A 115,618-nucleotide genomic window follows, 5' to 3' on the forward strand; every position below is an offset into this window, starting at 1 on the left:
ACTTAAAAAAGTAAGTAACCTGGTTGCCTTAAAATGTTGAGTATATTGAAATTAAAAATTTGAGTTGATACAATGAAGGAAATTTGTTTAATAAATAGAAACTCAAAATATTATTGTATCTGAACAACGTGATAAATCATGAAAATAGCACTATTTGGCATGTTTCACTACATCATCAGAAATAACACACACACAATTACCCAATATGCTTACAAAATCTTTTAATAATATTTTAATAAAGGTTGTCGAATCTCAAAAAATGTTCATTGTATTAACTCACAATTTTAATTTCAGTGAACTCAACATTTTAAGGCAACCAGGTAACTTTTTTTCTAAATAATTTTTTTACAGTGTAGGTAAGTTTCATGACAGCATTTCTTTCATTAATCTGATAAACTGTTGTATAACACAATAAACAAAACCAAGTTGTTAAACTCAAATGGTGTGTTAATTTTTTCTTTTAGTTCATTAACACATTTATTTTTCAGTTTGTTTATTTCATTTGTATTCTTACAATGTTTATATTTATATTATATATCTTTACTGCTGTACTCTTACATTTTTTCTATACTTTCCCTAATGTGAGAGAAGATAAAATGTTGGAATACAATTTGTGGATAAAAATAGTTAGAAATAAGAAGTTATTTTACTAGATATAAATACTTAATGTAAAAATTAATAACTCTTTCTTTTATTAGAGGAATAAAAGTAAATTATTTCTTCTTGATTTTGTCACATCTGCTCCTCCTCCTTCAGTGAAGCTCTTCCCACTGCAATTCACCAATAAATGCTGGAATATTCCCATCAGCCGAGTGAAGACGAGCATCAGACCCTCAGGAAGAGCTGAAACCTAGGACAGAGTTTATTGAAGGACAGTGAGAACAGGAGAGATCCACAACACGGCAGAATGAAACGCACTGAAGAACAAAGAGGTTGGTGTTTATTCTATTTATATATTAAAACAAATATTGTTTGGTCAGTGACATGATTTGATAAACATTGCAGTGTTGGGCAGCAGCATCGCTACAAGTACTGACGCTACTAGCTTAACTACATTTTTCAGTAGCGTGGTGGTAGCGTCGCTGTTTTCTCAATGAAATAGCTTTTCAGTAGCGAAGCTCTTCTGTTGATCATGTAGTGCGGTAGCGTCCACACAAGCTAACGTTACATTTCCCCAAGCCTTTCTGAGGATCAAGCTCAAATTGGAAAACAACTGATAAGTCGCGGATATACTTCACTTTCTAAGTTCCTTTCTGCCTCGCGCAGACGAGCACAGATGCGCGCGCGCGAGCCTTTCAAACTACTCATTTGGCAGTGAGCGCGTAAAGACGGGATAGGCGCGTGCACATTCGCACTATCTAGTTGACGTTTTTTTCCCCTAGCGCTCAATTCGCTGTTGCACGCGCATCGTCCGCGCGCTGACTAAAGAGAAACTGCAAAGTTTTAAAATCTATTGTGTCTCTTGAATAAACACCTCTTGTTAAAAGTATCGGGGTCCAGCCTGGCCACCTCTTGATATGAATGAATGAATAAAACTTGTTTCATGTGTGTGGGAGATAGATCACACACACACACACACACACACACACACACACACACACACACACACACACACACACACACACACACACACACTCGACACCAGGGGCCTATTGCACTATACTAGGATAAGGGATTGAGTCGGGATATTTGGGTTATCCCGGCTCAATTTATCCGCTAATATATATATAGTTTGCCTTCAGGGTATGTTTACATGACAGCTGTGTACTAAATTTTGCATAAAAATGACAAGATCACCAAGATATCCCGGCTTAATCCCTTATCCTAGTTTTGTGCAATAGTCCCCTGGTTTTGTTAATATTATGGATCACATGTTTTTGTTGCCGAATTGATTTCGGACAGTTTTATGAATAACTAAAAAAAAGGTGTGTCTATATGCTCGACTTTTATTGATCACTGAGATAGCATTGATATGAATGAAGTGGGTTCAATATAAAAATAAATTTAAAAAAGTAGCTTAGATGTAGTAAACTACTTTTTTCAAGTTGCTGTAGATTAGCTTGCTACATTGCTAGTAAAGCTTAATTTAATGTAGCGTAACTGGTAGCGTAGCTCACTACATTTTCCAAGTAGCTCGCCCAACACTGATAAACATTCACATTGATTGTCAACATCAGGCGGCCAAACTAAATATGAACGGGGCTCGTTTATTTTTTTAACATTTTGCTCACATTTTTTTTTATACTACATTTCAAAATTAAACAACATTGAGGATAAGCAGATTTAGCATAAATTAATCCAAAGCTGTTTTATAGATTCTGATAAACCTGAGCTTCTTTGGTGTAGTTACTCTTTTTTTGTTTGTTTTTTTCCCCCCGTTTTTATTTTAAGAAAGGGGGAACAATGCATATTAACGAACATTAAAACAAATGTAAATATGCCAGATTATAGCCTTAGGCTCATTTCCATCTGCAGACCCCCTGGCAGGTCGATGTTATACATAAAAGAAAAAGAAAAGAAAAAAAGAAAGAAGAAACTATATATAACTCAATAAGACAAAGACAGACACAATAATACAACAAGCAATATCAGAATACACAACAAAACAGCGACAAGTTAATTTGAAGAAGAAGAAAAAAAGGTAATAATAATAATAATTTACAATTCATCTATATTTGTTTAATATAAAGTGCATTATAAATAAAATGTATTATTATTATTATTATATTGCACCAAGTCTAAGAAAGAAGTTGAATGAATTATGGATATTGCACAGGCCCATCTTACAAACTTAACCAGTTAGAATACACCTCAAATATGGTCGCATATTTGGGTCTCTCTCAACCACCTTTTCAATTTTATTTTAAACGTAAGAAACGTAGTACATTCCCTCACTGAAAGTGGGATGTTGTTCCAAACCCTAGAGCCCTGAAATGACAGAACATTTTGAGAAAAAGATGTCCGTCTAAATGGGGGATCACAGTCACCTCTAACGGCGGCTCGCGTTACTCGTAAACCAGAGCCACTAAGAGATTTCTGTTTGATAAACTCATTCAATGGCGGAGGAGCCAGATTGTGAATAGCTTTATAAATCAGACAAGCAGATTTAAATAGTTTAAAATTAGAGAAACTTAAAAAACTGTATTTATCAAGAATATTGCAGTAATGGTATGAAAAAGACTTCTTATCCAAAACCTTCAATGCCCTTTTGTAGCATGATTCAACTGGTCTAATAACTAGGGCCGGGACTTTAACGCGTTAATTAAGATTAATTAATTACTAGGGCTGTTTCGAATGCCATTTTTTGAGCTTCGAAGCTTAGGTGGCAATCAATATCGAATATTCGAAGCTTCGGTGGGTGGGGCTAAATATATAATAATAGTGTCGTTTGCATTTGTATCATCTTTCACGACTTCACGTTTCACTCTTCGGCATCGTAAATGTGTTGCGGCAGACCCAGTGGAGTGCATTTGGTGCAATATGATCAGGTGGCACACATTCTTTAAATATTAATAAACATTTAATAATCTTTTAAATAGAACAGTTTCCGGTACGCATTACACGGGCAGGTTTATGCTCCGAAAACGCACAGTGCACAAGTGATACAAAACACAAAGTCTGTTGAGAGCAAGAACTTTATAAGGTATTAATAACCAACCTTTCTTTAAAACAAATGAATCCCAAAACAGAAATTAAATTATTAACACACAGTGATTTCAATGAACTGTAATAAATAAAGAACACGGTAGCATGCTTATAAACAGTTGAATAAGAATAAATGAATTGTTTTTAAAATGACACAAAATGTAATATCTATTACAATTAGTTTTAATCTATATAAGGGATTTATTTTGTCTTATTCGGACTTTTTGTTAATTTAAATCTTTAAAATGCGTGATGCTTTTATTGAAAGCATGTTGCGGTGTTTTTTTAAATTTATTATTATTATTTCAAGCATGAGTGAGAATGAGTCCGCGACGGAAGTCGAGCGTTGAAGAAAAAAGAAAAGAAAAGAATATTCGAATCTCAAAACTGAAAATCGAATGCCACCTCACCGAACGAATATTCGATTATTCTAGTACAGCCCTATTAATTACGTGACTTTAACGAAATTTTAATTAAGATTAATAAATTACGCAAAAAAAAAAAAAATTAACCACACTTCCACAAAGGATGGAAGCGTCGACAAGAGCATGGTTGTGTGAAAGCGATACAACAACGAATTAGCTTATCACCGCCGCACATCGAGCCTCAAATATCACAAATATGCTTTTGCTTGTGGCGGCAGTGTCTCAGTGGTTCATGTAGGTTGTCTACAAACCAGAAGGTTGGTGGTTCAATCCCCGGTTCCACCTGACCAAGTGTCGAGGTGTCCATGAGCAAGACACCTAACCCCAGCTGCTCCCGACAAGCTGGATGAGCCTTACATGGCTGACATCGCCGTCGGTGTGTGAATGGGTGAATGTGAGGCAAAAATGTAAAGCGCTTTGGATAAAAGCGCTATATAAATGCAGTCCATTTACCATTTTTGCTACACTTAATGGCAAACATTGCGCTGGTCTGCTGGACTGAAATAAATAAACTATATTTTGTTGATTAAGCTTATGATTCAGTCATTATTCAATGGTATACTAAAAATCCATGTGAAAAATTACTTCTCACTGTTCTCAGGTCAAATATTTAAATGCAATTAAAATGCGATTAATTTCGATTAATTAATTACAAAGCCTCTAATTAATTAGATAAATTTTTTTAATCGAGTCCCGGCCCTACTAATAACAGGAGAACCCGCGTATGACCAGCTGCTAATGCAATACTCAATATGAGACAGAACCATTGAGTGTAGGAAACTGATTTCTGCTCTGTCTGTCAAGGATGCTCTAATATTTTTATAATTCATTATATTGAAATTAGTTATTTTTACAATGTTTTTAGCATGCTTTTGAAAGGACAATTTTGAATCTAAATAGACTCCAAGATATTTAAATACATCAACATTTTTCAATTCTTGTCCTCCCAGGCAGACCCTTGCTGGAACTAACTGTGTTGTTGATTTAGAGAAGAACATGGATACAGTTTTTTGAACATTCAAGCAAAGACAATCAATTAACCAATTCTGTAGATCATCTAAGGCTTTTGAAAGTCGTTTAGCTGCTTCGCAAGGATTTTTTGCATATGTAAAAATTACTGTGTCATCAGCGTACATAATAGTGTCTACATTTTTGCATATATTAGGTAATTCATTGACATAAAGCGAGAACAGTAGTGGGCCCAAAACTGAGGGACACCTACTGAGTAATCCAAGTAAGGTGACTTACTATTACATACCTGGACACACTGCTGTCTATCTGCTAAATAAGACCTTATCCATGTAACTGTACGATCAGTAAAATGAAATGCAGAAAGCCTGGAAATAAGTTTTTCACTGTGTCAAATGCCCGTTTAAAATCTATAAAGACAGCAGCAACACAACTATTTCTATCCGAATAAAATGTAACCTTTTCAATAAAAACACAGACTGCTGTTTCTGTTGAATGGCGAGATCGAAAGCCAAATTGTGTTTGATGTAAGGGTGGACCGTCACTATTAAGGTGTTCTATAATTAATTTGGCCACCCATTTTTCTGCAATCTTTGAGATAACAGGCAAAATGCTGATCGGCCTATAATTAGAGGGGTCTACTTTGTCACCAGATTTATAGATAGGAATTACTTTGGCCATCTTCCATTTCATTGGAACAGCTGCCTGTGATATTGATAAATTAATTAAATGAGTAACAGAGCATACAAAACAGGTTTTAAAACGCTTCAGGAAGTTAGTATCAAATCCAAATTCATCCCTTGCCTTGGAGTTTCTTAGTGTGGAGATTATATTCAACACTTCTTTTTCTTCGATTCCTTTAATATCAAGCCTTGCTACAGACTGAGGTAAGACCTTACCATCTAAAGCCCCGTTTCCACCAAAATTACCCGGAACAATTTGTACCAGGAACTTTTTTACAGGAACTTTTCTCCCCCCAGACCTGCAGCTGTCTGCGTTTCGACCGCGATCTAAAGTACCGTGAAGATTAGGCAGATTAGTCCGGTGATGTAGGACTGAGCACGACTGCGCGACTGAGACGTTATCTAAACCGATCTGGTGTTTACATGAGATGACTTTCAATCGCAATCATTTTGTCACATGCAGTTTGTCTGCCGCATCAAAAATGTCGCCGCTGTTTTCTCCAGCAGCTGGAGTGTGTTAACTGTAGCCATAGCAACTCTTAATGGCATTTTATAAGCTATTTATTTGTTGTAAAGTGTAATAATCATCTCAGAAAAAAAAGATTCTTCTGTCAGGCATTAAAGTAAAAACTGCCTGGGGCAATATACGCTGTGTCATTACTCCAACATTATCTTCATAACTTACGAAATAAAAAGTTTACCCCTCCGAAAAATTAACTTTCCTCTCTTGTCAACATGAGCGCGGCGCGCGCTGTCACGTCATGTAAGGACGCACACTTAAAAGTAATCGGTCAGGTCGTTTACATGGTGAAAGAAAAATAATAACGAGTATGGAAGAGATTCAAGCTGTGCTGCTTTTGCTGGTTATGTATAACGTTAGGTTTACTAAAGAGGTAATTAACAACGAAAGAAAAGAGCACTAATATGCAGATTCAGCAGCATATTCAGAAAGCTTGTAAAGCTAGATTTAAAATGACAATGTATATTATTATCAGCTATTACGGACATTGAACGTGAGATGGCTGAGACGACCGCGCGCCATCAGACAGAGAGCAAGACTGATATTTACTGAACGCAGACCGAACCTCACAAAAGACTTTTAAAAATGCCGGTTGAAATAAAATGCTGCGTGAGCTAAGCCAATCAGCATGTTCAGCGCCCAAGTCCCGCCCTCGAAAGTTCCTGAACTTTGAAAAAGTGCTACCTCGCGAGCAGGGCCGTTTGGAGGGGGAAATATTTACCCGGAACTTCATTTAGACCCTGGTTCCTGCGGTCTGAACACACCGAGGACCACCCAAAGTTCCTAGTTCCTGGGTAAAGTTCCTGTGGTGGAAACGGGGCTTATGTCATCAATTAGCGGTCCATCATTACTTACATTTTGAGTGTTAAAGGGATTTACAAAAAGTTGTGTAATTTCATTTATGGTATTTAGAAAATATTCATTTAATCTAGTTGCATAGACACCAGGCTCAGATACCAGTTCATTATTGAATCTAAGTTCTAGGCCTTTTCCACTGTGTTTTGTTTGTTTGCCAATCAATTTATTAATATTTCCCAAACTAATTTAGAATTTCCCTTTGCACCCTCTATCACAGTCATAAAAAGGTTTGCTTTTGCCATTCGTAGAACTCGAATAACCTTATTTCTAGCTGAGGAAAATTTTAATCTATCAGTAGTTAGGCCTGAGTCTAAAGCTTTTTAAAGTAATTTATCTCTATGTACCATGAGTTGTTTGCATTCACTATTAATCCAAGGCAAAGAGTGAGCTCGCTTTTTGTAATTTCCCCTTTTTTGAAAGTGCGTACAAACATTTTTAACTGAAGAATACAAGAGATCACAGCATTTATCAAGGTCATTACACAAAATAATTTCTGACCAGTCTAGATCATGCAAAGCTGTAGCTAAATATTGTTCTTGATTTTTTTTGGTATAAAGGTTTGTTTGTTGTTATGATTCTTGAGATTAAATCGTTTCTTAGTAAGTTTTCTAGAAATAAAAATTGCATTATGGTCCGACAGGCCAGTTAAAAAATTATGTGATTTAATTATTCTTTCTGGTTTGAGTTCCACCTCGAAAGAGAAAGTCACGGGTTACGATTATAAACATGGTTCCCTGAAAAGGGGAACAAGACACTGCTTCTGTGTTTCCAGACATCCAGCACACCTACACGTCTTCTGTCAGGCAATATAAAGCTGATGGCGTTTTCTAGGCATGTGCCGATATCAATTTTTCATGTTGCGATTAATTGCTGTAGTTTTATCACGATATGCGATATTATCACGATGTTGAAATAAGTTGCAAAAAAAAGTGTTGCCATAGCATAACAGCTTTAAGAACTATTTTTGTAATAACAAAAATAACTGAATGTTTAAATACAATAATGCACCAAAAATATATAGAGCTCTGGAAAAAAAATTAAGAGAAATCAATGTTAAGTGGTCTCTTGATATTTTTCAGAGCTGTAAAAGTACAATTTTCAAACAGATTAAAGTGCAAAAGAATTAGGCTATAAAGAACAACAGGTAACAAATGACAATAAGGTCTCATTATTTAATGCATTAACTAAGATTGAGCAATAGCTACATTTGGTACAGAAAGTATAATGTTTTTGGTAATGTTAGTTAAGAAATACTGATCATTGTTAGTTTTATCTTAGGTCCATTAAAAATGTTATATTGATTTTGATTTTAATGTTATTAAACAGTAACTAAGAAATTAACAATACTTAGAATAATTAATTCTTTATAAGTATTTTTCATTGTCAATTTGGTAATAATGAATTAACATGTTAACTAATGAAGTCCTATGTCTCAAAGTTTTACTGAACAATAACAAATAATCAGAACAGTTCTAATCATTAGGGCATGTTGTAGTCCAGGTTAAAGCATACACATGTTTAAGTTTGAAAATAATTAGCCTATTAAGTCTTTAAGTATTAAGTATTTGGTGCTGTGATGAACAACATTGAGATTACAAAAAACGAATGGCTGTTTAAAAACTACACGTGGTTTTTGTTTGTTTGCTGGTTTCCGGGGTAACAGCAGCATTCTGCAGTCCATCAGCGCCCTCTGCTGTCACTGAGCGGCACTTCAGCAGCGCGTCTCCTTCACCGGTTCAGTCATGTGCAAACGCAGGTTGGGCTTGTTTATATCTAAGCGCTTCCCTTTGACGCAGAATACAGCGGTGTTGAGCATTTATACGGTTGATGGGCAAAGTATTCTTGAGTGCATTATAAAAAAATTATAAATTGTTAATAAATGATTATTTACGATATTTTAAAGTGCTTACGATAACAATATCGTGCATATTCATTATCGTGATAAATCACATTATCGAAAATTGGCACATGTCTAGCGTGTTCTCTAGGCACCGTTTATATAGCCAGTAGAGGTTGGATACCCGACCCGAGCCCGACGGGTTCCGACGGGTTCCGACGGGTCGGGCCGGGTTCGGACAGATATTTAGAAATGACGTTCTGGTTTGGCTCGGTCACGTCAGCGCGATAAGGCATTGAACCTTTTAAATTCAAAACTGCTTATTATGCAAGTAGCCAATGGGCCTGTTTAACTTAATTCAATGGTTTGTTTTTGTGATTAAAATAAATGTAAAATATTACCCTAACATCCGTCTTCCTGCATGCGGAAATTTGTTTATGTCGCCGTGACAACAACGCGTAACACGTGCGTGCATATCGCCCGTGGCATCCTCGTCATTCCAGTGAGCGCAACTTTAGCGCTGCTGGCAGCAGGACAGCCTTGAAGCCATCCACTTTTTCTGCATAAAACCTCCATTAGCCTAAACTTTGATGGATAGATTATGTAAATAGATCCCATGTTGCAGTTTAGGAACCATACAGTTTGAGAAAATTGGTAAGATGATGACTTTCATTTCGATAAGCATTTCAATTGTGCTACGTTAATGTTTGGTTCTGTTAGCTTGGGCCATTTTTAGCAGACCTTTGTTCATTTAATTTCAGTTGGCTATTTGATTGGGCTCTGTGTAACGTTTGATGCCCCATGCTCGTGCTGATGCGCTCATCTGTAAACATTTCAGAATGCCTTCCTACAGTTGCTTAATAAAAGCGGGCTTTCCACACAAACAAACGTGCGTGTCATTAGTATATGAGGGGGAAAATTGATTTTAACTGTCGGGCTCTGTCAGACTCGGACAGAAAAATGCGGCCCGATCCGCACTCTAGTGTGTTTGTGTATCTGATGTGTGTGTGTTCTGAGTTGTGTATCTGATGCGTGTGTGTGTGTGTGTGTGTGTGTTCTGAGTTGTGTATCTGATTTGTGCATCTGATGTGTGTGTGTTCTGAGTTGTGTATCTGATTTGTGCATCTGATGTGTGTGTGTTCTGAGTTGTGTATGTGTATGTGTTGTCCACACAAACAAACGTGCGTGTCATTAGTATATGAGGAAAAAAAATAGATTTTAACTGTCGGGCTCGGGTCGGGTTCGGTTACTGCTCTGTTGGACGCGGGCCGGGCTCGGACAGAAAAATGCGGCCCCATCCGCACTCTAATAGCCAGCCGGCACATCTATGACATCACCTGACTGCAGTAGCCAATCATGATTTGTGGTTAGCACACATTCTTCTGACACTAGTTCACAAAGTTTCTATAGTGTCAACACTATAGCGCAGTGTCTTATTCCCCTTCTCAGGAAACCATGGTTACAGTCTTAACTTGAGACTTTTTGTTTAGCCATTGTCTACTTTTTACTTCATATTTCTGTCTGATTTTTGGAAAAAAATAATAGTTCAAATGTAACTTTTTTGAACTGTCATTTCAGACCTGATGGAGGAGAGTGAAGAGCAGGGGAAAAAACATCATGTCAAAACTGGACATAAAACTCGCTCAAAGACTGAAAATATTTCTTCACTGAAAAGAAGAGTCAAGAAAGGTTTCACCTGCCTTCAGTGTGGGAAGAGTCTCACATCCAAACAGAGTCTCAAGATTCACACGAGGATCCACACCGGAGAGAAACCGTTCGCATGTGATCAGTGTGAGAAGAGTTTTAGAAAACCAGGACACCTTAAAGAACACATGAAGATCCACACTGGAGAGAAACCATTCACATGTGATCAGTGTGGGGTGAGTTTCTCACGCAAACTGACTCTTGATATGCACATGATGATCCACACCGGAGAGAAACCGTTCGCATGTGATCAGTGTGGGAAGAGGTTCACACATAAAGCAGCCCTAAAGATACACATGGACAGCCACATTGGAGTGAGACTGCATGTATGTGATCAATGTGACAAGACATTTTTGTGCGCTTCATCCCTGAAGAACCACCTGACAGTTCATTCACAGGAGAAACCACATTCATGTTCTCTGTGTGGTAAGAGTTTTAAACTGAAGAAAAAATTAAAACTTCATCAGAAAATACATACTGGTGAAAAACCTTATATGTGCTTTGAGTGTGGAAAGAGTTTTAGTAGAGCTGGACATTTGAAACAACACCAGAGAATTCACACTGGAGAGAAACCTTACAAGTGTTCACACTGCGACAAGAGATTCAATCATTTACAAAACCGGAAAAAACATGAGATGATCCACACTGGAGAGAAACCGTACACGTGTTCACACTGCGACAAGAGATTCAGTCGGTCATCACATCTACAAATGCACGAGAGGATCCACACTGGAGAGAAACCGTACATGTGTTTTCATTGCAACAAGAGATTCATTTGTTCAAAACAATTGAAAATACATGAGAGGATCCACACTGGAGAGAAACCTTACAAGTGTTCACAATGCGATCAGAGATTCAGTCGGTCAGAACATTTGAAAATACATGAGAGGACTCACACTGGAGAGAAACCGTATCGCTGCACTGCATGTGGGAAGAGTTTCAGTCAATCATCTTCTCTACGCAGACATGCAAAAAGCAATCACTGTAAGAAGATCATCTTCAGATCCAGCACTTCCGCATCCTCTGCCGCATCCTCACCAAAGGTTAGGGTTAGGAAACAATAACGTCAAGCAATAAAATGTGTCCTAACAAGCAACAACAACAAAGAAAGATCATCCAAATTTGCCTGCATTTGCATCATCTTCAAGACCAGCAGTTCCGATCAACTCAAAGGTGGAGGACATCACTCCCCCGTCCCCAAGAACATAATGTTTTATTCTTTTATATAATTTTGCTTCTTGATATGAATGTAAATTACGGCCCGGAAAGTACTGCATAATTAAAGTGAATTTACAGCATAACTTTCGGTAATTATAGTGTAACTATAAAGTAAGTATGTGTACAATATGTAAGGGCTAATGTCCACCCAGCCGGTTGTTATCGCAGAATAAACCCAGACAGAGTGATCAGGACCCCGAGGCGAAGCGGAGCGTCACTCTGAAGGGGTTTATTCTGCGATAACAACCGGCTGGGTGGACATTATCCCGCTTATTACACGGCTACTAGTCTCAAATAAATAATTATTAGACACAAAATATTGTCTTGAGATTAAATATTGTATTAGCTCTTACGCAAAGCTTCCGCGAAGGAAAACAGTTCCAGACTGCTTTAAGCCTTTATCTATTGCTGCTAAATGTTGAGAATGAATGCTGAAAGGGTTAGTTCAGCCAAAAATGAAACCAAGCCTATGATTTACTCACCCTCAGGTCATTATAGGTGTTTATGACATTCTTCTGTCAGACAAATACAATCAGAGTTATATTTAAAAAGTCCAGGCTAACGTTAATCCAGCAGTAGTTGGAGCTGTTTCTGAAGTCCATTAAATGCAGCTGTCCGTCAAATAACGTGCTCCACACGACTCCGATGGGTTAATAGAGCCGTCTGATTCCAATCGATGCGTTTGTGTAAGAAAAATATCCATATTAAAAACTTTATAAAGGAAACCCGTCTTGAAGTCTTCCATTGTAACCCACGGCTGTTTAAGCCACAAGATGGTGCCAGCGTTAAGCACAGAAGTAGAACCGGTCAAGATAACTCGCAGTACCCGGATGAGCGGTGTGTGTTATCTGGAAATAACATACCGCTGGAATGCGCAATTGACCAATCAGAATCAAGCATGTCCACCCAGCCGGTTGTCACCGCAGAATAAACCCCTTCAGAGTGACGCTCCGCTTCGCCTCGGGGTCCTGATCACTCTGGAGGGGTTTATTCTGCGATAACAACCGGCTGGGTGGACATTAGCCCTTACTTATTACATATTGTTCCCTTATACCTACACATACTTACTTTATAGTTACACTATAATTACCGAAAGTTATGCTGTAAATTCACTTTAATTATGCAGTACTTTCCGGGATGTAATCTAAAGCGTTACCAAATTTTATTATAAAAAAATCTTATGCTGCTAATGCAACACTTGTGTTTTGTTGATAATGTTATGTTGTTGTTAATACTTTTAGTTATTAGCTTCTTATATATACACGCTACCTATATATATGTGTGAGTTGTCGTCATATATTTTGAAGTGATTTTAATGTGTTCTAAAAATAAACGTTTTGTATTGAACGGCTTAATTTCGGGATACAACATCCGCTAGTTTCTTACGTGTTAATGACACTGTTTGACACTTTAAATTTACACCAAGAATAAATTACATTTTTTCGGGAGCTGACTAGCAAAACACTAAAGTAAAGAAGTTTGTATTCAAAGAGTAAACACACTTGACCATTTCTGTTTCAAAAAAGTACATCAGTGTTCTGTATTTAAAAATATAGGAACAACTGAAACCACTCATGCGAAAATTACAGAGCACCTTTTTAGGCGGACTCGGGTATGGTTCACGGGTGCGCACCCGAGTTCGGAAGACCACGTTCACATCATCTGAAACCAACCGAACTCTGATGTCGATCGAACCCGGGTGTGCACCACTACTTCTGTTACACAACACTTCTGTCGTGACACGCCCGCAAAGCATTCCGGGAAGGTGGCGCTGCATTTGAAAAAATGCTGCGCATCAAAAAAGCTGACCGATTTCCTTCTTTATGCAAATTAATCCGTTGAACGTGACGCAACTATCCAATAGAAGTACAGCACATGGACACTGGGGGAAGTCTCTCGCGGGTCCTTTGTTTTTTATTCCCGCTGGCTCAAGCATGCCCATAGCAGTAAACTTGAGGAACGCAAATCCACGTACAAATGAGGGGAAGCGTCACAACATCACGCTTCAGTCGTGTCGCAAAAGTGGATTTCTACAGTAAGTGTGGCAAGCAGCGAGGCTGAGGGACCGTGAGAGCAGGATGAAGCCGGTTGTTGATGACAATGAGCGACAGCTGTGCGCTGCACGGGCCTTTTGGTCTCATGGCGGAGTGACAGGAGCATAAAGGAGGAGCGACGACAGTGAAGGACAAGAGAGGACCAAGCCTGGAGTTTATGTTGTTTTATTTACGTTTTATTATGTGCTTGTGGCAGCCGTCCATGAGGGGCTGGCTTCGTTTTTACTTTCATTTTGTGTTTATTCATTTATTAAAAGTCTTTAAATGTTCGCCGGTTCCTGCCTCCTTCTTCCCTTATCTACAGCGTTGCATCCAGCGTTTCACCACAGCACGTATACATTTTGTAGTGGCTACAGTATGGTATTACAAAAATGTTTTAATATTATTTTATGTCAATTATCATGTAAAAGGAAAACTAAATATTTTGAATGTTTTTTTTTTAAACACAACATTTGCGACTGGCCATCTTCACTTCTCTTGAGGGGCTCTGTCTCATTTGTTTATTTGTATTTGTTTCACCAAATAACTTTCCCCCCAATTTTTTATGGTCAACAAATTATATCCACATTTTTGTTACATCTAAAAGCTATGAAATGCCCTTATATGTGTTTTATAGTATGTTGTTTTATATTTGTTTGCCGTTTTAAATATACTTTGCTGCTTCTCTTTTCAGTCCAACTGCTGATTTTTGACTCGCGGCGATGACGTCATCATCGCCCGCGCGCTCCCCCTTCTGTCAGTCAGTCTTCTGAGATGTGCATTTCGTGCTATTTTGCGTTACATTTCGTATTTACCTTATATTACACCATTTAAATGTCATTTTATGGGGCCATTTCTGTATGATAGTCATCGTGTTCGACGCTATATTTGTCTGTTATCTAATGAACACATAGGGTTGATGTGCTATGCTCTTCACATAACGTAAAAACGGTAAGATGCTAACGAACTAATTACTTTATTGTTACGGATGTAGTTGTCAGGAAATCGAACTATATTTATATTCATATGACTAAATTACAATGCTTGATATAGATTGTTGTCATTATAATGTCTGTCATTACTGTTATTTGTCCTGTATCATTGGAGAAATAATTGTATTATTAGAGCATTTTGATAATCTATGGCTCATCACTATTATCAGAGCAGCCGAATAGCCTTTTTATTTCTTGTCAGTAAATCTTGTTTTCACCTCATTCATTATGCCGATGTCTTCAGGGCTGTACATTGCCACATTAAGCTCATTGTATTGATGTCAACAGGCTTAAAGGGATAGTTCACCCTAAACTGAAAATTGTCATAATTTGCTCACCCTCAAGTTGTCCCAAAAGGAATAAGTTTATTGGTTCTGCTGAACACAAAAAATAAATACATTTTGAAGAATGTTTGTAACCAAGCATACATGAGTACCATAGTAGTTCCCCCCCTACTATGCTAGTCAATGGTTGCTTGGATCTGCTTGGTTACAAACATTCGGCAAAATACCTTCTTTTGGTAAATGGACTGCATTTATATAGCGCTTTTATCCAAAGCGCTTTACATTTTTGCCTCACATTCACCCATTCACACACCGACGGCGATGTCAGCCATGTAAGGCGCCATCCAGCTCGTCGGGAGCAGCTGGGGTTAGGTGTCTTGCTCATGGACACTTCGACACTTGGTCAGGTGGAACCGGGGATTGAACCACCAACCTTTCGGTTTGTAGACAACCTACATGAACCACTGAGCCACTGCCGCTTCTTTTGTGTTCAGCGGATCAAATAAACTTATACAAGGTTTGGAACAACTCAAGGGTGAATAAATGATGACCGAATTTTCATTTTTGGGTGAACTATCCCTTTAAGAAAACAACCCAATCAGCTATTGAGACATCTACAAGATATAGGTACGTTTTATAACCGCATCAGCATATATTTCATTTATCTGTGATGAACCATGTTTCATACAAAACACAAGACAATAAGCAAAACAAAAAAGTTGTTTAGTTGTTAAGGGATAGTTCACTTTGAAATTAAATGTTGATATGTTTTAGCTTACCCCATGGGCATCCGAGATGTAGGAGTATTTGTTTCCCCAGTAGTTTCAATTTTGATCATTTTAGGTCAAACGTTCTTGTCTGTGCCTCACATAATGCAGGTATATGGTCACCACCTGAAGGAGCAGACACAGAGAAGTCCAAATTAAACAATCCCCCATCGTAAGTACACACTGATGGCCTAAGACACAGAACCAGCGGTTTGTGTGAGAAAACCAACAGGATTTATATCGTTTTTACCTCTTGTACACCACTACGTCCGACTGATCCGAGGGCGCGCGTGCGTGTTTCCTGTTGTGTACAAGAGGTAAAAACGATATAAATCCTGTTGGTTTTCTCACACAAACAGCTCGTTTCGTGTCTTAGGCCATCAGTGTGTGCTTGCGATGGGGGATTGTTTAATTTGGACTTCTCTGTGGATGCTCCTTCAGGTGGTGACCATAGACCTGCATTATGTGAGGCACAGACAAGAACGGTTTGACCTAAAATGATCAAAATTGAAACTACCGGGGAAACAAATACTCCTACATCTCGGATGACCATGAGGGAAGCTAAAACATATCAACATTTAATTTCAAAGTGAACTATCCCTTTAAACTCAATTGGTAGTTTATTTAGTGGTACCTTGCAAATGTCACAATTATATTCTCAGTTTTTTGTGTTTTTTTACATTTGGTATCTTGTGTTTTTATATTTTTTATAGTTTATTGAAAGACAATGGGAACATGAGAGATCCAGAACACTGCAGAATGAAACGCACTGAAGAACAAAGAGGTTGGTGTTTATTCCTGATTCTTTAATAATGAGGCTGAAGAATACATATCATATCATACACCCTGTACCAAAATAAAATAACAGACTTTGATCATTTTTATTTCCAATCTTCCATTACTTGCTGAACTTTTTGAGTGAATTGTTGTTTAACAACTGCATTCTCATCTGCAGTCTGGCTCCACATCACTAAAACTATGTTAGTTAATGTCACTTCTTAATTCCTTCGGAAAGACTGTGTCTTTCAATTTTGATCTCAGTGCCACTTTTGACTAGCATGACATGGTCATACTCAATTCTAGTCAGAATATGAGTCTGAAACTGCTCCTTTGGGCTGTGATTATGGGGTGTGTTTCAACCGAACCAGGAAAGACATCAATTGGATAGACCTACAACCAATCAGAGCAACTAGGTGACGCATTGTCAATTGTCAACAGAGTTCAACTGCACTGTGTTGCCAAGTCCGCGTTTTTTCCGCGGGTTATTTTCTATGTCCGCGGGTTGATGCGACTATTATGTGATATATAGACCCATGAGTGCGAATTTTAGCAGCAACCTTGCCAAAATAAGACACCTTTTACCCCCCAAACGCCATTTCCCCCCACAGAGAACCCCCCTAGTAGTTGTCGGGTTTTGTTGTAAAAACATGGCAACCCTGTCTGCACGCGCGCTGAAATCAGGCTGGAATACACGATCTTTGCCAGTGTTGTAAAATAATTTAATGATACACAGAGTACTTACCCAACATGATCATCATTTCTGAGAGAAATGGTGATGGTGAATGCAGATACAAACAAGCTCTCCGTTTAGGATTCAAACAAATATAACCCAAGCCCCTTTGATGACGAGATGATTACGTTACTGTTGATCATCTGTCCGTCATCGGCTAAAGCCCGCCCTTGATGATTTCATTGGTCCGAACAGTTTCTGTTCGGGGATAACAAGGCCAGACCGAATTGCCCGACCTAAAAATTTTGCGGGCGGGGCTATATTCGGCTGGCATCCAGGCTAACTTTTGACACTGTAGAGTACTCTCTTTTAATCAACAATTTAGATACTGTCTTTGGTGTTTCTGATACTGCACTCAACTGGTTTAGATTAAAAGGAGTTTGTTGCCATGGTGATTTCTGGTCTGAGGTTGGTGTGGTGCAATCTCTTTTGCTTCTATATTTTGTTTACTTGGTCAACTTTTAAGATAATTTGGTCTTGACTTTATAACACCCAGATGTACATACATTCTAGCCTAGAAATCTAGACGCACCCTAGCGGCAGCAAATCTAATCTGCCCGCGAGTGTCGTCTAGCTACACTCAATACCCTTCTGAGGTGTATTCGCCTAACTCTTGCCGGGCCAATCACATCGTGTATAGAGTCGGTGGGCGGGGCCATAATGATGACGGCTGAGTTGCATTTGCGTAGAAACTGCCGAACGGCGGTCTTTCGAATCAGCTCTGACCGCGACTCTGGAAGACCTGGAGTTAAGCTTTTCTCTGAGAAAAGAACAAAGAACGGCACTGAAATCATTCTTAAAAAGGGAAGATGTGTTCGGAGTTTAGCCGACCGGATACGGCGAATGTTTAATCTATCAAAAAGCTCCGCTTCACCTTCGTTGCTCTGGTTGGTTGTAGCGCTATCCTATCGCGTGCAGAGGGAGTTTGACAGACAGCCGTTAATCCGCCCCTCGGATTGAGCCGTCAATGCTGAGTTTCCAGACCAAACATCTTGATGTGGGTCTGGCTTGTCAGGCTACCTACATTCAAAACCTGCTGAAAATGTGGCTTTGCCTTTTTGTGTCAATGTATTTCTGTGATAAAAACAAATGGATGTCTCAGTTTTCTTTGTCTAAACAGTGACAAGACTGGGATTATGTTCATTGGTTTACCCCACCTGCTAGTAAAGCTGGGTCTTTTATCTTTAAATGTGGATGGTAGGGGTGCACGATATATTGACTCAATATCGTTATCGCGATATCATGTTGCCTGATATTGTATCGAAAGTTTGTGATAATTGTGCAATATTTTGTTTATGACAAAATGAGATGCGTTTCACTGTATATACATTCTTTATCAGATCTATTTATTTATTTAAAACCGGGTCCCTGTACTCGCGCCAAAGCTAACTGTCACTCTCTCACTTCTTCCTCGCTCTCCCACACAGGGTAGGGTGGTGCGAGGCCCTGTGCAAGCGTAATGTGCGAGGCCCATGGGAATATTAAAGGGGAAAATTGTGTGGATATTTAAGGGGGAAAAAAACGTAGTTTAACAGCATTGGGTTCAAGAAGTTAAACTGTAACTGAACTGCACAGTGTGCACATTTTGACGCTTGAATTATTTTCTATGAATGGGTCAAATGCGTTTGCTAATCGGCCTGAATCCACTTAAAATAGTTTGGACTGCTCTCTTAGTAGCCGCGTTTCCATTACAGATTTGGGCAAAACCTTTGCGATATTTAGGCTACTAAATGTCAATAAAAAAATATTAACCACATTTCCATTAACCTCGATTAAAACATATTTTTTTCCTCTCATGATAAGTTATTCCAAAAAGTATGCAACGAATGTTGATAAGTTTATGTATATCCCAGCCACCGCTATAGCGGTGTGTTACCCAAGCATTAATTAAAATTAAAAGAACAAAATGTTTGAATTTGTATAACCAGTAAACATGTCCTGTTCTGTAGACATGGTTATTATTTATTTATTCATGTTGTACCAGTCCAATATAACTGTCAGTTTAAATAAACCTTGTGTTGTAAGAAAACGTTTATTTGTTATGAATCTATTTTGATGCGTTTTCCGTAACTTTGTAATGTTTTATAGGCTTAAAAATATTGAAATTAATATTGATATCGCAATATTCATTATAGATATCGCAATATCACATTTTTGTGAATATCGTGCACGCCGCACCCCTAGTTTCAACACAAAATAGTCTATGACTCTTGACTGTACTATATGTTAAAAGTAAAGTGAGTCATTACATTAACCAGACTGATCTCATGAAATGGCGTATGTATGACGCGCCAATTCGTATGCCATTTTGGCGTGCTATAAAGACGCATAATCGCTTTTTAGCGTGTTTATCAACGACGTTTCTTTCAACCCCCCTACACTGCCCTTACCCCTAAACCTACCTATAACACACACACACACACCACCCCTAAACCTACCCATCACACACACACAGCCCCTAAACCTACCACTCACAAGAAACATTCTGCAGATACGACTGCAGGCACAATTTATTCAGAAAGTACAAATACTCCAAGTGTTCCGAGGCCAAACGATTGATTTGTGTGAAGAAAATCCCCAAAAGCAATCAGAACATCGAGTCCATCCGCCAAAGAATAAAATAAAATTCAAAAATTGCCGCCGGAAGAAACGTCAGGTCAGCTTTGACAGCATTGGCTGTCGTGTGTCTCGTGACCAATTGCGTCATTACGTCAGCTTTGATTGTAAAATGCCATTGGCTCTCGTGTGTCTCGTGACCGATCGCGTCATTCTCATCATTGTCGTCTCGTGCATCATTTGAATCAGAAATATTAACGAGTGCGTGTGTTCTGTTCACAAAGGGGCACGATCATCATTTCAACGACTAAAACATTAAGATCAACTCTGTTCTTCACATGAAGATATCGTATGACTTCAGTAGACTTGAAATGCAACATGAGTTAATACTTTTATACTGTTTTTTGTTCAGTTTTTGCAATAAATACATGTGACTGCACATTTTTGTGTGTTTTATATTGTTGAGAGTTGGTAGGTTTAGGGTAGGAGTGGAGTTCGTTGCTCCAAAATATAAAATTAGGCTATAAATATTAATTCTGTCAGATCAGATTGGCGGAGATGATGGTTCGTTTAGGCGTAGACATACACGCGGAGATGATGGTTCGTTTAGGCGTAGACATACACGTGGAGATGATGGTTCGTTTAGGTGTAGACATACACGTGGAGATGATGCTTCGTTTAGGTGTTGACATACACGCGGAGATGATGGTTCGTTTAGGCGTAGACAAACACGCAGAGATGAAGGTTCCTTTAGGCGTAGACATACACGCGGAGATGAAGGTTCGTTTAGGCGTAGACATACACGCGGAGATGATGGTTCGTTTAGGTGTACACATACACGCGGAGATGATGGTTCGTTTAGGCGTAGGCATACACGCGGAGATGAAGGTTCCTTTAGGCGTAGGCATACACGCGGAGATGAAGGTTCGTTTAGGCGTAGACATACACGCGGAGATGATGGTTCATTTAGGCGTAGACATACACGCGGAGATGAAGGTTCGTTTAGGCGTAGACATACACGCGGAGATGATGGTTCGTTTAGGTGTACACATACATGCGGAGATGAAGGTTCCTTTAGGCGTAGACATACACGCGGAGATGATGGTTCGTTTAGGTGTACACATACACACGGAGATGAAGTTTCCTTTAGGCGTAGACATACACGCGGAGATGATGGTTCGTTGAGGCGTAGACATACACGCGGAGATGATGGTTCGTTTAGGTGTACACATACACGCGGAGATGAAGGTTCCTTTAGGCGTAGACATACACGCGGAGATGATGGTTCGTTTAGGCGTAGACATACACGCGGAGATGAAGGTTCGTTTAGGCGTAGACATACACGCGGAGATGAAGGTTCGTTTAGGTGTAGACATACACGCGGAGATGATGGTTCGTTTAGGCGTAGACATACACGCGGAGATGATGGTTCGTTTAGGCGTAGACATACACGCGGAGATAAAGGTTCGTTTAGGTGTACACATACACGCGGAGATGAAGGTTCGTTTAGGTGTAGACATACACGCGGAGATGATGGTTCGTTTAGGCGTAGACATACACGCGGAGATGATGGTTCGTTTAGGTGTACACATACATGCGGAGATGAAGGTTCCTTTAGGCGTAGACATACACGCGGAGATGATGGTTAGTGTAGGTGTACACATACACGCGGAGATGAAGGTTCCTTTAGGCGTAGACATACACGCGGAGATGATGGTTCGTTTAGGCGTAGACATACACGCGGAGATGATGGTTCGTTTAGGCGTAGACATACACGCGGAGATGATGGTTCGTTTAGGCGTAGACATACACGCGGAGATGATGGTTCGTTTAGGCGTAGACATACACGCGGAGATGATGGTTCGTTTAGGCGTAGACATACACGCGGAGATGATGGTTCGTTTAGGCGTAGACATACACGCGGAGATGAAGGTTCGTTTAGGTGTACACATACACGCGGAGATGAAGTTTCGTTTAGGTGTACACATACACGCGGAGATGATGGTTCGTTTAGGCATAGACATACACGCGGAGATGATGGTTCGTTTAGGTGTACACATACATGCGGAGATGAAGGTTCCTTTAGGCGTAGACATACACGTGGAGATGAAGGTTCGTTTAGGCGTAGACATACACGCGGAGATGATGGTTCGTTTAGGCGTAGACATACACGCGGAGATGATGGTTCGTTTAGGCGTAGACATACACGCGGAGATGAAGGTTCGTTTAGGCGTAGACATACACGCGGAGATGATGGTTCGTTTAGGCGTAGACATACACGCGGAGATGAAGGTTCGTTTAGGCGTAGACATACACGCGGAGATGATGGTTCGTTTAGGCGTAGACATACACGCGGAGATGATGGTTCCTTTAGGCGTAGACATACACGCGGAGATGATGGTTCGTTTAGGCATAGACATACACGCGGAGATGATGGTTCGTTTAGGTGTAGACATACACGCGGAGATGAAGGTTCCTTTAGGTGTAGACAAACACGCAGAGATGAAGGTTCGTTTAGGTGTAGACATACACGCGGAGATGAAGGTTCCTTTAGGTGTAGACAAACACGCAGAGATGAAGGTTCCTTTAGGCGTAGACATACACGCGGAGATGATGGTTTGTTTAGGCGTAGACATACACGCGGAGATGATGGTTCGTTTAGGTGTAGACATACACGCGGAGATGAAGGTTCCTTTAGGTGTAGACAAACACGCAGAGATGAAGGTTCGTTTAGGTGTAGACATACACGCGGAGATGAAGGTTCGTTTAGGCGTAGACATACACGCGGAGATGATGGTTCCTTTAGGTGTAGACAAACACGCAGAGATGAAGGTTCCTTTAGGCGTAGACATACACGCGGAGATGAAGGTTCGTTTAGGCGTAGACATACACGCGGAGATGATGGTTCGTTTAGGCGTAGACATACACGCGGAGATGATGGTTCGTTTAGGCGTAGACATACACGCGGAGATGATGGTTCGTTTAGGCGTAGACATACACGCGGAGATGATGGTTCATTTAGGCGTAGACATACACGCGGAGATGATAATTCGTTTAGGCGTAGACATACACGCGGAGATGATGGTTCGTTTAGGCGTAGACATACACGCGGAGATGATGGTTCGTTTAGGCGTAGACATACACGCGGAGATGATGGTTCGTTTAGGCGTAGACATACACGCGGAGATGATGGTTCATTTAGGCGTAGACATACACGCGGAGATGATAATTCGTTTAGGCGTAGACATACACGCGGAGATGATGGTTCGTTTAGGCGTAGACATACACGCGGAGATGATGGTTCGTTTAGGCGTAGACATACACGCGGAGATGATGATTCGTTTAGGCGTAGACATACACGCGGAGATGATGGTTCGTTTAGGCGTAGACATACACGCGGAGATGATGGTTTGTTTAGGAGTAGACATACACGCGGAGATGATGGTTCGTTTAGGCGTAGACATACATGCGGAGATGAATGTTCCTTTAGGTGTAGACAAACACGCAGAGATGAAGGTTCCTTTAGGCGTAGACATACACGCGGAGATGAAGGTTCGTTTAGGCGTAGACATACACGCGGAGATGATGGTTCGTTTAGGCGTAGACATACACGCGGAAATGATGGTTCGTTTAGGCGTAGACATACACGCGGAGATGATGGTTCGTTTAGGCGTAGACATACACGCGGAGATGATGGTTCATTTAGGCGTAGACATACACGCGGAGATGATAATTCGTTTAGGCGTAGACATACACGCGGAGATGATGGTTCGTTTAGGCGTAGACATACACGCGGAGATGATGGTTCGTTTAGGCGTAGACATACACGCGGAGATGATGATTCGTTTAGGCGTAGACATACACGCGGAGATGATGGTTCATTTAGGCGTAGACATACACGCGGAGATGATGGATCGTTTAGGTGTAGACATACATGCGGAGATGATTCTTCGTTTAGGCGTAGACATACACACGGAGATGATGCTTCGTTTAGGCGTAGACATACACGCGGAGATGATGGTTCGTTTAGGCGTAGACATACACGCGGAGATGATGCTTCGTTTAGGCGTAGACATACACACGGAGATGATGCTTCGTTTAGGCGTAGACATACACGCGGAGATGATGCTTCGTTTAGGCGTAGACATACACGCGGAGATGATGAATCGTTTAGGTGTAGACATACACGCGGAGATGATGGTTCGTATAGGTGTAGACATACATGCGGAGATGATTCTTCGTTTAGGCGTATACATACGCGCGGATAGCTCAAAATGCGTATAGATAACACGCCATGTCATGATGTCGCAAAGTCATGATGTCATGTTGACATTAACTGCACGTGAACTTGATAAAGTTAAATGTGGAAAATGTACACACCCGTGTTAATATTTCTCTTAAATGAGTATCATAAACTGCATAAAAACATAAACATTAAACATGGCCTTGGTTGCAAATTGTTGGGTGTGTAGAGTGTGTGGAAAAAATAGTGTAGCCTTATCCATCAGACTTAGGCCCCGTCCACACCGAGAACGGTTTAGCTGTATACGTATAAATTTTGTACCGTATCAGCGTTCCGTCCACACGGATCCGGCGTTTTGGAAGAATGAATCCGATATTTTCTGAAACCGGGTCCCAGAGTGGATAAATCTGAAAACGATAATCTTCCGTTTTCATGTGTACAGCGAATCCGTATAATTTCTGAAACGGTGATGTTATCACACTACGTCCAGCACGGTGAAAGAGTTAAGGGATACAACTACGGGCACTGGGCATGCGCACATTAATATCGTGTCATTTACTTACCGTATTTACATTATTGTAAGGGTAGGTTTAGGGTTTAGGGTAAAACACATCTGTTAAGTAGCAAATATATTTATTGTTATTTTATTGTGAGATTTTGCCTCACTTCCTTCCACAGCTATACCCATTCTAGCCACAACTCTTCTTCTCTGTTTTTAGTGTATTTCTGTGGCAGAATTAAAGCGCCACACACTGGCCTGGCATGCAAACCACACTGTTTTTAGTCGGTTTCTGTAATCTCGCGTGGACGCAGATATTTCTTGAAACGAGGAAAAAAAAGATAGGATTGTGATAGCTCTGGCTTCGTGTGGACGGGGCCTTACTACATATATAAGTAATAAGGGGGATTATGGGACAATGTTCACCTACCCACCCAGTCATAAAGGGCCACCAATAACTGATTTAGGATGATGAGTTACTGTTGATCCAGTGAGGGGCCAATATTAAATGTCTTGGTGAAAAGTGCTTTTACTGTGTAAAAAGTTTTTAAAATGTGGTTCACGGTTTGAGTGTCATGGATGGTTGCTAGTTAGAAAGAGAGTTCCGATATTAGAGTGGATCTAGATATGCTTGAGGTTGTTGCAGAGAGGATAATAATGTCCAAGCTGCTGACCTTCACTAACAATTCTTCATACCCCCTCAATGACATGCTTTCTGGAATGAGAAGTACATTCATGAACCGATTGATTCCGCCATGGTGCATTAGAGAATGCTATAAGAGGTAATTTATACTGCTGTGAGACTTTACATTTACATTTTACATTTATGCATTTAGCAGACGCTTTTATCCAAAGCAACTTACAACTCAGGAGTACAGGATGCGATCCGTCAAGAAGAGGCAAAGAAGCGCAAAAAGTGCCCCAAATACCAAGATTTGTACACTACTCAGAGCAGCAAAAACCATAAAAGGAAAGAAGAAAAGAGAAGTAGAGGGGAGATTTTTTTTTATTTTATGTAAGATTAAGTGCTCATGGAAGAGATGAGTTTTTACCTGTCTTTTGAATGAAGCAAGTGATTGTCGTGTGTATGGAGGACGGAAGATCGTTCCACCAACCAGGGACAATGAAAGAAAAAGTCCTGGAGAGGGATTTCATGCCCCTGTGATGGTACCACAAGCCTTCGCTCATTAGCTGAGCGAAGGCTTCTGGTGGGGGTGTAGACTCGTAGGAGTGAGTCAAGGTATGCGGGGTATGTGAGTTGAGGTATGACTTTACAATTCATCTGTCCTGTGCTGAGGTATCATAAACCTTTCACCCTGGGAAATTTGTCTCTCCACAAATCGTATATCTGTGCCTAATGGAAGTTAACTATCAGACATAAAATGTGCAATAATGAAGTCCCTGGGTGTCGCCATTTTAAGAAACTGGTTTGGAAATTGGAGGAAACTGATGAATCATGATTTATTCATAATGTGTCTTTTTTACTTTAATTTCAGATCTGATGGAGGAGAATGAGGAGAGTGAAGAGGAGAAACATAATGTCAAAACTGGAGATAAAGCTTGCTCACAGACTGAAAGTATTTCTTTACTGAAAAGAAAAGACAAGAAATGTGTTGCTTGCTGTCACTGTGGAAAGAGTCTCACATCCAAACAAAGTCTCAAGATTCACATGAGAATTCACACTGGAGAGAGACCGTTCACATGTGATCAGTGTGGGAAGAGTTTCACATCCAAACAGAGTCTCAAGATTCACACGAGGATCCACTCTGGAGAGAAACCGTTCACATGTGATCATTGTGGAATGAGTTTCACATGGAAAAAGAGTCTCAAGGTTCACATTAGGATCCACACTGGAGAGCAGCCATTCACATGCGACCAGTGTGGAAAGAGTTCCACACGTAAACAGAGTCTCAAGATTCACATGAGGATCCACACTGGAGAAAAACCATTCTCATGTGATCAGTGTGGAATGTGTTTCACATGGAAAAAGAATCTCAATGTTCACATGAGGATCCACACTAGAGAGAAACCATTCACATGTGATCAATGTGGGAAGAGTTTCACACAACAAGGAACCCTTAAGACACACATGAACATCCACACTAGAGAGAAACTGCATGAATGTGATCAATGTGGCAAAACATTTTTGAGGGCTTCAGCCCTGAAGAACCATCTGAGGGTTCATTCACACGAAAAACCACATTCATGTTCTTTGTGTGGAAAGAGATTTTCACATCTGCAGAATTTAGCAGTACATAAGACAAGACACACTGGTGTAAGAAATCATATGTGCTTTGAGTGTGGGAAGACTTTTATGAGAGCTGGACATTTAAAACAGCACCAGGGAATTCACACTGGAGAGAAACCTTACAAGTGTTTACACTGCGACAAAAGATTCAGACGGTCAGGAGACCTGAAAACACACAAGAGGATTCACACTGGAGAGAAACCTTACAAGTGTTCACATTGCGACAAGATATTCAGACGGTCAGGAGACCTGAAAACACACAAGAGGATCCACACTGGAGAGAAACCGTTTCGCTGCACTGCATGTGGGAAGACTTTCAGTCTATCATCTGCTCTACACAGGCACACACAACATAAACACTGTAAGTAGATAATCTTCAGATCCAGCACTTTAGCATCTGAAGCCACATCGTCACCAAATGAGACAATAACACATCAAACTATATAAATCTGTCCTAACGAGCCACAACAAGCAACAAGACAGAGAAACATCATCCTAATTTGTCACAGTGAATAAAATTCAGATCAACTCAAAGACGAACAATATCTAAATGTTATACTTTGCTTCATTATATGGATCATATAAAAAAAAAATCTGAGTGTCACACATATATACATATATATATATATATATATATTGTGGCGAGGGGGGCGTGGTTTCGCGAGGTGTGCACGGATGGAGGGAGCCGGGAGACGAGCGGTGAGAAAGTAGGTCAAGTGCATGATGATAAACACCTGTGTCTAATTGCAGTGATTGGCGCGGAGAGACCGGTTAAAAGCCATTCACGAGCAGAGAGTGGGAAGAGAGGGACGCTGAGGACTCGTGGGAACGGCCGGGAGAAAAGAGACACTATATTGTCCAGCTTAAAGAGTGTGAAGTGGGAGAGACTAAGTGCGCGAGGTGCCAGTTTATATTGACACTGAGTGGAAAATAAAAAGACCCACGAGTTTCAGCTTATTGCCGACCCTGCCTTCTTCCTTTCCACACCCACACACAACGAACCTTGTTACACTGGTGCCCAAACCCGGTAAAGGAAGAAGTGGGCCGCTTCCATCATGCAAACCCTGTCGGGCTCGCCATTTGCGGACATCATTCAATCGCTCGCGGGACTACACCAGGAACACCATCAGGCACTGATCGCCGTGAGGAAGGATCAGGAGCAACTGTTCCGTGCCCTCATCAGTGCCCAAAAAGAGGACCGCAAGCTTTTCCGGAGCTGCCTGGACCAGGGGGTTCGGACCGAGGGAACATCCGCAGCTGCAACACCACTCACTCAAGTGCCGCTCACAAAAATGGGGGCTCAGGATGATCCAGAAGCCTTTCTGGACCTTTTTGAACGAACCGCAGAGACCTGCGGATGGCCACAGGATCATTGCCCGGTGCGTCTCATCCCCTTGTTGACGGGCGAGGCACAGCTGGCAGCACAGAAGCTACCGGTCGAGAACCTCCTGGTCTACAAAGACCTGAAGAGAGCCATAGGACCAGAGGCGGAGGACCAGATGGTGGCGTGCCACGGGGTCGGCGAACCCCTTCCAGCAGTCTCTCTCTCATCTTCTTTTTCTTCTCCTTCCCCTCCCTCGTCCTCTCTGGCGAGGCCTGTCCCTTTTCCTAGGTCCCGTCGGGGAATGCCGCCGAGGCCCATGCCCCGTTGGAGTAGCGGCGAGGCATTCGCCGGACCGGGAACCTCGTCACGAGGGGAGGGGCCATTTGGTGCAGGCCTGGGGACCAGTAATGTTCCACCTCTCTCTCCGTGCCAATCCCTTGACCCGCTTCCTGCCACTAGGGCAGCGGAGAAGTCTGGGCCGGCTTGTTGGCGTTGCGGGGACCCAGGGCATTTTATTGATAGGTGTCCGGTGATGGAGGTGGGAACGCTGGTCCGGGTCCCGGATGCGCCGCAAGCTGCCCCCAATCAAGCCGGCCTGTACCAGATACCCGTGAGTATAAAGGGGAGTACATATCAGACTTTGGTGGATTCAGGTTGTAACCAGACCTCCATTCATCAAAGCCTGATTCAACCCAAGGCATGGGATAATAGCCGCATGGTTACGGTAAGGTCTGTGCACGGGGATGTGGTGAAGTACCCATTGGTGCCGATCATAATTAAATTTCGGAGAATCAAACTTAGAGTGGAGGTAGCGGTTAATTCCCACCTCAGGCATCCGCTGATTTTGGGAACAAATTGGCCGGCATTTAAGGATTTGTTGGGGTATATGTGTGCGAATGTCCCCTGGGAGAAAAGAGCGCGGGAAGAGAGCGCGGTCACGCAGCTAGGGGAAGCTGAGCCGGGAACATCTGGGACTGGGTCAGAGGAACGGAGTGCAATTGATAGGCTAATCATTTCTGAGCGCAATGATTTCCTTCTGGAACAGTCCCAAGATGAATCGCTCAAAAATGCCTCTGAGCAGGTCCGCACCATCGACGGACAGCTTCTCCAACCCGCGCGACTGCTCTCTTATCCTTATTTTGCAGTAATAAAAGATAGGTTGTAAGGAGTAACCCAGGATGCTCAAACAAAACAGGATACAACTCAGTTATTGGTACCGAAGAGCCGTCGGGAAATGCTTGTCCAGGCGGCTCATTGTAATCCTATGGCTGGGCATTTGGGTCAAACCGGCACATTGAATCGTTTAATGGCCCGATTTTTTTGGCCAGGCATTCACGAGAATGTGCGCAGATGGTGTGCCGCTTGTCGTGAATGCCAGTTGGTAAACCCACTGGCCGCTCCAAAAGCGCCTTTGCGCCCCCTACCTCTCATGCTGGTCCCCTTCGACTGAATTGGTATGGACCTCATCGGGCCATTAGAACGATCCACACGAGGGCATAGTTTTGCATTAGTCATCGTAGATTATGCAACACGATACCCCGAGGCAGTAGCCCTCTGCAGAATCTCGGCGAAGAGTGTGGCAGAGGCACTGTTTCGTTTAATCTCCCGGGTGGGAATCTCGAAAGAGATTCTCACTGATCAAGGCACGGCATTTATGTCTCGCACAATAAGCGAACTTTATGAATTATTGGGCATTAAGTCAGTTTGTACCAGCGTCACCCACAAACAGACGGCTTGGTAGAGCGATTTAATCGCACGTTAAAGACAATGATTCGTAAATTTGTACACGAAGACGCCAAAAATTGGGACAAATGGCTGGAACCTCTGTTGTTCGCGGTAAAAGAGGTCCTCCACAGGGTTTTCCCCCTTCGAGCTCCTGTATGGGCGTCAACCCCGAGGGGAGGACGGACCATCTGAAAGCAAAAATGAAATTCAGTATGTCCTGGACCTGAGAGCAAAACTCCACACGTTGGGGCGGCTATCAATGGAGAATTTGCTACAGGCCCAGGACACACAAAGCCAGTTGTACAACAGACGAACCAAGTTACGAGAATTTGCACCGGGATAAAAAGTACTTGTATTGTTGCCAACATCTAGCTCGAAATTACTCGCCAGGTGGCAAGGGCTGAGTCAGGCGGTGGGGGTATGTGGCGAGGGGGGCGTGGTTTCGCGAGGTGTGCACGGATGGAGGGAGCCGGGAGACGAGCGGTGAGAAAGTAGGTCAAGTTCATGATAATAAACACCTGTTTCTAATTGCAGTGATTGGCGCGGAGAGACCGGTTAAAAGCCATTCACGAGCAGAGAGTGGGAAGAGAGGGACGCTGAGGACTCGTGGGAACGGCCGGGAGAAAAGAGACTATATCGTCAAGTTTAAAGAGTTTGAAGTGGGAGAGACTGTTTAAGTGCACGAGGCGCCAGTTTATGTTGACACTGAGTTAAAAATAAAAAAAAACACGAGTTTCAGCTTATTGCCGACCCTGCCTTCTTCCTTTCCACACCCACACACTACGAACCTTGTTACATATATATATATATATATATATATATATATATATATATATATATATATATATATATATATCAGTGGCGGCTACTGGTCTGTCAGAGAGGGGAAGCTCATTTTTGGCCAATTGTCTTATTTATTTAAAAGTAAATTCTGCCCTACGTTCCTTTTCAAGAAAATGGTCTGTTACCCTGTGAATGAATGAACGATCTAAAAAAATATTAAACTCTGTAAAACTGAAACAAGGAATGTGGTGTATAATTGTGTGAAATGTATGATGAAAATCAAGCAATTTCGCCAAGCAAATATCAAAGAAATAGGTTGCAGCAGTTTTTATTTCGACTGAACTTGAGAAATCCGCGATGGGACTGAGCGCGAATAGCTTCAGTGATTCCTTATAGTACAGAATCGCTGTCAGTCAAAAGGAGATGCAGACCCTCCAATCATCACGCAGAAGCTCAGCGTCCGGGCCAGCCCACTCCCCATTCACTCCCAGAGACGCTGAGCGTCCGTGGGCGGGACATAATCGCAGCGTTTATCCAATGACCGTCTAGTTTCGAAGCGCTGAAAAAAACCGTTCAAAGCAGCCCCATTGAAGTCAATGGACGCTGGGCTTCAATAGGGAAATGCACTGACGCTACGGGAATGTATGAGAAGGAAATCGATCGAGTCAGCCGACCTGCTATATGTAACTGATTCTGAACGAACTCGTCTTTGAGATGAACGTTTTCTAACGCATTTTTAGTCAATACAATGTTAATATAATAGTACATATTTGAGCATTCATTTTGTGACATTATAAGGGAAGCCGAGCTTCCCTTGCAGTCTTAAAGAAATCGCCACTGATATATATATATATATATATATATATATATATATATATATATATATATATATATATATATATATATATATATATATATATATATATATAATATATATATATATATATGTATATGTGTGTGTGTGTTTGTGTGTTTGTTTGTTTACAGTTTTATGAAGGAAAGGACATGGTTTTTACAGGTTCAAACTGTTCTTGTTCAGGAAGCTGAAATAGAGCCTGATTTATCTTTAAATTGTTCTTCACTGTTGTTCTTAAAACTACTAGTTTTTCTTCATTTTATTGTGTATTTAGACAACACACATGTTAGAAAACATCCGTGTTTTACCCTTATTATTTATGTTGTTTTATAGATTGTTGTTTTATACAGTATTTGGGGTGTTTTTGATACGTTGATTTTATCAAACAACACACACACGCACACACACACACACACGGCATATATCATGTTTTAAACTGTCCATCTTCACTTCTCGAGGTGCTTTGCTGATCCGTCTTATTCATTGACGTTTGTGCTTAAATTAAGTTTGTCTAATGATTCTTGCATCAACATATAATTTAATCATTTAGCTGAATCTACTAGCTACAAAATGCCCTTATTTTTGTTTTTTATGTTTTTATAACCGTTTTTGACAGTCCGCGGTTGATTTGGCCTCGCGCCGATGACGTCATCTCATCATTCGCGCACTTCCCCTTCTGTCTTCTGAGGTGAGCAGTTCGCGCTATTTTGCGTAATATTTCTTAAATATTATTTCACCATGTAATTTCTGAAGGTTGTCATCGTGTTAGACGCTAAATGTGTCTGTTATCTTAGAGGGTTGATGTACTTTAACATACAAAACGGTAACCTAACCCAAACCCTAACCCTTGCTAACTAACTAATTACTTGTAATGTTAGGAAAGACAGAATGTGCATAGGCAAATTACAATGGTTGATAAAGATCATTTGAGAAATAATAGCAATATTACAGCACTTTCAGCATATATTCAGACTCCAACAATTTGTTTCTAGCAGCAAATATATTATATTATGTATAATGTGAATAAAGTGAGATAATCTTTGCTGCTGATCCTGAATGGCTTGAGACTATCAACACTCATTAAACAAGCCAGGAACTTTTTTACAGGAACTTTTCTCCCCCCAGACCTGCAGCTGTCTGAAGATTAGGCAGATTAGTCCGGTGATGTAGGACTGCGCTCGACTGCTCCTCCAAGCCAGTGACGGACAGTAATCATTTTTGTGTGTACCGATTGAAAGATTTAGGGGACTGTTACCATGAGACGTTATCTAAACCGATCTGGTGTTTACATGAGATGACTTTCAATCGCAATCATTTTGTCACATGCAGTTTGTCTGCCGCATCAAAAATGTCTCCGCTGTTTTCTCCAGCAGCTGGAGTGTGTTAACTGAGGCCATAGCAACTCTTTAACGGCCACCAGGACTAATACAGTATTATATAATAAGATATTTATCTGTTGTAAAGTGTAATAATCATCTCAGGAAAAAAAATCCTTCTGTAAAGCGCAGTTAAAGTAAAAACTGCCTGGGGCAATATACGCTGTGTCATTACTCCAACATTATCTTCATAACTTACGAAATAAAAAGTTTCCCCCTCAGAAAAATGAGCTTTCCTCTCTTGTCAACATGAGCGCGGCGCGTGCTGTCACGTCATGTAAGGACACACACTTAAAAGTAATCGGTCAGGTCGTTTACATGGGGAAAAATATAGACTGTAAAAAAATTAATAACTAGTATGGAGGAGATTCAAGCTGTGGTGCTTTTGCTGGTTATGTATAACGTTAGGTTTACTAAAGAGGTAATTAACAACGACAGAAAAGAGCACTAATATGCAGATTCAGCAGCATATTCAGAAAGCTTGTAAAGCTAGTTTTAAAATGACAATGTAAATTATTATCAGCTATTACGGACATTGAACATGAGATGGCTGAGACGAACGCGCGCCATCAGACAGAGAGCAAGAGAACAGATATTTACTGAACGCAGACCGAACCTCACAAAAGACTTTTAACAATGCCCGTTGAAATAAAATGCGGCGTGAGCTCAACCAATCAGCATGTTCAGCGCCCAAGTCCCGCCCTCGAAAGTTCCTGAACTTTGAAAAAGTACTACCTCGCGAGCAGGGCCGTTTGGAGGGGGAAATATTTACCCGGAACTTCATTTAGACCCTGGTTCCTGCGGTCAAAACACACCGAGGACCACCCAAAGTTCCTGGTTCCTGGGTAAAGTTCCTGTGGTGGAAACGGGGCTTATGTTTGTCGCTGTTTATAAAGTATCACTTGAGTTCACCTCATTCTCTGCTTTTGTCTGTCATGACAGAAGCTCAGACCCCATGCAGAGCTCCACGGACCCAGGTCTTCACCAGCTGCCTCTGTCAGTCCCATGGCCCGACCAGCAACATTCTCCGGCGCTTTTAGATTGTAGTAGGTTCCTTCAGTGCTCATTCTACCTGGAAGTCCAGTCACAACTCTTCCTCACTGAATGCACCCGCGTGGTGTTTGTGATTTCCTTACTCTCAGAATGAGCATTCCAATGGGCTCAATCTCTCTGGGAATCTAATGTTCCCATAACTGCTACTATCGCCTTCTTCAGTCACTTCCAGGAAGTGTTCGTTCAAAAGTACTGATCTTGCAGTACACGACAAAATGTACCACATTCGCCAAGAAGAAAAGACCATATGTTTGCCCTTCGGATGCGTGAGCCAGGGGCATCCCAGGGATTGTGCGCAGCTTTCATATCACAGTTACATTTTTCAAGTATTAATTTTAGATTGGGACAAAATTCTGATTAATCATCTGTCCACTATATTGGACATCATGCATCAATAGCTATATTTCAGCTACAAATACTATTACTGTGACATTTTTTGAAAATACTTAATCTGCAGTAACTTTTTATTTCACTTTTTTTAACATCCAAAAAGTATTGATATACGTAATGTATGTGCCTTGTAATGCACTACTTCAAAAAGTAATTTGATAATGTAATCCATGTTGCTTGCAAAGAGGAGAGCTGTGGTAGAAATCTCAATTTTGAACATAATCAATCAATCAATCAATCAATCAACTTTATTTATATAGCGCTTTTACAATCACGATTGTGTCAAAGCAGCTTCACAGTGTCAAACAGGATAATATTGCGACAAAATTAGATTTGGCTGTACAGTCGACTGGAGTAAACAGTGATGTTATCAGCTTATTTTAATTTATCATATAGCGACAATGTTGGCAGATCAGTATTATAGTTTATAGAATTAAATAAGACCTAATTCATAGATTTTATTTGTATAATAAGTTGAATAACTTTAATCATATTTTTAGTGTCCCCAACTGAGCAAGCCAAGCCAAAGGCGACAGTGGCAAGGAACCAAAACTCCATCAGGGCGTGATGGAGAAAAATAAACCTTGGGAGAAACCAGACTCAGTCGGGGTGCCAGTTCTCCTCTGGCCTATTAACACACCGTGTAAGATTATTACTCTGGCAACCTTACAGGTCGGAAATCATATTAGATCGGATTATTCAAAATTTTCAGGGTATCACGGAAGAGACAGATTTATTTAGGATGGGGCGTCAATTACACAAGAGTATGAATACATGAAAGATCGGAATTATTGCGCCGAAGACGGGTTTGAGCATGTCGTGCCAGTGAGGCAAATTCAGAGGAGACACCATTTGACACGGCTCAGCAGACACTCCAGGATGCGTTGGTCATGTCCAGGCAGGTCCACCATCCGATCCGGACAGGGCCCAGATCCGGGATAAACCTCGGGATAAACAGAGAGACTAACATTAGCGTAGATGCCACTCTTTTTATGATGTAACGAGTACATCAGGTGTTATGGGAAGTGTTCCCGGTTCCGGCTGACCTAGTTAATGCAGCCTAACAATCAGTCAATTGAATTGAATAATGAAAGTTAAAAATGTTCTATGTGTATGCCATAGTAAAGAGATGTGTTTTTAGTCTAGATTTAAACTGACAGAGTGTGTCTGCTTCCCGAACAATGCTAGGAAGACTATTCCACAATTTAGGAGCTAAATAGGAAAATGATCGACCGCCTGCAGTTGATTTAGATATTCTAGGTATTATCAACTGGCCAGAGTTTAGAGACCGCAATCGACGTGATGGGGTATAATGCGTTAAGAGCTCGCTTATGTACCGGGGAGCTAAACTATTTAGTGCTTTGTAAGTAATAAGCAAGATTTTAAAATGTATGCGATGTTTAATAGGGAGCCAGTGCAGTGTTGACAGAACTGGACTAATATGATCATACTTCCTGGTTCTAGTAAGAACTCTAGCTGCTGCATTTTGGACTAGCTGGAGTTTGTTTATTAAGCGAGCAGGGCAACCACCCAGTAGAGCATTACAATAATCTAGCCTTGAGCTCATGAACGCATGTACTAACTGTTCAGCATTTTGCATTGAAAGCATGTGCCGTAATTTAGATACATTTTTAAGATGATAGAATGCGGTTTTACAGATGCTAGAAACGTGGCTTTCAAATGAAAGATTGGTATCAAAGAGCACACCCAGGTTCCTCACTGACGACGAGGGCTTGACAGAGCAGTCATCAAGTGTTAGACAGTATTCTCGGTTACTACTTGTGGAGCTTTTCTGTCCAATAATTAAAAATTCAGTTTTATCTGAATTAAGTTGCAGAAAATTACTATTCATCCAATTTTTTATATCAGCTATGCATTCTGTTAATCTTGTGAATTGGTAGGTTTCGTCAGGGCGTGAGGAAATATAGAGCTGAGTATCGTCAGCATAACAATGAAAACTAACGCCATGTTTCCTAATGATATCTCCCAGTGGTAGCATATACAGGGTGAAAAGCAACGGTCCTAACACTGAGCCTTGCGGTACCCCATACTGAACTTGTGATCGGTGTGACATCTCTTCATTTACTGCTACAAACTGATAACGGTCAGATAAGTACGATTTAAACCATGCCAAAGCAGTTCCACTAACGCCAACATAATTTTCGATTCTATTCAGAAGAATATTGTGATCGATAGTATCAAATGCAGCGCTAAGATCGAGTAACACTAATAGAGAGATACAACCACGATCAGATGATAAGAGTAAATCATTTGTAACTCTAATTAGAGCAGTCTCAGTGCTATGATATGGTCTAAATCCTGACTGGAAATCCTCACATATACCATTTCTTTCTAAAAAAGAACATAATTGTGAAGACACGGCCTTTTCTAGTATTTTTGATAGAAACGGTAGATTCGAGATTGGCCTGTAATTGACTAATTCTTTAGGATCAAGTTTTGTTTTTTTAATAAGTGGTTTAATCATAGCCAACTTAAAAGTTTTCGGTACATATCCTAATGTCAAAGATGAATTAATGATATTAAGCAGAGGATCTATGACCTCTGGAAGTATCTCTTTTAATAGCCTAGTCGGTATAGGGTCAAGCATACATGTTGTTGATTTTGATGATTTTACAAGTTTAGCCAGTTCTTCTCCTCCTATAGCAGTGAATGAGTGTAATTTTTCCTCAGTGACACTACAGCGCTCTGTCTGAAGTGATACTGTAATAGACGGCTGCATGGTTATAATTTTATTCCTAATATTATCAATCTTACTAGTAAAGAAGTTCATAAAGTCATTACTGCTGTGTTGTTTACAAACATCAGAAGCTGAAGCTTTATTTTTTGATAATTTAGCCACTGTATCGAATAAATACTTAGGGTTGTGTTTGTTTTCTTCTAAAAGAGATGAGAAATAAGCAGATCTAGCAGTTTTTATGGCCTTTCTGTATGCAATCATGCTCTCTTTCCACAAATTGCGAAAAACCTCTAGTTTTGTTTTCTTCCAGCTGCGCTCCATTTTCCTGGCTGCTGTTTTAAGGGCCCGAGTGTGCTCGTTGTACCACGGCGTTGGATTATTTGCTTTAATCTTCTTTAAGCGCCGGGGAGCAACTATGTCTAAAGTGCTAGTAAGGAGAGAGTCAATAGTTTCGGTTGCAGCATCAAGTTCATCTTGGCTATCTGTAATGCTGAGGAGATGGAACTGATGAGGAAGATTATGTACAAAGCAATCTTTAGTCGCAGCGGTTATCGTCCTGCCATATTTGAAGCGAGGGGATGGCTTTGCAGCCTTAGGTAAATTAAGTATACATGATATTAGGTAATGATCTGAGATGTCATCGCTCTGCTGCAGAATTTTAACAGTATCAACATTTATTCCATGTGACATTATTAGATCTAAAGTATGATTAAGGCGATGAGTGGGTCCCGATACGTGTTGTCTAACTCCAATAGAGTTTAGAATGTCTCTAAATGCATATCCCAATGCGTCTTTTTCATTGTCTACGTGGATATTAAAATCCCCAACAATTAGTACTTTATCTACAGCTAATACTAACTCCGATACAAAACCAGCAAATTCTTTGATAAAGTCTGTATTGTGCCCTGGTGGCCTGTAGACAGTAGCCAACACAAATGTCAGACGGGATTTATCATTTACACTACACAGTGTTACATAAAGCACCAAAACTTCAAAGGAATTATATTTGAAACTAGACTTCTGAGTAATACTGAAAATATTATTATAAATTACAGCCACACCTCCCCCTTTACCTTTCAGACGTGGCTCATGTTTGTAACAATAATCTCGGGGGGTGCACTCATTTAAAGTAATGTAATCGTCAGGTTTTAGCCAGGTTTCTGTCAAACACAGCACATCTAAGTTATGATCTATAATCATATCATTGACAACAAGCGTTTTTGGCGAAAGGGATCGAATATTCAGCAACCCAAGCTTTATCAATTGTTCATCCGTATTATATCTGTTGTTTATTTGTTGGACATCAATTAAATTTTTACTGTTGAATGGTTTTGATGGTTTTTTGTATTTACTAATTCGGGGAACAGACACAGTCTCTATATGATAATATCTAGGTGAAAGAGTCTCTATGTGCTGGGATTTAGCTGACTTTGGTGACGTGAGACAGCTAGCAGACGGTTGGTTTAGCCAGTTTGTCTGCTTCCTGACCTGGGCCCCAGTGAGTCAAGGTTTAGCTCTAAGACTATGTGCCAAATTACTAGAGAGAAGAGCAGCACCAGCCCAGGAGGGATGAATGCCGTCCATCTTCAACAGGTCAGGTCTGCCCCAAAAACTTTTCCAATTGTCTATGAACCCTATGTTATTTTGCAGACACCACTTAGACAACCAGCCATTGAGTGATGATAATCTGCTAACTATTTCATCACTCCTTTTCGCGGGGAGAGGACCAGAGAAATATACGGCTCTTGACATCGTACTTGCGAGTTTACACACCTCTTTAATGTTAATTTTGGTGATCTCCGACTGGCGAAGTCGAACATCATTAGTGCCAACGTGAATAATAATCTTAGAGAATTTACGATTAGCTTTAGCCAGCACTTTTAAATTTGCTTTGATGTCAGGCGCTCTGGCTCCCGGTAAACATGTGACTATGGTGGCTGGTGTCTCTATTTTCACATTCCGTGTAATAGAATCGCCAATAACTAGGGCACTTTCAACAGGATCCTCAGTGGGTGCGTCACTGAGTGGGGAGAACCTGTTTGATGTTCTAATCGGAACGGAAGAGTGGTTTTTTGATCCGCGACTATGCTTTCTCATCGTCACCCAGCCCTGCTGCACGGGCTCAGCCGGAACCAAACAATGAGTGTTCACTAAGCTAGTCGCATCCAAAGCAGTATCTAAAGCTGTTACATTCTCACTACTCTCACATAAAGCTTGGATGCGTGTCTCTAAATCTGAAATCTTCTCCGTCAGCCTGATTAATTCCTTACATTTATCACATGTGAAGCCCTGTTCGCCAACGGAGATAGATATGCTAAACATGTAGCATGCAGTGCAAGTGACAATGACAGGAGAAGAAGACATGGCTTACCGTATTTGTTGATGAATCCAAAACTTACCACAGTTGTCTGATGGAGTCTTTTTAATAATCCAACTCACCACAGTTGTCTATAGAACTCAGAAAACAGGAGACCTGGATGCTGGGATGGAAAGCTACCAGGCTAGCGAAAAGCTAACGTGTGGTAGTGATTTAGATTAAAAGCTAGTAATGTCAAATTTAAATTGATAGGCTATATTAAACACTATATGGTGATGAGTAAGTTATATTTAGCAGTGTAAATTACAAAGAAAATATATCAAATAGAGATTCAAACACAGCTATACAGAGCTACAAACACAGTGGTGGCAGCAGCAGCAGGCAGACAGACAGGAGCAATAATAAATAATTCTTGATTAGTTAATCAGAATTATTTATTATAATTATAGATCTTAATGATCGTAACTTAGATGAGTTTAAAGCTGAACGGAAGACTTTTCTGTTCAGAAAGGCTTTTATGTGTTGATTGTTTGTATTTTTTAAAACTTTTTATTCATTTTTGTTATTTATTTATTTATTTATTTTCCCCTTTTTCCATTGTTGCACTTTGAGATTCTTTGGAATATAAAAGTGTTATAAATTAAATATATTATTATTATTATTATTATTATTATAGATATCTGATGGAATTGCGTCCTCATGTATCAAGAAATGCAAAGTTCAACTTGTATGAAATTCAATTGCATTTACAATATTTCACATCTATATTTTTTGTCTATCTTATAGTTTTTTGTTTTGTTTTTACATTATTTTATTGATTAGTTTGTTAAATACACACAGTTTTTCTGTGTTATTACTCTATTATGTTTAATACAGTATTTCTTCAGTTTAAACCATAAACCCATACTTTGTCCTAGTGGACATCTGAAAATCTAAAAATAAATAAATAAAATAACAATAAAAATAAATTTAAAATCTTGTTTTTCATGCCCTAAGAGCCATAAAATACCTTCGGAAAAACATCTGGATTGAAACATTTATGAAAAAGTAAGTTCTTGGCAAGGAGCTATACTTAGCTCTTTGAAGAAATCAGCTACTGCGTTATGTTTTTGTGTGGAAAGGATGTTGGGGGTTTCAAAAATCTGCATTTATGAATTAAGTATTTAGGTTCAAACATGTTATTAGCCAAAAAGTATTATGAACAATATACCAAACCTAATTTGTTTGTATTCAATGGGGATTTAAATTTAATAATATGACAGTTTACCGTACAATTGCGACCAAAAAAATGAATAATTAGGAAAAAAGATGTGCTTTCAGTATTAATTTCACAAGATTGTTGATCGAGTTTTCTCCAGTATCAAATGTATTTTTAGTGAATTAGAAATTCGTCGCGCTGACGTCATCACTAGTTTCCTTCCGTTCAGTCATCGCGTTTTTTGTGCCTCCTGAGGTGAGTTCAACAGTTGAGATATCGCCCGTGTTTACACATCTATAGCACACACTTTACACCGTTTGTTTAAGCAACATTTACAAGGTTATTTCTGGATTGTTTTCATCGGGTAAAGCGCTATGTGCGACTTTTCCGGCGTCTGCAGATTTAGCACGACGCGACCATCTGATCAAGTTCGTAGTGTTATTGACTGTATGTGATCTAACACGACGTCCCTATTTCACCCGCCATTTTCATAACAATCCTTGGAAAATACAGTCGCCAATGCTTTGCCTTTCACCTGCAGAGCTCAGACAAACGAAACATTTTAAAGGTAGGTAAGAATTATCTTATGCACTTTTGTCCAAGTTTGTTTACAATTTCTTTATCAATACATAATTAAAATGTAAGTACTCTGAAAGAGAGCGTATAAAAATCGAGAGACTCAAGACTTTTTAATCTGCATTAAACACCGCTCATTATTTTCGTCCGGGACGAAACAAATGATTTGCTTGGGCGCCCCTTTTGCCACAGGATCTGCCAACATGCGTTTGATTTGAGGAGTTTCTAAGAGGCACGAAACCTCGGAAGAGCTTAAATAATGGCAGAGAAAGATCATTCAAAATTCACAGTGCCGGGGCTTGCAGCCAGCGAAGGCAAACCATGCAAAAAAAGGAAGACATTACACGAAAAGGCAATGCGCAAAAAGTATTTGGACCAACAAAGAAATCAAACCCGAGTAAATATCGGTGTTGCTTTCCAACGATGGCGAGAACTGAGGGACCTCAAAGGGCTGAAAAGCGACTCCTCGATGGCTGTATTTCTGCTGGACAGGTAATCTTTCATTTTGATTATACTTTTTTTGTGGTTTATGTTTTAATGAAGCATGTATCACTAGCTAACATAAGATTACTTGGCATAAAGTTACAATGTTATACACTTAGTGAGCCATTAGAGATGATAAATACTCAATATGCTTAATATATCGTGTTGAATTTCACAAAATTTAACTTTAGATAACAAAATGCATGTGTAAAAGCTAGTATACACAGCATCCAGAACTTTCTTTTAGAAGAACTAAGTTAGCTTTAGCTACTACCCTCTGTCTAAACTAGTTTAACATGTTCGCTGGGAACTCTACCTGCACGTTTATTTCCACCCTTGGTGTGTTTTTATATTCTCTACCTATGTTTACTGGTGTTTTTTCCCCGGTTGTGTGTGTGTGTTTATTTTGTGTCTGCAATGCAGTTGTGAGAAGGTGTTGTTTGAGTGTATGTTACTCTGTTTATCTAATCAAGACATTTTAATAATGTGGTGATGTGATTGTTGTGTTTATTTGTATTATTTTTTTAGTTATGAGAAACATGTATCAACGTCCACACCATTGAAAAGTGAATTTACAAGGCCACCATCTCCTGTTTCCACTATTGTTTTGGAGTCACCTTCTGACCGGTAAGACTTCTATGAAGGTGTTGTTTGAGTGTGTGTTACTCTGTTTATCTGTAAGCAAGACATTTTAAAAATGTGATGTAATTGTTGTGTTGTTTTGTATAATTTTTTAGTTATGAGAAAGACCTATCAACGTCCTCACCATTGAAAAGTGAATTTACAAGGCCACCATCTCCTGTTTCCACTATTGTTTCGGAGTCGCTTTCTGACCGGTAAGACTTCTATGAAGGTGTTGTTTGAGTGTGTGTTACTCTGTTTATCTGTAATCAAGACATTTTAAAAATGTAATGTAATTGTTGTGTTGATTTGTATTGTTTTTGTTTAGTTATGAGAGAGACCTATCAACGTCCTCACCATCGAAAGATGGATTTACAAAGCCACCACCCCCTGTTTCCACTATTGTTTCGGAGTCGCTTTCTGACCGGTAAGACTTGTATGTTGCGTCGTTCAGTGAATGAGTTTTTACAACAATTCACATGTTTATCTGTTTTTATTGTCGTTTTTGCAGAGATGATGACGACTTTCCTTCTGATGACGCTTCTTCTGATGACACTCCTTCTTCTCCGCTCTCAGGTAAATAATGCGTCGTCCAGCTGAGCGGTAAATGTAGCGCGGTCATGTGTTTTGGGGGCGTGGCTTTGGAAAGAGTCCAGAAGGGAGAAGGTGGAGTGAATGGAAATAATGAGCTGTCTTTAAAACAGTCGTGAGAGTTAGGCCTGTCACGATAACAAATTTTGCTGGACGATAACTTGGCCAAGAAATTATTGCGATAAACGATAATATTGTCGTTCTGAGACCATTTTCATCTAAAATAATGATAAGGGCATAAAAATGCAGGAACACCTTTTCAAAGATCAATAAACTTTAATTTCTAAAGACTATTTAACACAAAAAATGGAAACCATTTTAAATAACCACAATAAATGAACAAAACAACCAAAAACAATAAAAGCAATGGACTCTCAGTCTGTTTAAAAATGCATTTAAATAAGTACCAAAAACAATAAATAAAATGGATGAAAACTGCAGTGGATGATTGTGTTTTAGGAGCATATTAGCGGCGGCGGTTCACTAAACCCACGGTTCGGCTCGGGTCACGGGTTTAGGGTCACGGTTTTCCGTTCTGTACGGTTCTTGTTTTTTTTCTTTTAATCCAGAAATTTGGCAAAAGGAGAATGTGTATCGCTATCTCTACAGGAACTCATGAGCCTTTAGCACACAAAGATTGAACTGAAGAATTAACTGCGTTGATCAAACTTCAGTGTAGCTTTAAGCCTCGTTTATACTCGACGCGTCCGCTCGAGCGCGAAGGTGCGCGCGGTAAAAATGACGTTGACGCGGAGTGCGCGAGACCCCATTTCGCTTGGCGTTGTGCACGTCAAATTTCGTAACTATGCGTGTGGCTCCGCAACCGAAGAGCCACGAGTTCCAGACGAATCTGCTGGCTGAGAATGACGTCTCCTCACTCCTCAGCCGGTCCGCGCGTCGAGTATAAACACCTCCCGAAGCGGACGAGGCGCGCGCAGTCAACGAGAGAGACGAGGAAAACAAAAAAGCATGCATATGGCAATTATCGCGGCCGGAAAAATTATCGAGCTCATTTTTTTATCATGCGATTAATTGTTTTATCGACTATCGCGGCAGACCTAGTGAGAGTTTTTTTTAATACTTTTTTTATACTTAATTTATATACTTTCTTTTTCAGAGTACTTAGATTTTAATTATGTATTGATATGTAAAGAAAGTTTAAACAAATTTAGAAAAAAAGTTTTCTACCTTTAACTAAAATAAACCTATATTGGATTTAAAAGCGGGTTTGTTTATTTACTTTGAAAATGGAACGTTTATGCAAAAAAACATGTTTTTTGTTCTGCAGAATGACATGTTCATGTTAAAAATTGCTAACTTCCCTGTTACTAAGTAACTTATCAGTATCACAAATTAAAGATGTCATCAAATCACGAGTATTTTCAAAAGTTATCATTTAAACATTAAAACATATCCTTAAATAATCAAATCGAACATAGGCTACAATTTATTATGTAGGCTATTCCACATGCCACATTATGAAAATAAGGTTTAATCTCAGGAGCAGAATGATTGCACATGTTTGGGGGCGTACCTATAAATGATCCCCAACGATTGCGTCACGGTTGGCGTTATGTTGAGAATTACTTATTTTTTCGTGGGGTTTTTCATACACGAGATTTGCATAAGAAGTAGGAGGTTTAAGACTCACAGTATTTGATATCCATGTAACTCTTATTATTTCACTATGGCAAGGTTCATTCAATATTTCATCCTAGGGCACCTTTCATTTTAGTTTTAGGTTAGAAGCCAATGGGAAGAATTGCCATTGGACTAACCTCACAGCCAGTGGTGGGAAGAGTACTGAAAAGCATACTCAAGTAGAAGTACTGTTACTTGTCAAAAAATGTAATTTAAGTAGAGTAAAAGTACCTGTCCTAAATACTACTCAAAGTAGGAGTAAAAATGAGCCGTTTTAAAAGTACTCAAGAGTAGTGAGTATTATGCTATGAATATTAGTCCACCTTATACCCTGCAAATTAAAAATGTAGCTTACTCTTTAATGGATGATTCTCAGTAAGAACAAAAAACATGATATCATCAAAAAATATTTCTTTTTATTGTTAGCACTAAGAATACAGCCATGATATATTTGAGAAATCAACCAATAATCTGGTAACATTTATGACAACCATTCGTTAGAGGTTTTCTTGTGGGTAATTTAAAAAGGTTGCAAAGCTTTGTACATTAACAATTTTACGTAAAAAATATTTAAAAAAATCTTTCTTTTCAAAGAAAAGTTATTTCTTTTCAAGACGCATTCGTGCTTTAATTTCAATGGACGTTTTCTCTGTAAAAAGAATAGAAATCAGAATCGAGTAACATCGAGTAAATGGTTTTCACCACTGATTATTTTTTCTTGCAATTAAAAAAGATTTAAATATAAATCTAATGTTTTATAAAAGTTATTTAGTACAGGCCAAAAGTTTGGACATATTTCTATTTGTAATGCTTTTGAAAGAAGTTTCTTCTGCTCCTCAAGTCTGCATTTATTTGATCAAAAATACAGAAAAAAATGTTTATATATTGTGATATATTATTACAATTTAAAATAATTGGTTTTCAATTTATTATACTTTAAATGATCATTAATTTCTGTGATGCAAAGCTGAATGTTCAGGATCATTCCTCCAGTCTTCAGTGATCATGATCCTTCAAAAATCATTCTCGTATGATGCTTCATTTTTAAAGTTGGAAACAGTTCTGCTGCTTAATATTTTTTCATAACCTGTGATCCTTTTTTTTTTATATAATACTTTGATGAATAAAAAGTAGAAAAAAAGAAGTAAATGTTTTAAAAATTGAAATCTTTTGTAACAACAATATACACCACTGGTCAGTAATTTGGGGTCAGTCTTTCTTTTTTTTGAATTAAATCAATAATTGTATTCAGCAAGGATGTGTTAAATTGATAAAAATTGATAATAAAGGATTTATATTATTTGAAAATGTTTTTATTTTGAATAAATGCAGTTCTTTTGAACCTTTTATTCATCAAATATATTAAGCAGTAGACCTGTTTCCAACACTCATATTAAATCTGAATATGAGAATGATTTATGAAGTATCATGTGACACTGAATGACGATCGTGAAAATTCACCTATGCATCACCGAAATAAATGATAATTTAAAGTATAATACATTGAAAACGAATTTTTTTTAAAATGGTAATAATTTATCACAAAATAAATTTAAAAAATCTGTATTTTTGATCAAATAATTGCAGGCTTGATGAGCAGAAGAAACTTCTTTCCAAAACATTACAAATAGTAATGTGTCCAAACTCTCTGCCTGTAAATCACCATGTGAGAACACATTACATTAAAATATGCACTTCAGTAAGCTGACAGAAAGCAGGTTTAATGCGTTTACATGTTAAACGAAATTGACATAAGGGACAAAGATCTAGCAGTGACCATCAGTTAATGCCTAATGCACTTTAAAGCCTGGCAAACAATCAAGCTAAATGAAGAGTTTCCAGCAGATGGCACCGCGAGCTTGTACAGCGCTAACAGAATACGTACCATTTATTAGATGTATTAGAAAATGTAACATTCTGTGGTCCATTTGTAGTAATTGTTTAAGGCAATTTCAGCCATCATCATACAGTAGCCAGCACTTACCCCCTTTCAAAAAGTGTGCGTGCTCTCACTCTCACACTGGGCGCTTTGGTTGATTTGATGCGAGTCTTGATACAGTAGGACTGATTATTCATCTTAGTCAATCACGTTGACAGGAAAATAAATAATCATACTGTAGCGACGGCAGGTTTAGGGAAAATAGCGCAGTAAAAGTACACTGTTTTTAAACTACTTAAAAAAAGTACAATTCCTGAAAGAACTACTCCTGGACCTTTTTTTGTTAGCTGGGTTGGCACAAAATTGGTGATCTAAATGACTTCTTGCTATGAACGTAGTTGCTAGAAATCAAACTTGTACTTCTATTCATATGGACATAATAAGTCATGTACAGTTAATGACATGAATTCTAAAAGTAAAAAACGAAAGATGGGTGTATTTAGTATTGTTCACGTAAGTCAATCTTTTAGATAGACATGTTTTAAAGGTCCCGTTCTTCGCGTGTTTTCGAAGCTTTGATTATGTTTACAGTGTGCAATATAACATGAGTTCATGTTTCGCGTGTAAAAAAAAACAGTATTTTCCACACAATTGCCTTATCTATACAGCGCTGTTTCCTCTGTCCTAAAAGCGGCCTGATTTCAGAAACACGTAACGAGTTCTGATTGGGCCAGCGCTTCCCGTGTTGTGATTGGACAGCAGCTTAGAGCGCTTTGCCCGGAAAGGTCCCGCCTCTTACCATAACGGGGAGATGCAAGCGCTGAATGCGCGCTCTTCTCCACGTGGGAGAGCAATGAGACCACGCCCCCTATTTTGCGTGTTCTTGTGGGCGGAGCGTTAGTCAACAAACGGTTCTAGTGACGTCATCACAGCAGGAAGTGCAGCGGTGTAGTCCAAACCGGCCGTTCGCTGTAGGCTTTGAAAGGGAACTTCTGTTAAATAAAATATCTGGCTTGGCTTTATAATTTTACAGGTATTATTTATGCTCTAACAGCAACATTACACACTGACTAAAGTTTGAAAGATGGAATCGCGAAGAACGGGCCTTTAAACCTTTAAAATTACTACTGAACTCAAACACACCTGTTTTTTTTAATTATTTAAAAAATTTTTTTTATATATAATCACACCCAAAATTACTGCAGAATAACTCGCTTTACAGTGCAAATATGCACAATAATGGCAACGTGAATGTGCTGCCGCTTCCCACCTTTTTTTTTTTAATATAGATAATTGATTATTTTCCTAATGCTCATATTGGTTCAAACAAATAAATGCTGGAATAGACCTGTCATCCTACAATACACCTCATTTGTGGAAATCATTTTCAAAAATGCATTAAAATTATGATTTTTATTTTCATTTCAGACGAGATCGAGAGTGATGATGATGATGATGAGGATTATGTTGTCAAAACTAGAAAGAAAGCTCATTCACAGACTGGAGATAAACTGCTTGTATGTGATCAGTGTGGCAAAACATTTTTGTGTGCTTCAGCTCTAAAGAGCCACCTGAAAGTTCATTCACCGGAGAAACCACATTTATGTTCTTTTTGTGGAAAGAGTTTAAAATACAAACTGAGCCTCGAGCTTCACATGAGGATCCACACTGGAGAGAAACCCTTCACATGTGATCAGTGTGGGAAGAGCTTTAGGCAATCTTCAAACCTTAAGGAACACATGAACATCCACACTAGAGAAAGGCAGTACGAATGTGAACACTGTGGCAGAATATTTTCAAAGTCTTCAGGCCTGAAGAGCCACCAGAAAGTTCATTCACACAACAAACCACATTCATGTTCTTTGTGTGGAAAGAGTTTTTCACATCTGCACAACTTAAAACTTCATCAGAAAATACATACGGGTGAAAAAGATCATAAGTGCTTAGAGTGTGGGAAGAAATTTGTTACAACTGAACGTTTGAAACTACACTGGAGGACTCACACTGGAGAGAAACCTTACAAGTGTTCACACTGCGACAAGAGATTCAGACGGACAGGACATCTGAAAACACACGAGAGGCTCCACACTGGAGAGAAACCGTATCACTGCACTGCATGTGGGAAGAGTTTCACTCAATTATCTTCTCTACGCAGTCATACGAAAAACAATCACAAAAAGTAGATCATCTTAAGCTCCAGCGCTTTCAGGTCTGACACCACATTCTCATCAAACATGACACAATACCATCGAGCAATAAAATCTCTAAACAATAAATGACATCATTGTGCTTTATTGTGAGTTAAATATTGTAAAATCTTTTTATGATGCATATGTATCGCCTGCTTGTGGTTTGATTATACATTTATGAAGGTTTAAAATGTTCTTATTAACTGTTCATATTAAACTTGTACTTTTTCATTTATTTGTTTTTGTAAAGATCCGTCTAATTTGTTTACGTTTTTGTATTTTCTTCATTTTACTTTTGTCCATTATATTGTCTACTCCTTCTTCTTGCATTAAGAATAACTCATTTATTCATCTTAATGAATAAATACATTTAAAAGCCTTTCCATTTAAAAGCCGTTTAAATATTAGGATGGTTTAGGGCTTAGTCTCAGTCTATAACGCCCCCGACCCTGATTTGCCATTTCAGAAATAACTGCGTCAGATGTCAAGTCATAGACACCCCCATCTTCAACCTTATCTGGTGGAAAGTCAAGTGAGAGTTCAGTACACTGTTCTTTATAATGTTTGTCTGAGCTCTGATTCAAAGTTTCAGTTGAGCTGTCAGTGTCAACTCTCTGTCTGTTTGAGAATCTATAGCCCCGTTTCCACCACAGGAACTTTACCCAGGAACTTTGGGTGGTACTCGGTGTGTTTAGACCGCAGGAACCAGGGTCTAAATGAAGTTCTGGGTAAATATTTCCCCCTCCAAACGGCCCTGCTCGCGAGGTAGTACTTTTTCAAAGTTCAGGAACTTTCGAGGGCGGGACTTGGGCGCTGAACACGCTGATTGGTTTAGCTCACGCAGCATTTTATTTCAACCGGCATTTTCAAAAGTCTTTTGCGAGGTTCGGTTCAGTGTTTGCGAGGTTCGGTTCAGTATCAGTTGCGATATTTACGTTCAGTAAATATCAGTCTAGCTCTCTGTCTGATGGGTCGCGTTCGTCTCAGCCTTCTCACGTGCAATGTCCGTAATAGATGATAATAATATACATTGTCATTTTAAATCTAGCTTTACAAGCTTTCTGAATATGCTGCTGAATCTGCATATTAGTGCTCTTTTCTGGCGTTGTTAATTACCTCTTTAGTAAACCTATACATAACCATCTCTTCCATACTCGTTATTAACTTTTTTCCACCATGTAAACGACCTGACTGATTACTTTTAAGTGTGCGTCCTTACATGACGTGACAGCGCTTGCCGCGCTCATGTTGACAAGAGAGGAAAGTTAATTTTTCTGAGGGGTAAACTTTTTATTTCGTAAGTTATGAAGATAATGTTGGAGTAATGACACAGCGTATATTGCCCCAGGCAGTTTTTACTTTAACTGCGCCTGACAGAAGAATTTTCTGAGATGATTATTACACTTTACAACAGATAAATAGCTTATATAATACTGTATTAGTCCTGGTGGCCGGTAAGAGTTGCTATGGCCAATACACGGATAATGCGACCCCGCATTTGTTCCCGGGCCGCTAGATTTGGCCCATTCACACTGCCAGCGAAATACCGTAATGTGCGCTTTCACACTCAACCCGGGACGGTCCCGGAATGAGTTGACACGTGACATCCGGATGTACCGTATAACGGCGAGCGATCTCAGCTTCAGCGCGGATAGTAAGGAGCTCCGTGGTCTCGACTTGTGTTTCGGCTTTTGTTCACACAGCGCTCGTCCCGGGTCGAATACCGCAATGTTACTAGGTCCCCGACCCGGGTTCAATTCGGTAATCAATGCCGGAACGTGGTTGCTTTCACACAGAATGCGACCCGGCAATGTTCCGGGAATATTGCGTGTCCGACGTTCAGTGTGAAAGGGGCTTTGGAGGAGCAGTCGCGCGCAGTCCTACATCACCGGACTAATTTGCCTAATCTTCTCAACCCTGTCTCAGTCTCCCACAGAGACTGTGGAACCCTGACCAAGTCTCAACCCTGACCAAGTCTCCCACAGCATATGACAGTGCGTCGCTTTTGGTCATAGTAATGCTTTCTTTTTGTATGGCTGTCCACCAGAGCAGCTCTGGCATGATCGTGAGCAACTTTTAAAGAAGCTTTCAAGCTCTCAGGGTAAAGCATGTCAGGATCATCCACTCCATCTGTACATGGTTGTGTTATCAAATCAAGTTGCATCTCCAACTTACGGCCATATATCAACATCGCAGGAGAGTGACCTGTGCTCTCATGGGGTGCAGTACGAAGAGCAAAACAGATTTGCGGAAGATACTTGTCCCACGAAGTGTGCTTGTCCCCCACATACGCAGGTATGACAGTTTTAAACGTGCGGTTTACTCTCTCAGTTGCGATTGTTTGTGGGTGGTACGCTGTTTTCAGCCGGTGTTCGGTACTGATGGCACCCACCACATGCTCAAAAAGATTGCTCACAAACGGGGTTCCTTGATCTGATATGAGGTAGGTTGGCTTACTCGCTGCCGCTTGAGCAGTCACCGACTGTATTGCACTCCCGTAGACTGTACTGCACTCAAGTAGTCAACGAAGACGATTAGATTGCCCCTCTGAGTACATGGAAGTGGACCCACAAAATCCATACCTGTGTATTCCCAGGGTTTCACTGGTTTGATCGGAACCATCAGGCCTGCTGGTTTCCTTTAGCTCGGCCTTGTCAACTGGCACACAGGACATGATATAACATATTTTTCACGTCTGCCGCCATTTTGGGCCAAAAGAACCTTTGTTTCAGCCTTGCTAGCGTTTTCGTCCTGCCCAGGTGGCCAGCTATAGGATGGTCGTGATAATATTTGAGTACAATGGGTCGAATAACTGTTGGGACATATAGCTTAAGCTGTTTCATTGGGTGGAGACTGCAGGTTATCTTTGGGTCTCTAAAATAAAGCAGACCATCATGAATGACATGCACTTCATTAGAGCCACCCTCTTCAAGGTTTCGAAGAAGACCGCCAACCACCGGGTCTCCATTCTGTAAATGCCTCAACTGCTCTCTGTCTGTGATTGTGATTGAGGAGAGACTCCGCGGATCCAACCCAGCAATGACTGCATGTGACGGAAGAATGTCAATAGGTCCCTCACAATGCGGCAGTGGGCTGCGTGACAAAGTGTCTGGAACCTTATTCTGAACACCCGGCCCGTGGATGATGTTAAAATCAAAATCCTGCAGACGCAAAGACCATCTTGCAAGTCATCCAGAGGGGTTGAGACGGGCCATCAGCCACCTCAGGTTGTTGTGGTCAGTAAAAATGGTTACATGAAGGCCCTCAATGTAAGGTCTGAAATGTTCCAGAGCCCAAATCACTCCCAAACATTCCTTCTCAGGCGTCGAGTAAGGCCTTTCTGCTTTGTGCAATGTTCTGCTCGCAAAAGATACAACCACAGCTCTCCCCATGTCATCCTTCTGCATCAGGGCCGCACCAAGTCCTAAGTCACAGTTGTCGGTGTTGATGAAAAATGGCTGTGTGAAATCAGGGAGGCACACAATTGGTTCAGACGTAAGGCAGCTTTTCAAGTAATCCATCGAAGCCTGACAACTATCATCCCAGTTGTATGGCGTCTCCTTTCTGGTGAGCTTAAAAAGTGGCTCTGCTTATTGCACATAACTTGGAATGAATAGTCTGTAATAGCTTGTGAGGCCTATAAATCCTCTCACTTGTTTCAGATCCGTTGGTGTTCTGAAACCTGTTACTGCTTCCACCTTCTTCGGATCAGGAGAAATACCATCCGGAGCTTACCGCACTTTGCCCGGAAAGGTCCTGCCTCTTACCATAACGGGGCGATGCAAGCGCTGAATGCGCGCTCTTCTCCACGTGGGAGAGCAACGAGACCACGCCCCCTATTTTGCGTGTTCTTGTGGGCGGAGCTTTAGTCTACAAACAGTTCTAGTGACGTCATCACAGCAGGAAGTGCAGCGGTGTCGTCCAAACCGGCCGTTCGCTGTAGGCTTTGAAAGGGAACTTCTGTTAAATAAAATATCTCGCTTGGCATTGAACTTTGTTTTATAGCTTTATAATTTTACAGGTATTATTTATGCTCTAACAGCAACATTACACACTGACTAAAGTTTGAAAGATGGAATCGCGAAGAACGGGACCTTTAAACCAATGAGACCACAGTAGGCGTGATCGTGTGTGCATATATATATATATATATATATATATATATATATATATATATATATATATATATATATATATATATATATATAATATGTAGGCTATGTTATCATGCAATAAGTAGGCTATTGGAATAATGTAACGTGAGGATTGAAAGTGTATAGACTGTTGTACTGTTCACTATGTCATCATGTAGTGATTAGGTTATGTTGATTATGTCATCCATGCAATTTTTAGGCTATTGGGGTGTACAATATGTCAGTTATGCGATATGTAGGTTAATGGTGAGCTATGCATTATGTAATTGTATAATATGTATATTATCGAGGTTGTGGATGTGTAATGTGGGAATTGTAATTAATAACGTTTTTTTAATTTTTGGGGAAAAACTGCCAATGAAAGTTGTTAATGTGCCTACTGTATATATATATACCTGTCGGATGAGTATATGTTTTTATGAGAGGATTAATCTTAATTAATGGGTAGAGTTCAAATAACTCTATCTGTCAACGTGTTAAACCAGCCAATAGTGCGCAAGCTAGATAAGCCGGTTTGTGATTGGTTCCTGCAAATTTGTTACAGACGAAGGATAAAATGATGTACAGGTTTCAAGCCTGAGCTGCAGGGTGAAATCAAATTGCCAGCAGATCGGGGTGGGTTAACACAGTCTACTGTTTTGTGACAGTCACCCTTCAATCTGAAGGTTCACTTTGCTGGATATGGCAAATGATGACAAAATGAACATGTTAAACTAGATAAATTGTGTATGATTAATTTCACAATAAAGGTTTGTTAAATCATGATTCAATTTTTTTATATTTGACAGTCCTAAATTATTTAATGTAAAAAATGTTTTACTGTCATTTCAGACATCATGCTGAAGAATGAGGAAGAAAAACATTGTCGTGTCAAAACTGAAGAAACTCACTCACAGGCTGAAAGTATTTCTTTACTGAAAAGAAGAGAAGAGAAAGCTTTCACCTGCCATCAGTGTGGGAAGGGTTTTACATACAAACAGAATCTCAAGGTTCACGTGAGGATCCATACTGGAGAGAAACCGTTCACATGTGATCAGTGTGAGAAAAGTTTTACACACAAACAGAGTCTCAAGGTTCACGTGAGGATCCACACTGGAGAGAAACCGTTCACATGTGATCAATGTGGAAAGAGTTTTGTACAAAAAGGGCACCTTAAGACACACATGAACATCCACACTGGAGAGAACCCGTTCACATGTGATCAATGTGGAAAGAGTTTTGTACAAAAAGGGCACCTTAAGGAACACATGAACATCCACACTGGAGAGAAACCGTTCACATGTGTTCAGTGTGGAAAATGTTTTACACACAAACACAGTCTCAAGGTTCACATGATGAACCACACTGGAGAGAAACCGTTCACATGTGTTCAGTGTGGAAAATGTTTTACACACAAACACAGTCTCAAGGTTCACATGATGAACCACACTAGAGAGAAACCGTTCACATGTGATCAATGTGGGAAGAGTTTCAGACAACAGAGACACCTTAAGGAACACATGAACATCCATACTGGAGAGAAACCGCATAAATGTGATCAATGTGGGAAGAGTTTCAGACAACAGAGACACCTTAAGGAACACATGAACATCCACACTGGAGAGAAACCGCATAAATGTGATCAGTGTGGCAAAACATTTTTGAGGGCTTCAGGCCTGAAGAGCCACCTAAAAGTTCATTCACAGGAGAAACCACATTCATGTTCCTTGTGTGGAAAGAGTTTTTCACATCTGCAGAATTTAAAAAAACATCAGAAAATACATACGGGTGAAAGAGTTCATGTGTGCTTTGAGTGTGGGAAGGGTTTCATTACTGTTGGAGATTTGAATGTGCACCAGAGGATCCATACTGGAGAGAAACCTTACAAGTGTTCACACTGCGACAAGAGATTCAGTCATTCAGGAGGCCTAAAAAAACACAAGAGGATCCACACTGGAGAGAAACCTTACATGTGTTCACACTGCGACAGGAGATTTAGTCATTCAGGATGCCTGAAAATACATGAGAGGATCCACACTGGAGAGAAACCGTATCACTGCACTGCATGTGGGAAGAGTTTCACTCATTCATCTCCTCTACAAAGTCATACAAAAAACAATCATAGTAAGTAGTTCATTTTCAACACAGCACCTTTAGTTTTGATCCCACGACCTAACCAAACATGACACAATAATAATGATGTAAGACTGGAGCCAAGAACAAACTACTCTCTGAGAAGACAAAAGACGTTTCTGGAAATTAGCATCCTCATCTTAGACGTCCAACTACATTTCCTTTCCTTTCCCCCATCTCTAATTTTCACATGCTGAGATCACCAGAAATGTACCCGAAGGGATTAAACTACGCAGGTCTGGGACCTTGATTAATCCAAATTCCTATTGTAAGTTCATGCCTCACTTTGGGGATGTTTTGTCTCGGTATTTAAAGAAATGCTGCAAAAGGCTTGGGCTGATTAGTTGAGGATTAGCCCCTAATGCTGCGTGTCTTTCAGATGTCATAATGCAGCCTTTATTCTTTATTTCTGAGCATTTGATGTTTTGTATTGATTGTATGTGAAATTCTTTCAGTTGTTATTCTGATTGACTCTGAAATTATTATCTCTACAATTTTACCGGTTAGTAATGGACTAAAACTCAGATTAGGAGGAGCATTAGGGCACGCAGACTGAAGTTTTAGGGTGCGTTCACACTTGTAGTTTGGTTAGTTTGGTCCGGACCAAAAAACAAAACATATAGTCCTGGTCCGCTTAGCGTTCACACTGGCATTTATAACAGCGAACCTAAAGTTACCGAACCAAAGGCACAGGGAGACGCTCACAACCTGATTGGTCGGCTTATATGAGTAGGAGCTTGCCTACCGAACATTCAAAACAATGATGTGTGTTGGCTTAAACGCGATCATTTTATGCATGTACATGTATATGGCATTATTTTTGCCAGCTGAGAACTTATGAAGAGCTCATAAAATGTTTAAAACATTCAAAACAGCAGCAGGATTTCCTCAGTTGTATGCAGAAAAGAGACGGCTGTTCTGTCGTCTGTACCGACTAATGGGCAGCACAGGTCCTCTGATGAGAAGACCCAGGTGTGCTTTTTGTGCGTTTCTTCTAGCATTTTCGAAACATGCTCGTCGGACCAAATATTGATGAGGCACTTCCTCGTTGATCTACGTTTGCCCTCTAACGTTCATTATTCATTTTGGATACACTTTTCTTTCCACATCTTCAAATCAGCTGACTATGCGTCGCATCTTGTGACATCACGTCCTGTTTTTGGTTCGTTCACATGTCTTTGGTCCGTATTGCGTTCATATATCAATCGATCCGCACCAGAGTTCGTTTGGAAGCGGACCGAGACCCGTCTTTTTAGCGCTCTCGGTCCGCTGGTTTGGTGCGCTCCAGGGTTCAGATGGCAGCGTTCACATATGTTCAAATGAACCGCACTAAACAAACAATCGCACCTGGGTTTGTTTTAATCCAACCAAAAGTGACAAGTATGAACGCACCCTTAGACTGTAGGGACTAGTAAAAAAACTGCAAAACCAATGTAAAGAGGGTGAGTCTCAACCCCTGGTTATTGTAATATTATTCTACCTAAGAGTACATAGTAAACTGATTAAATATAGTCTTACATCAAGTGTGACAGTCAACTAATGACCAAGAATCAATTGGCATTCTATCCTAAATTTGAGACTGTGACAAAATAGAGTTTGTGACAAAAGTTAATTTGGAATTCAATAAATTAGCCAAGCTGAAAGACCAAACCTGTTGGAAACCTTCACCTGCTCTATTGGAAATTATAGTTGGGCCAATTAGACCTTACACCACTGAGCAATAACCAGCCGCAATGAACAACTGGGAAAAAAAGAAACATCATCTAAATTTGTTACAGTATATAAAATTAATCTTCAAGACCAACAGCTGAGAGATTCAGATTCAACTCATGAATTCCTCTACATGTATTATTATTGTAAATCATTAGTGGGGTAGAGAAAGGTAACGGACATTGGACATGGACATTTATTCTGCTAGATGTAGATTATCTAGAGTTTTGCATTATCTAATGTGGGCATTAGGTAATAAATTGTTTATTTGCTTACTGTTTTACAGTACATATTTTCTTATTTCTACAAGACCATCTTGGTTTTATCCCCTATAAGTACAAGCATGTTGCAGAGGTCCCTGTCCGAATAATGGCCAAAACGTTACTGATGAAGTTTATAGTTTAGTACACAAAATATGAAGTGTCTTTTATAAAACAAAGCATAAGAAGTGTGCATTAAAGTCTTATCCATAAACACTCCCTGGCATTATCATTAATATACACAACAAATTACAAAAACAGAAAACATTACAACATCCAACAGGAAACAAATATATACAGACCGTATGCCTTTTCAGGGGGTGCTTAATAAACTGGTGAACTTTATATCTGTTAAACAACTCAGATAAACTGTAAAAACATGCACATGACCAGATCGCTCCGGAGACTAAGCTAATCATGAATAGTTGCTAATGATCCATCTTTGAGCTCTACCTTTTTAGCAAAACCTGCCTCAAATTGTACAATAGGCAATGCACCTGCATTGCTTACAAGACAATGTCACTACAGCTGATTCATAACGGTTCGAAGCTTTGTTTTGAAATCAGCCCATCACTATATAACTCGTTATTTTGCGCACAAAAACTATTCTCGTGTTTTTATAAAATGATTGTAGAGCCGCTGTAGTGAAATGGGCTTTGTAACGACGTCTTTAGTGCCTTTATGGGTCTTGAGAGAGGAAATGACATTGGTGTCAATGAAGGCCTTTCTGAGCCATCGGATTTCAACACTAATATCTTCATCTGTGTGTGAAGATGAACGGTGGTATTACGAGTGTCGTACGACATGAGGGTAAGTAAATAATGACATAATTTAAATTTTTGGGAGAACTATAACCCTTTAAACACGGGAAAAGTCATATTTTCATGATATGTCCCCTTTAAGAATTTAGTTCAAACTTTGACCTGTAGAGGGCAGTAGCACTGCCGAAATTCCACACGAAGAAGACGACGTCATCACTAGGTTCCGTCCGTAGGTTTACTCGTTCAGTCAGCGCGTTTGTTCTGTCTCCTGAGGTAAGTTTAGCAGTTCAGATCTCTCGTTTTACACATCCATAAAATAAATTTTGTTTGAGAAACATTTACAAAGTTATTTCTTGTTTTCATCGGATTAAATGTTATATGTCTGTCTTTTCTGGTGTCTGCAGACTGATTTAGTTCCACACGAAATGACCGAAGTCATTCAAACGTATACGTTTATTTATTTTTATTTTTTTAAAGGTTGCTTTTTATTTTTAATGTTAGTGTTATTGAAGGTATGTGATCTCAAACGTTACGTTTTGATCTATGGGGATGGGGATTGAATCGCTCCCGCTGGCAATAAATTAGATCTAAATTTATTGCTAAGAATTTTGCTTAATGGTAGACGTAACATGCTTTATTAAGAGTTAAATATTGTTCCTATTTTATGCATATGTATCACTTGTAGGCTATTCTTCATTTATTTTAAATTTTTTTTACAGGTTTTAGACTGTTCATGTTTGTTTTTTGTAGTTTTAAACTTTGTATTTCACCAGTTTTATTTTTGTATTTTTGCTGTTAATCATAAATAATTTAACAATTTTAGTTACATTTAAAGGATGTCTTTAGGCTGTAATTTTCCAATATACTGCTTAAACGCATATTTCACCCCGCACATGACTGAGATTAAACATGTCTGTCTACACAAGTAACTGGATTTGTTTGATATGTTGTTTTATGCTATCCTTTTCTCATTTTCTCATCCTCCTTCAGTGAAGCTCCTTCCACTGCAATTCAACAATAAAGGCTGGACTATTCCCATCAGCCTACAAGACGAGCATCAGGAAGAGCTGAAATCTGCAAAGACAGAGTTTATTGAAGGACAGTGAGAACAGGAGAGATCCTGAGCCCTGCAGAACGAAGCACACTAAAGCGCAAAGAGGTTGGTGTTCATTCCTGATCTTCATTAAAGGCACAGTAAGTTTGATGATGCTGAGAGGGAGAGAGAAGTCAAGTAGTCACCTTCATCTATGTAGCGCTTTTATTTCGAAGCAGGTTTACAGCAATAACAGGAAATGAATGCAACAAAGGTGTTAACAAAGAGAGTCTGATTTTAAGTAAGTAAGTGAATAATTTGTTATCTGGAGAAAACAGTTATGTCATTGTGCAACTCAGTTCAGTTCTCCTACAATGTTGTCAAAGCAGGCTGGTCAAAAATATTAAGAATAATGGGTCTCATTCACTAATAATTGTGTGGATTATTTTGTAATTGAACACACAGGAGACCATCTCACGAAAATCCTCTGCCTGATTCACTAAACATTTGTACGCACATGAATTTGTTAACCTCGTTCTGATGTTAGTGATTTTGAAGTATACTAAATGAGCGGCCGCGTGCACAAGGCTAGTCATTTGCATAAAACACACCCAAACCATCCCCATATAAAGGCTTTCAGCCCAACCCATCTCAATATAAGTTCTTTCCACAGACTCTTTCCTTACACCGTTTCATCATTCACGTCAAACTTAACGATGTTCACAGACGTGATCCTCAAGCAATGCCATGTGTACCATTATCCCCAGTTCTCACAATAAACCGCTTTTATAAAGACCCAGATTAGGGGTGGGCGATATCTCGATATTTAAAATATATAGAGATATTTTTTAAACTCAATATGGATTTGGACATATCGTATATATCGATATATTGTTTATATTTAATTCTGATTCCACCACAGGGCTTGTTTTGCCTTCTCTGTGCTCGTGCGCCTCCCGCCTCGTTGCTTTTGTTCCCCCTCCCCTCGCGTGTCGTCTCATTGAACACGGCGGCGTCCGCGACCAGGTGAGGATTAGTTATCATGTTGACAAGTGCGCGCGTTGTTCAGGACTCAGTTTAGAGACCATGATTTTCCTTCTAACACAACTGCTTGCTAAAATTCATAAAGAAATATTAATGTTCATCATACAAATCGCAAGTTTCACCCACAGTCAGGTGACTGACACTATTGGTGCGAGACTCGCAGTCACAATCATGTCAGTTTATGATTTGTGTCTAACTGATCGCATGGTTTTTGGTTAAAATGTCAAAATGATCGCATATTATTTGAAGAACATTTAAAAATTATTGCAATTTCATAATTATTATTATTTTGTCAGCTTTATCACGGGATTATGATGAATAGGTCTATGCATGTTTTAACCAAGAGGGGAAAACGCGACATCCCGGGTGTCCTGAGGCACAGTGCTCTTCTGTAAGTTGTACTTTAGCCATCATATTATAGCCTACCTTCTGATGTTCATATTTCGTTCTGTAACTGGAAAAGAAGTGAAAATCGACTCATGTGTAGCCTGCATGAGGCGCTCAGTCACGCTTTAGTAAAGAGCGCGACATCTACTGTTTGAAATTTGGTTCAAATTTAACAGGAAGTGGTGTTATGACAAAATCAGTTTATTTATATCTCAGTCATGCCCCAATCTTTCTGCAAAATGCTTACTGTTTACTTTAAGTGTAAAAAAGGGAGTCTTTGATAGGGATGCACCGATCATGATTTTACATGGTGGATTCAACTATCATTTTTTTTTCAAGCAAACTGGCCGATTTCGATTTTCTTATTTATTTTCTTTTAAGCAACAAACAATATAAAAACAAAGTATACACGAACAAGATGTTTTTTTGGTATTTAATAGGCCAATTTGGCTTTTGGCCAATTAAAACAAGTTTGCAATCTGAAATTAAATTAGGTTGAACCTATGTAAAAATTAACATTACCTATTAAAGCTCCACTGTGTGATATTTTCCCCCATCTAGTGGTGTAAAGGTTTATGACCATCCAGTGAATAATAGTTTCTGTTCCTCTCAATTTCGATTTCGTTTAACTCCTACGGTGGCCGATTTAGTCATGGCTTCCAGTTTGACCTCTTCGGTGAGTGTTGCTTCAAGTGATGAGGTTACTTTTGAAAACTATTATAATTTGCAGTTATTTAATTTGCCAAATGATCTATGATCAAATTAATCTATGTAAAATGAATAATAGTTTTACGTTTTCGTTATTTTTTACCATTTCATTGCTAACATCAGCTCTCAGGTTCTCAGACGAATGCAAGCTAATCTTAGTAAAGTAACTTTTATCAGTGCTATCATTATTCTGTATATTGTACGACATCACTAGCGTAAGGCAAACAAATTATAATGCAATTAAAATATTAATCTCGTGTTATCCGTCATAGAACACGGATTTATGTTATAAGGTAAACAATACTTTTTCATCATTGGCGCGAGGAAAACTATCCTAGACGTCGTTCTAGTGTTATGCACAGCACACCATGATATAATTAGCCAAGCAACAATAAAACTTCCAATATACACAAATAGGCAGAATTAATATTACCTGTCGAGAAGAAAGCAGGCAACGTCGGCGTTCTTTTTAAATCCGTTGCTCCTCATGAGCTCTTTCCATCTTGGAAAGGCCACTCCAATATTTACTTTTGTCTTGTTGATTTGCCTGTCGAGTTGCCGTCTTAATTCTCTTTTCCGCTTCCTTGGCGACTCTACATATCCCGCAATGTTACTAGGCCCCCGACCCGGGTCGAATTCGGTAATCAATTGTTCCGGGAATATTGCGGGTCCGACGTGCAGTGTGAAAGGGGCTTAAGAGTGATCCTCCGTCATCATATAGCAGCCTCAAGCAATCCCCCTCTTCACATTCGACACGGTGCCATCGAGTGTAAAAACGCGAAAAGCGAAGCTTGAATTTACGGGTATGTCCCTCTTTGGCAAATCTACTTTCAAGATGGAGGAGCAACATGGCGACCGCCATCCGAACCCTCAACACTTATGTATTTTCAATGGTTTATTATAAAATTACGAGAATACATTATTACTTGAAAGAAGTAAATATACATTAATGAGCACATATATTTTTGAAAGAACTAAGTGATTTTAGCTAAGAATAAACTAAAAAAGTTACACAGTGTAGCTTTAACTTTAACAAACGCATATTCTGCAATCCAAACAACACAATCGACACACATTCAAAATCCAAACACTGAATTTACTTAAATCAGCATTTGTTTTTAAATTCAGTTTAAAGAAAAAAAAGTCTTTACCAGTTAAATTAAAATAAATTATTAAATTAAACAAAATTTAAAAATGTATATAAATAAATTTTTCCAAAAATGTTAAATCAAATAATGTTTAGTGCAACGAGAAAACAAAGATGCTACATCAAATTAAGTCAATGTAATTAAGGTAAGGTAAAATCAAAATGATCATCCTTAACTGATAGTATTTCACATCAAAAGTACGTGGATGTTCTTCTTTACAAACAGAAGCATTTCGGCTTTCTCACAAGTTAGTCTGTTTCGTTTCTCATCCAACACGTGAGAAGCTGAGCTGAACAAGCGCTCACTATCGACGCTTGTGCACGGCGCAGAGAGGAAAGCTCGCGCAACTTCAGCGAGTGCAGGAATGCGGCTCTTACCGTATTTGTGTGCCCGTACACCGACGGCTGTTCGCTTCTTGGTATCTGTGCTTCAGACAGGTAGCTCTGCATTTCCAGACCTGCTCGCATATTGCAAAATACTTCCACACAAGTGACATGTTCGCGAATGAGTGCAATATAAGCGTATGTGGATTGCGCAAGCGGGCGCACTTCTGGAAAAATCGGCGGAAAGAAGAAAAAAAACCATCGGAACCGGCCGCTTTTTGGGCCGGTCAACCAGTGCATCCCTAGTGTTTGATTCATGTTTTGAAGGCATGACATGAATGAAAATAATTGAGGCTATATGTATTATTTCTTTTATTTTACAGTTAAATTTTTATTATTTATATAATCAGGGAGTTTTTATTTTATTTATGTCAAAAGCACATATTTCCTACATGAACTGACTTCAATAAAAATATTATGACTATGATATTTGGCATATTTGTTTTTGCTGTAGTTTTTAGGGGGTTATTTTTCCTGCAAAGATATATCGAGATATATTTTTTGCTCCATATCGCCCAGCCCTAACCCAGATTACAGACTCTCATTAGCAGCTCTACATACACGTGTATATATCTGCATTATTCAGAGAGACCTTGGAGCTGAAGCTATAACACAGCTTTTCCTACTCATTAACTGAATATGAGCGAATGCATTTAGGATTAAATTGTATTTAATAATGTCATAAATATGAATTATATAATACAATTAGGCCTAATGAAGGCTAATATAGTTCAATGTAATTATAGTCATGTTAGGATGACATATAACTTCATAACCCATATGTATGCAAAAACAACTTTATCCTAATGGCTTTATAATTGTGTTAAGTTTTTCCGTAATTTTTTCATAAATTTAGAAAAATATATATTGCGACGTCTTTGGTGATTTGCAAGGAAAATAGTCTAGAGTGTGGATTTGTGGAGTCGAGGGCTTGGGTTTAACGGGCTGTGTATGTGTGTCTTTTGTCATTGAGGCAGTGTCATAATTAACCATTAGATTACAAATTAAGAAAGAACAAACATTTATTGATATGTCTTGCTCTTTAACGTGGCAGTAAATGATTGATCTAAATGACACATTTCTACGATTCATATTTAGACATGTACAGTTAATGACAGGAATCAGAAAATCTAATTCTAAAGATGGGTGTCATTTAATATTGTTGCGCTTTGTATGTTCGAGACAGATGCGATAATACTATGGGTCAGTATTACCATAGAGTGCCTTTCAACCCCCACAATATAGTTGATTAAGCCCTACAACCCTCACAATCCTCACACATTTTACTCTTATTTTCTTTATCGTCTCCGCCGGCTCGCCTTCTTCCCATAGTGCATCCTGGGGCCATGTGTTCCCCAGGTAAGCCATGCACCCGGCCACATATGTGATGTAAAAAAAAAACCTGATTCAGCTGTTTGATCGGACCCCACGGGCCAGCCTTCGCTCCCCACGTTAATCAATGAGCCTTGGCAACCCATGACCCTGTGGCCGGTTCTCCACTGGTCCTTCCTTGGAGCACTTTTGATAGATACTGACCACTGCAGACCGGGAACAGCCCACAAGAGCTGCAGTTTTGGAGATGCTCTGACCCAGTCGTCTAGCCGTCACAATCTGGCCAAACTCGCTCAAATCCTTACGCTTGCCCATTTCTCCTGCTTCACACACATCAACTCTGAGGACTAAATGTTCACTTGCTGCCTAATATACCCCACCCACTAACAGGAGCCGTGATGAACAGATTTTGGAGATGCTCTGACCCAGTCGTCTAGCCTGGGGACCTATTTTTCCTGCTTCTAAAACCCCAGATACACTGCAACATTTTAGCAATCCTATAAGATAATTACAAATCATACTGTGCGAAATGGATCCATTAAACTTATACGACATGTATTTAGGCTGTACAATGATGACTCCTATTAGGCTAGGATGTTTCTATAGAATAAAACATCAGCATGTGCTAGTGGTAAACAAAAAGACAATGATGAATCCCACTTTGGCAGGTGTAGTTTGTATGTGTACTGAAGAAGAAAAAAGTAAGCGGGGAAAGTGGAAGGGAAAAGGAAATAATTTTTACGTTTTAGCATCATGTTGTGTTGATTTCATGTGGCATTTTTATTGGTTGGTCATTAGGCAACCAATTTGATGCCGTGGCAGCAAACGCACGGTGGGATGATCATGCTGAATTTCTGACACTGTCAGAAAATTATCACAGGCTATCTTTGGTCACAAGACTGACGACGGCCATCTTTGAACCTCACTGTACGACATGGGACCAACGATTATGATCCACAATCATAGAAATCGTCCCAATTGTGTCACGATGGCAATCTTTGGTCTGGGAAAGCGAAAATTGTGCAGTGTGTCCGGGGCTTAATGCATCAACAAATGTTGACAAAATGTTCACTTGCTGCCTAATATATCCCACCCACTAACAGGTGCCGTGATGAAGAGATCATCAGTTATTCACTTCACCGGTCATAATGATATGCCTGATCGGTGTATCATTAGTGTATTAGTATTCTAATGTTATCTACAGCAGATGCTTCTTTACATTATATTACTTCTATTGCAATCTATAAATTGCAATATAAACTACAAATGAATGCTATGTCCATCCCATTGATTTTAAGTGGCTGACAGGGTGGACATTTTGAGCTTCAATTAGCATATTAGCCTAGTAATGCTTTTGTTATTAATAAAACACCCTTTCATAGTAGTTTTCATGTTATGTTATCATGACAAATGCATTATGTACAAGACACCAAAAGGCACCCTACAGTGTTATTGACCCCTATAATCTTTTAACTAGATAAATGTTATAATATTTAAGGGTATATCCCAACTGAAATCTTCAAGCACCTGATGTATTTTCTTTTTACCACAGATGCCTAAAATTACTACAGAATAACTAAAAAATGACAGTGCAAATACACACAATAATGCCAACATATGAATGAAACGTGCTGACACTTCCTGTTTATTTTTTTTCCCTAAAGCTCATATGAGTTCAAAAATAAATGATGAAATATCCCCATCAGCCTACAATACATCTCATTTAGGGAAATAAATGTATGAAAACGCTTTAATTATGATTCCCCATTTCATTTCAGGCCTAATGGAGGAAATTAAGGAAAGTAAAGAGGAGAAACATCATGTCGAAACTGAAGAACAAGCGCCTCAGACTACAGGTGTGCTTATTTTGTGATCAATGGAGCTAAACTTTTCTGTGGGACAATGGGGCTCATTCACTTAGCATGCGTATGCACAAATGTGTGTGTGAAATTTGTGTATGAATGATTTAAAGGACAACTCCGGTGATAAATGCCCCTCGGGGTGATTAACAGATGGTTAGCGAGTCGATCGTTCTCTGGGATGCGTTTTCAGGAGAATCGAATGAAAAGAGTTTTATCTCTAAAACAGATTAGCTTATAGCGCTTGTCTATGGGGTAAGTGAAATTAAACCGCTAGTTAATACCGCTAACAAGGCTCAACATAGCCTCACACTAACACTGCAGCATAATGAGGGTCCCTACATGCAAACCGCAGCACTGAGAACTTTGTAAGAGTACGAACAGTTTAATAAGAAGATACTTTATAAAGACAGAGCATTACGCGTTTACAGACGGCGGCCATCTTGGGAAACTACGAGGTCTATAACGCAGACATACTCGCATGTACAGCGGCTAATGAGAGTGAAATATGGGTCTTTATAAAAGGTGTTTATTGTGAGAATGGCACGTCGCATTGCTCAAAGATCCGGATGGGATCCTTTGGCCCCGTTCACATCGCAAGTCTTAATGCTCAATTTTGATGTTTTGCTCAGATCTGATTTTTTTTGTTTGGCTGTTCACATTACCTTTTAAAATGTGGCCTAAATCTGATTCCAGTGTGAACTGTTTGAGGTTTCAAACTAACCCGCATGTGCAAAAGTACAATATCAGTGACATCAGACACAGCGCACTGCTGCACTAAAGTTCGGGAGGTTATGGAGGAAGTAAGCAAAGATGTTTGTGTAATGGAAGCCATAACAGTAATGAGCAGGTGCTGAAGAGGAGAAGAATGAAAAGAAAGAGAGCAAAATTTGTTATTTTGGCCTTTAGTCACCTTCCTTTGGCACTGAAGCCACGTTCTTCTGTGTCCCCGTTCTTCCTTTGTCGTGTGCTATTTATTTCAAAAACGGAGCGATTACGGTAGGATCATTCTAGTGTAGCTTCAATTGAAGTATCTCCCTATATACTAATCAGGTCTAACACCTCACTCTCCCTCCATTGACTCGCTCCATCGCTGTTCTCCATATCTAGTCAAGTTTTTAATGTTACTGTCTGTGTCTGTTGTGTCTACGGCTAACTCACCGGCACATAATTGTGACAAATGTCGACATAGATTGACGTAAAAGTCACATCAAATTCGTCTTGGTTGTTCACACTGTGGTCGCTTTGGAAAAAATCAGATGTGGGTTAGATTCAGGACCACATATGTATGGCCCCGTTCACACTGCAGGCAAAAGTGGCCCAAATCTGATTTTTTTGGGGTCAAGTGACCAGGTCAGACTTCTTCAGAGGTAGTGTGAACACTCAAATCTAGCCCAGATCTGATTTTGTCCAATGCGGTCGCAGTGTGAACAACAAAGGGCGGATTTGATGTGACTTTTACGTCAATCTATGTCGACATTTGTCACAATTATGCACCGTTGAGTTAGGCCTAGACACAACAGACACAGACAGTAACATTAAAAACTTGACTAGATATGGAGAACAGCGATGGAGCGAGTCAGTGGAGGGAGAGGGAGGTGTTAGACCTGATTAGTATATGGGGAGATACTTCAATTAAAGCTAAACTAGAAGGATCCTACCGTAACCGCTCCGTTTTTTAAATAAATAGCACACGAAATGGAAGAACGGGGACAAACGTGGCTTCGGTGCCAAAGGAAGGGGACAAAAGGCCAAAATAACCAATTTTGCTCTTTCTTTTCGTTCTTCTCCTCTTCAGCACTTGCTCATTAATGTTATGGCTTCCATTACACAAACATTTTTAAATAAAAGTGAAAATGCTTACTTCCTCTATAACCTCCCGAACTTTAGTGCAGCTGCGTCTGATGTCACTGATATTGTTCTTTTGCACATGCGGGTTAGTTTGAATCCTCGAACAGTTCACACTGAAATCAGAAATAGGCCACATTTTATTCTTTGACGAGAGTGACAAAAGGCTGTAAGGAAAGTTTGTGTGGAAAGCCTTTATATGGAGATGGTTTGGGTGTTTTATGCAAATGACTAACCTTGTGCAAGCGGCCACTCATTTAGTATACTCCACACTCACTAACATTAAAACAAAGTTAAGAACAAATTCATGTGCCTACGAATGTTTCGTGAATCAGGCAGATATTTTTTTGTGAGCTCTTCTCCTGTGCGGAGTCTGCTTTGTATTTTCTACTGCACAAGAGGCAAGATCAACAGGCATAGTTCAAATGACTCGGTATGCAATTGGATAGTCCTTTAACCAATCAGACCAACAATCCAGGTGACGTACAGCTGCAGGGTGAACTCAAATCGCCGGCAGATCAGACAGGTTTTGCGCAATCTAGTTAAACACGCCAATAGTGTGCAAGGTAGATAAGCCAGTTTCAAATCCAGGAACAAATACTACACTAACCTGACATGACTGATCACTGTATAGGCGCATCAACGAGTAAACGTGTTCATCTTTTCCTAAAGAATAAACATGAATTAATATCTCTTAAGTAGGGCTGCACGTTTTCAAGTTTTTCATTAACCGTTAACCGAGGCCCTTAGCGGTTAATACTCGGTTAACCATAGTGTGCGTCAGGGTTATTATTAGCTTATTAATTTGACGACCACCATCTCCATATAGTGAACGCGCCTATAGAGAGAAATGCACATCATGGATTACATAATCAGAGAGTAGTCTATTTCTTTTCGTTTTAAATTGTTAAAAGACATTTCAAGTTTCTTAAGATCAATTTCATGTCTGTGAGGCGTACGCTGAGTTTCGTTAAATTAGGATGAGATGCGCTCCAGTTCACGAGCAACGCGAGTGGCCGCGAGGTGAGGGCGCCTGCACGATAAGGGCATGTAGTAAAATATGCAGCGGAGAACGATTCCCACAGCATTTGACTCGCGCGGCTGAGCCTCTCCCGGCAGAGAGTTCAAGCATCTGTGGACTCGTCCCTTCAGCTCTGGCCATCTTGCTTTCAGTCCGCGATAAGCTTTTTTGTTTTCTTCATTACAGTTAAAGTAACGTCTGCTTTTCTCTAGTCATTCACAAGTTTCTCACTTCAAACTTTCTTTCTTCTGCTCCGTTATGCACAGCGCGCGCGGCTCGCGCTCTGCTTCTGCCCTAATGCGACTTTTAGTCCAGTGCGACGTATGTTATTTTCCTCTTCATGACGCATATTTTGACTGATGCGACTTATACTCCAGAGCGTCTTATAGCCTGAAAAATGCGGTAAGCACTGCATTGCAATACTTGCATTTTGCCCCGTCACTCTCATTTTTAAAGTGCTCCGACGCTTTCTATGCCCGCTTAATTGCCCGCTTAAGCCCCTTTCACACTGCACGTCGGACCCGCAATATTCCCGGAACATTACCGGGTCGCCTTCTGTGTGAAAGCAACCACGTCCCGGCATTGATTACCGAATTCGACCCGGGTCGGGGACCTAGTCACATTACGGGATTCGACCCGGGACGAGCGCTGTGTGAACAAAAGCCAAAACTAATGCCGCAACGTGTACGTAATGTTAGTTATCGTGCGACTCCTAGAGCTTGTTTTTTCAATAACACAACCCTGCAGTGCTAGAAGAGCTCGTCGGTGTTTTAAACGCAGAGAGTGTTCGTATACAAAAGAAACTAAAATTAAACAAGCAGAAATGTGTGCAAACTGGACACAAGTCGAGACCACGGAGCTCCTTACTATCCGCGCTGAAGCGGAGATCGCTCGCCATCAGGATATCACGTGTCAACTCGACCCGGGACCGTTAAGCGTTGTGTGTGAGCGCACATATTACGGTATTTCGCTGGCAGTGTGAATGGACCAAATCTAGCGGCCCGGGAACAAATGCCGGGTCGCATTATCTGTGTATTTGCCGGAATCGCAGTGTGAAAGGGGCTTTAGAAAGCTGGTCATGACTTCTTCTTGTGGATATTACAAATGTCGGGGAGCGCTCTGGCGGTCTCTAGGGGTGCAAAAATAATTACAACTAAATTCAAAGAACGTCATTGACGCCACTTAACCGAGCAAAATGTTTCACTCGGTTACGCAATTTTTAACGGTTAATCGGTTAACCATGGACACCCCTACTCTTAAGTTATGTTAAGGACAATTGAGTACAACTTATTGAAAGGAATCATATGTAAAACTGCTCAATTGCTGTTTCAGCCCCGGAAAGACAATAAAACTCATGTCGCATCACGTTTAGAGTACCTCAGGAGTCATTCAAGTGTCCACAGCTGTGAGTTCACTAGAGAAATCAACTCTTTCACTATATATATATACTTTCAGACTTTCAGTTTCAACAATGACCTGTAGAAACAAAAGAAACACGCTGCCGCTTCCTGTTTTTAAATGGAATTATCATCCTTTTTCTACAGCTCACATCAGTTCACAAATAAATGCCAGAATATTCCCACCAGCCTACAATATAAAAATGCATTACTTTTCCCCCCTCTTTCATTTCAGGCCTGATGGAGGAAATCGAGGAGAGTGAAGAGGAGAAACATCATGTCGAAACTGAAGAACAAACTTGCTCACAGGCCGAATGTCTGCTTATATGTGATCAATGTGGCAAAACATGTTCTGGGGCTTCCGCTCTGAAGAGCCACCTGAAAGTTCATTCACAGGAGAAACTACATCCATGTCCTATGTGTGGAAAGAATTTGAAATACAAACAGAGTCTCAATGACCACATGAGGATCCACACTGGAGAGAAACCCTTCACATGTGATCAGTGTGGAAAGAGTTTTAGACAATCTTCAAACCTTAAGGAACACATGAACCTCCACACTGGAGAAAGGCAGTACGTATGTGAATTCTGTTTCAAAATATTTTCGAGGTCTACAGGCCTAACAAACCACATGAACGTTCATTCAAATGAGAAACCATATTCTTGTTCTTTGTGTGGAAAGAGTTTTTCGCGCCTCCAGTATTTAAAAGATCATCAGAAAATTCATACAGGTGTAAAAAATCATAAGTGCTTAGAGTGTGGGAAGACTTTTATTACAGCTGCGCATTTGAGACTACACTGGAGGACTCACACTGGAGAGAAACCTCACAAGTGTTCACACTGCGACAAGAGATTCAGACGGACAGGACATCTGAAAACACACGAGAGGCTCCACACTGGAGAGAAACCGTATCACTGCACTGCATGTGGGAAGAGTTTCACTCAGTTATCTTCTCTACTCAGTCATACAAAACACAATCACAAAAAGTAGATCATCTTCAGATCCAGTACTTTCGGGTCTGACACCACATCCTGACAAAACATGGAACAATACCATCGAGCGATTAAAATCTTCAGTATAAGTCTCAACCAGCCACAATGTGACCGGAAAATAAAAGCATAATCTAAATGATCCACAGTAAATAAAGATTCAGATCAATTCAAAGATGGACAATATCTTAGTTTTTGTATACAGTATATCTTTGCTTCATGGTATAATTTACATCATTATGCTTTGGGTTCAATTTTATGTTAATTGTTTTTTGATAGGGGCGGCAGTGGTTCATGTCGGTTGCCTACAAACCAAAAGGTTGGTGGTTCAATCCCTGGTTCCACCTGACCAAGTGTCGAGGTTTCCATGAGCAAGACACCTAACCCCAGCTGCTCCCGACGAGCTGGATGGTGCCCTACGTTGCATGAATGGGTGAATGTGAGGCAAAAATGTAAAACGCTTTGGCCATAGGGTCTGTTGAAAGGGCTAATATATATATATATATATATATATATATATATATATATATATATATATGCAGTCCATGATTCACTTGTATTGCTAAATACTTCTATGACTAAAAAAGTTTTTTACAGTTCTGACCGTTTTTCTATTATTTGTTTTCTTTTGTACAGAGATCTCATTTGTTGACACTTTGTATGCTTCACCAGTTAACTTTTATTGTCTACTTATTCCATTAAGAATTAATTATTTAACATTTAGGAGACAATGGTTTTCTGCTTGAAATGTGTAGAACGTTTAAACGTCTAATATATTTCGCCCTACACATGACCGAAATTGATGCGCAAATTACGGGGAGAAATAAAAAAAACACGGGAGGGGGACCGGGGATGGGTTAAATCCCGGTAAAAACGCGTGTTGACAGACGCGTGTTGGATTCGAAGCCTCTTCACATATCTTGTTTCGTGTTTAACGAAGCCCCTGTGTCCATCACCATTGTTATGTTTATAGACGTTTTGCTGATTTTCTTTTAATAAAGTCTATGGTTTACCAGGTATTTTTGATAATCTACTGTTGATCTCGTCTCGCGGTGATGACGTCATCACTCGCGCGCTCCTCCAGTCAATCGTTTCTGAGGTAAACAGTTAACGCTCTTTTGTGTTGTAAAATACACTTAATTTCCTGAATGGTTTCCATTGTGTTCGGCGCTATCGTGTGCTATCTAAAACGCTTAAGAAGATAAATTGTTCTCACACAGCCTAGTAAGCCTACAAAACGGTAATATGTCGATTGTTGTTATGACTGTATAGGAAAGCTAACTGTATTCAGATTCATATCGACAGATTAATAATATTAGGTGCCATTAGTATCTTTATATTTCTGCTTTTTTTCTGTATCATTTGAGAAATATTCAAACAGGCTTATATTATTCGGATTCAAATCTGTTTCTAGCAGCAATTACTGTAAATAAAGTGAGATGATCTGCTGCTGATCCTAAAATGCTTTATTGATATTGCTCATCACTATATCAGAGTAGCTGAAAAGCCTCTATTTCATGTAAATAAATTCTATTTTCACCTAATTTATTATTTTAATGTCTTCAGATCTGTACATTGCCACATTAAGGTGTCAACAGATTTAAGAAAACGACACAATCAGAAGGCATCTACAAGATATAGGTAAGTTTCATAACAGCATTTATTTCAATAATGTGTAATAAACCACAATGTATGGACAAAATAAAACAACTAGTTAAGGCAAACATTTGGTGTTTTTGTTTTTTAATTTGTATTTATTTTTCTAAGTTTTAGACACTTAAACGCTACTTTACTAAATAGAGGTGAACATAAACACTTAACATTTGTGAAGTAGTATAAAAACACATAAGTGATTTCTTATTGATTTTGTCAGATCTGCTCCTCCTCCTTCAGTGAAGCTCCTCTCACTGCAATTCACCAATAAATTCTGAGTTAGTCCCAACAGCCTTACAAGTCAAGACGAGCATCAGACCATCAGGAAGAGCTGAAATCTGCAAATACAGAGTTGATTAAAGGACTGTGAAAACATGAGCGACCCAGAACACACTGAAGAACAAAGAGGTAGATTTTCACTTGTAGATTTGTGTGTTTATATATATATATATATATATGTGTGTGTGTGTGTGTGTGTGTGTGTGTAACCCCTCCTGTTCGAACTGCCGGGTCCGCTGGAAAGAGTCTGACGCTCTAACAAGGAGGCTAAAGGCTGCAACCTCTAGCATCAGTCACTAGTGTCTCTTGAGGTCAGAGGAGTGAGGTTTACTTGCACCATGACCACTAGCTGGCCTCTGTTACACACACACACACAGATACATTTTTTCATACATTTTTGGACCACAGATGCCTAAAAGTACTACAGAAATAAAGTGCAAATACACACAATTATGCCAACATATGAATGAAACGTGCTGCCACTTCCTGATTTTTAATGGAATTACTCTTTTCCTTACGATCAGTTCACAAATAAATGTTGGAATATTCCCAACAGCTTACAATACACCTTAATATGATTTTTTTTTTCAGGCCTGATGGAGGAAATTGAGGAGAGTGAAGAGGAGAAACATCATGTAGAAACTGAAGAGAAAACGTCTCAGACTGAAGGTGTGCTTGTATGTGATCTATGCTGCAAAACAAGGTTCTGTGGGACAATGGGGCTCATTCACCAAGCAGGCGTATGCACAAATTTGTGTGAAATTTGTATATGAATGGTTTTAAGAAAAAAAATCACAATTTACCAAAGGATTTAGGAAAAATATAGGAACATCTGAAACCACATGTGCTAGTGTTCATTTTGTCACCTATTTTTTATTTAGTCTTAGTCTTGTGCTTTAACATAAAGATTATGGCTTTATTTGGAACAACAGCAGGGTGCGTAAAAGATTTATTTTCATTTGAGGGTAAACTATCCCTTTAAGATAACTTATCTGAATGTGTGGGTGATTAGCCTTTAGATGTCGCTTAATGTTGGTGGTGTTTTCCGCAATATTTTTTGTCCACAGGGCTTCTCGTCAGTTATAATGGCACATTCTGACTTCTGGTTCTCATTTTTGAAATATCATTGCACGTAAAATGCTACCAAATTTCGAGCCTCTTCTTTCTACCTAGAATGTCGTCGTCGCTCGTGTTCGCTACTGTCTACGGGTGTTGTGTTCTTGCTCCATGTAGTTTCGTGTTTCAGCCACAGGATGGTCGAGGAGACCTGTACTTGAGCAACAGCGCAAACTTATTCTGAATATTTTAAAGACTTACAGCTAAATATTCTCATGATGGAAAAAGTAGAGATGATTGTAGACGAAAATTAGAGATTTTTATCTTAGTTTTTATTTTATGCAAAACATTTAAGTCTGGTCTTTTTTCGTGAACTTTTAATGCATGTTAAAGGTGGACTATGCAACTTTCCGTCCACTGGAGGGCGCCTATTCAAAACAAATGTGTAGTTTGATGACGCAAAGTTTGAGCGCAGCATCTTGGGAGATGTGGTCTTCTCATCACAGCCGGTGGAAAATAGGACTCGGGCAGAAATCACGTTAATGGATGCGGTTATTAACGTTACTGTAGTGTAAAGCAGAGCAGGACCGAGTGTTGAGGAGCTGAGCACGGCCGCTGGAGCGATTGTTAAACAAATACCCGCCTCGCGAATACCGGGATTTTTTTTATGACGGGACGGGAGACATTCGCCGGGCACCTGCACTGATCAGCTCTTCTGGTTATGATTATGAGGTAATGCAGCTCTGTTTATCATATTAGATACATTTAAGTGTGTTTAAAACGATGTTATGACGTTACTCCGTGCGTTCACTTGTTCACACTGCTAAGAGTAAAGCACGTCTGCCGAGTAAAACCCGAAACAAAGGGTAGCGCAGATATGACGCGATTGACCGGCGACTCCCTCAGACGCTATGCTGAAACGTCCCGGTCCTTAGTTAAAATAGCAATTTTCTCACAATTTAGTTCAAAACATTTGGGTTTTTGGATATTTTACTGCAAAAATACAACATAGTGCACCTTTAATTTAGTCTTAGTCATGGAAAAAAGGTTGTTGACGAACACATTTAGTCTCACTAATATATGCAAAAAGAACACTTTTTATAGCTTCGTAATCGTGTTAAGAAGTTATATTTCATCCAAACATGGCTATAATTATGTTCACTGTCTGTGAACAGTGCCAAGTTTATGAGAGTGACTAAAGGCTATAAGAAAAGCCGTTATATGGGGATGGTTTGGGTGCGTTTTATGCAAATGACTAGCCTTGTGCACGTGGCCGTTTTAAATACTTTAAATTCACTAACATCAGAACGAGGTTATGAACAAATTCATGTGACTTTGAATGTTTTGTGAATCACGAGGAGATTTTTTTGTGTGAAGTTCTCCTGTGGGTATCAATACGAAATAATCCTCACAATTATAAGTAAATGAGACCCAGTATCTTAGTTTTATTCTTGTATATAATTTTGCTTCTTGGTATAATTTAAATCGTTATGTTTTATTATGAGTTTATGTATTTTGTAGAAAGATCCATCTAAACACTTATATTTGCTTTACCAGCTGTACAGCTAAGGCTGGGCGATATGGCCCCAAAAAAATGATCACACTATAATTTTCCATATCAGTCGATATCGGTAAATATCACGATAAATGTAAAATCTTTATTTCTTTAAAGTTTAAAGGCATATTTTTGCTCCTGAGTGAAAGATGTAGAAAACAGAAAGTTAACTGTGGTTTTAAACTATCATTTAATGTCAAAACATGACAAACACTTCCCAAACAGGTGAACAATTTATTAGAACTAAGGTAGATTTATTTATTAAAATCTTAATTGTGGTCAGCATTTTTTACTCTACACTGTATATCAATAATATTATTACTTTTTTTATTGTGTAAGTAGTAAAAAACTAAAAACGCAAACGGGCAAAAAATATTGGTCCACTGTGCATCTCTCTCTCTCTCGCTCTCTCTCTCTCTCTCTCTCTCTCTCTCTCTCTCTCTCTCTCTCGCGCTCGCTCGCGTGCTCACCGACACGCACACACACACTTTAACGACTGTGGGAAGAGAGCAAAGTTCAGTATTTGTGGATCTCCAGTAAGGGCTGTCTAGTCTATTTTATTCATTTTAAACATCGGATGACATTATTTCTCTTTTGATACAGGCGATGCGGAGTCATTAATAAATCATCAAAGACAAACAATTATGATAGCGATCGTGTACAAGTCCGATGTTTTAGTGATTATAGTTTGGTACCGTTAGCTTGTTGTAAGTCACCCACCGCAACTAACAAGGTAATAAGCCTGTGTGTGAATGTAGTCAATGTAGATTTACCGCTGTGCTGGGCTCAACGTTATATGGAAGAACTTCGTAGAAGCACAATCATTTCATAATTAAATTCCGCGTGTTGAACATATGATAAGCATGCAGTCCACGTAACGTTATGTCGCTGTTTTATGTCGGATGCGATCGCCAAAATATCTCCAAACCACTTAAGTTGAGCGAACTAACTTGTCAACGATATCTGTGTCCTCCGAGCTGGTCGTGAGTGCTGCATTTTCTTCACTATTGCTCATTTTTATCGCTCCACTTCACTCTGATCCTCCAAGCCTGTCAGCCACTGACTGTAAACAACAGCGCGTGCAGAAGCCCGGTCTGCAATACACATGCGCAGCATCACGCATAGCGCGTAAGCATTATATCGAGAATTTAGATTATATCGAGATTATCATCGTTATCGTTTTATCGCCCAGCCCTATGTACAGCCATATTCCCAAATAGATTATATTTACTATTTTATTCCTCAATTCTTCAAACAATACCCCATAATGAAAAAGTAAAATAAGTTTGTTTGAAATCTTTCAAATTTATCAAAAAATGGACAAAAATCACATGTACATAAGTATTCACAGCTTTTGCCATGGCACTCAAAATATTTTTTGGGTGCATCCTGTTTCCACTGATCGTCCTTGAGATGTTTCCAAAACTTGAGTGAAGTCCATCTGTGGTCAATTCAGTTGATTGGACATGATTTGGAAATGCACACACCTGTCTATATAAGGTCCCACAGTTAACAGTGCATGTCAGAGCACAAACCAAGCCATGAAGTCCAAGGAATTGTTTGTAAACCTCCGAGACAGGATTATATTGAGGCAAAGATCTGGAAGGTGAGAAGGGTACAGAAACATTTCTGCAGCATTGAAGGTCCCAATGTCCCAATGAAGGTCCCTATATCATCTGTAAATGGAAGTAGTTTGGAACCCCCAGGACTTTTCCTAGAGCTCCTCTTCCATACTGAGCAATCAGAGGCGAATGGCCTTAGTCAGGGATGTGAACCTTATGGTCACTCTGACAGAGCTCCAGCATTTCTCTGAGAAGAGAGGAGAACCTTCCAGAAGAACAACCATCTCTGAAACTCTCCACCAATCAGGCCTGTATGGGAGAGTGGCCAGACGGAAGCCACTCCTCAGTAAAAGGCTGCCTTGAGTTTGCCAAAAGGCGCCCTAAAGGAATCTAACCACAAGAAACTAAATTCTCTGGTCTGATGAAACAAAGTTTGAACTATTTGGCCTGAATGGCAAGCATTGTGTCTGGAGAAAACCAGGGACCCATCATCACCTGGCCAATACCATCCCTACAGTTAAGCATGGTGGCAGCATCATGCTGTGGGGATGTTTTTCAGGAACTGGGAGACTTGTCAGAGCATTCTGGAGCCCAGACTGGGATAAAGGTTCCTCTTCCAATAGGATAACAATCCCAAGCACATAGCCAAGATAAGAAAGGAGTGGCTATGGAACAACTCTGTAAATGTCCTTGAGTGGCCCAGACTTGAACATCTCAGGTGTTTTTGGTACTGAAGTGCTTCATTAAAGTATCGAGCAAAATCTGTGAATACTTATGTTCATGTAATAAATTACATTTTTAAAGGGGTACTTCAGCGCTGGGAAGATGAATCTGTATTTAAACTGGGTCATTAATGTAGTAGAAATGTGAAATTATTTTGGAATTTGGTGCTTTCTAGGCTGAGAAAAGACAGAAAATGTATTTTTGTCTCATGGGGATGAAAGACTACAATTCCCAGAATGCTTCGCTGCCCTGTGAGGCCATTCCCAACGCCACGCTACTGGATTACAGTGACTGAGTTTAGAAAGTACAATTAAATACTGAACGTGTGTGTTCAATATAACGATCGAGTTGCCGCGTGAGTCTCACAGCGCTAACTCAGATTAGGAGTCAGATTACATTTAACATCATAAATGAGTTGATGAGCTCTTGTGATGAGAGCTGAGGTAATCGTGACCACATTCGCGGCATACATTCACAACGCGTTTTCAGTTCATGCCTTTGGAAGCTTAACTTTCATAGAAATTAATTTGAGAAGTTAAAACACTTACATTGCTTAGCATCCGTTTAAATTAATGCCTGTAGCTGAGTTGTGCTGTGAGTGTGATCTCCATTCCCCATGCGCGAGTTGAAAACATGCGGAAATAGCTCCCTCTGCTGGCAGTAGTCTTTAGCCTTTGGCCAAACATTCCTAAAGTGACGAAAATATCGTCAATTTGCGTCACGAGAGGAATTTTTCCAGAAATAAAATGCCTAAATCTCGTCTCAGCGGGATATAAGAGGGGGGAGCACGATCATTTGATTATACTCCAGGGTTTCTACTGATACAAACCCATATGCTAATCGGTGAAGTAACCCTTTAATACATTTGCAAAGATTTCACGCTTCTTGTTTTTTAAATGGAATTATTTTCCATAAATTAAGTATATTGTAGGTTGATAGGAATATTCCAGCAGTTATTTGTGATCTGAGGTGAGCGTTAGGAAATCAGTTAATGAAAATGCATTAAAATTATTATTATTTTTTTCCAGCCCTGATGGAGGAATTTGAGGAGAGTGAAGAGGAGAAACATCATGTCGAAACTGAAGAACAAACTTGCTCACAGGCTGAATGTCTGCTTATATGTGATCAATGTGGCAAAACCTTTTCATGCGCTTCCGCTCTGAAGAGCCACCTGAAAGTTCATTCACAGGAGAAACCACATCCATGTTCTTTGTGTGGAAAGAATTTTAAATACAAACTGAGTCTTAAAGTTCACATGATGATCCACACTGGAGAGAAACCCTTCACATGTGATCAGTGTGGGAAGAGCTTTAGACAATCTTCAAACCTTAAGGAACACATGAACATCCACACTGGAGAAAAGCCGTACGAATGTGAACACTGTGTTAGGATATTTTCAAGGGCTACAGGCCTAACAAACCACATGAAAGTCCATTCAAATGAGAAACCATATTCATGTTCTTTCTGTGGAAAGAGTTTTTCACGTCGGCAGAATTTACAACTTCATCAAAAAATACATACAGGTGAAAGAGATCATAAGTGCTTAGAGTGTGGGAAGAGTTTCATTACTACTGCAGTTTTGAAACTACACTGGAGGACTCACACTGGAGAGAAACCTTACAAGTGTTCACACTGCGACAAGAGATTCAGACGGACAGGACATCTGAAAACACACGAGAGGCTCCACACTGGAGAGAAACCGTATCACTGCACTGCATGTGGGAAGAGTTTCACTCAATTATCTTCTCTACGCAGTCATACGAAAAACAATCACAAAAAGTAGATCATCTTCAGATCCAGTGCTTTCAGGTCTGACGCCGCATCCTCATCAAACTTGACACAATACCATCGAGCAATAAAATCTCTTCAATATAAATCTCTAACGAGCCAACACGCAAAGAAGCATCATGTAAATTAGCCACAGCAAATAAAGTTAATATTCAAGATGAGCATTTTCAAATGAGAGATTCAGATTTACTCAAAGATGGACAATATCTTGATATTATATATGATATATTATCTTCATTATACCATGCTTCATAGTATAAAGCTGCCTTTGTGCTATTGAAATTATTGTAAATACTGGTTTTCTTTTCTTTCTTTTTTAAACTGGACATTGAACGCTTGCTCAAGTCAAAAGTTGAATGCGGTGAGCTCATAATTACATTTACAATAGCACGTGAAGGCAGCATAAATTATGATGCTTTATTATAAGTTAAATGTCCTTTTTTGATGCATATTATCAATAGATTGTTTACTTAAAGGAAGAAAATATAAGTATTTTACAGGTTCAAACTGTTCTTATTAAACTGTTCTTGCTATCTTTCATATATTTGTTTGTTTTTTGCTGAGAGATCCATCTCATTTGTTTACACATTGTATATGCTTCCCTAGTTAACTTTTAATATCCATTTTTATTTTATATGTATTATTCTTGCATTAAGAATAAATATTGAATCTGTTTAGTTTCAAATTTAATTTATAAGCCATTCAAATAGTATGATGGCTTTGTGGTTGACTTTTTTTTTTTTTTTTTCAAACTTTTAAATGCCTATAGTTCCTAATATAACCCCTTATAAGTTAGTGATGTAGACAGACGGGCGTCTCATTCGATCTCAGTCGTGTGTGTGTGTTTTGTCGATATTGTGCCGTTTTATACAGTATTTTATTTTGTTATTTTTGATAACCTACCGTTGATCTCGTCTCGCGGTGATGACGCCATCATTCACGCGTCAGTCGAGTCTTCTGAGGTAAACAGTTCAGGCTTTTTGTGTTGTAAATTACACTTTACACACTTAAAATAAAATAATTACGTGGTCATTTTCTGAATAGTTTCCATCATGTTCGGCGCTATTCGTGTGTCTGCTATCTAAAACGCTTAAGAAATCGGTTTCTCACAGAACGGTATACGAGCGAGCTGCTTTGTTATGCATGTAGTAATTAGGAATTAGAACTGTATTTAGATTTATATCGACAAATTGCGTTGTTTGTTAAATATTGGTGTCATAGTCTATCTTTCTGCAATTGTTCGGTATATGAAAAATAATATCTAATAAAATACCAGTCTTTATTTCATGTCAATAGATCCTGTTTTCACCTCATTCATTATGCTGATGTCTTCGGATCCGTAAATTGCCACATTAAGCTCATTTTATTGGTGTCAACAGACTTAAGAAAACGACATGATCAGTTATTGAGACATCTACAAGATACTGGTAAGTGTCATAACAGCATTTATTTCATTAATCTGTGATGAACCATGTTTCATATGAAACACAAACTAAAACAAACCATTGTGTGAAACTCAATTGGCAGGTTAGTTGTTTCTAGCAAATGTGTAATTTTTTATTTAGTTATAATTATTGTTTAATTTTTTATTCTTAAATTATACTTGGTATCTGGTAATATCATTGTACTTGTTTATTTTTTTTAAATAAATATCGCCTATATATTATTGATAGGTAGATATGCAGGAAAAGGGGTTTATGTAATTCTTAGGGGAAAAAAGAGGTAGAATTTGTGAATTCATAAGTTTCATAACAGCATTTATTGAATTTATGTGTAATAAACCATGTTCCATATACAAATAAAACAAAAAAAGTAGTTAGGGCAAACTCAATTGGTGTGTTATTAGTTTCTTGCAAATTTTTATTTTCTCTATTATTCTGTTGTTTGTATTTGGTATCAGTTGTTCCACTCACTTTTCTTTAATTATATGCCAGTATATTAATGAGAGGTAAGATAAATGTAGGATTAAAGTGTGGATGAAATTCTTAGAAAGTAAAAAAGTAGAACTTGTGAATTCACATAAAGATCTTTGAGATTAATTTCTCTAAAAGTTATATAAAAGCTGGATATGTGAACATAAATGCGCAACATCTGTCTGTGAATTAGTTTAAAAACATAAACTCAGTAAGTGATTTCTTCTTGTTTTTGTCAGATCTGCTGCTCCTCCCACTGCCAATCACCAATAAATGCTGGAATATTTCCATCAGCCTACGAGTGAAGCATCAGACCAACAGGAAGAGTTGAAATCTACAAAGATAGGAGTTTATTGAAGGACAGTGAGAGAATGAGAGATCCAGAACACGGCAGAATGAAATGCACTGAAGAACAAAGAGGTTGGTGTTTATTCCTGATCTTTCATTTAAGTATGTAAGCTTTGCCACTAGAAGTCGTCGCTTGATGACACTGAATGAGCGTGGAATCATGGGAGGTGTTGTCTTCACCTACACAGCCGATGAAACATAATCAAAAATGCTACTTAGGCAGAAATCATGTTGATGAATGGAATCAGTGATGTTGTCTACACTGGATGCGTCAAAGCAACTGTTGCAATGCATTTGTTCTTCATGTCAGTACAATCATAAAAGGCATCAGTTTAGTGTCATAGATTTGTTGTGTCGCATTGTGCCGGATCCGGTGTAGACAACATCCCTGATTATAATTGTTTATTTTGTCTTTTGTTGCACCGTCACATCCGGTGTAGACATGGTGCTATCCTGTAGAATGCATGCTCAGCACAGCTGCTCCCTATACATAGAGTACATAAGATCACAAATCTAAAGCAAAAGTAAATGCAAACTCTCTGATTTTGTGCAAATTTGGCTACATTCAATAGCCTGTCTCCCAATACCAAAGCTATCTTACGATGGGCTGTGTAGTTGTAACCACCTTCTAGCTGTGGTCCCTGTTTGCACTTTAAATATTGAGAGAGTACTTCAATTAAAACTGTCATTTCAAAATGCACCTGGAGACTATTTTTCCAATCATGAATTTTGCCATTGAGGATTTCTTAAAAATACTGTGCAAAAGTCTTGTTCTCGTTTCTCGTCTCCTGACCTAAGTGTCTCGTCACACCCCTGCTATTAGCATTACATATTAAAAAAATCTGGACTAGACATCTTGCTAAATGGCACGCAATTATTTTAAAACGTATTGTATGATGTACAAAAATGTGGTATTACTGTTTCTACAAATAAAGCGCTTTCTGATTATGCAATGTTAGCCACTCGACAAAATAGTGTTGTCTCTGAGGTACAAAACTTTTACTCGCCGTAAATCAAGAAAACGAGATTCAAAGAAGTCTAACTGGGTTGAGCAAAATAAAAATTATACATTTTCTGTTGATAAAAGCATCCAAACAAATGCTCAAGTGTAATAAAATAGAATAAGATTAAAGAGCCTTTGGTGTTTCCATGGTTTCTGTGAAATTTAGGGTAATGTGGGTATGACATAACTGATATTCTACACAATGACACTGCCCATTCAATATAATTTAATATTTTTTATAATATAATGTAAAATATAATATAATGTGAAAATGTAAGTGCACAAGTCAACAAAATATTTAAAGCAGCACTAGGTAACTTTTGCTCTCAGGGTCCCCCTACAGTTGGGAGACAGTATTGTCCTCTACTACTGTCATCCTACATCAGGGGATGCGCGTGTGCATTTGTTGACATGACAACCATGATAGCCCTGAGTGATGCGCGGGTCGTCTCATAACTCGTGATTTGTAAATATTCAAATTGTTTATCATCATCTTGTTATTAGTATGACCTGATTTATGGTTCATATTCGTTTACAGGACAGTTTCCAAGCACGTTCACACTTGTAGTGCGGTTAGTTTGGTTCGTTGGGTCCGGACCAAAAAACAGAAACAAAACATATAGTCCTGGTCCGCTTAGTGTGCGTTCACACTTGTCATGTTTGGTTGGATTAAAACGAACCCTGGTGCGGTTGCTCGGTTAGTGCGGTTCATTTGAACATATGTGAACGCTGCCACCCGAACTCTGGTGCGCACCAAACAAGCGGACCGAGACCGCTAAAAAGACGGGTCTCGGTCCGCTTCCAAACGAACTCTGGTGCGGTTCGATTGATATATGAACGCAACACGGACCAAAGACATGTAAACGGACCAAAAACCGGACGTATAATGTCACAAGATGCCACGCATAGTCAGCTGATTTGACGACGCGGAAAGATCGGTGTACGTTATCCAAAATGAGTAACTTTAACGTTAGAGGGCAAACGTAGAGCAACGAGGAAGAGCCTCATCAATATTTGGTCCGACGAGCATGTTTCGAAAATGCTAGAAAAAACACGCAAAAAGCATACCTGGCTCTTCTCATTAAGTTCCTGTGTTGCCCATTATTAGCAGGTACAAACGACAGAACGGCCGTCTCTTTTGCACAACGGAGGAAATCCTGCTGCTGTTTTGAATGTTTTGAACATTTTATGAGCTCTTCATGAGCTCTCAGCGGGTAAAAATAATGCCATATGTACACGCATAAAATGATCGCGTTTAATCCAGCACACAGTGTTGTTCTGAACATTTCATGAGCTCTTCATGAGTTCTCTGGTAAAAAATAATGCCATATGTACACGCATAAAATGCCCGCGCGTGTAATCCGCACACAGCATTGTTTTGCATGTTCGGTAAACGAGCTCCTACGTCATATAAACCGACCAATCAGGTTGTGAGCGTCTCCCTGTGCCTTTGGTTCGGTAACTTTAGGTGCGCTGTCAAAAATGCCCGTGTGAACGCTAAGCGGACCAGGACTATTATGTTTGTTTTTGTTTTTTGGTCCGGACCAAACTAACCAAACGAACCGAACTACAAGTGTGAACGCACCCTTAGTGTTCACACTACCATTTTTAACAGTGAACCTAAAGTTACTGAACCAAACTTTGAACCAAAGGCATCGGGAGACACTCACAACCTGATTGGTCGGCTTATATGACGTAGGAGCTCGCTTACCGCACATTCAAAACAATGCTGAGTGCTGGATTAAACGCCATCATTTTATGCGTGTACATATGGCATTATTTTTACCAGCTGAGAACTCATGAAGAGCTCATAAAATCAAAACATTCACTGTACCTGTACCTGCTAATAATAGGCAACACAGGTCCTTTGATGAGAAGAACCAGGTTTGCTTTTTGTGCATTTCTTCTAGCATTTTCGAAACATGCTCGTCGGACCATATTGATGAGGCACTTCCTCGTTGCTCCACGATTGCCCTCTAACGTTAATGTTACTCATTTTGGATACACTGATCTTTCCTCGTCTTCAAATCAGCTGACTATGCCTCGCATCTTGTGACATTACGTCTGTTTTTTGGCAGTTTAGCAGATGCTTTTATCCAAAGCGACTTACAACTCAGGAGTACAGGAAGCGATCCGTCAAGAAGAGGCGAAGAAACACAAAAAGTGCCCCAAATACCAAGATTTGTACACTGCTCAGAGTAGCAAAAACCAGAAAAGGGAAGAAGAAAAGAGAAATAGAGGAGGAAGAGTTTTTGTTCGTTTTTTTTAATTATTTTTTTATATGTAAGATTAAGTGCTCATGGAAGAGATGAGTTTTTACCTGTCTTTTGAATGAAGCGAGTGATTCTGTTGTGTGTATGTAGGACGGAAGATCGTTCCACCAACCAGGAACAATGAAAGAAAAAGTTCTGGAGAGGGATTTCATGCCTCTCTGTGATGGTACCACAAGCCTTCGCTCATTAACTGACATGTCGTTTACATGTCTTTGGTCCGTGTTGCGTTCATATATCAATCGCACCGCACCAGAGTTCGTTGGGAAGCGGATCGAGACCCATCTTTTTAGCGGTATCTGGGCGGGGCTACTCAATTAGACAAGTTGGTGGGTGAGGCTACTGAATTAGACGAGTCAGTGGGCGGGGCTACTGAATTAGACACGCTTATTATTCTGTAGAGGCGTGTTTCGCCACACGATGACGTCAAGATGCGGCACATGATCGTTTTCTGGGCCTGGTGTCTATAAAAGCTTTTCTTTGACTAACAATTAAGTTTTCAGCTCTGAAACTTGGAGGATATTCTTGTATTACCATGACCTTTTATATGGAAAGTTGATTTCTCAATTCATCACCCCTTTAAAATGCAACTTTCTTCCTTTAATCTCAGACATTATGCTGGAGAATGAGGAGAGTGAAGATGGCGAGAAACATCATCATGTCAAAACCGAAGAAGAAACTCGCTCACAGACTCAAAGTACTTCTTTACTGAAAAGAAGAGACAAGAAATTTTTCTCCTGCAGTCAATGTGGGAAGAGTTTCATTTGCAAAAATAATCTTCAGGTTCACATGAGGATGCACACCGGAGAGAAACCGTTCACATGTGATGAGTGTGGGAAGAGTTTCACACACAAAAGGAGTTTCAAGGTTCACATGATGATCCACACTGGAGAGAAACCGTTCACATGTGATCAGTGTGGAATGAGTTTCACACAACAAGGAACCCTTAAGGAACACATGAAAATCCACACTGGAGAGAAACTGCATCAATGTGATCAATGTGGCAAGACGTTTTTGAGGGCTTCAGGCCTGAAGATCCACCTGACTGTTCATTCACAGGAGAAGCCGCATTCATGTTCTTTGTGCGGTAAGAGATTTTCACTGCTGCACTGTTTAAAACTACATCAGAAAATACATACTGGTGAAAAAACGTATGTGTGCTTTGAGTGCGGGAAGAGTTTTGTTAGAGCTGGGCATTTGAATCTACACCAGAGGATCCACACTGGAGAGAAACCTTACAAGTGTTCACACTGCGACAAGAGATTCAATCAGTCAGGAACCTTGAAAGCTCACGAGAGGATCCACACTGGAGAGAAACCGTATCACTGCACTGCATGTGGGAAGTGTTTCAATCAATCATCTGCTCTACACAGTCATACGAAAAATAATCACAGTAAGTAGTTCATCTTCAGATCCAGCACTTTCAATTATCAAGCCACATCCTCACCAAACGAGACACGATAATACTATCGAGGTAAAATCTCATCAGTTTGTCGGTATGTTTACACAACTACAATGTACTAAAAACGTAATGTTTTTCCTTTGTGTGTTTGCACATACAGGTGACAATGTTATCAAAACGATCCCTGTTCACACAGATCTGTGAAAATGACTAAAAACACTCTATTCTGCTGCCAGGCCAGTAGAATGTGATGCAACTAACCGCCTATAGACTGAACACATAATATGCATGTGCATGAATTTTTCACAGATTCACGTTTTTGTAGTTTACACAGAGGTGATGACGGTATTATTAGACGGTATAAAGTTAGTTTTAGGCCTTCAAAACGCTTTTGTCATGTAAGCGAATGACCAAAACACAATATAAGTTTTCCGCTTTTAGTTAAAAACGGGGTCATGTAATAGGATTGGGCTGATAGACAATGCCATCGTCCATCGCCAATGGCTGAGACATCACAATGTTGAGCCTGTATTATGATTTCCCTGCCCACAACCCACCCCACAAGTAATGTTGTTCCCGGTCACAATAAAAATTACATTCAGGCTACGTCTACACTAAATAAAAATAAATAAAAACGGAGTTTTCATCTAAAAACGCTCCGCGTCCACACTATCATTTTCAATCGTTTTCCAAAAAATGTTAATCTACACTGAATCGTCTGAAAACGCTTTATTCCCTGTACTGCGCATGAGCAAATCCAAGACGCTTCGACTTCCGTCATTTCCGCTACTCGTTTATGTATTCTTTGAAATTTTGCGGCAATGTCGAGAGTTTTTTTAACAGTATGTACAAACTGACATTATTATTTAACAAGGCTGTCAAAACAGAAAGCAAACAAAACAACTGCTGTACAATGTCGTTCACCATCTTGGCTGAATTGGTCATATGACTGCATCACATGGCTAAAAATGCGTCATCGTATTTAAAAGCCTCCGTTTTCACAGAGTCCACACTACGACGCGAAGACGGCGTTTTCAAATTTATCCGCTTTGGAGAGCGTTTTCAAAACGAGACGTTTTCATTGACTTAAAACGCTGTCTCAGTGTGGACGGAGAGAAAAATATACGTTTTCAAATTAAAGCGTATTAGTGTGGACATGGCCTCAATCAAGACAATTTAAACACTAAAGATTTTATAAAGAAATTATAGACTACTGGATGTTTTATGTGAACGAAATCAATGATATTCAAATGGCAGACCCTAGCACCCCCCAACATGTTTCCATCCGGACCACGAGACACAACGATAGCACCATTTTCTAGTTGAAGTGAGGGAAGCGTCAAAACATACGACCACATACGATCGTTTGTGGTAATGATATTTCAGCGCTATATCCTCTAGTAGTTTTATCTAAAGCCAAACGCACTTTATTCAAGCTCTTTCAGCTCCGTGCACGTTCTCTCTTTATCCAGACGTGTGCCACATTAGTGGAGCTTAACTCTCACACGCAACCTCTCAATGTCATCGTCCATCGCAATGTTTCACTGTAAACATCGTCTGATTCCAGTTTGGTAGACATTGCCCAACACTATCATGTAAACAACCCCTAAATCTGTCCTAACCAGCCACAATGACCGACAGGACAAAGAAACATCATCTAAATTTGTCACAGTGAATAAAGTTCAAGACCAGCAGTTTCAAATGTGAGATTCACATCAACTCAAAGATTGAGTTCTTGTATATTATTCTTTGTTGACACGTTTATGAAGGAAAGTAGAAGGATTCGAACTGTTCTCGTTTAAGAAGCTGAAGAAGAGGCTGATTTTACTTGTTCTTTGTTGTTGTAAACCAACTAGATATTCTTATAATGTGTTTAGAAAAAAGATATAAGATTTTCTGTCATGTAGCTTTGCAACTGTCCTTCTTTACCCCTTTTCCACCAAGGCAGTGCTGGTGCTAAATCGGAGCCAGAGCCTAGTTTCAAATCGGTTCTTTGTGTTTCCACAGCCAAAGCACCAGCTCTGAGCCAGGAAAAGTGGTTCTTAAGTAACACCAAAACATTGCTGGGCTAGAAGTAAGAACCGCTTGCGTCACCGGCTGGGGGCGGCGTTACCGTGATCAACAAGATGAACACAAACCTGTGACCGCCATTTTTTCAATAGCAGCTAATCAAGCTAACAGCTGCTGGATTGTAATCTCCGTCTATAAAAATCATGGAGAGCTGCACAAATGCGTTGGATTTGCGGCGTTTTAATGCTGATGTAGGATCATAAAGCCATGGGCCACTGAGGGAAGGCTTGTTCGAGATGCATCGGCGCGCGCTGTGCAGACTGATTGCGTATGACATCAAAGTAGAGCGAGCGCCAACGACCCCTTATGCTTTTGAATCGCTCGCGCAGTATTTGGATATCATATGTGGGTTGGTCTGCGCAGCGTCAATGCATTAGATAGAACACACCTGGAAATTGTGTGTGTGTGTGTTTCCCGCTGCCTCGCTAGCAGTAGAGTCCTGCAACGGGTCGGGTACCCGCGGGCATAAAAGTGGCTAAAACAGGTGGATTGTGACATAAATTATAAAATACGCGGGCGGATGATTAATTCCGTGCGAGCGGGTAGAAGCGCGGATGAAAAATATGTGCAATATTTTTCTGTGCTGTGGCAAGGCGGAGGAGCGAGCGAGACCGGGGCGTGATGGCGAATGAGTGTCACCTGTGAGCCACACCGGTCTCAAATCCTCTCACGAGGGAGCTCGGCGGCATATAAGGACGAGAGATCACCAGACCTGGATTTGACGTTGAGTTGTGTTTGTTTTATTATGTGTGTGCGTGGCAGATGTCCGTGAGGGGCCGCGTTACTTTCGCTTTGTTTGGTTAAGTCTTTTAAATGTTCGCCGGTTCTCGAAAAACGATCAAAACGATCCGGTCGTCCTTCTTCCCCCCCAAACATACTGTATTACAATTTCTATGTCCAATTTACCATTACACATACACGCAACAACTATTTGCCATTTGATCCATCACGTCACCACCGCTGTGACTTTTGTTGATGCCACTCGTAGCCCAGATGGAGCGAGCGTTGCAGGATAAGCAATGGATGAAGTAAAAGTCAAGTTGGTGAGTGAAGTATATAAAATTGTTGACAACGAGTCTATAAAGGCACTTTAGCCTGTTTCTTTAGCCCATTCATGATGCTGTTGATGTTGAGAGAAGTGCAATATTAAAAAAAATAAAGCATTTTAATTGGAATGATTTTAGCGTGTGTGATTTATTGCGGGCAGGGATCGGGTCTGGGATGGACCCGTGCAGGACTCTGGTATGACGTAAGACCTGGCTCTGTTGTGGCTCTTAGCATGTGGAAAAGAAAACGGTTCTTAGAAGGCTCTCAAGTCGAACCAACTTAGAACTGACTAGCACTGGCTCCGAACTAGCACCCGGTTCATTCTGGTGGAAAAGGGGTACTTGAGATGCTTTGCTATCCTGTTAGTCAATAGATCGATGTCGTTTGTATCTACTTTTACTTTGTGTATTTGCTTCACCAAGTATTAAACTTTTGCTGTCCATTTTTATTGTTTGCTGATTCTCTTTGCATAAATAATAAATTTATAATTTAGCTTGAATCTAAAAGCAATATTATGAAGATTGCTTTTGTGGCTTTCTGTGTTTTAAATTTCTCCATAAAGCTTTTAAATAAAATGCCTAATAAAATATATTTCACATGACTGAGTTTGAATGAAATGTCTGTCTACATCAGTTTTACCCTTATTTTTGTTTGTGTATGCTGATATGTTTTGCTGTTTTATACAGTATTTGGTGTGTTTTTGATAATTACCGGTTATTTCGCCCCGCGGTGATGACGTCTTTATTATCGCATTTCTTAAATGCGGAGTCATTTCTGAAAGGTTTTCATCGGGTTTGCCGCTGTTAACTAAAACTGTTATTTTTAAAGGTGGTGGTATGATTTTTTCTCTTCTCATACAAAACGGTAAGATGTTAACAATCTAATTACTTTATGTAGTTATTAGGAAAATAACTGTAGAGTCATATGGACAAATTAAGATTGTTTAAAGTAGTGTCTGTCTTTATATTACTGCTATTTTTCTGTATCATTTGAGTGAAATAATAGCAATATTACAGCACTTATATTCTGTTTCTAGCAGCAAATTCTGTGTGTATTGATAGAATATGGCTCATCATAATTTTTGTCAGAGAAGCTGCAAAGCCTCTATTTTATGTCAGTAGATCCTGTTTTCACCTCATTCATTATGCCAATGTCTTCAGATCCGTAAATGGCCACATTAAGCTCATTTTATTGGTGTCAACAGCCTTAAGAAAGCGCCATGATCAGCTATCTACAAGATAAAGTTAAGTTTCATAACAGCATTTATTTCATTTCATTCTTGCAAATGTGTAATTTTTAAAGTTATTTTCTAGTTTTTTTAGTCTTACATTATATTTGGTATATGTTAATTATTGTGCTTGTCTTATAAATATTTGCCTATATGTTAATTATAGGTAAGATTTGCAGGAAAAAGTGTGTGGATGAAATTCTTAGAAATAAAAAGAGGTAGAATTTGTGAATTCATATAAATTTATTTAGTTATAATTAAAGTGTGTATTAATTAAAATAATTAAACAAATTACTTGATTTTGTCAGATCTGCTCCTCCTACTGCAATTCACCAATAAATGCTGGAATATTCCCATCAGCCTACAAGTGAAGACGAGAATCAGACCATCAGGAAGAGCTGAAATATGCAAAGACGGAGTTTATTGAAGGACAGTGAGAACACGAGAGATCCAGAACACACACACACTGAAGAACAAAGAGGTTGGTGTTTATTCCTGATCTTAATTCATGAGGCTGAAGAACAGTAAGGATAGAAAGCAGTTCATCAGATTTAGGGCTTGTAGTAGGAAAAGTCTCAAAGAGAGAGTTCATCTGAACATGACAATTCCCTTAACTTACTCACCCTTCTGTTCCAAACCTGCATGAGTTTCTTTCGTCTGTTGAACACACAAGATATTTTGAAAAATGTTGGTAACCCGTTTATGGTAGCCATCGAGTTCCACAGAATTTTTCCCCTACTATGGCAGTCAATGGCTTCTGTCAACTGTTTGCTTACCAACAATCTTCATAATATCTTAATTAATTTTTAACAGAAGAAAGGAACGCATAAGGGTCGGAACAAGGTTTGAGAAACTTGAATATCTAAAGGTCAAAATAAGTATTATCTGATATGTTCTCTGATTATCTGGTTCACAATTATGTTTCCAACAATTTGGACAGTTTTGTTTTTTATACGTTTACAAGTCTGCGATTGCGAGTTATTTTCTTTAAATAACTTTGGTTAAGTAGGTGTAGTTTGAGTAAAAACAGTATATATATATATATAAAAAAAATTATAGCACTATTGCATGTTTTTAAAATGCTAATATTTTAGGTAGCGTGGCTTATCAAATATTTAATAGTTCTTAATATCGGCTGAAACTTGTAGCGGGAAATTATTAATGTAGATATTAAATATTTGTTTTCGCCAAAGCTCACTGTATTTTGCTGTAGATCATTAAACCATTACACTGCCTCAGAAGTCTGTTTCGTGAGGTGCCAATTTGGACAGTTTTGTTTTTTATACGTTTACAAGTCTGCGATTGTACGGAAGCCCTGAACGGCCATGGATAATATTTTTTTTCTGTGTTATGTCGTGATCACGAGTTAATTTTCTCGTGATCTCAAGATAACGAAAGTTGTTTTCTCGTGATCACGAGAAAATAACTCGTGATCTCGAGAAAACAAAAGTTGTTTTGTCGTGATCACGAGTTCATATTTTCTAAGTTACACAACTGCGCCACGAGGTGGCAGTATAGAACCAATTAACTGATGGGGTGCGGTATAGCCTATCCACCATGTGTTGTACTGGTCCAGATTGAACGCGTTGAAGACCTTTCGTGATCACTATAATTTGTGCAGTACTGTGTGCATTAGGCAATTAATATAACTGAATGGTCTAATGTGATTAGTTTGCTATAATAGCGTTTGGTGCGTTACTAAACTTACTGTTAAACTCATTTTGATTTCACTGTTCTATTTGCACCTTTTTGTGCATTAAAATGCCATTTTAATCAGCAGCCTAAATAACCGTTAGTTTGCCAGATTGTGTCACTCAATGTATCGCCTAGATGTGATGTATAGCCCATGTAAAGATGCATTGCAGCCTAATTTAAATCAGTGATAATGTGCAATTAAAACGATTGTATTTTGTACGAGACTGTAATAACTGGATTAAAAGTTTGTTTGTTTTTAGAAATATGGAGTAGGCTACTGCACCGCTTTTTAATGGAATAAAGGCTAGAAGGAAGGATACTAATAACGAATGAGGAAAATAAAATGGGCTGAATCGAAACTAAACGATTTTTAGAATAGAACAGAATAATCTGCCATCCTTCTGAAGGATCCTTCTCTTTTGATCATTTAAACATGTTAATTACACAAATAAAATGTGTATTAAGTGAAGCAAAGATTTTGCTGAAAGATGGCACGGTTTATTATCCATTGATCAGATGCCCGTGAAAGTTGTGTTCGTTGCTACAGCAACTGTAGACTCTGGGTGCCTGTGCAGTATTTCAGAATGAAACTCGTGATCACGAGAAAACAACTTTTGTTATCTCGAGATCACGAGAAAATTATGTCGTTATCACGAGAAAACAACTTTTGTTATCTTGAGATCACAAGATAATTAACTCGTGATCACGACATAACAAGACAGAAAAAAAAATTATTATCCATGGCCGTTCAGGGCTTCCGTAGCGATTGCGAGTTATTTTCTTAAAATAACTGGTTAAGTAGGTGTAGTTTTGAGTAAAAACAGTCTATATATATATATATATATATATATATATATATATATATATATATATATATATATATATATATATATATATATATATATATATATATATATATATATATATATATATATATACAAATACAAATATATATATATATACAAATCATTGTCTGAAGGCAGTGAGTCAGCTCCCTTATTCAGAACAGTAACCATTATAAAAACTGCTGTTATTCCTAGTGAATTCGTCAATTCTTTCTCGTGAAATCACAAAACAAAATGCACACAAACGTGTCCCTGCTCTTAATATACAATCTTTGAACATCTTAGAAAAATTCTTCCACCAGACCACTAAGGAATTCGAATGTTAACGGTGGATCTATGTATTTATTCACTAACGGGAAGAATTTCGAGACTAACAATATATTTGACGCAAATTAATGCAAATAGTCAATAGATTATTTCACAGACTTAGAATTTCGTTTACTGTTCTGTTTCTTTATGCTTTATAAAAATAATGTATTCTCCCCCCCCCCTTTTATTACTTTACTTACTTATTTATTTATTTATTGTTGTTGATTGTTTTTAATTATGTAGCACTTTGAGATTTTATTCAATATAAAGTGCATTATAAATGTGTGTGTATATATATATATATATATATATATATATATATATATATATATATAATATATGTGGCGATTTCTTTAAGACTGCAAGGGAAGCTCGGCTTCCCTTATAATGTCACAAAATTAATGGTCAAATATGTACTATTGTATTAACATTTTGTTGACTAAAAATGCGTTAGAAAACGTTCATCTCAAAGACGAGTTCGTTCAGAATCAGTTACATATAGCAGGTCGGCTGACTCGATTTCCTTCTCATACATTCCCGTAGCGTCAGTGCATTTCCCTATTGAAGCCCAGCGTCCATTGACTTCAAAAAAAAGTTTTTTTTCAGCGATTCGAAACTAGACGGTCATTGGATAAACGCTGCGATTATGTCCCGCCCACGGACGCTCAGCGTCTCTGGGGGTGAATGGGGAGTGGGCTGGCCCGGACTCTGAGCTTCTGCGTGATGATTGGAGGGTCTGTCGAAAGACTGCATCTCCTTTTGACTGACAGCGATTCTGTACTATAAGGAATCACTGAAGCTATTCGCGCTCAGTCCCATCGCGGATTTCTCAAGTTCAGTCGAAATAAAAACTGCTGCAACCTATTTCTTTGATATTTGCTTGGTGAAATTGCTTGATTTTCATCATACATTTCACACAATTATACACCACATTCCTTGTTTCAGTTTTACAGAGTTTAATATTTTTTTTAGATCATTCATTCATTACTTCATACATTCCTTCTTTCATGTAACGTTAGTAGGCTAGGCTAGCGTTGTGGGTCAAACTGCGCACGATGGCAGACGGTGCTAATATTGTCGACCTGATTTTGGCGAAGCCATTTGAAAGTGTTCCTTATGAGGGAAAACGTAGAATTAAACAGCAGGGCAGATCAACACCTAAGATTGATTTAGTGCAAAAGACAGGGAAAAATAACAGGTCTTTTTAGCTCTCCTGGTATGACAAAGTTAGCTGGCTGACTGGAAGTGCTGTGACAAATAAAATGTACTGCTGGCCATGCCTCTGGATGAAACCATCTCACGGATGTGTTGTTTGGTCAAAGGTGGGGTTTGGAGATCTGTCTAACTTTGACAGGGCATATAAAAGACATGAAAAGAGCAATGAACATGTGAGTGCATGTGCAAGATTAAGTTGCATGGGCAGGATCAGGGTTGAGCATGCAATAAATGAAGGTGCTCGCATTCAAGTGGCTAAACATAATGAAATAGTCAAACAAAACAGGGCCTTCCTAAACCGCCTTATTGATGTGACATCCTTGCTTGGCCGGCAGGAGCTGTCATTTAGGGGACATGATGAGAGTATTCAATCATCCAACAAGGGGAATTACAGGGAGTTCACAGAAACATTAGCTAAATATGACTGTCCTGTCCACACAATTCAAGTCCTCAACTGTGTTTTCTGGTATGTCCCATACTATTCAAAATGATTTGATCTCTGCTCTTGCAGCCACCGTTTCTGATCAGATCAGAGATGAAATTCAGGATGCTCCCTTTTTTGGATGGCAGGTGGATGAAGCAACTGATATATCCTGCCGGGGCGAGATGCCCAGATTCTCTGAGACTGATGTGGTCTTTGATGTTGTCCAGCAGAGGGCGATGGATTCTTTACTGCAAGAACAGAAATGAATCTCTTCTTGCAATTGTCAAAGAGAAGAGGTCAGAGGGGGCTTTCCAAGCCATTTATGCCAAAACAGCAGATCTCACATCAGACCCACGAGATGAGCCCATGAGAGAGCGCCGTCTGACCCAATTTCAGGATCCCCAAGTGCGATGCAGAAATCTGTACATGGCCATCCTTGATAACATCGTGGAGCAGATTCCTCGACGTTTTTCAAATTTGGAAAGCATGCTCTTCTTAGAAGAGGAAAATTTGATGACATGAGACAGGTATTTCCAGAGGAGGCCTTCCAAAGTGTCCTGAAAAGTTATGGCCATCACTTTGATTCAGGAAGACTGAGGTCAGAACTTCAAGTCCTGTATTCAGATCAGGACTTGCAGGGTAACAGGGGAAAGCTTGGTGATTACTTGGTGTTCCTTAAAGACATGGAGTTGGACAGAGCAATGCCTCAGCTTTACAAACTGTTCTCATTAGTGGCAACAATTGGAGCTACATCTGCAGGTGTAGAAAGGAGCTTCTCCTGTTTAAAGTGACTCAAGTCCTACACCCGAAACACAATGGGCCAAGGCCGTTTAAGCAGCCTAGCTCTGCTGGCCATTGAGTGGACACTGGTCAAGTCACTTGAAAAGACTCCTAGATGGTACGACAGGGTTACAGACCATTTTCTTGAAAATGAACGTAGGGCAGAATTTACTTTTAAATAAACAGACAATTTTATGATGTTGGCCGAAAATGAGCTTCCCCTCTCTGACAGACCAGTAGCCGACACACACACACATATATATTGGTGTTATTGTGATATATTACAATTTAAAATATTTAGTTTTCAGTTTATTTTACTTTAAATGATCATTTATTTCTCTGATCAACGCTGAATTATCAGGATCATTCCTCCAGTCTTCAGTGTCCCATGATACACACACACATATGTGTGCATATATATATATATATATATATATATATATATATATATATATATATATATATATATATATATATATATATATATATATATATATATATATAATAAAATACTGTATGATAAAAACCTGGATACAGTTTCCTCAACAGAGTAATGCTTCAGGTTTCAGTAGTAATGCTTTCAGGAGAATCATTGTGCATTGTCTTGTTTGGTCTGGTTTCATTTGGGACCAAATCGCTGATAATTCTCAAAAAGCTCATTCCTCTGAATCCTTTTAAAGCAATCATCTGCGCAATTTACACACTTAATGGCTGTAAAGTAGATCACAAACTCTGAAAAAGTCTTGAATTTCACTTTCTGTTGATGGGTCAATGACATGACATGTATTTTTTGTGTCCAAATGATTTATTTTTCTAAACATAATTTTAATAAATACATGTCATATATCAAACTGATCTACAATATCTCCTTTATAAGAAACCTTTTTCATTTTATTGATATTCAATTGATGTTTTTGAGTTTTGGTGTTTGAAAGACCAAAAATGTCAGGCGGTGCGACCGTCCGAACCTGCAACCAGAGAACAAAACTGCAATAAAAAGGTTAATTTTGTCATTAAAATTTTTAATTAAATAGTTTGGCATGATTTTATGTTAAAGTCATTATAAATGAGCGAAAATGGTGTATCAGTCCTATTTCAAAACTATTTTAACACTTAAAAAACTTTTGTCCGAAAAATTGACTTCTCCAAATGTCAGGGAGGGCGACCGACATAAAAACGCAATTTTATGCAATGTTCCTTTAAGAAAACCATGTGACAGCATATGACATTACACAAAAGACCCCAGAGGACCCATTTGATGCAGTAACAAGGTTAGTCACCCTCCCATAAATATTAGATAATTTGACATTTTTGAGTAATGATGAGGTTGATTCAACTTATCATGTCAGGCGGTATGACCCCTGGAAAACTTTGAAAATGTGTTGTTATTATTAAAATGTGTATTTGATTAAAAAAAATTATGTGTAACCTTGAGCACATGGTCAAACATTTTTATAGGTGTCCAAACTAATGCCTGTTAGATTTGAATTGAGTTTGAAATGTCAGGTGGTGCGACCAATATGTCAGGTGTCGCGACCAGAATAGCAGTTAAACGAACTGAAAAAAAGTCATGTTAATTCATGTTTTTGAATATATTAAATACATTTGAATAAATGTATAAAGCTTTCTGTAAGATATTAAGTTGTTTAACGGTGCAATCTACATATATATTTTTATTTTATTTTATGATGGTATGGGTAACCATTTAAGCACATTGTCCATCTAAAAATCATATTCTTCAAGAATAACCAACACTGATACTAAAACAATTGCATATTGCATCTTTAAATTAATCTTTTTTTCATTTGTTTTTGTAGATGCCATTATCAAGCAAGGAGAAAAGAGCACAACATAGAGCTCATTTAAAGGGGAGATGAATTGAGAAATCAGCTTTCCCTTGAGCTTTTGATATATAAAAGGTCATGGTAATATAAGAATATCCTGTAAGTTTCAGAGCTAAAAACTTCCTTGTTAGTCAAAGAAAAGCTTTTATAAACACCAGGCCCAGCAAACGGTCTTGTGCTTCATCCTGACATCATCGACTGACGAAACACGCCTCTACAGAATAATAAGCACATCCATGTGTGTGTGCAGTTTGTGCTTCTATCCACCGATCGGGCAGGCCAAGCAATACAAAAATAATATTTCAATCAATCGCGGGTGGATGAGAAATAAATCATTGTGTTTGTTTGATAAAGATGTTCTCGAGCCCTGTGGTCGAGAGAATCATTCTGGTTGCCACTTTCAAAACAATCTTTCCCTCCAATGAACTGACAGCGTTTACTTCTAAGTCTCCAGTGACACGCCCATCAAAACCCAGCGTACAGTAGAGAGAGCCTCAAAACCAGTGTAGAAAGTAGACTATCACTTATTAGTTATGATGTTTTTGAATGTAAAAACCACACGAACATCATTAGTTGACCTCAGACAACAGTATAAATAAAAATAAAAAAGCCAGTTCATGACACCTTTAAAAAGTGATCCAGTTGCAAGGGCAGAGTACCTTGCCAAAAGAAAAGCAAGGTTTTGTGTACATCTAGATAGATTACAACTCAAGTTAAGATGTTATGTTTTGTGGTAATTACACAGTTATTACATGTTAATAATAGAAATGTTTTAAATTTCTAGTTCCATTTCAGTTGGTCACGTTCGACGTATGTCTCCATTCCCTCCTTCAGGGAACAAGGGTTACATACGTAACGGAGACGTTCTAAAGAATCGATAATCAAATGTTTTTATTTATTTATTTTTATCTTGACTTACTGTTACTAATGTGTCTATTTGAATGAACAATAGATTGATAGATTCTGGGCCCAATATTTGCACTAGTTCCATATAAAAGATGTTTTCATTTATTTAACTTGTTCCTTGAGGTTTTGTCTGTATTGTTTTGCACTTCTTGTTAATGAAATATTATTATATTACTGAGTTACATAAATTGGTCTGAGGATTAAAATAAAGGCAATTGAAATCAGAATAGAATGCATTGACATTTTTACTTTTATCTTGTAAATATCAATCTTTATTGATCATAACGTCAGGTGGTGCGACCGGTCATGGTCAGGTGGTGCAACCAGCATATTTTCATTTAAATGTATCAATTTCCACTGCAATTGCAAAATAAAGTAAGAAATATAACTGTAAAACTTTATATAACATATAGAAATCATTTTAACAATTAAAAAAAAAAAAAAAAACTCCTTATCGAAAAATTGGTGTTTGAACACATAGAAAAGTAGCCATTTATATGAATTGGAATAAAAAAGACAATAAATAAAGAAATGAAAGGGGAATTTATAATGCAATATGCATTTAAGACACTACAAGGACTGATATTTACAAGTTCTCAGTAGTGCTAAGTACATTAAATGTATATTTATTTAAATTAATATATGGTCGCACCACCTGACATTTTCTGGGTGGTAAAATCAGAAATCTTGTTTAATAATGAATTAATGCTGCCTAAAAAGCTGTAAAACCAATATGAAGCAACATCAAACATTTGTATGGACATAAAAATGCATTTTAAAACCGTTTTGCTTAAAAAAAAATAAAAAATGATCTTGAAAACCTTATTCGTCATTGACCCTGATAACACCCAAACAACCACTAGATGTAGTTAGTGATTAAAAAACATTGTGTGTGTGTTTCGGCCCAATCTGTCTTGTAAGAGATTTTGTCCACCTGAATTTGTGAGTTTGTCACACACCTGGCTGAATTCTGTCAGTGTGGAGGCCAGTCTTTGTGAGCTCTGTGATTATCGTTTCGGTTCTGGTTGTAGCGTCTCTGTGAGCTGTGGTGGCGACAGACACAAGATGTTCTTTACCCTCAAAGGTGTCCTCGTCTTATCGAATCACAGTGCTGATATTCTCAGTCCCTGTTATGTCTCTGGTTCCTTCAACTTTGACTGTATAAAATATTGGTTTTGTTGAAGTTGGTCCGTATTTAAAAAAAGACTGTGCTCTTTGTCCATCCACATCGCTATGCATGTATTGAGCTCTTTTGACCTAGCATGCTTTTCCAGTCCCTTTTTTGGTTCCTCAGGTGTGTTTCCAGTCCTAAAATTCACCAGCAGGTGAAATTTAAACAATGTTCATCTCTACTCAAAAATCAATGGTTATTTCAAACAAAAAAACATGAGGGAAGCACTTCTTACTCGTCACACATTTAATGAGCTCAACGAGGATTGGTCAAGCAAAGTAACTGATCGAAAAATTGACTGATTAAAAACACTGATGCAAAATGAAAAAAGATTGAAAAATGCTACAAAAGTGGGTGTGGTTAAAGGGTTAGTTTACCCAAAAATTAAAATTAGCCCATGATTTACTCACCCTCAAGCCATCCTAGGTGTAAATGAGATTCTTCTTACAGAAGAATAAAATCGGAGTTATATTAAAAATGTCCTTACTCTTCCAAGCTTTATGATGGCAGTGTAATTTTTGAAGTTCATAAAAGTGCATCTATCCATCATCTAACTGCTCCACAGTGCTCCAGGGGGTTAATAAAGGCCTTCTGAAACAAATCGATGCATGTAAGAAAAATAACCATATTTAAAACTGTTCCTAAAGATGTTCCTAACCACCTATGCTGCTGTCCAGTAATACTTCAAATATGAAGCTCAGATACTCGACAGCATTAGTTTTAGTGTGACATTAAACATTAAAGTGTCTTTATATTTAGTTATTGTTCCATATATAAATCTATTTCTCTTTTCATTCATCATCTTTTGTCTTTGTACCGCAGAATATGATTCACTTCACATTTAAATAAATAAAAGTATTTTAGTGAAGATTCATCTTAAAGCTTTAATCTGTGAAAAACTCTTCAGGTTCTTCAGGAGGGACTCGTGGGAATCCTGTTGAAGAGAAGAGAGTGTCAGTGATGGAGGGAGATTCAGTCACTCTTAACACTCGTCTCACTGAAATAAAGGATGATGAGATTCAGTGGAGGTTCGGATTCAATGTAATCGCTGAAATCAGTAAACGGGCCGACAGCTTCACTGTATATGATGATGTTCTTGATGGGAGATTCAGAGACAGACTGAAGCTGGACAATCAAACTGGATCTCTCACCATCACAAACATCACAATCAAACATGCTGGATATTATCAACTATGGACCTACTATGGGTCTTCTTATATCCGTCTCTCTGTCTACGGTGAGTTAAATATCAGTTTCACATGTTTTATTTATTACAGTGAGATCTACAGAAGTATCTTATCATGAATAATTAGTTTAAATGACTAATTCTCTTACTGTTTTACATTAACAGCAGGTTTATATTGAACTTTCTGTTAAATAGTTTTAAATGTTCTACTTTTGATCATCTTGGTTCCTCTCGATGTTTCTTCCTCGTCTTCTTGAATATCTTCATTCATCCTCATTTCTCTTTATTCTCTGATGTTTTCCAGCTCGTCTGCCTGTTCCTGTCATCAGCAGTAACTCTTCTCAGTGTTCTTCATCTTCATCGTCATCATCATCATCATCATCATATTGTTCATTGGTGTGTTCATCAGCGGTGAATGTGAGTCATGTGACTCTCTCCTGGTACAAAGGAAACAGTTTATTGTCCAACATCAGTGTGTCTGATCTCAGCATCAGTCTCTCTCTACCTCTGGAGGTGGAATATCAGGATAAAAACACCTACAGCTGTGTGCTGAACAATCCCATCAGCCACCAGACTCAACATCTGGACATCACTCAACTCTGTCACACATGTTCAGGTACGGCAGCAACGCTGATATTAGTTGATGTCAGCGCTGATATTAGCGTTTATTGACTGAGGCTACGTCTACATAATCCGCATACATTTAAAAACAGAGTTTTCGTCTAAAAACGCTCCGCGTGCACACTATCATTTTCAATCGTTTTCCAAAAATTTTTAATCTACACTGAAATGTCTGAAAACGCTTACATCCCCGTACCCCGTACAAATCCAAGACGCTTCCATTTGCGTCATTTCCGCTACTCATTTATTAAATGTGCCTAAATTAAATAAATAATTAAATAAAACTGCTGTACAATGTCATTCACCATCTTGGCTGGTTATTAATATTGGTTTAGATTTATTAATTTATGGCTTCATATTTCCATCTTTTTCAGGAAGTGCTTGAATCTAAAGCAGAACGCTGAACTTTAAAGATTCTTCAAGTGTGTTTTTGTCATCATAAATACTGATGATTATTTGAGCTTCTGCTCTCTTTCAGTGTCAGATTTTTTAAATCTTATTTGTAAATCTTTATTATTTGGTTATTCATTTTCTTCTTGTTTTTCTATCCACAAATATAATTAAAAAAAAACATCTTTAACCTGAGAAAATACTGATTTGGGACTCATTATAGTATACTTTGAGATCACAGTGAAATGCATAAACTCAACATATCGGTGCTCCATTTCCTCCATCAGGCGATTGATAAAGTCTTTAAATCTCTAGTGTGATTTGTCTCTGTGTCTCATCTGCGGAGCAACAGCTCCTCCTAGTGGCTCTCCCTGAATTGGCATGTTATCAGGAGTTATTTGCTCAGTATCTTCTGTCTCGTTTGCTTTCTCACTTAAAGTCCTCATGAAATCAAATCAATCTTATTTACTTTGTTAGCGCATACTACAGGTCTTAGGGTGAACAATTAATCTGTGCAAGTTAATACACAGAATTTTTTTTGCCGTAGTAATCTTCAATCAAAATCTGAAAAGTTACTTCCGGTCTGGAAACGGCGTACCTTCTCAGCTGATGTCAGTTTGACGGCTTGCGTTGTAAAATGCGTAACCACTCCCCTCCAGCCGTTTGTCTGCTATGAGTGAGAGATGGAGAGGAGGAGCGCTGAGATAAAAACCCTGCCCTCTATTCTACAGTCCCTGACAAAAGTCTTGTCGCTTATCTATTTTCTAGAAATACCTGATATTAACCTGACTTTTAATTAATTAATTGGTGTTAGAAATAGCTCATATGAAAAGCTAAAACCCTCCCAAATGATGTTTAATGCACTGAAATAAATAATTTTCACAGAAGAAATATTTATCATTTAATCAAGACAGAAAGGTCAAATTTTGGCAAGACAAAAGTTTTGTCGCCTATACAGAAATGGAACAAATTTACTGCAAATACAAAAATATGTCAGCAAATTAAGTTGTGGCACTGTGAGATCCAAATTTAATATCTTGTATGACTTCCATGAGCTTGAAGGACTGCATCCATGCGGTTTGGCAAGGATTCATACAATTTATTGATGAAGTCATCAGGAATAGGTTAGTCATCTAAGAAAGCAGTCTTGCATGCCTCCCAGAGTTCATCAATATTCTTTGATTTCGTCTTCCATCCGTCCTCTTTCATCCTACCCCACATATGCTCAATGATGTTCATGTCTGGTGACTGGGCTGGCCAATCCTGGAGCATCTTGATCTTCTTTGCCTTGAGGAACTTTGATGTGGAGATGGAAGTATGTGATGGAGCACCATCCTGCTGCAGAATTTGGCCTCTTTTATGGTTGGGAATATAAGAGGTAGCTAAGATTTCTTGGTATTTTAGACTATTGATGTTCCCTTCCATCCTGCAGATCTCGCACACCCCCATACTGGATGTAACCCCAGACCATGATTTTTCCGCCACCAAACTTCACTGTTTTCTGGGTGAATCTCGGATCCATTTTGGCTCCAGTAGGTCTCCTGCAATATTTGTGGTGACTGTGGTGTAATTCAACTGAAGATTCATCTGAAAATCCACCTTCTGCCACTTTTCCAGCGCCCATCCTTTTAGCAGGCTGTGGGCCTTGGCAAATGCCACACGGTTTTTCAATTGTATTTTGTTTAGTGCTGGCTTCTGGGCACTGATTCGACCTTGGAGGCCATTTCGAGACAGAATCCGACAAACTGTTCTGGTTGACACAGGGACTTCAGGTGAACAGGTCTCGTGGAGCTCTGCTGCAGTGGAAAATGGGCTGGCCTTGGATTTTCGAGCCAACAAACGATCCTCTCGAGCAGTTGTCTTGCGGGGTCTGTCTGACCTGGGCTTGTCAAAAACGTCTCCAGTCTCTTCAAATCTTTTTTTTATCCTCTGTACTTGACGCTGAGACACATTGAAGGTGTCTGCCACATCAGCAGTGGATCTGGTCTTCAGCCTCTTGTGCCAAGCTGTGAATATTAGAATACTTTTTGAAAGTTTAGTTTTTCACTGAAACATTATCACAAAAGCTGGTGGGATTAAAATGAGCCATTTCTTGTAAAAATATCTTGATTAGAAATATTTTTTCAGCGGCACTTTAGGTCAATTTTTACACAAGCGACAAGACTTTTGTCAGGGACTGTATATTCCGTTTCACTTGGAAATACGTCACAGCACTGAAGAAAACTCACTCGCTACTTCCGGTTCACTGGGACTTTAAGAATTTCTTCTCAAACCTGGTATTCCTTTTATATTGTGAACACAGAATTTCTCTTTTTGGACACAGTAGTTTATGTATCTTGGCTGAACGGAGTTGTTGGTCTTTTCGTGTCCTGCCAGATCTTGGTCCTTCAGCTGTAGTTGTGAATCTCAGACCCTTCGGCTGTGATCGATGTAAAGTTTTCATCAGCTTCATGATTCCTTGTCTTCTGGTCATTGTGTGGTGTGGTAAAATATGGCAGCTTCCCAATGATTTTCCTGATGGAAAGCAACTCCTCAGGGCTTTTTCCAGTAGTATTGTGGTCAGTGAATCTGTACAATATGTCCTCCTGACATATTCATATGCCTTTTAATATGTGTTGCATCGCCAATCACCCTTCTAAATCTAAATTAAGTGCGGAAAGATACAGTGAGGAAAATAAGTATTTGAACACCCTGCTATTTTGCAAGTTCTACCACTTAGAAATCACGGAGGGGTCTGAAATTGTCATCATAGGTGCACTGTGAGAGACATAATCTAAAAAATATCCAGAAATCACAATGTATGATTTTTTAAAACTATTTATTTGTAAGATACAGCTGAAAATAAGTATTTGAACACCTGAGAAAATCAATGTTAATATTTGGTACAGTAGCCTTTGTTTGCAATTACAGAGGTCAAACGTTTCCTGTAGTTTTTCACCAGGTTTGCACACACTGCAGGAGGGATTTTGGCCCACTCCTCCACACAGATCTTCTCTAGATCCGTCAGGTTTCTGGCCTGTCGCTGAGAAACAGAGTTTGAGCTCCCTCCAAAGATTCTCTATTGGGTTTAGGTCTGGAGACTGGATAGGCCATTCCAGAACCTTGATATGCTTCTGACAGAGCCTCTCCTTGGTTGTCCTGGCTGTGTGCTTCGGGTCATTGTCATGTTGGAAGACCCAGCCTCGACCTATCTTCAATGCTCTAACTGAGGAAAGGAGGTTGTTCCCCAAAATCTCGCAATACTTGGCCCCGGTCATCCTCTCCTTAATACAGTGCAGTCACCCTGTCCCATGTGCAGAAAAACACCCCCAAAGCATGATGCTACCACCTCCATGCTTTACAGTAGGGATGGTGTTCTTGGGATGGTACTCATCATTCTTCTTCCTCCAAACATGTTTAGTGGAATTATGACCAAAAAGTTCTATTTTGGTCTCATCTAACCACATGACTTTCTCTCATGACTCCTCTGGATCATCCAAACGGTCATTGGCAAACTTAAGACGGGCCTGGAAATGTGCTGGTCCAAGCAGGGGAACCTTCCGTGCCATGCATGATATCAAACCATTACGTCTTAGTGTATTACCAACAGTATCCTTGGAAACGGTGGTCCCAGCTCTTTTCGGGTCATTCACCAGCTCCTCCCGTGTAGTTCTGGGCTGACTTCTGACCTTTCTTAGGATCATTGAGACCCCACGAGGTGAGATCTGGCATGGAGCCCCAGTCCGAGGGAGATTGACAGTCATGTTTAGCTTCTTCCATTTTATTTATTTATTTAACAGGGACCAGACACAACACAAATGTTGTGCCAGAGTTAGATAAGATAGCTCATTTGCATCTGCGGTCCGGTCTACTATTTTCTAATGATTGCTCCAACAGTGGACCTTTTTCACCAAGCTGCTTGGCAATTTCCCCGTAGCCCTTTCCAGCCTTGTGAAGGTGTATAATTTTGTCTCTAGTGTCTTTGGACAGCTCTTTGGTCCTTTGGTCTGGTCATGTTAGTTGGATTCTTACTTATTGTTTGGGGTGGACAGGTGTCTTTATGCAGCTAACAACCTCAAACAGGTGCATCTAATTTAGGATAATAAATGGAGTGGAGGTGGACATTTTAAAGGACAGGGTTTGCACACACTGCAGGAGGGATTTTGGCCCACTCCTCCACACAGATCTTCTCTAGATCCATCAGGTTTCTGGCTTGTCGCTGAGAAACACAGAGTTTGAGCTCCTCCAAAGATTCTCCAAAGAGACTGGCTAGGCCACGCCAGAACCTTGATATGCTTCTTATAGAGCCACTCCTTGGTTATCCTGGCTGTGTGCTTCGGGTCATTGTCATGTTGGAAGACCCAGCCTTGACCTATCTTCAATGCTCTAACTTCAATAGAGTGAGGACAGTGAGGTTGCAGAGTCAGGAAGACTGGATCCCTGAATCTGGTTTGAGAGACATTTAGGAGGTCAGCAGGTGTGTGTGTGTGTGTGTGTGTGTGTGTGTGTGTGTGTGTGTGTGTGTTTTATATGTTTAAATGAATAGTTTACACTGACCAGGCATAACATTATGACCTCCTTTCTAATATTGTGTTCGTCTACCTCTTGCTATCCTGTCAAGGCATGGACTCCACTAGACCCCTGAAGGTGTGCTGTGGTATCTGGCACCAAGATGTTAGCAGCAGATCCTTTAATACATGTAAGTTGTGAGGTGGGGACTTCATGGATTGGACTTGTTTGTTCAGCACATCCCACAGATGCTTGATTGGATTGAGATCTTGGGAATTTGGAGGCCAAGTCAACACCTCAAACTCATTGTGCTCCTCAAAACTATTCCTGAACAGTTTTTGCTTTGCAAGGTTTCACAGCAGAACATTACCCAAAGCATCACACTGTCTCCACCGGCTCGCCTTCTTCCTGTAGTGCATCCTGGGGCCATGTGTTCCCCAGGTAAGCGACGCATACGTACCCTGCCATAAACGTGATGTTAAAGAAAACGTGATTCATCAGACCAGGCCACCTTCTTCCATTGCTCCGTGGTCCAGTTCTGATGCTCACGTGCCACTGTTGGTGCTTTTGGCGGGGTCAGGGGTCAGCATGGTCACCAATATGCAACAAACTGAGTACACATTTTATGATGGCTATATTATAAGGACCCCCAAGCTCCTAAAAAATGGGGGTGACCCCCCCCCCCACACACACACACACACACCCACGCACACACTATTATACATGTGATTTACTGGCTTTTGAGTCAAATTAATCATGTGATGTTTTTTCCTTTAATTTTATCTGTTCAAACATCAGTGTGTCTGGTCTGATCTGTCGGGTGGTTAACCGTCTGCTGGATGTTTGTCGTCTCTGTGCACGTCAGTAGTTTGTGGCTGAAGCGTCTCTTCATTTTATCTTTCTGATAAGAAGCTCATATCTTCCTCTCCACACAACCTTTAGCAAAAAGAAGTATACTTCTTTAATTTTATTAAGTGTATTTAAGTAATGTTCCAGTATATTTTAAGTGTACTTCATGTAGTAAGTATATTAATATTAATGTACTAGTAGTATACTTGTAAGTGCACTATTTCAGTACTGCTTGGGACTAAATTGGCCCACTTTTAGTATATAAAAGTATATGTTTAAGTGTACTATAAGTGTAACAGTAGCAAACTTTAAGTGCACAACCATGTTTCTCATTTGTCCTGAATCTTTACTACAAGTGAACTTATACGTATACTAGTAGTTTATAGGGGTGGGGATCCCCAGAGGCTCCACAATACACTGAGTTTTGAAATGATATTAAAGGGGACGTATTATGCCACTTTTCACAAGATGCTTGCAGTTCCAGCCTGAAGATGAAGGCAGGAGCGGAGCCCCTAGTTTTCATTCAGGGCCAGAATTCATTTGAAAACGTAAGATCACTAAAAGCGTGTTGATTTCCGTGATGTTAAAGGAGACGGATGTGTGAGTGGAAACTTACTGAGGTTAGGGGAGGATTCACACACAACCAGATAAATATCACAGTTCAGTGTTTCAGATCAATCTGAGGGTTAGCAGCCATTTTAAGAGTCGCTATCGTGGGCTTTTCAGTGCACCGATGAAGAAAATGTTCCTCAAATTACTTTTGCTCTGTTTGTGGCGTCTGGTTGGTGAGTTTTAAATGTGTTTTTATGGCTTCAGTTGCTTCTGTTCTGTATCATGTGATAAATTACTGGTTAAATGAGTTGAAGAAGATTAACATTCACTGTTAGTGTCAGCAACGGTGGCTGTAGTGAAGCGCACGACTCAGGAAATAACTCAAAGAACCGTCTTTAATCTAATAATCCACACAACACACAGGAGAATCATGAGGAGAAACACAACCACGTAACGTAGACGATACCGGACGATGAACTGAACAGAACTCAGGTTTAAATAACAGGGAGATCATGGGAAGAACAGAAACAGGTCTGGGATTAATGAACTAATGATAGACAGGGTTCGTACAGGTGCTGGAAATCCTGGAAAACGCTTGATTTTTAATGTGCTGTTTTCAAGGTTTGGAAAGTGCTTGTATTTTGGATAAAGTCCATAAACCTTCCTGAAATGATAATAGCTTGTGTAGGGAAGATGTAATGTTCTCTCCCTGCCATTGGGGGGAGCTGACTGTTGTGTTTCTTTGAGGGAGTTGCCCCTTCCTTACCCCCACAGTCTTATTTCCTTTATGAGAAGGTAAGGAAGGCTATCACGGTTGTTCCATAATAACTGATCATTTCTCTAATTATATTAGCCATCCATATTATTATAAAAAGTATACTTTTCTGAGCAAGGAGTTTACTATCGAGTTAGCTATGGTTTTCCATCATGGATTATTGTGTGTTGTAATTTTGAAGTTGATTTGAAATGACAATAATGATATAATTAATCATTATTTTTGCGCGAGCGGTTTGATTATTTATCTATCCAGCAAAACTCTCCTGTGCATTCAATGATGTCCCCAAAGCTCGACTGCGCATGCGTATATGACGTCATCGAATTGTGAATGAAAGCACCGCGCCGCGCGTCCAGAACGCGTTAGATCTGATCCAGTACGTCATCGTGCTACAGGCTGCAGCGAGGGGAGGAGTGAAGAGTGCAGACAAGCCGGACAGTTCAGGTGTGTGTGTGTGTGTGTGTGTGTGTGTGTGTGTGTGTGTGTGTGTGTGTGTGTGTGTGTGTGTGTGTGTGTGTGTGTGTGTGTGTGTGTGTGTGTGTGTGTGTGTGTGTGTGTGTGTGATTACAGTTCTCTCTTCTCGTAGTGGATCAGACACCTGCGAGATCAGGTGTGTGTGTGTGTGTGAGATTACAGTTCTCTCTTCTCGTAGTGGATCAGACACCTGCGAGATCAGGTGTGTGTGTGTGTGTGTGTGAGATTACAGTTCTCTCTTCTCGTAGTGGGTCAGACACCTGCAAGATCAGGTGTGTGTGTGTGTGTGTGTGTGTGTGTGTGTGTGTGTGTGTGTGTGTGAGATTACAGTTCTCTCTTCTCGTGGTGGATCAGACACCTGCGAGATCACGTGTGTGTGTGTGAGATCAGGTGTGTGTGTGTGCGAGATCAGGTGCGGATATGTGTGTGTGTGAGATTACAGTTCTCTCTTCTCGTAGTGGATCAGACACCTGCGAGATCAGGTGTGTGTGTGTGTGTGTGAGATTACAGTTCTCTCTTCTCGTAGTGGATCAGACACCTGCGAGATCAGGTGTGTGTGTGAGATTACAGTTCTCTCTTCTCGTAGTGGATCAGACACCTGCGAGATCAGGTGTGTGAGTGTGTGTGAGTGTGTGTGTGTGTGTGTGTGAGATTACAGTTCTCTCTTCTCGTAGTGGATCAGACACCTGTGAGATCAGGTGTGTGTGTGTGTGTGTGTGTGTGTGTGTGTGTGTGTGTGTGTGTGTGTGCGAGATTACAGTTCTCTCTTCTCGTAGTGGATCAGACACCTGCAAGATCAGGTGTGTGTGTGTGTGTGTGAGATTACAGTTCTCTCTTCTCGTAGTGGATCAGACACCTGCGAGATCACGTGTGTGTGTGTGTGTGTGAGAGAGATTACAGTTCTCTCTTCTCGTAGTGGATCAGACACCTGCGAGATCACGTGTGTGTGTGTGTGTGTGTGTGTGTGTGTGTGTGTGTGTGTGTGTGTGTGTGTGTGTGTGTGTGTGAGATTACAGTTCTCTCTTCTCGTAGTGGATTAGACACCTGCGAGATCAGGTGTGTGTGTGTGTGTGTGTGTGTGCGAGATTACAGTTCTCTCTTCTCGTAGTGGATCAGACACCTGCAAGATCACGTGTGTGTGTGTGTGTGAGAGAGATTACAGTTCTCTCTTCTCGTAGTGGATCAGACACCTGCAAGATCAGGTGTGTGTGTGTGTGTGTGTGTGAGTGAGATTACAGTTCTCTCTTCTCGTAGTGGATCAGACACCTGCAAGATCAGGTGTGTGTGTGTGTGTGTGTGTGAGTGAGATTACAGTTCTCACTCTCGTAGTGGATCAGACACCTGCAAGATCAGGTGTGTGTGTGTGTGTGTGTGTGTGTGTGTACTTGTCTAGCTATCTAACAGGGGACCTCTGAGCCAAGAGGGGACATTTTTCAAGTCCCCTGTTGGTCATGCTTTAAATCATGTGAAAATGAAGTAAAACACTAAAGAAATGCTCTGGTGATTTTTTTTTTAAATGTTTGACCAAGTGACGACCTACAGGTGTGTGTGTTTAAATCATGTTGAAATCAAGAAAAAACCCTCTGGTGAATTTTTAAAAATTTTGACCAAGAGGGGACCTAAGAGTGTGTGAGTGTTTAAGGCCATGCTCAGCAGCTCCCCTGTAGGCTGGAGCAGGAACTGTAATAGCCCTTAAACACACGTCGTACACACACACACACACACACACACACACACACACACACACACACACACACACACACTCCTTTATTGTTTGAATGGCCTGCTGTCCTCTGACTCTAGAGCTGCTGACTAAAGGAACAAACATCATATAGATTATATCTCTTTACTAAACACCCTGCCTAGTTTCAAACTTTGCATTACTTTAAAATTAAATACTACAGGATCCAAGAAAAAACGATTAAAAAAACTTTATTAAATTATAAAGGGATCTCATTCAATGCTAAAAATCTAAACAACCAGGATGTAATTAGAAATACATCTGCCATCAAAATGTGTGTGTCTTCAGTTTCTACAAATAAATATAGTAAATACCATCCATCATGGCCGTGGACAGACCGTAAAACTTTATTCAATTATTAAGGGATCTCATTCAATGCTTTTGTAAATATTTTTTTGTTTCTGTATTTATATATATAACATTTTAATGACAGTAGCCTATATTTATTGAAAAATAATGCATTATTTTATTTATCAAACAGAAAAGGTACGGTAAATGGGACAAACTTTGCATCTAAAGTTCTTTTAAACAAGTGTTAACATACACATTATTAAAAACATTTTATTTTAGCCAAGTATTTGTAAAAATAATGTGTGACTTTTGGCCCATATAAAAGGCCCATCTTACCACCTTATACATTTATGAGCTTTTTAAACTAACCACTTTTGATTTATTTATGATTTACAAAATGACTCAGGTCCCCTGTTAGATAGTAAATCACGACGCCTGTGTGTTTACTGTGACATTTCTTGCTGTCATAAACCCACTGCAAAGATTTAGAGTTTTTACAGCAATACCTGAGTTTAAAGGGTTAAATCAAGCAGAAATAGCTCTCTAATGTATTAATTGCAGGTCATTATTGAATAGTGATTACGTTACACACACACTGACTCAGGTCCCCTGTTAGATAGTAAATCACGACGCCTGTGTGTTTGCTGTGACATTTCTTGCTGTAATAAACACACTGCAAAGATTTAGGGCCCTATTTTAACGATCTGAAACGCAAGTGTCAAAGCGTGAAGCGCAGGTAACTTTGTGGACGGGACTCGGCGCTGTTGCTCTTTTCCCGGCGGGATAAATGACTCTTGCGCCCGGCGCAAATCTAAAATGGGTTGGTCTGAAGTAGCTTCATTATTCATAGGTGTGGTTTGGGCGTAACGTGAATAAACCAATCAGAGCATCATCCAACATTCCCTTTAAAAGCAGCTGCGCAAGCTCCATTATGGGTCGCTATTATTATGGCGTATTTACCAGACGCACGCCAGGAGCGGTTCACAGCCGAGGAGACGGATCTTCTTGTAAGAGCAGTGAAAGACAGAGGAGTTGTGTTGGATGGGGAGAAACCCACCCAAAATAGCGTCGGTTAAACAGTTTTTTCAGTTTTTCAGTCGATTTTTTTTTTTCTTTTTTCTCCTGGTTCTTGACGGACAAACCAGTTTGTCAGATGTCCTTATATACAGATATGTCTTGCCACTATTGGGCAAACAGGTCTGATCCTTAATTACTACAATTAGCCTGAATAATTTTTTCACATCTTCGTGGCACACCACAATGATTTCCGTCATCTCATGTGTTAATATTTTTTTAGTGTAACAATTTATGATTTGCAAAAATAACTGTTGCATCTGTAGATTACATGAGCAAAGTGTATGCGCGTTGTGCACGCTATACATTATGGTCAAGTATGCGCCCTTAAAATAGCATAATGAACAACGCCCCGCTGACTTTAGACTGGGTTTTTTCTGGTCAGTGGCGCAATTGTTTAATGGAACAGCAGAATAGCTCCAGGGATTGTTTGCGCCGGAACACGCCTCCTTTTTTGCGCTGAACCGCCCAGGGAGCGCTAGTTCATTCACTAGTTTAGCGACGTGCTTCTGTGGAGGGAAAAGCGCGCTTTGCGTGGGTGCAAAATAGGAATGACACATGCGGCGGTGTACAAAGTCAATTGCGCTGGGTGCAAGATAGGGCCCTTAGAGTTTTTACAGAAATACCTGAGTTTAAAGGGTTAAATCAAGCAGAAATAGCTCTCTAATGTATTAAATGCAGGTCATTATTGAATAGTGATTACGTTACACACACACTGACTCAGGTCCCCTGTTAGATAGTAAATCACGACGCCTGTGTGTTTCTCTCCTCAACCCCCCACTCACAATTTACATTTCAATAAGGGAAGACTTGAAAAACCAGTTTGTGAACCACAGGCCAATAGAGCTCAAACTACCAATGTGGCAGAACCCTTCTCAGATAAACTAGAGAAGATGCTGGGATTTGCCCTGCCAAATTAAACTAAATTACAGTTTTTACAATCGCTAGGCCACATTTCTCAATACTTTGGTCATTTTCAAAACTTATTCTCCAAACCAACTTTCTGCCTCACAGCAGTTATTTCACATTCAACATCCACAAAAACTAACAAAACACTTCATTCATGTCTCAGATCAAGTGCCAATGGTCCACAGTTTAGCTTGCACAGACTGAAGTTGTGATCACTGTGTGAAGAGTTTTGAATAAGTGACCAACATTTGTTTGACAAATTTGAGAGTGCCAGAGACTTTAACTAAGGAGAATATTCTGAGCACAGCGTGCGATACTGTTGAGATCCCTTCTGAAACTTTAGAGGAGACACATATGAGCAATCCAGTCTCTCTAGCCAAGGAGACAAATCAGAGCACAGTATGTGATGTTGTTGAGATCTCTTATGAAACTTTAGAGGAGATAAACATGAGAGAATGTCATTTTTTGTCTCAGGATAAACATGTGAGAAGCAGGAGACTTAGCCTTATGTCTCAATTTGATGTTCACTTGATCTCATTTCTGTCTAGGAGAAAGATGTGAGTTGAGAAGGAGATCTCAGGTTTGATTTTCCTTTCCTCTAGGTTGGCCTTTGGTTCACAAACTGGGTTTTCAAGTCTTCCCTTATTTATTATTATTAAAATGTAAATTGTGTGTGTGTGTGTGTGTGTGTGGAGGGGGGGGGGGGATCTGTGTTTGTGGGCCCAGTTTACAGCAGTTAGTTCACCTACAAATGAAAATTAGCCCATTATTTACTCACCCTCAAGTCATCCCAAGTGTATATGATATTGTTTGTTCAAATGAATAAAATCTGAATTATTTAAAGTTATATTTAAAAAGTCCTGGCTCTTCCCAGCTTTATAATGCCAGTGCCTTGTCGGTCCATAAAAGTGCATCTAACCATCATATAACTGATCCACACAGCTCCAGGGGGTTAATAAAGGCCTTCTGAAGCGGTGCATTTGTGTAATAAAAATATCTATATTTAAAAATGTATAGACTAAAATACTAGCTTTCGGTTTTCAGTGTCACACGAATCACATTGCGCTTAAAGGACAACTCCGGTGAGAAATGACCCTAGGGGTAATTAACAGATGGTCAGCGAGTCGATCGTTCTCTGGGATGCGGTTTCATGAAAATCAAATGTAAAGAGTTTTATCTCTAAACACAGATTAGCTTATAATGTTTGTCTATGGGGCATGGAATAAGTGAAATTAAATCGCTATACCGCTAACAAGGCTCAAAATATCCTCACACTAACACGGCAGCATAATGAGGGTCCCTACATGCAAACCGCAGCATTGAGAACTTTGTAAGAGGACAAACAGTTTAATAAGAAGATACTTTATAAAGACAGTCCATTACGCGTTTACAGACGGCGGCCATCTTGGAAAACAGTCTCGATGTCTCGAGCCACGAACGCTGTGCTAAGTGAGCTGGTCGATAGGAATTAAGTTTGTGAAATCTAATTACGTGGTCATTTTTATTTATTTATTTATTTATTTTTTCAGTTTTCTTCCTGAAACAACAGACCATATGAGATTCCAAAGTCACAGTTCATCACTTAGCACAGCGTTCGTCACTCAAATCTGTTTTTAGAGATAAAACTCTTTACACTTGATTTCCATGAAAACGCCTCCCACAGAACGATCTACTCAGTAACCATCTTCACCCATGAATCCTTGACGTATGTGCACTGACAAACACAGAAGAGAGAAGATAGAGCTAAACAAAACTTAGTGTCAGGGGTTACTCTTTTCATAATAACACCAAAACACAATTTATTTCAATAAACATAGTTAATTTAGTCTATAAAGTTTAAAATATGCACATTGTTCTTACACAAACGTGCCACTTTGCTTCAGAAGGCTCTTCATTACTCACGTGCTACAAACATCTGAAGCAAGCGCCCCAAAAGCTGGATCTCTGACAGTCCACGAATGCTAAACTGAGCTCTCTTTCAGGACTTTTTGCTCTTAAGTGGACAAATTAATACAAAATTATTTTAACATACACTTTAAGAAAAAGTAACTTTAAAAATGATTAACTAATAAAAAATCATATATATATATATATATATATATATATATATATATATAATTTTTTTATTTTTTATTTTTTTACAGTGAGGACAATACAGTGATATATTACAACTACTGAGAGACCGTCCTGAAAAGCACTGTTTATTTCATGTGGATCATATCTTTTGTATTTATTTGTGCTTTCACCTGTAATGTGTTTGGGCTGGTGGTTTAGATGTGCTCTTGATATTGGAATAGAGAATAGTGTGTGTGTTGAGTTTGCCGCTCAACCCCCCAGCAGTAATT

The 115,618-nt window shown here is 39.4% G+C and overlaps 6 protein-coding genes and 1 pseudogene across 8 annotated transcripts; all 7 read left to right on the plus strand.

Moving 5' to 3' along the window:
* The first annotated feature begins 790 nt into the window (after positions 1-790).
* Positions 791-27,917, plus strand: si:ch73-138e16.6. The gene is made up of 6 exons (XM_067416564.1): positions 791-932; positions 10,516-11,684; positions 15,734-15,795; positions 16,649-16,719; positions 26,240-27,352; positions 27,742-27,917. Exons 1-6 carry the CDS (start codon positions 908-910, stop codon positions 27,906-27,908), a joined length of 2,607 nt encoding a protein of 868 aa, XP_067272665.1. The 5' UTR covers positions 791-907; the 3' UTR covers positions 27,909-27,917.
* Positions 27,918-28,046: 129 nt separating this feature from the next.
* On the plus strand, positions 28,047-30,774 carry LOC137039911 (uncharacterized). Its single transcript, XM_067415218.1, has 2 exons — positions 28,047-28,925; positions 30,575-30,774. Exons 1-2 carry the CDS (start codon positions 28,047-28,049, stop codon positions 30,575-30,577), a joined length of 882 nt encoding a protein of 293 aa, XP_067271319.1. The 3' UTR covers positions 30,578-30,774.
* A 10,165-nt stretch (positions 30,775-40,939) lies between these two features.
* LOC137039906 (zinc finger protein 184-like) lies at positions 40,940-56,479 on the plus strand. 2 transcript variants are annotated; one of them, XM_067415209.1, is made up of 2 exons: positions 40,940-40,966; positions 53,677-56,479. In XM_067415209.1, exon 2 carries the CDS (start codon positions 53,682-53,684, stop codon positions 54,954-54,956), a length of 1,275 nt encoding a protein of 424 aa, XP_067271310.1. In that variant the 5' UTR covers positions 40,940-40,966; positions 53,677-53,681; the 3' UTR covers positions 54,957-56,479. The 2 variants fall into 2 exon arrangements, with proteins under 2 accessions (XP_067271310.1, XP_067271309.1); XM_067415208.1 differs by lacking the exon at positions 40,940-40,966 and adding an exon at positions 41,153-41,279.
* LOC137039905 (zinc finger protein ZFP2-like) lies at positions 41,141-48,763 on the plus strand. The gene is made up of 7 exons (XM_067415207.1): positions 41,141-41,279; positions 41,480-41,779; positions 42,299-42,397; positions 42,508-42,606; positions 42,720-42,818; positions 42,903-42,967; positions 47,931-48,763. Exons 2-7 carry the CDS (start codon positions 41,547-41,549, stop codon positions 48,683-48,685), a joined length of 1,350 nt encoding a protein of 449 aa, XP_067271308.1. The 5' UTR covers positions 41,141-41,279; positions 41,480-41,546; the 3' UTR covers positions 48,686-48,763.
* A 1,376-nt stretch (positions 56,480-57,855) lies between the features above and the next one.
* Positions 57,856-79,993, plus strand: LOC137040794 (zinc finger protein 271-like). The gene is made up of 8 exons (XM_067416565.1): positions 57,856-57,961; positions 58,679-58,847; positions 65,502-65,579; positions 70,084-70,834; positions 72,711-72,729; positions 72,853-72,898; positions 73,361-73,438; positions 78,694-79,993. The coding sequence occupies exons 3-8, from the start codon at positions 65,507-65,509 to the stop codon at positions 79,446-79,448; spliced, it is 1,722 nt and encodes a 573-aa protein (XP_067272666.1). The 5' UTR covers positions 57,856-57,961; positions 58,679-58,847; positions 65,502-65,506; the 3' UTR covers positions 79,449-79,993.
* A 122-nt stretch (positions 79,994-80,115) lies between these two features.
* Positions 80,116-87,707, plus strand: LOC137039912 (zinc finger protein 214-like). 2 transcript variants are annotated; one of them, XM_067415219.1, is made up of 4 exons: positions 80,116-80,415; positions 80,750-80,880; positions 81,606-81,786; positions 85,598-87,707. In XM_067415219.1, exons 3-4 carry the CDS (start codon positions 81,738-81,740, stop codon positions 86,386-86,388), a joined length of 840 nt encoding a protein of 279 aa, XP_067271320.1. In that variant the 5' UTR covers positions 80,116-80,415; positions 80,750-80,880; positions 81,606-81,737; the 3' UTR covers positions 86,389-87,707. The 2 variants fall into 2 exon arrangements, with proteins under 2 accessions (XP_067271320.1, XP_067271321.1); XM_067415220.1 differs by lacking the exon at positions 80,116-80,415 and adding an exon at positions 80,554-80,569 and having other exon boundaries at positions 80,833-80,880.
* Positions 87,708-95,740: 8,033 nt separating this feature from the next.
* Positions 95,741-115,618, plus strand: part of LOC137040697 (carcinoembryonic antigen-related cell adhesion molecule 5-like) — a 48,003-nt pseudogene continuing 28,125 nt past the window's right edge.

The sequence above is a fragment of the Pseudorasbora parva genome, chromosome 14 (assembly GCF_024679245.1).
Source record: "Pseudorasbora parva isolate DD20220531a chromosome 14, ASM2467924v1, whole genome shotgun sequence".
NCBI classification, from domain to species: Eukaryota; Metazoa; Chordata; class Actinopteri; order Cypriniformes; family Gobionidae; genus Pseudorasbora; species Pseudorasbora parva.

Excerpts from the sequence above, each read along its gene's own strand:
- si:ch73-138e16.6 (XM_067416564.1), top strand. The coding sequence starts at position 908 with ATGAAACGCACTGAAGAACAAAGAG. Across the intron at positions 15,796-16,648 it reads GAGACATCTACAAGATATAG|TTTATTGAAAGACAATGGGA; the intron begins GTACGTTTTATA and ends TATTTTTTATAG. Across the intron at positions 27,353-27,741 it reads GCACACACAACATAAACACT|TGATTGGCGCGGAGAGACCG; the intron begins GTAAGTAGATAA and ends GTCTAATTGCAG.
- LOC137039911 (XM_067415218.1), top strand. The coding sequence starts at position 28,047 with ATGCAAACCCTGTCGGGCTCGCCATTTGCGGACATCATTCAATCGCTC.
- LOC137039906 (XM_067415208.1), top strand. The coding sequence starts at position 41,231 with ATGCTTTGCCTTTCACCTGCAGAGCTCAGACAAACGAAACATTTTAAA. Across the intron at positions 41,280-53,676 it reads ACAAACGAAACATTTTAAAG|ACATCATGCTGAAGAATGAG; the intron begins GTAGGTAAGAAT and ends CTGTCATTTCAG.
- LOC137039905 (XM_067415207.1), top strand. The coding sequence starts at position 41,547 with ATGGCAGAGAAAGATCATTCAAAATTCACAGTGCCGGGGCTTGCAGCC. Across the intron at positions 42,819-42,902 it reads TCGGAGTCGCTTTCTGACCG|AGATGATGACGACTTTCCTT; the intron begins GTAAGACTTGTA and ends TCGTTTTTGCAG. Across the intron at positions 42,968-47,930 it reads TCCTTCTTCTCCGCTCTCAG|ACGAGATCGAGAGTGATGAT; the intron begins GTAAATAATGCG and ends TTTTCATTTCAG.
- LOC137040794 (XM_067416565.1), top strand. The coding sequence starts at position 65,507 with ATGGAGGAAATTAAGGAAAGTAAAGAGGAGAAACATCATGTCGAAACT. Across the intron at positions 72,899-73,360 it reads ACACACTGAAGAACAAAGAG|GCCTGATGGAGGAAATTGAG; the intron begins GTAGATTTTCAC and ends TTTTTTTTTCAG. Across the intron at positions 73,439-78,693 it reads GAAAACGTCTCAGACTGAAG|CCCTGATGGAGGAATTTGAG; the intron begins GTGTGCTTGTAT and ends ATTTTTTTCCAG.
- LOC137039912 (XM_067415219.1), top strand. The coding sequence starts at position 81,738 with ATGAGAGATCCAGAACACGGCAGAATGAAATGCACTGAAGAACAAAGA. Across the intron at positions 81,787-85,597 it reads ATGCACTGAAGAACAAAGAG|ACATTATGCTGGAGAATGAG; the intron begins GTTGGTGTTTAT and ends CTTTAATCTCAG.